Source organism: Hypanus sabinus, chromosome 17 (genome assembly GCF_030144855.1).
Source record: "Hypanus sabinus isolate sHypSab1 chromosome 17, sHypSab1.hap1, whole genome shotgun sequence".
In the NCBI taxonomy this organism is placed as follows: Eukaryota; Metazoa; Chordata; class Chondrichthyes; order Myliobatiformes; family Dasyatidae; genus Hypanus; species Hypanus sabinus.
Window position 1 is genome coordinate 80,567,028 of NC_082722.1, and position 144,179 is coordinate 80,711,206.

Here is a 144,179-nt window from a genome sequence, read left to right on the forward strand (position 1 = left end):
GTATGTGCTGTTTGTGACTATGCGTTGTTTGTGACTGAATGTGTTGTTTGTGACTGTATGTGCCTGGATCATCACGATATCTGCTGTTTGTGGCTGTATGTGCCTGCATGATTACGATATGTTCTGTTGTGACTGTATGTGACTGGATCATCACGATATGTGCTGTTTGTGACTGTATGTGCCTGGAACATCACGATATGTGCTGTTTTGTGACTGTTTGTTTGGATCATTACGACATGTGCTATTTGTGACTGTATGTGCCTGGATCCTCACGATATGTGCTGTTTGTGGCTGTATGTGTTGTTTGTGGCTGTATGTGCCTGGATCATTACGATATGTGCTGTTTGTGGCTGTATGTGCCTGGATCATTACGATATGTTCTGTTGTGACTGTATGTGCCTGGATCATCACGATATCTGCTGTTTGTGGCTGTATGTGCCTGCATGATTACGATATGTTCTGTTGTGACTGTATGTGACTGGATCATCACGATATGTGCTGTTTGTGACTGTATGTGCCTGGAACATCACGATATGTGCTGTTTTGTGACTGTTTGTTTGGATCATTACGACATGTGCTATTTGTGACTTTATTTTCCTGTATCATCACGATATGTTCTGTTTGTGACTGTATGTGCCTGGATCATTATGATATGTGCTGTTTGTGACTGCATGTGCCTGGGTCATCACGATATGTGTTGTTTGTTACTGTATGTGCCTGGATCATTATGATATGTGCTGTTTGTGACTGTATGTGATATTTGTGACTGTCAGTGCCTAGATGATCACGATCTGTGCTGTTTGTGACTGTATGTGTCTGGATGATCACGATATGTGTTGTTTGTTACTGTATGTGCCTGGATTATCACAATATGTGTTGTTTGTGACTGTATTTTCCTGTATCATCACGATATGTTTTGTTTGTGAATGTACGTGCCTGCTTCATCACTTTACGTGCTGTTTGTGACTGTATGTGCCTGCTTCATCACTATATGTGCTGTTTGTGACTGTAAGTGCCTGTATCATTACGATATGTGCTGTTTGTGACTGTATGTGTTATTTGTGACTGTTAGTGCCTAGATGATCACGATCTGTGTTGCTTGTAAATGTATGTGCCTGGTTTATTACAATTTGCGCTGTTTGTGACTGTATTTTCCTGGATCATCACGATATGTTTTGTTTGTGACTGTATTTGCCTGGATCATTATGATATGTGCTGTTTGTGGCTGTATGTGCCTGGATCATTACGATATGTTCTGTAGTGACTGTATGTGACTGGATCATCACGATATGTGCTGTTTGTGACTGTATGTGCCTGGAACATCACGATATGTGCTGTTTGTGACTGTTTGTGTGGATCATTACGACATGTGCTGTTTGTGACTGTATGTGCCTGGATCATCACGATATGTGCTGTTTGTGGCTGTATGTGTTGTTTGTGACTGTATGTGTCTGGATGATTACGATATGTGTTGTTTGTGATTGTATGTGCCTGTATCATCACGATATGTGCTGTTTGTGACTGTATGTGCCTGGATCATTATGATATGTGCTGTTTGTGACTGCATGTGCCTGGGTCATCACGATATGTGTTGTTTGTGACTGTATGTACCTGGATCATTATGATATCTGCTGTTTGTGACTGTATGTGCCTGGAACATCACAATATGTGCTGTTTTGTGACTGTTTGTTTGGATCATTACGACATGTGCTATTTGTGACTGTATGTGCCTGGATCCTCATGATATGTGCTGTTTGTGGCTGTATGTGTTGTTTGTGGCTGTATGTGCCTGGATCATTACGATATGTGCTGTTTGTGACTGTATGTGCCTGAATCATCACTATATGTGCTGCTTGTGATAGTATGTGTTGTTTGTGACTGTATGTGTTTTTTGTGACTGTATGTGCTGTTTGTGACTATGTGTTGTTTGTGACTGAATGTGTTGTTTGTAACTGTATGTGCCTGGATCATCATGATATCTGCTGTTTGTGACTGTATGAGTTGTTTGTGACTGTATGTGCCTGGATCATCACGATATGTGCTATTTTTGACTGTATGTGTCGTTTGTGACTGTATGTGCCGGCATCATCACGACATGTGCTGCTTGTGAATGTATGTGCCTGGTTTATTACGATATGTGCTGTTTGTGACTGTATTTTCTTGTATCATCACGATATGTTTTGTTTGTGACTGTATGTGCCTGGATCATTATGATATGTGCTGTTTGTGACTGCATGTGCCTGTATCATCACGATATGTTTTGTTTGTGACTGTATGTGCCTGGATCATTATGATATGTGCTGTTTGTGACTGCATGTGCCTGGGTCATCACGATATGTGTTGTTTGTGACTGTATGTGCCTGGATCATTATGATATCTGCTGTTTGTGACTGCATGTGCCTGGGACATCACGATATGTGTTGTTTGTGACTGTATGTGCCTGGATCATTATGATATGTGCTGTTTGTGACTGTATGTGTTATTTGTGACTTTCAGAGCCTAGATGATCACGATCTGTGCTGTTTGTGAATGTATGTGCCTGGTTTATTAAGGTTTGTGCTGTTTGTGACTGTATTTTCATGGATCATCACGATATGTTTTGTTCATGACTGTATGTGCCTGGATTATTATGATATGTGCTGTTTGTGACTGTTCGTGTTGTTTTTGACTGTATGTGCCTTGATGATCACGATATGTGCTATTTTTGACTGTATGTGTCGTTTGTGACTGTATGTGCCGGCATCATCACGATATGTACTGCTTGTGAATGCATGTGCCTGGTTTATTACGATATGTGCTGTTTGTGACTGTATTTTCCTGTATCATTACGATACGTTTTGTTTGTGACTGTATGTGCCTGGATCATTATGATATCTGCTGTTTGTGACTGCATGTGCCTGGGTCATCACGATATGTGTTGTTTGTGACTGTATGTGTCTGGATCATTACAATATGTGTTGTTTGTGACTGTATGTGACTGGATCATTAAGATATGTGCTGTTTGTGACTGTATGTGTTATTTGTGACTGTCAGTGCCTAGATGATCACGATCTGTGCTGTTTGTGAATGTATGTGCCTGGTTTATTACGATTTGTGCTGCTGTGACTGTATTTTCATGGATCATCACGATATGTTTTGTTCGTGACTGTATGTACCTGGATCATTATGATATCTGCTGTTTGTGACTGCATGTGCCTGGGACATCACGATATGTGTTGTTTGTGACTGTATGTGCCTGGATCATTAAGATATGTGCTGTTTGTGACTGTATGTGTTATTTGTGACTGACAGTGCCTAGATGATCACGATCTGTGCTGTTTGTGAATGTATGTGCCTGGTTTATTACGATTTGTGCTGTTTGTGTCTGTATTTTCATGGATTATCACGATATGTTTTGTTCGTGACTGTATGTGCCTGGATCATTACGATATGTGCTGTTAGTGACTGTATGTGCCTGGATCATTACGATATGTGCTGTTTGTGACAGTATGTGTTGTTTTTGAGTGTTTGAGTCTTGATGATCATGACATGTGTTGTTTGTGACTGTATGTGCCTGGATGATTACGATATGTGGTGTTTGTGACTGTATGTGCTTGGATTATCACAATATGTGTTGTTTGTGACTGTATTTTCCTGTATCATCACGATATGTTTTGTTTGTGACTGTACGTGCCTGCTTCATCACTTTATGTGCTGTTTGTGACAGTATGTGCCTGCTTCATCGCTATATGTGCTGTTTGTGACTGTAAGTGCCTGTATCATTACGATATGTGCTGTTTGTGACTGTATGTGTTATTAGTGACTGTTAGTGCCTAGATGATCACGATCTGTGTTGCTTGTAAATGTATGTGCCTGGTTTATTACAATTTGCGCTTTTTGTGACTGTATTTTCCTGGATCATCACGATATGTTTTGTTTGTGACTGTATTTGCCTGGATGATTACGATATGTGCTGTTTGTGGCTGTATGTGCCTGGATCATTACGATATGTTCTGTTGTGACTGTATGTGACTGGATCATCACGAAATGTGCTGTTTGTGACTGTATGTGCCTGGAACATTACGATATGTGCTGTTTGCGGCTGTTTGTGTGGATCATTATGACATGTGCTGTTTGTGACTGTATGTGCCTGGATCATCACGATATGTGCTGTTTGTGGCTGTATGTGTTGTTTGTGACTGTATGTGTCTGGATCATCACTATATGTGCTGCTTGTGACAGTATGTGTTGTTTGTGACTGTATGTGTTTTTTGTGACTGTATGTGCTGTTTGTGACTATGTGTTGTTTGTGACTGAATGTGTTGTTTGTGACTGTATGTGCCTGGATCATTACGATATCTGTTGTTTGTGGCTGTATGTGACTGGATCATCACGATATGTGCTGTTTGTGACTGTATGTGCCTGGAACATCACGATATGTGCTGTTTTGTGACTGTTTGTTTGGATAATTACGACATGTGCTATTTGTGACTGTATGTGCCTGGATCCTCACGATATGTGCTGTTTGTGGCTGTATGTGTTGTTTGTGACTGTATGTGTCTGGATGATCACGATATGTGTTGTTTGTGATTGTATGTGCCTGGATCATTACGATATGTGCTGTTTGTGACTGTATGTGCCTGGATCATCACTATATATGCTGCTTGTGATAGTATGTGTTGTTTGTGACTGTATGTGTTTTTTGTGACTGTATGTGCTGTTTGTGACTATGTGTTGTTTATGACTGAATGTGTTGTTTGTGACTGTATGTGTCTGGATCATCACTATATGTGCTGCTTGTGACAGTATGTGTTGTTGGTGACTGTATGTGTTTTTTGTGACTGTATGTGCTGTTTGTGACTATGTGTTGTTCGTGACTGAATGTGTTGTTTGTGACTGTATGTGCCTGGATCATTACGATATCTGCTGTTTGTGGCTGTATGTGCCTGCATCATTACGATATGTTCTGTTGTGACTGTATGTGACTGGATCATCACGATATGTGCTGTTTGTGACTGTATGTGCCTGGAACATCACGATATGTGCTGTTTGTGACTGTTTGTGTGGATCATTACGACATGTGCTGTTTGTGACTGTATGTGCCTGGATCATCACGATATGTGCTGTTTGTTGCTGTATGTGTTGTTTGTGACTGTATGTGTCTGGATGATTACGATATGTGTTGTTTGTGATTGTATGTGCCTGTATCATCACGATATGTGCTGTTTGTGACTGTATGTGCCTGGATCATTATGATATGTGCTGTTTGTGACTGCATGTGCCTGGGTCATCACGATATGTGTTGTTTGTGACTGTATGTACCTGGATCATTATGATATCTGCTGTTTGTGACTGCATGTGCCTGGGACATCACGATATGTGTTGTTTGTGACTGTATGTGCCTGGATCATTATGATATGTGCTGTTTGTGACTGTATGTGTTATTTGTGACTTTCAGAGCCTAGATGATCACGATCTGTGCTGTTTGTGAATGTATGTGCCTGGTTTATTACGGTTTGTGCTGTTTGTGACTGTATTTTCATGGATCATCACGATATGTTTTGTTCGTGACTCTAGGTGCCTGGATTATTACGATATGTGCTGTTTGTGTCTGTATGTGCCTGGATCATTACGATATGTGCTGTTTGTGACTGTTCGTGTTGTTTTTGACTGTATGTGCCTTGATAATCACGATATGTGTTGTTTGTGACTGTATGTGCCTGTATCATCACGATATGTGCTATTTTTGACTGTATGTGTCGTTTGTGACTGTATTTGCCAGCATCATCATGATCTGTGTTGCTTGTGAATGTATGTGCCTGGTTTATTACGATATGTGCTGTTTGTGACTGTATTTTCCTGTATCATCACGATATGTTTTGTTTGTGACTGTATGTGCCTGGATCATTATGATATGTGCTGTTTGTGACTGCATGTGCCTGGGTCATCACGATATGTGTTGTTTGTGACTGTATGTGCCTGGATCATTATGATATCTGCTGTTTGAGAACTGCATGTGCCTGGGTCATCACGATATGTGTTCTTTGTGACTGTATGTGTCTGGATCATTATGATATGTGCTGTTTGTGACTGTATGTGCCTGGATCATTATAATATGTGTTGTTTCTGACTGTATGTGCCTGGATCATTAAGATATGCGCTGTTTGTGACTGTATGTGTTATTTGTGACTGTCAGTGCCTAGATGATCACGATCTGTGCTGTTTGTGAATGTATGTGCCTGGTTTATTACGATTTGTGCTGCTGTGACTGTATTTTCATGGATCATCACGATATGTTTTGTTCGTGCCTGCATGTACCTGGATCATTATGATATCTGCTGTTTGTGACTGCATGAGCCTGGGACATCACGATATGTGTTGTTTGTGACTGTATGTGCCTGGATCATTAAGATATGTGCTGTTTGTGACTGTATGTGTTATTTGTGACTGTCAGTGCCTAGATGATCACGATCTTTGCTGTTTGTGAATGTATGTGCCTGGTTTATTACGATTTGTGCTGTTTGTGTCTGTATTTTCATGGATCATCACGATATGTTTTGTTCGTGACTGTATGTGCCTGGATCATTACGATATGTGCTGTTTGTGACTGCATGTGCCTGGATCATTACGATATGTGCTGTTTGTGACAGTATGTGTTGTTTTTGAGTGTATGTGCCTTGATGATCACGATATGTGTTGTTTGTGACTGTATGTGCCTGGATGATTACGATATGTGCTGTTTGTGACTGTATGTGCCTGGATTATCACAATATGTGTTGTTTGTGACTGTATTTTCCTGTATCATCACGATATGTTTTGTTTGTGACTGTACGTGCCTGCTTCATCACTTTATGTGCTGTTTGTGAGAGTATGTGCCTGCTTCATCGCTATATGTGCTGTTTGTGACTGTAAGTGCCTGTATCATTACGATATGTGCTGTTTGTGACTGTATGTGTTATTTGTGACTGTTAGTGCCTAGATGATCACGATCTGTGTTGCTTGTAAATGCATGTGCCTGGTTTATTACAATTTGCGCTGTTTGTGACTGTATTTTCCTGGATCATCACGATATGTTTTGTTTGTGACTGTATTTGCCTGGATCATTATGATATGTGCTGTTTGTGGCTGTATGTGCCTGGATCATTACGATATGTTCTGTTGTGACTGTATGTGACTGGATCATCACGATATGTGCTGTTTGTGACTGTATGTGCCTGGAACATCACGATATGTGCTGTTTGTGACTGTTTGTGTGGATCATTACGACATGTGCTGTTTGTGACTGTATGTGCCTGGATCATCACGATATGTGCTGTTTGTGGCTGTATGTGTTGTTTGTGACTGTATGTGTCTGGATCATCACTATATGTGCTGCTTGTGACAGTATGTGTTGTTTGTGACTGTATGTGTTTTTTGTGACTGTATGTGCTGTTTGTGACTATGCGTTGTTTGTGACTGAATGTGTTGTTTGTGACTGTATGTGCCTGGATCATCACGATATCTGCTGTTTGTGGCTGTATGTGCCTGCATGATTACGATATGTTCTGTTGTGACTGTATGTGACTGGATCATCACGATATGTGCTGTTTGTGACTGTATGTGCCTGGAACATCACGATATGTGCTGTTTTGTGACTGTTTGTTTGGATCATTACGACATGTGCTATTTGTGACTGTATGTGCCTGGATCCTCACGATATGTGCTGTTTGTGGCTGTATGTGTTGTTTGTGGCTGTATGTGCCTGGATCATTACGATATGTGCTGTTTGTGACTGTATGTGCCTGAATCATCACTATATGCGCTGCTTGTGATAGTATGTGTTGTTTGTGACTGTATGTGTTTTTTGTGACTGTATGTGCTGTTTGTGACTATGTGTTGTTTATGACTGAATGTGTTGTTTGTGACTGTATGTGTCTGGATCATCACTATATGTGCTGCTTGTGACAGTATGTGTTGTTGGTGACTGTATGTGTTTTTTGTGACTGTATGTGCTGTTTGTGACTATGTGTTGTTTGTGACTGAATGTGTTGTTTGTGACTGTATGTGCCTGGATCATTACGATATCTGCTGTTTGTGGCTGTATGTGCCTGCATCATTACGATATGTTCTGTTGTGACTGTATGTGACTGGATCATCACGATATGTGCTGTTTGTGACTGTATGTGCCTGGAACATCACGATATGTGCTGTTTGTGACTGTTTGTGTGGATCATTACGACATGTGCTGTTTGTGACTGTATGTGCCTGGATCATCACGATATGTGCTGTTTGTGGCTGTATGTGTTGTTTGTGACTGTATGTGTCTGGATGATTACGATATGTGTTGTTTGTGATTGTATGTGCCTGTATCATCACGATATGTGCTGTTTGTGACTGTATGTGCCTGGATCATTATGATATGTGCTGTTTGTGACTGCATGTGCCTGGGTCATCACGATATGTGTTGTTTGTGACTGTATGTACCTGGATCATTATGATATCTGCTGTTTGTGACTGCATGTGCCTGGGACATCACGATATGTGTTGTTTGTGACTGTATGTGCCTGGATCATTATGATATGTGCTGTTTGTGACTGTATGTGTTATTTGTGACTTTCAGAGCCTAGATGATCACGATCTGTGCTGTTTGTGAATGTATGTGCCTGGTTTATTACGGTTTGTGCTGTTTGTGACTGTATTTTCATGGATCATCACGATATGTTTTGTTCGTGACTCTAGGTGCCTGGATTATTACGATATGTGCTGTTTGTGTCTGTATGTGCCTGGATCATTACGATATGTGCTGTTTGTGACTGTTCGTGTTGTTTTTGACTGTATGTGCCTTGATAATCACGATATGTGTTGTTTGTGACTGTATGTGCCTGTATCATCACGATATGTGCTATTTTTGACTGTATGTGTCGTTTGTGACTGTATTTGCCGGCATCATCATGATCTGTGTTGCTTGTGAATGTATGTGCCTGGTTTATTACGATATGTGCTGTTTGTGACTGTATTTTCCTGTATCATCACGATATGTTTTGTTTGTGACTGTATGTGCCTGGATCATTATGATATGTGCTGTTTGTGACTGCATGTGCCTGGGTCATCACGATATGTGTTGTTTGTGACTGTATGTGCCTGGATCATTATGATATCTGCTGTTTGAGAACTGCATGTGCCTGGGTCATCACGATATGTGTTCTTTGTGACTGTATGTGTCTGGATCATTATGATATGTGCTGTTTGTGACTGTATGTGCCTGGATCATTATAATATGTGTTGTTTCTGACTGTATGTGCCTGGATCATTAAGATATGCGCTGTTTGTGACTGTATGTGTTATTTGTGACTGTCAGTGCCTAGATGATCACGATCTGTGCTGTTTGTGAATGTATGTGCCTGGTTTATTACGATTTGTGCTGCTGTGACTGTATTTTCATGGATCATCACGATATGTTTTGTTCTTGCCTGCATGTACCTGGATCATTATGATATCTGCTGTTTGTGACTGCATGAGCCTGGGACATCACGATATGTGTTGTTTGTGACTGTATGTGCCTGGATCATTAAGATATGTGCTGTTTGTGACTGTATGTGTTATTTGTGACTGTCAGTGCCTAGATGATCACGATCTTTGCTGTTTGTGAATGTATGTGCCTGGTTTATTACGATTTGTGCTGTTTGTGTCTGTATTTTCATGGATCATCACGATATGTTTTGTTCGTGACTGTATGTGCCTGGATCATTACGATATGTGCTGTTTGTGACTGCATGTGCCTGGATCATTACGATATGTGCTGTTTGTGACAGTATGTGTTGTTTTTGAGTGTATGTGCCTTGATGATCACGATATGTGTTGTTTGTGACTGTATGTGCCTGGATGATTACGATATGTGCTGTTTGTGACTGTATGTGCCTGGATTATCACAATATGTGTTGTTTGTGACTGTATTTTCCTGTATCATCACGATATGTTTTGTTTGTGACTGTACGTGCCTGCTTCATCACTTTATGTGCTGTTTGTGAGAGTATGTGCCTGCTTCATCGCTATATGTGCTGTTTGTGACTGTAAGTGCCTGTATCATTACGATATGTGCTGTTTGTGACTGTATGTGTTATTTGTGACTGTTAGTGCCTAGATGATCACGATCTGTGTTGCTTGTAAATGCATGTGCCTGGTTTATTACAATTTGCGCTGTTTGTGACTGTATTTTCCTGGATCATCACGATATGTTTTGTTTGTGACTGTATTTGCCTGGATCATTATGATATGTGCTGTTTGTGGCTGTATGTGCCTGGATCATTACGATATGTTCTGTTGTGACTGTATGTGACTGGATCATCACGATATGTGCTGTTTGTGACTGTATGTGCCTGGAACATCACGATATGTGCTGTTTGTGACTGTTTGTGTGGATCATTACGACATGTGCTGTTTGTGACTGTATGTGCCTGGATCATCACGATATGTGCTGTTTGTGGCTGTATGTGTTGTTTGTGACTGTATGTGTCTGGATCATCACTATATGTGCTGCTTGTGACAGTATGTGTTGTTTGTGACTGTATGTGTTTTTTGTGACTGTATGTGCTGTTTGTGACTATGCGTTGTTTGTGACTGAATGTGTTGTTTGTGACTGTATGTGCCTGGATCATCACGATATCTGCTGTTTGTGGCTGTATGTGCCTGCATGATTACGATATGTTCTGTTGTGACTGTATGTGACTGGATCATCACGATATGTGCTGTTTGTGACTGTATGTGCCTGGAACATCACGATATGTGCTGTTTTGTGACTGTTTGTTTGGATCATTACGACATGTGCTATTTGTGACTGTATGTGCCTGGATCCTCACGATATGTGCTGTTTGTGGCTGTATGTGTTGTTTGTGGCTGTATGTGCCTGGATCATTACGATATGTGCTGTTTGTGACTGTATGTGCCTGAATCATCACTATATGCGCTGCTTGTGATAGTATGTGTTGTTTGTGACTGTATGTGTTTTTTGTGACTGTATGTGCTGTTTGTGACTATGTGTTGTTTATGACTGAATGTGTTGTTTGTGACTGTATGTGTCTGGATCATCACTATATGTGCTGCTTGTGACAGTATGTGTTGTTGGTGACTGTATGTGTTTTTTGTGACTGTATGTGCTGTTTGTGACTATGTGTTGTTTGTGACTGAATGTGTTGTTTGTGACTGTATGTGCCTGGATCATTACGATATCTGCTGTTTGTGGCTGTATGTGCCTGCATCATTACGATATGTTCTGTTGTGACTGTATGTGACTGGATCATCACGATATGTGCTGTTTGTGACTGTATGTGCCTGGAACATCACGATATGTGCTGTTTGTGACTGTTTGTGTGGATCATTACGACATGTGCTGTTTGTGACTGTATGTGCCTGGATCATCACGATATGTGCTGTTTGTGGCTGTATGTGTTGTTTGTGACTGTATGTGTCTGGATGATTACGATATGTGTTGTTTGTGATTGTATGTGCCTGTATCATCACGATATGTGCTGTTTGTGACTGTATGTGCCTGGATCATTATGATATGTGCTGTTTGTGACTGCATGTGCCTGGGTCATCACGATATGTGTTGTTTGTGACTGTATGTACCTGGATCATTATGATATCTGCTGTTTGTGACTGCATGTGCCTGGGACATCACGATATGTGTTGTTTGTGACTGTATGTGCCTGGATCATTATGATATGTGCTGTTTGTGACTGTATGTGTTATTTGTGACTTTCAGAGCCTAGATGATCACGATCTGTGCTGTTTGTGAATGTATGTGCCTGGTTTATTACGGTTTGTGCTGTTTGTGACTGTATTTTCATGGATCATCACGATATGTTTTGTTCGTGACTCTAGGTGCCTGGATTATTACGATATGTGCTGTTTGTGTCTGTATGTGCCTGGATCATTACGATATGTGCTGTTTGTGACTGTTCGTGTTGTTTTTGACTGTATGTGCCTTGATAATCACGATATGTGTTGTTTGTGACTGTATGTGCCTGTATCATCACGATATGTGCTATTTTTGACTGTATGTGTCGTTTGTGACTGTATTTGCCGGCATCATCATGATCTGTGTTGCTTGTGAATGTATGTGCCTGGTTTATTACGATATGTGCTGTTTGTGACTGTATTTTCCTGTATCATCACGATATGTTTTGTTTCTGACTGTATGTGCCTGGATCATTATGATATGTGCTGTTTGTGACTGCATGTGCCTGGGTCATCACGATATGTGTTGTTTGTGACTGTATGTGCCTGGATCATTATGATATCTGCTGTTTGAGAACTGCATGTGCCTGGGTCATCACGATATGTGTTCTTTGTGACTGTATGTGTCTGGATCATTATGATATGTGCTGTTTGTGACTGTATGTGCCTGGATCATTATAATATGTGTTGTTTCTGACTGTATGTGCCTGGATCATTAAGATATGCGCTGTTTGTGACTGTATGTGTTATTTGTGACTGTCAGTGCCTAGATGATCACGATCTGTGCTGTTTGTGAATGTATGTGCCTGGTTTATTACGATTTGTGCTGCTGTGACTGTATTTTCATGGATCATCACGATATGTTTTGTTCTTGCCTGCATGTACCTGGATCATTATGATATCTGCTGTTTGTGACTGCATGAGCCTGGGACATCACGATATGTGTTGTTTGTGACTGTATGTGCCTGGATCATTAAGATATGTGCTGTTTGTGACTGTATGTGTTATTTGTGACTGTCAGTGCCTAGATGATCACGATCTTTGCTGTTTGTGAATGTATGTGCCTGGTTTATTACGATTTGTGCTGTTTGTGTCTGTATTTTCATGGATCATCACGATATGTTTTGTTCGTGACTGTATGTGCCTGGATCATTACGATATGTGCTGTTTGTGACTGCATGTGCCTGGATCATTACGATATGTGCTGTTTGTGACAGTATGTGTTGTTTTTGAGTGTATGTGCCTTGATGATCACGATATGTGTTGTTTGTGACTGTATGTGCCTGGATGATTACGATATGTGCTGTTTGTGACTGTATGTGCCTGGATTATCACAATATGTGTTGTTTGTGACTGTATTTTCCTGTATCATCACGATATGTTTTGTTTGTGACTGTACGTGCCTGCTTCATCACTTTATGTGCTGTTTGTGAGAGTATGTGCCTGCTTCATCGCTATATGTGCTGTTTGTGACTGTAAGTGCCTGTATCATTACGATATGTGCTGTTTGTGACTGTATGTGTTATTTGTGACTGTTAGTGCCTAGATGATCACGATCTGTGTTGCTTGTAAATGCATGTGCCTGGTTTATTACAATTTGCGCTGTTTGTGACTGTATTTTCCTGGATCATCACGATATGTTTTGTTTGTGACTGTATTTGCCTGGATCATTATGATATGTGCTGTTTGTGGCTGTATGTGCCTGGATCATTACGATATGTTCTGTTGTGACTGTATGTGACTGGATCATCACGATATGTGCTGTTTGTGACTGTATGTGCCTGGAACATCACGATATGTGCTGTTTGTGACTGTTTGTGTGGATCATTACGACATGTGCTGTTTGTGACTGTATGTGCCTGGATCATCACGATATGTGCTGTTTGTGGCTGTATGTGTTGTTTGTGACTGTATGTGTCTGGATCATCACTATATGTGCTGCTTGTGACAGTATGTGTTGTTTGTGACTGTATGTGTTTTTTGTGACTGTATGTGCTGTTTGTGACTATGCGTTGTTTGTGACTGAATGTGTTGTTTGTGACTGTATGTGCCTGGATCATCACGATATCTGCTGTTTGTGGCTGTATGTGCCTGCATGATTACGATATGTTCTGTTGTGACTGTATGTGACTGGATCATCACGATATGTGCTGTTTGTGACTGTATGTGCCTGGAACATCACGATATGTGCTGTTTTGTGACTGTTTGTTTGGATCATTACGACATGTGCTATTTGTGACTGTATGTGCCTTGATCCTCACGATATGTGCTGTTTGTGGCTGTATGTGTTGTTTGTGGCTGTATGTGCCTGGATCATTACGATATGTGCTGTTTGTGACTGTATGTGCCTGAATCATCACTATATGTGCTGCTTGTGATAGTATGTGTTGTTTGTGACTGTATGTGTTTTTTGTGACTGTATGTGCTGTTTGTGACTATGTGTTGTTTGTGACTGAATGTGTTGTTTGTGACTGTATGTGCCGGGATCATCACGATATGTGCTATTTTTGACTGTATGTGTCGTTTGTGACTGTATGTGCCGGCATCATCACGATATGAGCTGCTTGTGAATGTATGTGCCTGGTTTATTACGATATGTGCTGTTTGTGACTGTATTTTCCTGTATCATTACGATATGTTTTGTTTGTGACTGTATGTGCCTGGATCATTATGATATGTGCTGTTTGTGACTGCATGTGCCTGGGTCATCGCGATATGTGTTGTTTGTGACTGTATGTGCCTGGATCATTATGATATCTGCTGTTTGTTACTGTATGTGCCTGGATCATTAAGATATGTGCTGTTTGTGACTGTATGTGTTATTTGTGACTGTCAGTGCCTAGATGATCACGATCTGTGCTGTTTGTGAATGTATGTGCCTGGTTTATTACGATTTGTGCTGCTGTGACTGTATTTTCATGGATCATCACGATATGTTTTGTTCGTGACTGTATGTGCCTGGATCATTACGATATGTGCTGTTTGTGACTGTATGTGCCTGGATCATTACGATATGTGCTGTTTGTGACAGTATGTGTTGTTTTTGAGTGTATGTGCCTTGATGATCACGATATGTGTTGTTTGTGACTGTATGTGCCTGGATGATTACGATATGTGCTGTTTGTGACTGTATGTGCCTGGATTATCACAATATGTGTTGTTTGTGACTGTATTTTCCTGTATCATCACGATATGTTTTGTTTGTGAATGTACGTGCCTGCTTCATCACTTTACGTGCTGTTTGTGACTGTATGTGCCTGCTTCATCACTATATGTGCTGTTTGTGACTGTAAGTGCCTGTATCATTACGATATGTGCTGTTTGTGACTGTATGTGTTATTTGTGACTGTTAGTGCCTAGATGATCACGATCTGTGTTGCTTGTAAATGTATGTGCCTGGTTTATTATAATTTGCGCTGTTTGTGACTGTATTTTCCTGGATCATCACGATATGTTTTGTTTGTTACTGTATTTGCCTGGATCATTACGATATGTGCTGTTTGTGGCTGTATGTGCCTGGATCATTACGATATGTTCTGTTGTGACTGTAAGTGACTGGATCATCACGATATGTGCTGTTTGTGACTGTATGTGCCTGGAACATCACGATATGTGCTGTTTGTGACTGTTTCTGTGGATCATTACGACATGTGCTGTTTGTGACTGTATGTGCCTGGATCATCACGATATGTGCTGTTTGTGGCTGTATGTGTTGTTTGTGACTGTATGTGTCTGGATGATTACGATATGTGTTGTTTGTGATTGTATGTGCCTGGATCATTACGATATGTGCTGTTTGTGACTGTATGTGCCTGGATCATCACTATATGTGCTGCTTGTGATAGTATGTGTTGTTTGTGACTGTATGTGTTTTTTGTGACTGTATGTGCTGTTTGTGACTATGTGTTGTTTGTGACTGAAAGTGTTGTTTGTGACTGTATGTGCCTGGATCATCATGATATCTGCTGTTTGTGACTGTATGAGTTGTTTGTGACTGTATGTGCCTGGATCATCACGATATGTGCTATTTTTGACTGTATGAGTCGTTTGTGACTGTATGTGCCGGCATCATCACGATATGTTTTGTTTGTGACTGTATGTGCCTGGATCATTATGATATGTGCTGTTTGTGACTGCATGTGCCTGTATCATCACGATATGTTTTGTTTGTGACTGTATGTGCCTGGATCATTATGATATGTGCTGTTTGTGACTGCATGTGCCTGGGTCATCGCGATATGTGTTGTTTGTGACTGTATGTGCCTGGATCATTATGATATCTGCTGTTTGTTACTGTATGTGCCTGGATCATTAAGATATGTGCTGTTTGTGACTGTATGTGTTATTTGTGACTGTCAGTGCCTAGATGATCACGATCTGTGCTGTTTGTGAATGTATGTGCCTGGTTTATTACGATTTGTGCTGCTGTGACTGTATTTTCATGGATCATCACGATATGTTTTGTTCGTGACTGTATGTGCCTGGATCATTACGATATGTGCTGTTTGTGACTGTTCGTGTTGTTTTTGACTGTATGTGCCTTGATGATCACGATATGTGCTATTTTTGACTGTATGTGTCGTTTGTGACTGTATGTGCCGGCATCATCACGATATGTACTGCTTGTGAATGTATGTGCCTGGTTTATTACGATATGTGCTGTTTGTGACTGTATTTTCCTGTATCATTACGATACGTTTTGTTTGTGACTGTATGTGCCTGGATCATTATGATATCTGCTGTTTGTGACTGCATGTGCCTGGGTCATCACGATATGTGTTGTTTGTGACTGTATGTGTCTGGATCATTACAATATGTGTTGTTTGTGACTGTATGTGCCTCGATCATTAAGATATGTGCTGTTTGTGACTGTATGTGTTATTTGTGACTGTCAGTGCCTAGATGATCACGATCTGTGCTGTTTGTGAATGTATGTGCCTGGTTTATTACGATTTGTGCTGTTTGTGTCTGTATTTTCATGGATTATCACGATATGTTTTGTTCGTGACTGTATGTGCCTGGATCATTACGATATGTGCTGTTAGTGACTGTATGTGCCTGGATCATTACGATATGTGCTGTTTGTGACAGTATGTGTTGTTTTTGAGTGTTTGAGCCTTGATGATCATGACATGTGTTGTTTGTGACTGTATGTGCCTGGATGATTACGATATGTGCTGTTTGTGACTGTATGTGCTTGGATTATCACAATATGTGTTGTTTGTGACTGTATTTTCCTGTATCATCACGATATGTTTTGTTTGTGACTGTACGTGCCTGCTTCATCACTTTATGTGCTGTTTGTGACAGTATGTGCCTGCTTCATCGCTATATGTGCTGTTTGTGACTGTAAGTGCCTGTATCATTACGATATGTGCTGTTTGTGACTGTATGTGTTATTAGTGACTGTTAGTGCCTAGATGATCACGATCTGTGTTGCTTGTAAATGTATGTGCCTGGTTTATTACAATTTGCGCTTTTTGTGACTGTATTTTCCTGGATCATCACGATATGTTTTGTTTGTGACTGTATTTGCCTGGATGATTACGATATGTGCTGTTTGTGGCTGTATGTGCCTGGATCATTACGATATGTTCTGTTGTGACTGTATGTGACTGGATCATCACGAAATGTGCTGTTTGTGACTGTATGTGCCTGGAACATTACGATATGTTCTGTTTGCGGCTGTTTGTGTGGATCATTATGACATGTGCTGTTTGTGACTGTATGTGCCTGGATCATCACGATATGTGCTGTTTGTGGCTGTATGTGTTGTTTGTGACTGTATGTGTCTGGATCATCACTATATGTGCTGCTTGTGACAGTATGTGTTGTTTGTGACTGTATGTGTTTTTTGTGACTGTATGTGCTGTTTGTGACTATGTGTTGTTTGTGACTGAATGTGTTGTTTGTGACTGTATGTGCCGGGATCATCACGATATGTGCTATTTTTGACTGTATGTGTCGTTTGTGACTGTATGTGCCGGCATCATCACGATATGAGCTGCTTGTGAATGTATGTGCCTGGTTTATTACGATATGTGCTGTTTGTGACTGTATTTTCCTGTATCATTACGATATGTTTTGTTTGTGACTGTATGTGCCTGGATCATTATGATATGTGCTGTTTGTGACTGCATGTGCCTGGGTCATCGCGATATGTGTTGTTTGTGACTGTATGTGCCTGGATCATTATGATATCTGCTGTTTGTTACTGTATGTGCCTGGATCATTAAGATATGTGCTGTTTGTGACTGTATGTGTTATTTGTGACTGTCAGTGCCTAGATGATCACGATCTGTGCTGTTTGTGAATGTATGTGCCTGGTTTATTACGATTTGTGCTGCTGTGACTGTATTTTCATGGATCATCACGATATGTTTTGTTCGTGACTGTATGTGCCTGGATCATTACGATATGTGCTGTTTGTGACTGTATGTGCCTGGATCATTACGATATGTGCTGTTTGTGACAGTATGTGTTGTTTTTGAGTGTATGTGCCTTGATGATCACGATATGTGTTGTTTGTGACTGTATGTGCCTGGATGATTACGATATGTGCTGTTTGTGACTGTATGTGCCTGGATTATCACAATATGTGTTGTTTGTGACTGTATTTTCCTGTATCATCACGATATGTTTTGTTTGTGAATGTACGTGCCTGCTTCATCACTTTACGTGCTGTTTGTGACTGTATGTGCCTGCTTCATCACTATATGTGCTGTTTGTGACTGTAAGTGCCTGTATCATTACGATATGTGCTGTTTGTGACTGTATGTGTTATTTGTGACTGTTAGTGCCTAGATGATCACGATCTGTGTTGCTTGTAAATGTATGTGCCTGGTTTATTATAATTTGCGCTGTTTGTGACTGTATTTTCCTGGATCATCACGATATGTTTTGTTTGTTACTGTATTTGCCTGGATCATTACGATATGTGCTGTTTGTGGCTGTATGTGCCTGGATCATTACGATATGTTCTGTTGTGACTGTAAGTGACTGGATCATCACGATATGTGCTGTTTGTGACTGTATGTGCCTGGAACATCACGATATGTGCTGTTTGTGACTGTTTGTGTGGATCATTACGACATGTGCTGTTTGTGACTGTATGTGCCTGGATCATCACGATATGTGCTGTTTGTGGCTGTATGTGTTGTTTGTGACTGTATGTGTCTGGATGATTACGATATGTGTTGTTTGTGATTGTATGTGCCTGGATCATTACGATATGTGCTGTTTGTGACTGTATGTGCCTGGATCATCACTATATGTGCTGCTTGTGATAGTATGTGTTGTTTGTGACTGTATGTGTTTTTTGTGACTGTATGTGCTGTTTGTGACTATGTGTTGTTTGTGACTGAAAGTGTTGTTTGTGACTGTATGTGCCTGGATCATCATGATATCTGCTGTTTGTGACTGTATGAGTTGTTTGTGACTGTATGTGCCTGGATCATCACGATATGTGCTATTTTTGACTGTATGAGTCGTTTGTGACTGTATGTGCCGGCATCATCACGATATGTTTTGTTTGTGACTGTATGTGCCTGGATCATTATGATATGTGCTGTTTGTGACTGCATGTGCCTGTATCATCACGATATGTTTTGTTTGTGACTGTATGTGCCTGGATCATTATGATATGTGCTGTTTGTGACTGCATGTGCCTGGGTCATCGCGATATGTGTTGTTTGTGACTGTATGTGCCTGGATCATTATGATATCTGCTGTTTGTTACTGTATGTGCCTGGATCATTAAGATATGTGCTGTTTGTGACTGTATGTGTTATTTGTGACTGTCAGTGCCTAGATGATCACGATCTGTGCTGTTTGTGAATGTATGTGCCTGGTTTATTACGATTTGTGCTGCTGTGACTGTATTTTCATGGATCATCACGATATGTTTTGTTCGTGACTGTATGTGCCTGGATCATTACGATATGTGCTGTTTGTGACTGTTCGTGTTGTTTTTGACTGTATGTGCCTTGATGATCACGATATGTGCTATTTTTGACTGTATGTGTCGTTTGTGACTGTATGTGCCGGCATCATCACGATATGTACTGCTTGTGAATGTATGTGCCTGGTTTATTACGATATGTGCTGTTTGTGACTGTATTTTCCTGTATCATTACGATACGTTTTGTTTGTGACTGTATGTGCCTGGATCATTATGATATCTGCTGTTTGTGACTGCATGTGCCTGGGTCATCACGATATGTGTTGTTTGTGACTGTATGTGTCTGGATCATTACAATATGTGTTGTTTGTGACTGTATGTGCCTCGATCATTAAGATATGTGCTGTTTGTGACTGTATGTGTTATTTGTGACTGTCAGTGCCTAGATGATCACGATCTGTGCTGTTTGTGAATGTATGTGCCTGGTTTATTACGATTTGTGCTGTTTGTGTCTGTATTTTCATGGATTATCACGATATGTTTTGTTCGTGACTGTATGTGCCTGGATCATTACGATATGTGCTGTTAGTGACTGTATGTGCCTGGATCATTACGATATGTGCTGTTTGTGACAGTATGTGTTGTTTTTGAGTGTTTGAGCCTTGATGATCATGACATGTGTTGTTTGTGACTGTATGTGCCTGGATGATTACGATATGTGCTGTTTGTGACTGTATGTGCTTGGATTATCACAATATGTGTTGTTTGTGACTGTATTTTCCTGTATCATCACGATATGTTTTGTTTGTGACTGTACGTGCCTGCTTCATCACTTTATGTGCTGTTTGTGACAGTATGTGCCTGCTTCATCGCTATATGTGCTGTTTGTGACTGTAAGTGCCTGTATCATTACGATATGTGCTGTTTGTGACTGTATGTGTTATTAGTGACTGTTAGTGCCTAGATGATCACGATCTGTGTTGCTTGTAAATGTATGTGCCTGGTTTATTACAATTTGCGCTTTTTGTGACTGTATTTTCCTGGATCATCACGATATGTTTTGTTTGTGACTGTATTTGCCTGGATGATTACGATATGTGCTGTTTGTGGCTGTATGTGCCTGGATCATTACGATATGTTCTGTTGTGACTGTATGTGACTGGATCATCACGAAATGTGCTGTTTGTGACTGTATGTGCCTGGAACATTACGATATGTTCTGTTTGCGGCTGTTTGTGTGGATCATTATGACATGTGCTGTTTGTGACTGTATGTGCCTGGATCATCACGATATGTGCTGTTTGTGGCTGTATGTGTTGTTTGTGACTGTATGTGTCTGGATCATCACTATATGTGCTGCTTGTGACAGTATGTGTTGTTTGTGACTGTATGTGTTTTTTGTGACTGTATGTGCTGTTTGTGACTATGTGTTGTTTGTGACTGAATGTGTTGTTTGTGACTGTATGTGCCTGGATCATTACGATATCTGCTGTTTGTGGCTGTATGTGACTGGATCATCACGATATGTGCTGTTTGTGACTGTATGTGCCTGGAACATCACGATATGTGCTGTTTTGTGACTGTTTGTTTGGATAATTACGACATGTGCTATTTGTGACTGTATGTGCCTGGATCCTCACGATATGTGCTGTTTGTGGCTGTATGTGTTGTTTGTGACTGTATGTGTCTGGATGATCACGATATGTGTTGTTTGTGATTGTATGTGCCTGGATCATTACGATATGTGCTGTTTGTGACTGTATGTGCCTGGATCATCACTATATATGCTGCTTGTGATAGTATGTGTTGTTTGTGACTGTATGTGTTTTTTGTGACTGTATGTGCTGTTTGTGACTATGTGTTGTTTATGACTGAATGTGTTGTTTGTGACTGTATGTGTCTGGATCATCACTATATGTGCTGCTTGTGACAGTATGTGTTGTTGGTGACTGTATGTGTTTTTTGTGACTGTATGTGCTGTTTGTGACTATGTGTTGTTTGTGACTGAATGTGTTGTTTGTGACTGTATGTGCCTGGATCATTACGATATCTGCTGTTTGTGGCTGTATGTGCCTGCATCATTACGATATGTTCTGTTGTGACTGTATGTGACTGGATCATCACGATATGTGCTGTTTGTGGCTGTATGTGTTGTTTGTGACTGTATGTGTCTGGATGATTACGATATGTGTTGTTTGTGATTGTATGTGCCTGGATCATTACGATATGTGCTGTTTGTGACTGTATGTGCCTGGATCATCACTATATGTGCTGCTTGTGATAGTATGTGTTGTTTGTGACTGTATGTGTTTTTTGTGACTGTATGTGCTGTTTGTGACTATGTGTTGTTTGTGACTGAAAGTGATGTTTGTGACTGTATGTGCCTGGATCATCATGATATCTGCTGTTTGTGACTGTATGAGTTGTTTGTGACTGTATGTGCCTGGATCATCACGATATGTGCTATTTTTGACTGTATGAGTCGTTTGTGACTGTATGTGCCGGCATCATCACGATATGTTTTGTTTGTGACTGTATGTGCCTGGATCATTATGATATGTGCTGTTTGTGACTGCATGTGCCTGTATGATCACGATATGTTTTGTTTGTGACTGTATGTGCCTGGATCATTATGATATGTGCTGTTTGTGACTGCATGTGCCTGGGTCATCACGATATGTGTTGTTTGTGACTGTATGTACCTGGATCATTATGATATCTGCTGTTTGTGACTGCATGTGCCTGGGACATCACGATATGTGTTGTTTGTGACTGTATGTGCCTGGATCATTATGATATGTGCTGTTTGTGACTGTATGTGTTATTTGTGACTTTCAGAGCCTAGATGATCACGATCTGTGCTGTTTGTGAATGTATGTGCCTGGTTTATTACGGTTTGTGCTGTTTGTGACTGTATTTTCATGGATCATCACGATATGTTTTGTTCGTGACTCTAGGTGCCTGGATTATTACGATATGTGCTGTTTGTGTCTGTATGTGCCTGGATCATTACGATATGTGCTGTTTGTGACTGTTCGTGTTGTTTTTGACTGTATGTGCCTTGATAATCACGATATGTGTTGTTTGTGACTGTATGTGCCTGTATCATCACGATATGTGCTATTTTTGACTGTATGTGTCGTTTGTGACTGTATTTGCCGGCATCATCATGATCTGTGTTGCTTGTGAATGTATGTGCCTGGTTTATTACGATATGTGCTGTTTGTGACTGTATTTTCCTGTATCATCACGATATGTTTTGTTTCTGACTGTATGTGCCTGGATCATTATGATATGTGCTGTTTGTGACTGCATGTGCCTGGGTCATCACGATATGTGTTGTTTGTGACTGTATGTGCCTGGATCATTATGATATCTGCTGTTTGAGAACTGCATGTGCCTGGGTCATCACGATATGTGTTCTTTGTGACTGTATGTGTCTGGATCATTATGATATGTGCTGTTTGTGACTGTATGTGCCTGGATCATTATAATATGTGTTGTTTCTGACTGTATGTGCCTGGATCATTAAGATATGCGCTGTTTGTGACTGTATGTGTTATTTGTGACTGTCAGTGCCTAGATGATCACGATCTGTGCTGTTTGTGAATGTATGTGCCTGGTTTATTACGATTTGTGCTGCTGTGACTGTATTTTCATGGATCATCACGATATGTTTTGTTCGTGCCTGCATGTACCTGGATCATTATGATATCTGCTGTTTGTGACTGCATGAGCCTGGGACATCACGATATGTGTTGTTTGTGACTGTATGTGCCTGGATCATTAAGATATGTGCTGTTTGTGACTGTATGTGTTATTTGTGACTGTCAGTGCCTAGATGATCACGATCTTTGCTGTTTGTGAATGTATGTGCCTGGTTTATTACGATTTGTGCTGTTTGTGTCTGTATTTTCATGGATCATCACGATATGTTTTGTTCGTGACTGTATGTGCCTGGATCATTACGATATGTGCTGTTTGTGACTGCATGTGCCTGGATCATTACGATATGTGCTGTTTGTGACAGTATGTGTTGTTTTTGAGTGTATGTGCCTTGATGATCACGATATGTGTTGTTTGTGACTGTATGTGCCTGGATGATTACGATATGTGCTGTTTGTGACTGTATGTGCCTGGATTATCACAATATGTGTTGTTTGTGACTGTATTTTCCTGTATCATCACGATATGTTTTGTTTGTGACTGTACGTGCCTGCTTCATCACTTTATGTGCTGTTTGTGAGAGTATGTGCCTGCTTCATCGCTATATGTGCTGTTTGTGACTGTAAGTGCCTGTATCATTACGATATGTGCTGTTTGTGACTGTATGTGTTATTTGTGACTGTTAGTGCCTAGATGATCACGATCTGTGTTGCTTGTAAATGCATGTGCCTGGTTTATTACAATTTGCGCTGTTTGTGACTGTATTTTCCTGGATCATCACGATATGTTTTGTTTGTGACTGTATTTGCCTGGATCATTATGATATGTGCTGTTTGTGGCTGTATGTGCCTGGATCATTACGATATGTTCTGTTGTGACTGTATGTGACTGGATCATCACGATATGTGCTGTTTGTGACTGTATGTGCCTGGAACATCACGATATGTGCTGTTTGTGACTGTTTGTGTGGATCATTACGACATGTGCTGTTTGTGACTGTATGTGCCTGGATCATCACGATATGTGCTGTTTGTGGCTGTATGTGTTGTTTGTGACTGTATGTGTCTGGATCATCACTATATGTGCTGCTTGTGACAGTATGTGTTGTTTGTGACTGTATGTGTTTTTTGTGACTGTATGTGCTGTTTGTGACTATGCGTTGTTTGTGACTGAATGTGTTGTTTGTGACTGTATGTGCCTGGATCATCACGATATCTGCTGTTTGTGGCTGTATGTGCCTGCATGATTACGATATGTTCTGTTGTGACTGTATGTGACTGGATCATCACGATATGTGCTGTTTGTGACTGTATGTGCCTGGAACATCACGATATGTGCTGTTTTGTGACTGTTTGTTTGGATCATTACGACATGTGCTATTTGTGACTGTATGTGCCTGGATCCTCACGATATGTGCTGTTTGTGGCTGTATGTGTTGTTTGTGGCTGTATGTGTCTGGATCATCACTATATGTGCTGCTTGTGACAGTATGTGTTGTTGGTGACTGTATGTGTTTTTTGTGACTGTATGTGCTGTTTGTGACTATGTGTTGTTTGTGACTGAATGTGTTGTTTGTGACTGTATGTGCCTGGATCATTACGATATCTGCTGTTTGTGGCTGTATGTGCCTGCATCAGTACGATATGTTCTGTTGTGACTGTATGTGACTGGATCATCACGATATGTGCTGTTTGTGGCTGTATGTGTTGTTTGTGACTGTATGTGTCTGGATGATTACGATATGTGTTGTTTGTGATTGTATGTGCCTGGATCATTACGATATGTGCTGTTTGTGACTGTATGTGCCTGGATCATCACTATATGTGCTGCTTGTGATAGTATGTGTTGTTTGTGACTGTATGTGTTTTTTGTGACTGTATGTGCTGTTTGTGACTATGTGTTGTTTGTGACTGAAAGTGATGTTTGTGACTGTATGTGCCTGGATCATCATGATATCTGCTGTTTGTGACTGTATGAGTTGTTTGTGACTGTATGTGCCTGGATCATCACGATATGTGCTATTTTTGACTGTATGAGTCGTTTGTGACTGTATGTGCCGGCATCATCACGATATGTTTTGTTTGTGACTGTATGTGCCTGGATCATTATGATATGTGCTGTTTGTGACTGCATGTGCCTGTATGATCACGATATGTTTTGTTTGTGACTGTATGTGCCTGGATCATTATGATATGTGCTGTTTGTGACTGCATGTGCCTGGGTCATCACGATATGTGTTGTTTGTGACTGTATGTACCTGGATCATTATGATATCTGCTGTTTGTGACTGCATGTGCCTGGGACATCACGATATGTGTGGTTTGTGACTGTATGTGCCTGGATCATTATGATATGTGCTGTTTGTGACTGTATGTGTTATTTGTGACTTTCAGAGCCTAGATGATCACGATCTGTGCTGTTTGTGAATGTATGTGCCTGGTTTATTACGGTTTGTGCTGTTTGTGACTGTATTTTCATGGATCATCACGATATGTTTTGTTCGTGACTCTAGGTGCCTGGATTATTACGATATGTGCTGTTTGTGTCTGTATGTGCCTGGATCATTACGATATGTGCTGTTTGTGACTGTTCGTGTTGTTTTTGACTGTATGTGCCTTGATAATCACGATATGTGTTGTTTGTGACTGTATGTGCCTGTATCATCACGATATGTGCTATTTTTGACTGTATGTGTCGTTTGTGACTGTATTTGCCGGCATCATCATGATCTGTGTTGCTTGTGAATGTATGTGCCTGGTTTATTACGATATGTGCTGTTTGTGACTGTATTTTCCTGTATCATCACGATATGTTTTGTTTCTGACTGTATGTGCCTGGATCATTATGATATGTGCTGTTTGTGACTGCATGTGCCTGGGTCATCACGATATGTGTTGTTTGTGACTGTATGTGCCTGGATCATTATGATATCTGCTGTTTGAGAACTGCATGTGCCTGGGTCATCACGATATGTGTTCTTTGTGACTGTATGTGTCTGGATCATTATGATATGTGCTGTTTGTGACTGTATGTGCCTGGATCATTATAATATGTGTTGTTTCTGACTGTATGTGCCTGGATCATTAAGATATGCGCTGTTTGTGACTGTATGTGTTATTTGTGACTGTCAGTGCCTAGATGATCACGATCTGTGCTGTTTGTGAATGTATGTGCCTGGTTTATTACGATTTGTGCTGCTGTGACTGTATTTTCATGGATCATCACGATATGTTTTGTTCGTGCCTGCATGTACCTGGATCATTATGATATCTGCTGTTTGTGACTGCATGAGCCTGGGACATCACGATATGTGTTGTTTGTGACTGTATGTGCCTGGATCATTAAGATATGTGCTGTTTGTGACTGTATGTGTTATTTGTGACTGTCAGTGCCTAGATGATCACGATCTTTGCTGTTTGTGAATGTATGTGCCTGGTTTATTACGATTTGTGCTGTTTGTGTCTGTATTTTCATGGATCATCACGATATGTTTTGTTCGTGACTGTATGTGCCTGGATCATTACGATATGTGCTGTTTGTGACTGCATGTGCCTGGATCATTACGATATGTGCTGTTTGTGACAGTATGTGTTGTTTTTGAGTGTATGTGCCTTGATGATCACGATATGTGTTGTTTGTGACTGTATGTGCCTGGATGATTACGATATGTGCTGTTTGTGACTGTATGTGCCTGGATTATCACAATATGTGTTGTTTGTGACTGTATTTTCCTGTATCATCACGATATGTTTTGTTTGTGACTGTACGTGCCTGCTTCATCACTTTATGTGCTGTTTGTGAGAGTATGTGCCTGCTTCATCGCTATATGTGCTGTTTGTGACTGTAAGTGCCTGTATCATTACGATATGTGCTGTTTGTGACTGTATGTGTTATTTGTGACTGTTAGTGCCTAGATGATCACGATCTGTGTTGCTTGTAAATGCATGTGCCTGGTTTATTACAATTTGCGCTGTTTGTGACTGTATTTTCCTGGATCATCACGATATGTTTTGTTTGTGACTGTATTTGCCTGGATCATTATGATATGTGCTGTTTGTGGCTGTATGTGCCTGGATCATTACGATATGTTCTGTTGTGACTGTATGTGACTGGATCATCACGATATGTGCTGTTTGTGACTGTATGTGCCTGGAACATCACGATATGTGCTGTTTGTGACTGTTTGTGTGGATCATTACGACATGTGCTGTTTGTGACTGTATGTGCCTGGATCATCACGATATGTGCTGTTTGTGGCTGTATGTGTTGTTTGTGACTGTATGTGTCTGGATCATCACTATATGTGCTGCTTGTGACAGTATGTGTTGTTTGTGACTGTATGTGTTTTTTGTGACTGTATGTGCTGTTTGTGACTATGCGTTGTTTGTGACTGAATGTGTTGTTTGTGACTGTATGTGCCTGGATCATCACGATATCTGCTGTTTGTGGCTGTATGTGCCTGCATGATTACGATATGTTCTGTTGTGACTGTATGTGACTGGATCATCACGATATGTGCTGTTTGTGACTGTATGTGCCTGGAACATCACGATATGTGCTGTTTTGTGACTGTTTGTTTGGATCATTACGACATGTGCTATTTGTGACTGTATGTGCCTGGATCCTCACGATATGTGCTGTTTGTGGCTGTATGTGTTGTTTGTGGCTGTATGTGCCTGGATCATTACGATATGTGCTGTTTGTGACTGTATGTGCCTGAATCATCACTATATGTGCTGCTTGTGATAGTATGTGTTGTTTGTGACTGTATGTGTTTTTTGTGACTGTATGTGCTGTTTGTGACTATGTGTTGTTTGTGACTGAATGTGTTGTTTGTGACTGTATGTGCCGGGATCATCACGATATGTGCTATTTTTGACTGTATGTGTCGTTTGTGACTGTATGTGCCGGCATCATCACGATATGAGCTGCTTGTGAATGTATGTGCCTGGTTTATTACGATATGTGCTGTTTGTGACTGTATTTTCCTGTATCATTACGATATGTTTTGTTTGTGACTGTATGTGCCTGGATCATTATGATATGTGCTGTTTGTGACTGCATGTGCCTGGGTCATCGCGATATGTGTTGTTTGTGACTGTATGTGCCTGGATCATTATGATATCTGCTGTTTGTTACTGTATGTGCCTGGATCATTAAGATATGTGCTGTTTGTGACTGTATGTGTTATTTGTGACTGTCAGTGCCTAGATGATCACGATCTGTGTTGTTTGTGAATGTATGTGCCTGGTTTATTACGATTTGTGCTGCTGTGACTGTATTTTCATGGATCATCACGATATGTTTTGTTCGTGACTGTATGTGCCTGGATCATTACGATATGTGCTGTTTGTGACTGTATGTGCCTGGATCATTACGATATGTGCTGTTTGTGACAGTATGTGTTGTTTTTGAGTGTATGTGCCTTGATGATCACGATATGTGTTGTTTGTGACTGTATGTGCCTGGATGATTACGATATGTGCTGTTTGTGACTGTATGTGCCTGGATTATCACAATATGTGTTGTTTGTGACTGTATTTTCCTGTATCATCACGATATGTTTTGTTTGTGAATGTACGTGCCTGCTTCATCACTTTACGTGCTGTTTGTGACTGTATGTGCCTGCTTCATCACTATATGTGCTGTTTGTGACTGTAAGTGCCTGTATCATTACGATATGTGCTGTTTGTGACTGTATGTGTTATTTGTGACTGTTAGTGCCTAGATGATCACGATCTGTGTTGCTTGTAAATGTATGTGCCTGGTTTATTATAATTTGCGCTGTTTGTGACTGTATTTTCCTGGATCATCACGATATGTTTTGTTTGTTACTGTATTTGCCTGGATCATTACGATATGTGCTGTTTGTGGCTGTATGTGCCTGGATCATTACGATATGTTCTGTTGTGACTGTAAGTGACTGGATCATCACGATATGTGCTGTTTGTGACTGTATGTGCCTGGAACATCACGATATGTGCTGTTTGTGACTGTTTGTGTGGATCATTACGACATGTGCTGTTTGTGACTGTATGTGCCTGGATCATCACGATATGTGCTGTTTGTGGCTGTATGTGTTGTTTGTGACTGTATGTGTCTGGATGATTACGATATGTGTTGTTTGTGATTGTATGTGCCTGGATCATTAAGATATGTGCTGTTTGTGACTGTATGTGCCTGGATCATCACTATATGTGCTGCTTGTGATAGTATGTGTTGTTTGTGACTGTATGTGTTTTTTGTGACTGTATGTGCTGTTTGTGACTATGTGTTGTTTGTGACTGAAAGTGTTGTTTGTGACTGTATGTGCCTGGATCATCATGATATCTGCTGTTTGTGACTGTATGAGTTGTTTGTGACTGTATGTGCCTGGATCATCACGATATGTGCTATTTTTGACTGTATGAGTCGTTTGTGACTGTATGTGCCGGCATCATCACGATATGTTTTGTTTGTGACTGTATGTGCCTGGATCATTATGATATGTGCTGTTTGTGACTGCATGTGCCTGTATCATCACGATATGTTTTGTTTGTGACTGTATGTGCCTGGATCATTATGATATGTGCTGTTTGTGACTGCATGTGCCTGGGTCATCACGATATGTGTTGTTTGTGACTGTATGTGCCTGGATCATTATGATATCTGCTGTTTGTGACTGCATGTGCCTGGGACATCACGATATGTGTTGTTTGTGACTGTATGTGCCTGGGACATCACGATATGTGTTGTTTGTGACTGTATGTGCCTGGATCATTATGACATGTGCTGTTTGTGACTGTATGTGTTATTTGTGACTTTCAGAGCCTAGATGATCACGATCTGTGCTGTTTGTGAATGTATGTGCCTGGTTTATTACGATTTGTGCTGTTTGTGTCTGTATTTTCATGGATTATCACGATATGTTTTGTTCGTGACTGTATGTGCCTGGATCATTACGATATGTGCTGTTAGTGACTGTATGTGCCTGGATCATTACGATATGTGCTGTTTGTGACAGTATGTGTTGTTTTTGAGTGTTTGAGCCTTGATGATCATGACATGTGTTGTTTGTGACTGTATGTGCCTGGATGATTACGATATGTGCTGTTTGTGACTGTATGTGCTTGGATTATCACAATATGTGTTGTTTGTGACTGTATTTTCCTGTATCATCACGATATGTTTTGTTTGTGACTGTACGTGCCTGCTTCATCACTTTATGTGCTGTTTGTGACAGTATGTGCCTGCTTCATCGCTATATGTGCTGTTTGTGACTGTAAGTGCCTGTATCATTACGATATGTGCTGTTTGTGACTGTATGTGTTATTAGTGACTGTTAGTGCCTAGATGATCACGATCTGTGTTGCTTGTAAATGTATGTGCCTGGTTTATTACAATTTGCGCTTTTTGTGACTGTATTTTCCTGGATCATCACGATATGTTTTGTTTGTGACTGTATTTGCCTGGATGATTACGATATGTGCTGTTTGTGGCTGTATGTGCCTGGATCATTACGATATGTTCTGTTGTGACTGTATGTGACTGGATCATCACGAAATGTGCTGTTTGTGACTGTATGTGCCTGGAACATTACGATATGTTCTGTTTGCGGCTGTTTGTGTGGATCATTATGACATGTGCTGTTTGTGACTGTATGTGCCTGGATCATCACGATATGTGCTGTTTGTGGCTGTATGTGTTGTTTGTGACTGTATGTGTCTGGATCATCACTATATGTGCTGCTTGTGACAGTATGTGTTGTTTGTGACTGTATGTGTTTTTTGTGACTGTATGTGCTGTTTGTGACTATGTGTTGTTTGTGACTGAATGTGTTGTTTGTGACTGTATGTGCCTGGATCATTACGATATCTGCTGTTTGTGGCTGTATGTGACTGGATCATCACGATATGTGCTGTTTGTGACTGTATGTGCCTGGAACATCACGATATGTGCTGTTTTGTGACTGTTTGTTTGGATAATTACGACATGTGCTATTTGTGACTGTATGTGCCTGGATCCTCACGATATGTGCTGTTTGTGGCTGTATGTGTTGTTTGTGACTGTATGTGTCTGGATGATCACGATATGTGTTGTTTGTGATTGTATGTGCCTGGATCATTACGATATGTGCTGTTTGTGACTGTATGTGCCTGGATCATCACTATATATGCTGCTTGTGATAGTATGTGTTGTTTGTGACTGTATGTGTTTTTTGTGACTGTATGTGCTGTTTGTGACTATGTGTTGTTTATGACTGAATGTGTTGTTTGTGACTGTATGTGTCTGGATCATCACTGTATGTGCTGTTTGTGACTATGTGTTGTTTGTGACTGAATGTGTTGTTTGTGACTGTATGTGCCTGGATCATTACGATATCTGCTGTTTGTGGCTGTATGTGCCTGCATCATTACGATATGTTCTGTTGTGACTGTATGTGACTGGATCATCACGATATGTGCTGTTTGTGGCTGTATGTGTTGTTTGTGACTGTATGTGTCTGGATGATTACGATATGTGTTGTTTGTGATTGTATGTGCCTGGATCATTACGATATGTGCTGTTTGTGACTGTATGTGCCTGGATCATCACTATATGTGCTGCTTGTGATAGTATGTGTTGTTTGTGACTGTATGTGTTTTTTGTGACTGTATGTGCTGTTTGTGACTATGTGTTGTTTGTGACTGAAAGTGATGTTTGTGACTGTATGTGCCTGGATCATCATGATATCTGCTGTTTGTGACTGTATGAGCTGTTTGTGACTGTATGTGCCTGGATCATCACGATATGTGCTATTTTTGACTGTATGAGTCGTTTGTGACTGTATGTGCCGGCATCATCACGATATGTTTTGTTTGTGACTGTATGTGCCTGGATCATTATGATATGTGCTGTTTGTGACTGCATGTGCCTGTATGATCACGATATGTTTTGTTTGTGACTGTATGTGCCTGGATCATTATGATATGTGCTGTTTGTGACTGCATGTGCCTGGGTCATCACGATATGTGTTGTTTGTGACTGTATGTACCTGGATCATTATGATATCTGCTGTTTGTGACTGCATGTGCCTGGGACATCACGATATGTGTTGTTTGTGACTGTATGTGCCTGGATCATTATGATATGTGCTGTTTGTGACTGTATGTGTTATTTGTGACTTTCAGAGCCTAGATGATCACGATCTGTGCTGTTTGTGAATGTATGTGCCTGGTTTATTACGGTTTGTGCTGTTTGTGACTGTATTTTCATGGATCATCACGATATGTTTTGTTCGTGACTCTAGGTGCCTGGATTATTACGATATGTGCTGTTTGTGTCTGTATGTGCCTGGATCATTACGATATGTGCTGTTTGTGACTGTTCGTGTTGTTTTTGACTGTATGTGCCTTGATAATCACGATATGTGTTGTTTGTGACTGTATGTGCCTGTATCATCACGATATGTGCTATTTTTGACTGTATGTGTCGTTTGTGACTGTATTTGCCGGCATCATCATGATCTGTGTTGCTTGTGAATGTATGTGCCTGGTTTATTACGATATCTGCTGTTTGAGAACTGCATGTGCCTGGGTCATCACGATATGTGTTCTTTGTGACTGTATGTGTCTGGATCATTATGATATGTGCTGTTTGTGACTGTATGTGCCTGGATCATTATAATATGTGTTGTTTCTGACTGTATGTGCCTGGATCATTAAGATATGCGCTGTTTGTGACTGTATGTGTTATTTGTGACTGTCAGTGCCTAGATGATCACGATCTGTGCTGTTTGTGAATGTATGTGCCTGGTTTATTACGATTTGTGCTGCTGTGACTGTATTTTCATGGATCATCACGATATGTTTTGTTCGTGCCTGCATGTACCTGGATCATTATGATATCTGCTGTTTGTGACTGCATGAGCCTGGGACATCACGATATGTGTTGTTTGTGACTGTATGTGCCTGGATCATTAAGATATGTGCTGTTTGTGACTGTATGTGTTATTTGTGACTGTCAGTGCCTAGATGATCACGATCTTTGCTGTTTGTGAATGTATGTGCCTGGTTTATTACGATTTGTGCTGTTTGTGTCTGTATTTTCATGGATCATCACGATATGTTTTGTTCGTGACTGTATGTGCCTGGATCATTACGATATGTGCTGTTTGTGACTGCATGTGCCTGGATCATTACGATATGTGCTGTTTGTGACAGTATGTGTTGTTTTTGAGTGTATGTGCCTTGATGATCACGATATGTGTTGTTTGTGACTGTATGTGCCTGGATGATTACGATATGTGCTGTTTGTGACTGTATGTGCCTGGATTATCACAATATGTGTTGTTTGTGACTGTATTTTCCTGTATCATCACGATATGTTTTGTTTGTGACTGTATTTGCCTGGATCATTATGATATGTGCTGTTTGTGGCTGTATGTGCCTGGATCATTACGATATGTTCTGTTGTGACTGTATGTGACTGGATCATCACGATATGTGCTGTTTGTGACTGTATGTGCCTGGAACATCACGATATGTGCTGTTTGTGACTGTTTGTGTGGATCATTACGACATGTGCTGTTTGTGACTGTATGTGCCTGGATCATCACGATATGTGCTGTTTGTGGCTGTATGTGTTGTTTGTGACTGTATGTGTCTGGATCATCACTATATGTGCTGCTTGTGACAGTATGTGTTGTTTGTGACTGTATGTGTTTTTTGTGACTGTATGTGCTGTTTGTGACTATGCGTTGTTTGTGACTGAATGTGTTGTTTGTGACTGTATGTGCCTGGATCATCACGATATCTGCTGTTTGTGGCTATATGTGCCTGCATGATTACGATATGTTCTGTTGTGACTGTATGTGACTGGATCATCACGATATGTGCTGTTTGTGACTGTATGTGCCTGGAACATCACGATATGTGCTGTTTTGTGACTGTTTGTTTGGATCATTACGACATGTGCTATTTGTGACTGTATGTGCCTGGATCCTCACGATATGTGCTGTTTGTGGCTGTATGTGTTGTTTGTGGCTGTATGTGCCTGGATCATTACGATATGTGCTGTTTGTGACTGTATGTGCCTGAATCATCACTATATGTGCTGCTTGTGATAGTATGTGTTGTTTGTGACTGTATGTGTTTTTTGTGACTGTATGTGCTGTTTGTGACTATGTGTTGTTTGTGACTGAATGTGTTGTTTGTGACTGTATGTGCCGGGATCATCACGATATGTGCTATTTTTGACTGTATGTGTCGTTTGTGACTGTATGTGCCGGCATCATCACGATATGAGCTGCTTGTGAATGTATGTGCCTGGTTTATTACGATATGTGCTGTTTGTGACTGTATTTTCCTGTATCATTACGATATGTTTTGTTTGTGACTGTATGTGCCTGGATCATTATGATATGTGCTGTTTGTGACTGCATGTGCCTGGGTCATCGCGATATGTGTTGTTTGTGACTGTATGTGCCTGGATCATTATGATATCTGCTGTTTGTTACTGTATGTGCCTGGATCATTAAGATATGTGCTGTTTGTGACTGTATGTGTTATTTGTGACTGTCAGTGCCTAGATGATCACGATCTGTGTTGTTTGTGAATGTATGTGCCTGGTTTATTACGATTTGTGCTGCTGTGACTGTATTTTCATGGATCATCACGATATGTTTTGTTCGTGACTGTATGTGCCTGGATCATTACGATATGTGCTGTTTGTGACTGTATGTGCCTGGATCATTACGATATGTGCTGTTTGTGACAGTATGTGTTGTTTTTGAGTGTATGTGCCTTGATGATCACGATATGTGTTGTTTGTGACTGTATGTGCCTGGATGATTACGATATGTGCTGTTTGTGACTGTATGTGCCTGGATTATCACAATATGTGTTGTTTGTGACTGTATTTTCCTGTATCATCACGATATGTTTTGTTTGTGAATGTACGTGCCTGCTTCATCACTTTACGTGCTGTTTGTGACTGTATGTGCCTGCTTCATCACTATATGTGCTGTTTGTGACTGTAAGTGCCTGTATCATTACGATATGTGCTGTTTGTGACTGTATGTGTTATTTGTGACTGTTAGTGCCTAGATGATCACGATCTGTGTTGCTTGTAAATGTATGTGCCTGGTTTATTATAATTTGCGCTGTTTGTGACTGTATTTTCCTGGATCATCACGATATGTTTTGTTTGTTACTGTATTTGCCTGGATCATTACAATATGTGCTGTTTGTGGCTGTATGTGCCTGGATCATTACGATATGTTCTGTTGTGACTGTAAGTGACTGGATCATCACGATATGTGCTGTTTGTGACTGTATGTGCCTGGAACATCACGATATGTGCTGTTTGTGACTGTTTGTGTGGATCATTACGACATGTGCTGTTTGTGACTGTATGTGCCTGGATCATCACGATATGTGCTGTTTGTGGCTGTATGTGTTGTTTGTGACTGTATGTGTCTGGATGATTACGATATGTGTTGTTTGTGATTGTATGTGCCTGGATCATTACGATATGTGCTGTTTGTGACTGTATGTGCCTGGATCATCACTATATGTGCTGCTTGTGATAGTATGTGTTGTTTGTGACTGTATGTGTTTTTTGTGACTGTATGTGCTGTTTGTGACTATGTGTTGTTTGTGACTGAAAGTGTTGTTTGTGACTGTATGTGCCTGGATCATCATGATATCTGCTGTTTGTGACTGTATGAGTTGTTTGTGACTGTATGTGCCTGGATCATCACGATATGTGCTATTTTTGACTGTATGAGTCGTTTGTGACTGTATGTGCCGGCATCATCACGATATGTTTTGTTTGTGACTGTATGTGCCTGGATCATTACGATATGTGCTGTTTTTGACTGTATGAGTCGTTTGTGACTGTATGTGCCGGCATCATCACGATATGTTTTGTTTGTGACTGTATGTGCCTGGATCATTATGATATGTGCTGTTTGTGACTGCATGTGCCTGTATCATCACGATATGTTTTGTTTGTGACTGTATGTGCCTGGATCATTACGATATGTTCTGTTGTGACTGTAAGTGACTGGATCATCACGATATGTGCTGTTTGTGACTGTTTGTGTGGATCATTACGACATGTGCTGTTTGTGACTGTATGTGCCTGGATCATCACGATATGTGCTGTTTGTGGCTGTATGTGTTGTTTGTGACTGTATGTGTCTGGATGATTACGATATGTGTTGTTTGTGATTGTATGTGCCTGGATCATTACAATATGTGCTGTTTGTGACTGTATGTGCCTGGATCATCACTATATGTGCTGCTTGTGATAGTATGTGTTGTTTGTGACTGTATGTGTTTTTTGTGACTGTATGTGCTGTTTGTGACTATGTGTTGTTTGTGACTGAAAGTGCTGTTTGTGACTGTATGTGCCTGGATCATCATGATATCTGCTGTTTGTGACTGTATGAGTTGTTTGTGACTGTATGTGCCTGGATCATCACGATATGTGCTATTTTTGACTGTATGAGTCGTTTGTGACTGTATGTGCCGGCATCATCACGATATGTTTTGTTTGTGACTGTATGTGCCTGGATCATTACGATATGTGCTGTTTTTGACTGTATGAGTCGTTTGTGACTGTATGTGCCGGCATCATCACGATATGTTTTGTTTGTGACTGTATGTGCCTGGATCATTATGATATGTGCTGTTTGTGACTGCATGTGCCTGGGTCATCACGATATGTGTTGTTTGTGACTGTATGTGCCTGGATCATTATGATATCTGCTGTTTGTGACTGCATGTGCCTGGGACATCACGATATGTGTTGTTTGTGACTGTATGTGCCTGGATCATTATGATATGTGCTGTTTGTGACTATATGTGTTATTTGTGACTTTCAGAGCCTAGATGATCACGATCTGTGCTGTTTGTGAATGTATGTGCCTGGTTTATTAAGGTTTGTGCTGTTTGTGACTGTATTTTCATGGATCATCACGATATGTTTTGTTCATGACTGTATGTGCCTGGATTATTATGATATGTGCTGTTTGTGACTGTTCGTGTTGTTTTTGACTGTATGTGCCTTGATGATCACGATATGTGCTATTTTTGACTGTATGTGTCGTTTGTGACTGTATGTGCCGGCATCATCACGATATGTACTGCTTGTGAATGTATGTGCCTGGTTTATTACGATATGTGCTGTTTGTGACTGTATTTTCCTGTATCATTACGATACGTTTTGTTTGTGACTGTATGTGCCTGGATCATTATGATATCTGCTGTTTGTGACTGCATGTGCCTGGGTCATCACGATATGTGTTGTTTGTGACTGTATGTGTCTGGATCATTACAATATGTGTTGTTTGTGACTGTATGTGCCTCGATCATTAAGATATGTGCTGTTTGTGACTGTATGTGTTATTTGTGACTGTCAGTGCCTAGATGATCACGATCTGTGCTGTTTGTGAATGTATGTGCCTGGTTTATTACGATTTGTGCTGCTGTGACTGTATTTTCCTGGATCATCACGATATGTTTTGTTTGTTACTGTATTTGCCTGGATCATTACGATATGTGCTGTTTGTGGCTGTATGTGCCTGGATCATTACGATATGTTCTGTTGTGACTGTAAGTGACTGGATCATCACGATATGTGCTGTTTGTGACTGTATGTGCCTGGAACATCACGATATGTGCTGTTTGTGACTGTTTGTGTGGATCATTACGACATGTGCTGTTTGTGACTGTATGTGCCTGGATCATCACGATATGTGCTGTTTGTGGCTGTATGTGTTGTTTGTGACTGTATGTGTCTGGATGATTACGATATGTGTTGTTTGTGATTGTATGTGCCTGGATCATTACAATATGTGCTGTTTGTGACTGTATGTGCCTGGATCATCACTATATGTGCTGCTTGTGATAGTATGTGTTGTTTGTGACTGTATGTGTTTTTTGTGACTGTATGTGCTGTTTGTGACTATGTGTTGTTTGTGACTGAAAGTGCTGTTTGTGACTGTATGTGCCTGGATCATCATGATATCTGCTGTTTGTGACTGTATGAGTTGTTTGTGACTGTATGTGCCTGGATCATCACGATATGTGCTATTTTTGACTGTATGAGTCGTTTGTGACTGTATGTGCCGGCATCATCACGATATGTTTTGTTTGTGACTGTATGTGCCTGGATCATTATGATATGTGCTGTTTGTGACTGCATGTGCCTGTATCATCACGATATGTTTTGTTTGTGACTGTATGTGCCTGGATCATTATGATATGTGCTGTTTGTGACTGCATGTGCCTGGGTCATCACGATATGTGTTGTTTGTGACTGTATGTGCCTGGATCATTATGATATCTGCTGTTTGTGACTGCATGTGCCTGGGACATCACGATATGTGTTGTTTGTGACTGTATGTGCCTGGATCATTATGATATGTGCTGTTTGTGACTGTATGTGTTATTTGTGACTTTCAGAGCCTAGATGATCACGATCTGTGCTGTTTGTGAATGTATGTGCCTGGTTTATTAAGGTTTGTGCTGTTTGTGAATGTATTTTCATGGATCATCACGATATGTTTTGTTCATGACTGTATGTGCCTGGATTATTATGATATGTGCTGTTTGTGACTGTGCTGTCTTTACGACAGTTATTTAGTTTATAATATTTTCGCTTAGTAATTCATTCAATAGTATTTTGTAGTTAGAATTAGAAGTGTTTAAAGTATATTCATTGCATGTAAAATATATCGGCATGCGATGACGTCACATCCGGTTTCGCCGCGTCTTGTGGGAAAACACCGGTTTGAAATTAGCGCGAGGGTGGGGGCTTTCCACGAGGCTCACCTGAGCACAAGCAGTTTTGCAGGCATGAGAAATCACAGTGAGAGCAACGCTGTAAGTTAATAGATAATCGATATATTGAACTAAGATGTTAATGCTGATCCTGTTAGAGGTAACGACGGTAGATAATGTTTATGCTTTCGTTAGTTAAAGAGTCGCGGATAGTTTGCATGGAAGTGTATTTAAAGTAGTCAATGGAGCAGGTAAACTCTCCCTGTATACTGCACCTTAGTGTAATGTAGTTATAGTCACCTTTGCAAATATTTACACTTGAAATGTGATATTAAGGAAGGAACAAATACTGTATCAATCTTGTATTGTTTTATCAACAGTTTTCACCATATGTTAATGTGAAGAGTGAACAGTAAATGGTTAATCTTACTGCGATCTGGTTCTTATTAACTGTGGTTTATCCGGACGTTAAATTCGGCGTTTCGTTACACCCGAAGGAGAACGTTACAGTGAAAAAGCGGCATTATCAGGTGTTTCAAGTGCTGCAATGTCAGCTCAATCCAGCATCAAGTCGACGCCGCCCAGCGACAGGGGCAGTAAACCGACATCAAGTAAGCCCACCCAGGCGTTATCAGGTGTTCCAAGTGCTGCAATGTCAGCTCGATCCGGGATCAAGCCGATGGCGCCCAGCGACAAGGGCAGTAGAACGACATCAAGTAAGTCCACACAGGCAAGAGCCAAGGCAGAAGCCGCCAAGGTGCGACTGCATTACGCCAAACAAGAGGCAGTTTTGAAAATGAAACTGGCCACCAAAGAAGCAGAAAGGGCCGCCAGACAAAGAGAAGAGGCTGCCAGAGAAGCCGAAATCCAGAAAGAAAGGGCCGCCAGAAAAAGAGAAGAGGCTGCCAGAGAAGCCGAAGAGGCCGCCAGAGAAGCCGAAATCCAGAAAGAAAGGGCCGCCAGACAAAGAGAAGAGGCCGCCAGAGAAGCCGAAACCCAGTTGGAAATGGCAAAAATATCGACAGAATTGCAAGTGCTGCAGCGAGAAAGAGAAAAAGAAGCTGCCATGGCGGAAGCAAAGTACATAGAAGAAGCTGAAGGGTCGCGTGATCTGACCGCAGTAAGATCTACTTTAGAAAGGACCAGACTGGAACGCACAAGCGACTATGTACAATCTCAAATAGACAGGCAGGCTCGTCTCCCCTCTCCATACGTATTCGATAACTTCCCCAGCTACGAGGAACCTCAGAGAGTCACGATTGCATCACATCCATACGAGGAAGGAAATTTACCCTCACGGCTCCGTGATGAAGTCAAGAATGAAAGAACCGACAACGCTCCTTCACCCCCACAACAGGACGGCGGGGAGGGAGAGGTTCACTCCAGGACAACAATTGTCAGCTCGAACTGTACAGAAGTTTGCGGTCAAACTCAGTCAAGCCGTTCTTGTTCCGAGATCTGCCTCACTGAGGTGTACCCTAAAGAAGCACAACAAGACATTACCAAGCGTAAAGTAACCGACGAGACGCTAGGTCAGTCAGTTTTCGTTCAAACCGAGCACGGAAACAAACTTGCACAATCAGCTCAAGATACCATTTCTTTAAAACCCAAAGACACCAAGGTCTTCAGAGATGAAGCAAATAATGGGGTTGCCCCATTGCCAATCAGAGAACCACGCCAGCGCTCACCAGATAACAAAGAGCAGGCAGTCAAACGGTTCACGTCCTTACGGAAAACCCGGAAAAGGAAACCTGAGATGCAGCAACACACCCGATTGGCCCACGAGGTACTGTGCACCCTAATGGCAGAGGTCACAGCCATTATAAACGCACAATCATTCCTACCTGTGTCTTCTGACCCAGAAAACCCCTTTATACTTTCGCCATCAACGCTCCTTACGCAGAAGGCAGGAGCACCTCCTCCACCAGGAGACTTCTCAGACAAGGATTTGTACACAAAGCAATGGAGACAAGTCCAGGCTCTGGCAAATCAGTTCTGGCCTCGCTGGAGACAAAAATATCTACCTTTGTTGCAACAGAGACAAAAGTGGACAGAACCCCGCAGGAATCTTCAAGTCGGAGACCTAGTCCTGCTCAGGGACAAGCAGATCACCCGCAACAGCTGGCCAATGGCCAGAATCACTGCTACATTCCCTAGCGAGGATGGACATGTCAGGAAGATCGAATTGAAGACTACCGACCAAGGCGATGTGAAAATTTACCAAAGGCCAGTTACAGAAGTTATTCTACTTCTACCCAATGACTGATTAAGAGACTAAGTTTGTACTCTGCTCATTGTGACCTTACGAAGGTCAAGCGGGGAGTGTGCTGTCTTTACGACAGTTATTTAGTTTATAATATTTTCGCTTAGTAATTCATTCAATAGTATTTTCTAGTTAGAATTAGAAGTGTTTAAAGTATATTCATTGCATGTAAAATATATCGGCATGCGATGACGTCACATCCGGTTTCGCCGCGTCTTGTGGGAAAACACCGGTTTGAAATTAGCGCGAGGGTGGGGGCTTTCCACGAGGCTCACCTGAGCACAAGCAGTTTTGCAGGCATGAGAAATCACAGTGAGAGCAACGCTGTAAGTTAATAGATAATCGATATATTGAACTAAGATGTTAATGCTGATCCTGTTAGAGGTAACGACGGTAGATAATGTTTATGCTTTCGTTAGTTAAAGAGTCGCGGATAGTTTGCATGGAAGTGTATTTAAAGTAGTCAATGGAGCAGGTAAACTCTCCCTGTATACTGCACCTTAGTGTAATGTAGTTATAGTCACCTTTGCAAGTATTTACACTTGAAATGTGATATTAAGGAAGGAACAAATACTGTATCAATCTTGTATTGTTTTATCAACAGTTTTCACCATATGTTAATGTGAAGAGTGAACAGTAAATGGTTAATCTTACTGCGATCTGGTTCTTATTAACTGTGGTTTATCCGGACGTTAAATTCGGCGTTTCGTTACACCCGAAGGAGAACGTTACAGTGACTGTTCGTGTTGTTTTTGACTGTATGTGCCTTGATGATCACGATATGTGCTATTTTTGACTGTATGTGTCGTTTGTGACTGTATGTGCCGGCATCATCACGATATGTACTGCTTGTGAATGTATGTGCCTGGTTTATTACGATATGTGCTGTTTGTGACTGTATTTTCCTGTATCATTACGATACGTTTTGTTTGTGACTGTATGTGCCTGGATCATTATGATATCTGCTGTTTGTGACTGCATGTGCCTGGGTCATCACGATATGTGTTGTTTGTGACTGTATGTGTCTGGATCATTACAATATGTGTTGTTTGTGACTGTATGTGCCTGGATCATTAAGATATGTGCTGTTTGTGACTGTATGTGTTATTTGTGACTGTCAGTGCCTAGATGATCACGATCTGTGCTGTTTGTGAATGTATGTGCCTGGTTTATTACGATTTGTGCTGCTGTGACTGTATTTTCATGGATCATCACGATATGTTTTGTTCGTGACTGTATGTACCTGGATCATTATGATATCTGCTGTTTGTGACTGCATGTGCCTGGGACATCACGATATGTGTTGTTTGTGACTGTATGTGCCTGGATCATTAAGATATGTGCTGTTTGTGACTGTATGTGTTATTTGTGACTGACAGTGCCTAGATGATCACGATCTGTGCTGTTTGTGAATGTATGTGCCTGGTTTATTACGATTTGTGCTGTTTGTGTCTGTATTTTCATGGATTATCACGATATGTTTTGTTCGTGACTGTATGTGCCTGGATCATTACGATATGTGCTGTTAGTGACTGTATGTGCCTGGATCATTACGATATGTGCTGTTTGTGACAGTATGTGTTGTTTTTGAGTGTTTGAGCCTTGATGATCATGACATGTGTTGTTTGTGACTGTATGTGCCTGGATGATTACGATATGTGCTGTTTGTGACTGTATGTGCTTGGATTATCACAATATGTGTTGTTTGTGACTGTATTTTCCTGTATCATCACGATATGTTTTGTTTGTGACTGTACGTGCCTGCTTCATCACTTTATGTGCTGTTTGTGACAGTATGTGCCTGCTTCATCGCTATATGTGCTGTTTGTGACTGTAAGTGCCTGTATCATTACGATATGTGCTGTTTGTGACTGTATGTGTTATTAGTGACTGTTACTGCCTAGATGATCACGATCTGTGTTGCTTGTAAATGTATGTGCCTGGTTTATTACAATTTGCGCTTTTTGTGACTGTATTTTCCTGGATCATCACGATATGTTTTGTTTGTGACTGTATTTGCCTGGATGATTACGATATGTGCTGTTTGTGGCTGTATGTGCCTGGATCATTACGATATGTTCTGTTGTGACTGTATGTGACTGGATCATCACGAAATGTGCTGTTTGTGACTGTATGTGCCTGGAACATTACGATATGTGCTGTTTGCGGCTGTTTGTGTGGATCATTATGACATGTGCTGTTTGTGACTGTATGTGCCTGGATCATCACGATATGTGCTGTTTGTGGCTGTATGTGTTGTTTGTGACTGTATGTGTCTGGATCATCACTATATGTGCTGCTTGTGACAGTATGTGTTGTTTGTGACTGTATGTGTTTTTTGTGACTGTATGTGCTGTTTGTGACTATGTGTTGTTTGTGACTGAATGTGTTGTTTGTGACTGTATGTGCCTGGATCATTACGATATCTGCTGTTTGTGGCTGTATGTGACTGGATCATCACGATATGTGCTTTTTGTGACTGTATGTGCCTGGAACATCACGATATGTGCTGTTTTGTGACTGTTTGTTTGGATAATTACGACATGTGCTATTTGTGACTGTATGTGCCTGGATCCTCACGATATGTGCTGTTTGTGGCTGTATGTGTTGTTTGTGACTGTATGTGTCTGGATGATCACGATATGTGTTGTTTGTGATTGTATGTGCCTGGATCATTACGATATGTGCTGTTTGTGACTGTATGTGCCTGGATCATCACTATATATGCTGCTTGTGATAGTATGTGTTGTTTGTGACTGTATGTGTTTTTTGTGACTGTATGTGCTGTTTGTGACTATGTGTTGTTTATGACTGAATGTGTTGTTTGTGACTGTATGTGTCTGGATCATCACTATATGTGCTGCTTGTGACAGTATGTGTTGTTGGTGACTGTATGTGTTTTTTGTGACTGTATGTGCTGTTTGTGACTATGTGTTGTTTGTGACTGAATGTGTTGTTTGTGACTGTATGTGCCTGGATCATTACGATATCTGCTGTTTGTGGCTGTATGTGCCTGCATCATTACGATATGTTCTGTTGTGACTGTATGTGACTGGATCATCACGATATGTGCTGTTTGTGACTGTATGTGCCTGGAACATCACGATATGTGTTGTTTTGTGACTGTTTGTTTGGATCATTACGACATGTGCTATTTGTGACTGTATGTGCCTGGATCCTCACGATATGTGCTGTTTGTGGCTGTATGTGTTGTTTGTGACTGTATGTGTCTGGATGATCACGATATGTGTTGTTTGTGATTGTATGTGCCTGGATCATTACGATATGTGCTGTTTGTGACTGTATGTGCCTGGATCATCACTATATGTGCTGCTTGTGATAGTATGTGTTGTTTGTGACTGTATGTGTTTTTTGTGACTGTATGTGCTGTTTGTGACTATGTGTTGTTTATGTCTGAATGTGTTGTTTGTGACTGTATGTGCCTGGATCATCATGATATCTGCTGTTAGTGACTGTATGAGTTGTTTGTGACTGTATGTGCCGGGATCATCACGATATGTGCTATTTTTGACTGTATGTGTCGTTTGTGACTGTATGTGCCGGCATCATCACGATATGAGCTGCTTGTGAATGTATGTGCCTGGTTTATTACGATATGTGCTGTTTGTGACTGTATTTTCCTGTATCATTACGATATGTTTTGTTTGTGACTGTATGTGCCTGGATCATTATGATATGTGCTGTTTGTGACTGCATCTGCCTGGGTCATCGCGATATGTGTTGTTTGTGACTGTATGTGTTATTTGTGACTGTTAGTGCCTAGATGATCACGATCTGTGTTGCTTGTAAATGTATGTGCCTGGTTTATTATAATTTGCGCTGTTTGTGACTGTATTTTCCTGGATCATCACGATATGTTTTGTTTGTTACTGTATTTGCCTGGATCATTACGATATGTGCTGTTTGTGACTGTATGTGACTGGATCATCACGATATGTGCTGTTTGTGACTGTATGTGCCTGGAACATCACGATATGTGCTGTTTGTGACTGTTTGTGTGGATCATTACGACATGTGCTGTTTGTGACTGTATGTGCCTGGATCATCACGATATGTGCTGTTTGTGGCTGTATGTGTTGTTAGTGACTGTATGTGTCTGGATGATTACGATATGTGTTGTTTGTGATTGTATGTGCCTGGATCATTACGATATGTGCTGTTTGTGACTGTATGTGCCTGGATCATCACTATATGTGCTGCTTGTGATAGTATGTGTTGTTTGTGACTGTATGTGTTTTTTGTGACTGTATGTGCTGTTTGTGACTATGTGTTGTTTGTGACTGAAAGTGTTGTTTGTGACTGTATGTGCCTGGATCATCATGATATCTGCTGTTTGTGACTGCATGTGCCTGTATCATCACGATATGTTTTGTTTGTGACTGTATGTGCCTGGATCATTATGATATGTGCTGTTTGTGACTGCATGTGCCTGTATCATCACGATATGTTTTGTTTGTGACTGTATGTGCCTGGATCATTATGATATGTGCTGTTTGTGACTGCATGTGCCTGGGTCATCACGATATGTGTTGTTTGTGACTGTATGTGCCTGGATCATTATGATATGTGCTGTTTGTGACTGCATGTGCCTGGGTCATCGCGATATGTGTTGTTTGTGACTGTATGTGCCTGGATCATTATGATATCTGCTGTTTGTTACTGTATGTGCCTGGATCATTAAGATATGTGCTGTTTGTGACTGTATGTGTTATTTGTGACTGTCAGTGCCTAGATGATCACGATCTGTGCTGTTTGTGAATGTATGTGCCTGGTTTATTACGATTTGTGCTGCTGTGACTGTATTTTCATGGATCATCACGATATGTTTTGTTCGTGACTGTATGTGCCTGGATCATTACGATATGTGCTGTTTGTGACTGTATGTGCCTGGATCATTACGATATGTGCTGTTTGTGACAGTATGTGTTGTTTTTGAGTGTATGTGCCTTGATGATCACGATATGTGTTGTTTGTGACTGTATGTGCCTGGATGATTACGATACGTTTTGTTTGTGACTGCATGTGCCTGGATTATCACAATATGTGTTGTTTGTGACTGTATTTTCCTGTATCATCACGATATGTTTTGTTTGTGACTGTACGTGCCTGCTTCATCACTTTATGTGCTGTTTGTGAGAGTATGTGCCTGCTTCATCGCTATATGTGCTGTTTGTGACTGTAAGTGCCTGTATCATTACGATATGTGCTGTTTGTGACTGTATGTGTTATTTGTGACTGTTAGTGCCTAGATGATCACGATCTGTGTTGCTTGTAAATGCATGTGCCTGGTTTATTACAATTTGCGCTGTTTGTGACTGTATTTTCATGGATCATCACGATATGTTTTGTTCGTGACTGTATGTGCCTGGATCATTACGATATGTGCTGTTTGTGACTGTATGTGCCTGGATCATTACGATATGTGCTGTTTGTGACAGTATGTGTTGTTTTTGAGTGTATGTGCCTTGATGATCACGATATGTGTTGTTTGTGACTGTATGTGCCTGGATGATTACGATATGTGCTGTTTGTGACTGTATGTGCCTGGATTATCACAATATGTGTTGTTTGTGACTGTATTTTCCTGTATCATCACGATATGTTTTGTTTGTGACTGTACGTGCCTGCTTCATCACTTTATGTGCTGTTTGTGAGAGTATGTGCCTGCTTCATCGCTATATGTGCTGTTTGTGACTGTAAGTGCCTGTATCATTACGATATGTGCTGTTTGTGACTGTATGTGTTATTTGTGACTGTTAGTGCCTAGATGATCACGATCTGTGTTGCTTGTAAATGCATGTGCCTGGTTTATTACAATTTGCGCTGTTTGTGACTGTATTTTTCTGGATCATCACGATATGTTTTGTTTGTGACTGTATTTGCCTGGATCATTATGATATGTGCTGTTTGTGGCTGTATGTGCCTGGATCATTACGATATGTTCTGTAGTGACTGTATGTGACTGGATCATCACGATATGTGCTGTTTGTGACTGTATGTGCCTGGAACATCACGATATGTGCTGTTTGTGACTGTTTGTGTGGATCATTACGACATGTGCTGTTTGTGACTGTATGTGCCTGGATCATCACGATATGTGCTGTTTGTGGCTGTATGTGTTGTTTGTGACTGTATGTGTCTGGATCATCACTATATGTGCTGCTTGTGACAGTATGTGTTGTTTGTGACTGTATGTGTTTTTTGTGACTGTATGTGCTGTTTGTGACTATGCGTTGTTTGTGACTGAATGTGTTGTTTGTGACTGTATGTGCCTGGATCATCACGATATCTGCTGTTTGTGGCTGTATGTGCCTGCATGATTACGATATGTTCTGTTGTGACTGTATGTGACTGGATCATCACGATATGTGCTGTTTGTGACTGTATGTGCCTGGAACATCACGATATGTGCTGTTTTGTGACTGTTTGTTTGGATCATTACGACATGTGCTATTTGTGACTGTATGTGCCTGGATCCTCACGATATGTGCTGTTTGTGGCTGTATGTGTTGTTTGTGGCTGTATGTGCCTGGATCATTACGATATGTGCTGTTTGTGATTGTATGTGCCTGGATCATTACGATATGTGCTGTTTGTGACTGTATGTGCCTGGATCATCACTATATGTGCTGCTTGTGATAGTATGTGTTGCTTGTGACTGTATGTGTTTTTTGTGACTGTATGTGCTGTTTGTGACTATGTGTTGTTTGTGACTGAATGTGTTGTTTGTGACTGTATGTGCCTGGATCATCATGATATCTGCTGTTTGTGACTGTATGAGTTGTTTGTGACTGTATGTGCCTGGATCATCACGATATGTGCTATTTTTGACTGTATGTGTCGTTTGTGACTGTATGTGCCGGCATCATCACGACATGTGCTGCTTGTGAATGTATGTGCCTGGTTTATTACGATATGTGCTGTTTGTGACTGTATTTTCCTGTATCATCACGATATGTTTTGTTTGTGACTGTATGTGCCTGGATCATTATGATATGTGCTGTTTGTGACTGCATGTGCCTGTATCATCACGATATGTTTTGTTTGTGACTGTATGTGCCTGGATCATTATGATATGTGCTGTTTGTGACTGCATGTGCCTGGGTCATCACGATATGTGTTGTTTGTGACTGTATGTGCCTGGATCATTATGATATCTGCTGTTTGTGACTGCATGTGCCTGGGACATCACGATATGTGTTGTTTGTGACTGTATGTGCCTGGATCATTATGATATGTGCTGTTTGTGACTGTATGTGTTATTTGTGACTTTCAGAGCCTAGATGATCACGATCTGTGCTGTTTGTGAATGTATGTGCCTGGTTTATTAAGGTTTGTGCTGTTTGTGACTGTATTTTCATGGATCATCACGATATGTTTTGTTCATGACTGTATGTGCCTGGATTATTATGATATGTGCTGTTTGTGACTGTTCGTGTTGTTTTTGACTGTATGTGCCTTGATGATCACGATATGTGCTATTTTTGACTGTATGTGTCGTTTGTGACTGTATGTGCCGGCATCATCACGATATGTACTGCTTGTGAATGTATGTGCCTGGTTTATTACGATATGTGCTGTTTGTGACTGTATTTTCCTGTATCATTACGATACGTTTTGTTTGTGACTGTATGTGCCTGGATCATTATGATATCTGCTGTTTGTGACTGCATGTGCCTGGGTCATCACGATATGTGTTGTTTGTGACTGTATGTGTCTGGATCATTACAATATGTGTTGTTTGTGACTGTATGTGCCTGGATCATTAAGATATGTGCTGTTTGTGACTGTATGTGTTATTTGTGACTGTCAGTGCCTAGATGATCACGATCTGTGGTGTTTGTGAATGTATGTGCCTGGTTTATTACGATTTGTGCTGCTGTGACTGTATTTTCATGGATCATCACGATATGTTTTGTTCGTGAGTGTATGTACCTGGATCATTATGATATCTGCTGTTTGTGACTGCATGTGCCTGGGACATCACGATATGTGTTGTTTGTGACTGTATGTGCCTGGATCATTAAGATATGTGCTGTTTGTGACTGTATGTGTTATTTGTGACTGACAGTGCCTAGATGATCACGATCTGTGCTGTTTGTGAATGTATGTGCCTGGTTTATTACGATTTGTGCTGTTTGTGTCTGTATTTTCATGGATTATCACGATATGTTTTGTTCGTGACTGTATGTGCCTGGATCATTACGATATGTGCTGTTAGTGACTGTATGTGCCTGGATCATTACGATATGTGCTGTTTGTGACAGTATGTGTTGTTTTTGAGTGTTTGAGCCTTGATGATCATGACATGTGTTGTTTGTGACTGTATGTGCCTGGATGATTACGATATGTGCTGTTTGTGATTGTATGTGCTTGGAATATCACAATATGTGTTGTTTGTGACTGTATTTTCCTGTATCATCACGATATGTTTTGTTTGTGACTGTACGTGCCTGCTTCATCACTTTATGTGCTGTTTGTGACAGTATGTGCCTGCTTCATCGCTATATGTGCTGTTTGTGACTGTAAGTGCCTGTATCATTACGATATGTGCTGTTTGTGACTGTATGTGTTATTAGTGACTGTTAGTGCCTAGATGATCACGATCTGTGTTGCTTGTAAATGTATGTGCCTGGTTTATTACAATTTGCGCTTTTTGTGACTGTATTTTCCTGGATCATCACGATATGTTTTGTTTGTGACTGTATTTGCCTGGATGATTACGATATGTGCTGTTTGTGGCTGTATGTGCCTGGATCATTACGATATGTTCTGTTGTGACTGTATGTGACTGGATCATCACGAAATGTGCTGTTTGTGACTGTATGTGCCTGGAACATTACGATATGTGCTGTTTGCGGCTGTTTGTGTGGATCATTATGACATGTGCTGTTTGTGACTGTATGTGCCTGGATCATCACGATATGTGCTGTTTGTGGCTGTATGTGTTGTTTGTGACTGTATGTGTCTGGATCATCACTATATGTGCTGCTTGTGACAGTATGTGTTGTTTGTGACTGTATGTGTTTTTTGTGACTGTATGTGCTGTTTGTGACTATGTGTTGTTTGTGACTGAATGTGTTGTTTGTGACTGTATGTGCCTGGATCATTACGATATCTGCTGTTTGTGGCTGTATGTGACTGGATCATCACGATATGTGCTGTTTGTGACTGTATGTGCCTGGAACATCACGATATGTGCTGTTTTGTGACTGTTTGTTTGGATAATTACGACATGTGCTATTTGTGACTGTATGTGCCTGGATCCTCACGATATGTGCTGTTTGTGGCTGTATGTGTTGTTTGTGACTGTATGTGCCTGGATCCTCACGATATGTGCTGTTTGTGGCTGTATGTGTTGTTTGTGGCTGTATGTGCCTGGATCATTACGATATGTGCTGTTTGTGATTGTATGTGCCTGGATCATTACGATATGTGCTGTTTGTGACTGTATGTGCCTGGATCATCACTATATGTGCTGCTTGTGATAGTATGTGTTGCTTGTGACTGTATGTGTTTTTTGTGACTGTATGTGCTGTTTGTGACTATGTGTTGTTTATGACTGAATGTGTTGTTTGTGACTGTATGTGTCTGGATCATCACTATATGTGCTGCTTGTGACAGTATGTGTTGTTGGTGACTGTATGTGTTTTTTGTGACTGTATGTGCTGTTTGTGACTATGTGTTGTTTGTGACTGAATGTGTTGTTTGTGACTGTATGTGCCTGGATCATTACGATATCTGCTGTTTGTGGCTGTATGTGCCTGCATCATTACGATATGTTCTGTTGTGACTGTATGTGACTGGATCATCACGATATGTGCTGTTTGTGACTGTATGTGCCTGGAACATCACGATATGTGTTGTTTTGTGACTGTTTGTTTGGATCATTACGACATGTGCTATTTGTGACTGTATGTGCCTGGATCCTCACGATATGTGCTGTTTGTGGCTGTATGTGTTGTTTGTGACTGTATGTGTCTGGATGATCACGATATGTGTTGTTTGTGATTGTATGTGCCTGGATCATTACGATATGTGCTGTTTGTGACTGTATGTGCCTGGATCATCACTATATGTGCTGCTTGTGATAGTATGTGTTGTTTGTGACTGTATGTGTTTTTTGTGACTGTATGTGCTGTTTGTGATTATGTGTTGTTTATGACTGAATGTGTTGTTTGTGACTGTATGTGCCTGGATCATCATGATATCTGCTGTTTGTGACTGTATGAGTTGTTTGTGACTGTATGTGCCGGGATCATCACGATATGTGCTATTTTTGACTGTATGTGTCGTTTGTGACTGTATGTGCCGGCATCATCACGATATGAGCTGCTTGTGAATGTATGTGCCTGGTTTATTACGATATGTGCTGTTTGTGACTGTATTTTCCTGTATCATTACGATATGTTTTGTTTGTGACTGTATGTGCCTGGATCATTATGATATGTGCTGTTTGTGACTGCATGTGCCTGGGTCATCGCGATATGTGTTGTTTGTGACTGTATGTGCCTGGATCATTATGATATCTGCTGTTTGTTACTGTATGTGCCTGGATCATTAAGATATGTGCTGTTTGTGACTGTATGTGTTATTTGTGACTGTCAGTGCCTGGATGATCACGATCTGTGCTGTTTGTGAATGTATGTGCCTGGTTTATTACGATTTGTGCTGCTGTGACTGTATTTTCATGGATCATCACGATATGTTTTGTTCGTGACTGTATGTGCCTGGATCATTACGATATGTGCTGTTTGTGACTGTATGTGCCTGGATCATTACGATATGTGCTGTTTGTGACAGTATGTGTTGTTTTTGAGTGTATGTGCCTTGATGATCACGATATGTGTTGTTTGTGACTGTATGTGCCTGGATGATTACGATATGTGCTGTTTGTGACTGTATGTGCCTGGATTATCACAATATGTGTTGTTTGTGACTGTATTTTCCTGTATCATCACGATATGTTTTGTTTGTGAATGTACGTGCCTGCTTCATCACTTTACGTGCTGTTTGTGACTGTATGTGCCTGCTTCATCACTATATGTGCTGTTTGTGACTGTAAGTGCCTGTATCATTACGATATGTGCTGTTTGTGACTGTATGTGTTATTTGTGACTGTTAGTGCCTAGATGATCACGATCTGTGTTGCTTGTAAATGTATGTGCCTGGTTTATTATAATTTGCGCTGTTTGTGACTGTATTTTCCTGGATCATCACGATATGTTTTGTTTGTTACTGTATTTGCCTGGATCATTATGATATCTGCTGTTTGTGACTGCATGTGCCTGGGACATCACGATATGTGTTGTTTGTGACTGTATGTGCCTGGATCATTAAGATATGTGCTGTTTGTGACTGTATGTGTTATTTGTGACTGTCAGTGCCTAGATGATCACGATCTGTGCTGTTTGTGAATGTATGTGCCTGGTTTATTACGATTTGTGCTGCTGTGACTGTATTTTCATGGATCATCACGATATGTTTTGTTCGTGCCTGCATGTACCTGGATAATTATGATATCTGCTGTTTGTGACTGCATGAGCCTGGGACATCACGATATGTGTTGTTTGTGACTGTATGTGCCTGGATCATTAAGATATGTGCTGTTTGTGACTGTATGTGTTATTTGTGACTGTCAGTGCCTAGATGATCACGATCTTTGCTGATTGTGAATGTATGTGCCTGGTTTATTACGATTTGTGCTGTTTGTGTCTGTATTTTCATGGATCATCACGATATGTTTTGTTCGTGACTGTATGTGCCTGGATCATTACGATATGTGCTGTTTGTGACTGTATGTGCCTGGATCATTACGATATGTGCTGTTTGTGACAGTATGTGTTGTTTTTGAGTGTATGTGCCTTGATGATCACGATATGTGTTGTTTGTGACTGTATGTGCCTGGATGATTACGATATGTGCTGTTTGTGACTGTATGTGCCTGGATTATCACAATATGTGTTGTTTGTGACTGTATTTTCCTGTATCATCACGATATGTTTTGTTTGTGACTGTACGTGCCTGCTTCATCACTTTATGTGCTGTTTGTGAGAGTATGTGCCTGCTTCATCGCTATATGTGCTGTTTGTGACTGTAAGTGCCTGTATCATTACGATATGTGCTGTTTGTGACTGTATGTGTTATTTGTGACTGTTAGTGCCTAGATGATCACGATCTGTGTTGCTTGTAAATGCATGTGCCTGGTTTATTACAATTTGCGCTGTTTGTGACTGTATTTTCCTGGATCATCACGATATGTTTTGTTTGTGACTGTATTTGCCTGGATCATTATGATATGTGCTGTTTGTGGCTGTATGTGCCTGGATCATTACGATATGTTCTGTAGTGACTGTATGTGACTGGATCATCACGATATGTGCTGTTTGTGACTGTATGTGCCTGGAACATCACGATATGTGCTGTTTGTGACTGTTTGTGTGGATCATTACGACATGTGCTGTTTGTGACTGTATGTGCCTGGATCATCACGATATGTGCTGTTTGTGGCTGTATGTGTTGTTTGTGACTGTATGTGTCTGGATCATCACTATATGTGCTGCTTGTGACAGTATGTGTTGTTTGTGACTGTATGTGTTTTTTGTGACTGTATGTGCTGTTTGTGACTATGCGTTGTTTGTGACTGTATGTGCCGGCATCATCACGACATGTGCTGCTTGTGAATGTATGTGCCTGGTTTATTACGATATGTGCTGTTTGTGACTGTATTTTCCTGTATCATCACGATATGTTTTGTTTGTGACTGTATGTGCCTGGATCATTATGATATGTGCTGTTTGTGACTGCATGTGCCTGTATCATCACGATATGTTTTGTTTGTGACTGTATGTGCCTGGATCATTATGATATGTGCTGTTTGTGACTGCATGTGCCTGGGTCATCACGATATGTGTTGTTTGTGACTGTATGTGCCTGGATCATTATGATATCTGCTGTTTGTGACTGCATGTGCCTGGGACATCACGATATGTGTTGTTTGTGACTGTATGTGCCTGGATCATTATGATATGTGCTGTTTGTGACTGTATGTGTTATTTGTGACTTTCAGAGCCTAGATGATCACGATCTGTGCTGTTTGTGAATGTATGTGCCTGGTTTATTAAGGTTTGTGCTGTTTGTGACTGTATTTTCATGGATCATCACGATATGTTTTGTTCATGACTGTATGTGCCTGGATTATTACGTTATGTGCTGTTTGTGACTGTTCGTGTTGTTTTTGACTGTATGTGCCTTGATGATCATGATATGTGTTGTTTGTGACTGTATGTGCCTGTATCATCACGATATGTGCTATTTTTGACTGTATGTGTCGTTTGTGACTGTATGTGCCGGCATCATCACGATATGTACTGCTTGTGAATGTATGTGCCTGGTTTATTACGATATGTGCTGTTTGTGACTGTATTTTCCTGTATCATTACGATATGTTTTGTTTGTGACTGTATGTGCCTGGATCATTATGATATCTGCTGTTTGTGACTGCATGTGCCTGGGTCATCACGATATGTGTTGTTTGTGACTGTATGTGCCTGGATCATTAAGATATGTGCTGTTTGTGACTGTATGTGTTATTTGTGACTGTCAGTGCCTAGATGATCACGATCTGTGCTGTTTGTGAATGTATGTGCCTGGTTTATTACGATTTGTGCTGCTGTGACTGTATTTTCATGGATCATCACGATATGTTTTGTTCGTGACTGTATGTACCTGGATCATTATGATATCTGCTGTTTGTGACTGCATGTGCCTGGGACATCACGATATGTGTTGTTTGTGACTGTATGTGCCTGGATCATTAAGATATGTGCTGTTTGTGACTGTATGTGTTATTTGTGACTGACAGTGCCTAGATGATCACGATCTGTGCTGTTTGTGAATGTATGTGCCTGGTTTATTACGATTTGTGCTGTTTGTGTCTGTATTTTCATGGATTATCACGATATGTTTTGTTCGTGACTGTATGTGCCTGGATCATTACGATATGTGCTGTTAGTGACTGTATGTGCCTGGATCATTACGATATGTGCTGTTTGTGACAGTATATGTTGTTTTTGAGTGTTTGAGCCTTGATGATCATGACATGTGTTGTTTGTGACTGCATGTGCGTGGATGATTACGATATGTGCTGTTTGTGACTGTGTGCTTGGATTATCACAATATGTGTTGTTTGTGACTGTATTTTCCTGTATCATCACGATATGTTTTGTTTGTGACTGTACGTGCCTGCTTCATCACTTTATGTGCTGTTTGTGACAGTATGTGCCTGCTTCATCGCTATATGTGCTGTTTGTGACTGTAAGTGCCTGTATCATTACGATATGTGCTGTTTATGACTGTATGTGTTATTAGTGACTGTTAGTGCCTAGATGATCACGATCTGTGTTGCTTGTAAATGTATGTGCCTGGTTTATTACAATTTGCGCTTTTTGTGACTGTATTTTCCTGGATCATCACGATATGTTTTGTTTGTGACTGTATTTGCCTGGATCATTACGATATGTGCTGTTTGTGGCTGTATGTGCCTGGATCATTACGATATGTTCTGTTGTGACTGTATGTGACTGGATCATCACGATATGTGCTGTTTGTGACTGTATGTGCCTGGATCATCACGATATGTGCTGTTTGTGGCTGTATGTGTTGTTTGTGACTGTATGTGTCTGGATCATCACTATATGTGCTGCTTGTGACAGTATGTGTTGTTTGTGACTGTATGTGTTTTTTGTGACTGTATGTGCTGTTTGTGACTATGTGTTGTTTGTGACTGAATGTATTGTTTGTGACTGTATGTGCCTGGATCATTACGATATCTGCTGTTTGTGGCTGTATGTGACTGGATCATCACGATATGTGCTGTTTGTGACTGTATGTGCCTGGAACATCACGATATGTTCTGTTTTGTGACTGTTTGTTTGGATAATTACGACATGTGCTATTTGTGACTGTATGTGCCTGGATCCTCACGATATGTGCTGTTTGTGGCTGTATGTGTTGTTTGTGACTGTATGTGTCTGGATGATCACGATATGTGTTGTTTGTGATTGTATGTGCCTGGATCATTACGATATGTGCTGTTTGTGACTGTATGTGCCTGGATCATCACTATATATGCTGCTTGTGATAGTATGTGTTGTTTGTGACTGTATGTGTTTTTTGTGACTGTATGTGCTGTTTGTGACTATGTGTTGTTTATGACTGAATGTGTTGTTTGTGACTGTATGTGTCTGGATCATCACTATATGTGCTGCTTGTGACAGTATGTGTTGTTTATGACTGTATGTGTTTTTTGTGACTGTATGTGCTGTTTGTGACTATGTGTTGTTTGTGACTGAATGTGTTGTTTGTGACTGTATGTGCCTGGATCATTACGATATCTGCTGTTTGTGGCTGTATGTGCCTGCATCATTACGATATGTTCTGTTGTGACTGTATGTGACTGGATCATCACGATATGTGCTGTTTGTGACTGTATGTGCCTGGAACATCACGATATGTGCTGTTTTGTGACTGTTTGTTTGGATCATTACGACATGTGCTATTTGTGACTGTATGTGCCTGGATCCTCACGATATGTGCTGTTTGTGGCTGTATATGTTGTTTGTGACTGTATGTGTCTGGATGATCACGATATGTGTTGTTTGTGATTGTATGTGCCTGGATCATTACGATATGTGCTGTTTGTGACTGTATGTGCCTGGATCATCACTATATGTGCTGCTTGTGATAGTATGTGTTGTTTGTGACTGTATGTGTTTTTTGTGACTGTATGTGCTGTTTGTGACTATGTGTTGTTTATGACTGAATGTGTTGTTTGTGACTGTATGTGCCTGGATCATCATGATATCTGCTGTTTGTGACTGTATGAGTTGTTTGTGACTGTATGTGCCTGGATCATCACGATATGTGCTATTTTTGACTGTATGTGTCGTTTGTGACTGTCTGTGCCGGCATCATCACGATATGAGCTGCTTGTGAATGTATGTGCCTGGTTTATTACGATATGTGCTGTTTGTGACTGTATTTTCCTGTATCATTACGATATGTTTTGTTTGTGACTGTATGTGCCTGGATCATTATGATATGTGCTGTTTGTGACTGCATGTGCCTGGGTCATCACGATATGTGTTGTTTGTGACTGTATGTGCCTGGATCATTATGATATCTGCAGTTTGTTACTGCATGTGCCTGGGTCATCACGATATGTGTTGTTTGTGACTGTATGTGTCTGGATCATTATGATATGTGCTGTTTGTGACTGTATGTGCCTGGATCATTACAATATGTGTTGTTTGTGACTGTATGTGCCTGGATCATTAAGATATGTGCTGTTTGTGACTGTATGTGTTATTTGTGACTGTCAGTGCCTAGATGATCACGATCTGTGCTGTTTGTGAATGTATGTGCCTGGTTTATTACGATTTGTGCTGCTGTGACTGTATTTTCATGGATCATCACGATATGTTTTGTTCGTGACTGTATGTGCCTGGATCATTACGATATGTGCTGTTTGTGACTGTATGTGCCTGGATCATTACGATATGTGCTGTTTGTGACAGTATGTGTTGTTTTTGAGTGTATGTGCCTTGATGATCACGATATGTGTTGTTTGTGACTGTATGTGCCTGGATGATTACTATATGTGCTGTTTGTGACTGTATGTGCCTGGATTATCACAATATGTGTTGTTTGTGACTGTATTTTCCTGTATCATCACGATATGTTTTGTTTGTGAATGTACGTGCCTGCTTCATCACTTTACGTGCTGTTTGTGACTGTATGTGCCTGCTTCATCACTATATGTGCTGTTTGTGACTGTAAGTGCCTGTATCATTACGATATGTGCTGTTTGTGACTGTATGTGTTATTTGTGACTGTTAGTGCCTAGATGATCACGATCTGTGTTGCTTGTAAATGTATGTGCCTGGTTTATTATAATTTGCGCTATTTGTGACTGTATTTTCCTGGATCATCACGATATGTTTTGTTTGTTACTGTATTTGCCTGGATCATTACGATATGTGCTGTTTGTGGCTGTATGAGCCTGGACCATTACGATATGTTCTGTTGTGACTGTAAGTGACTGGATCATCATGATATGTGCTGTTTGTGACTGTATGTGCCTGGAACATCACGATATGTGCTGTTTGTGACTGTATGTGTTGTTTGTGACTGTATCTGTCTGGATGATCACGATATGTGCCGTTTGTTATTGTATGTGCCTGGATCATTACGATATGTGCTGTTTGTGATTGTATGTGCCTGGATCATTACGATATGTGCTGTTTGTGACAGTATGTGTTGTTTTTGAGTGTATGTGCCTTGATGATCACGATATGTGTTGTTTGTGACTGTATGTGCCTGGATGATTACGATATGTGCTGTTTGTGACTGTATGCGCCTGGATTATCACAATATGTGTTGTTTGTGACTGTATTTTCCTGTATCATCACGATATGTTTTGTTTGTGAATGTACGTGCCTGCTTCATCACTTTACGTGCTGTTTGTGACTGTATGTGCCTGCTTCATCACTATATGTGCTGTTTGTGACTGTAAGTGCCTGTATCATTACGATATGTGCTGTTTGTGACTGTATGTGTTATTTGTGACTGTTAGTGCCTAGATGATCACGATCTGTGTTGCTTGTAAATGTATGTGCCTGGTTTATTATAATTTGCGCTATTTGTGACTGTATTTTCCTGGATCATCACGATATGTTTTGTTTGTTACTGTATTTGCCTGGATCATTACGATATGTGCTGTTTGTGGCTGTATGTGCCTGGACCATTACGATATGTTCTGTTGTGACTGTAAGTGACTGGATCATCACGATATGTGCTGTTTGTGACTGTATGTGCCTGGAACATCACGATATGTGCTGTTTGTGACTGTATGTGTTGTTTGTGACTGTATCTGTCTGGATGATCACGATATGTGCCGTTTGTTATTGTATGTGCCTGGATCATTACGATATGTGCTGTTTGTGATTGTATGTGCCTGGATCATTACGATATGTGCTGTTTGTGACAGTATGTGTTGTTTTTGAGTGTATGTGCCTTGATGATCACGATATGTGTTGTTTGTGACTGTATGTGCCTGGATGATTACGATATGTGCTGTTTGTGACTGTATGCGCCTGGATTATCACAATATGTGTTTTTTGTGACTGTATTTTCCTGTATCATCACGATATGTTTTGTTTGTGAATGTACGTGCCAGCTTCATCACTTTATGTGCTGTTTGTGACTGTATGTGCCTGCTTCATCACTATATGTGCTGTGTGTGACTGTAAGTGCCTGTATCATTACGATATGTGCTGTTTGTGACTGTATGTGTTATTTGTCACTGTTAGTGCCTAGATGATCACGATCTGTGTTGCTTGTAAATGAATGTGCCTGGTTTATTACAATTTGCGCTGTTTGTGACTGTATTTTCCTGGATCATCACGATATGTTTTGTTTGTTACTGTATTTGCCTGGATCATTACGATATGTGCTGTTTGTGGCTGTATGTGCCTGGATCATTACGATACGTTCTGTTGTGACTGTAAGTGACAGGATCATCACGATATGTGCTGCTTGTGACTGTATGTGCCTGGAACATCATGATATGTGCTGTTTGTGACTGTTTGTGTGGATCATTACGACATGTGCTGTTTGTGGCTGTATGTGTTGTTTGTGTCTGTATCTGTCTGGATGATCACGATATGTGCTGTTTGTGGCTGTATGTGTTGTTTGTGACTGTATGTGTCTGGATGATTACGATATGTGTTGTTTGTGATTGTATGTGCCTGGATCATTACGATATGTGCTGTTTGTGACTGTATGTGCCTGGATCATCACTATATGTGCTGCTTGTGATAGTATGTGTTGTTTGTGACTGTATGTGTTTTTTGTGACTGTATGTGCTGTTTGTGACTATGTGTTGTTTATGACTGAATGTGTTGTTTGTGACTGTATGTGCCTGGATCATCATGATATCTGCTGTTTGTGACTGTATGAGTTGTTTGTGTCTGTATGTGCCTGGATCATCACGATATGTGCTATTTTTGACTGTATGTGTCGTTTGTGACTGTATGTGCCGGCATCATCACGATATGAGCTGCTTGTGAATGTATGTGCCTGGTTTATTACGATATGTGCTGTTTGTGACTGTATTTTCCTGTATCATTACGATATGTTTTGTTTGTGACTGTATGTGCCTGGATCATTATGATATGTGCTGTTTGTGACTGCATGTGCCTGTGTCATCGCGATATGTGTTGTTTGTGACTGTATGTGCCTGGATCATTATGATATCTGCTGTTTGTTACTGCATGTGCCTGGGTCATCACGATATGTGTTGTTTGTGACTGTATGTGTCTGGATCATTATGATATGTGCTGTTTGTGACTGTATGTGCCTGGATCATTACAATATGTGTTGTTTGTGACTGTATGTGCCTGGATCATTAAGATATGTGCTGTTTGTGACTGTATGTGTTATTTGTGACTGTCAGTGCCTAAATGATCATGATCTGTGCTGTTTGTGAATGTATGTGCCTGGTTTATTACGATTTGTGCTGCTGTGACTGTATTTTCATGGATCATCACGATATGTTTTGTTCGTGACTGTATGTGCCTGGATCATTACGATATGTGCTGTTTGTGACTGTATGTGCCTGGATCATTACGATATGTGCTGTTTGTGACAGTATGTGTTGTTTTTGAGTGTATGTGCCTTGATGATCACGATATGTGTTGTTTGTGACTGTATGTGCCTGGATGATTACGATATGTGCTGTTTGTGACTGTATGTGCCTGGATTATCACAATATGTGTTGTTTGTGACTGTATTTTCCTGTATCATCACGATATGTTTTGTTTGTGAATGTACGTGCCTGCTTCATCACTTTACGTGCTGTTTGTGACTGTATGTGCCTGCTTCATCACTATATGTGCTGTTTGTGACTGTAAGTGCCTGTATCATTACGATATGTGCTGTTTGTGACTGTATGTGTTATTTGTGACTGTTAGTGCCTAGATGATCACGATCTGTGTTGCTTGTAAATGTATGTGCCTGGTTTATTATAATTTGCGCTGTTTGTGACTGTATTTTCCTGGATCATCACGATATGTTTTGTTTGTTACTGTATTTGCCTGGATCATTACGATATGTGCTGTTTGTGGCTGTATGTGCCTGGATCATTACGATATGTTCTGTTGTGACTGTAAGTGACTGGATCATCACGATATGTGCTGTTTGTGACTGTATGTGCCTGGAACATCACGATATGTGCTGTTTGTGACTGTTTGTGTGGATCATTACGACATGTGCTGTTTGTGACTGTATGTGCCTGGATCATCACGATATGTGCTGTTTGTGGCTGTATGTGTTGTTTGTGACTGTATCTGTCTGGATGATCACGATATGTGCCGTTTGTGATTGTATGTGCCCGGATCATTACGATATGTGCTGTTTGTGATTGTATGTGCCTGGATCATTACGATATGTGCTGTTTGTGACAGTATGTGTTGTTTTTGAGTGTATGTGCCTTGATGATCACGATATGTGTTGTTTGTGACTGTATGTGCCTGGATGATTACGATATGTGCTGTTTGTGACTGTATGCGCCTGGATTATCACAATATGTGTTGTTTGTGACTGTATTTTCCTGTATCATTACGATATGTTTTGTTTGTGAATGTACGTGCCAGCTTCATCACTTTATGTGCTGTTTGTGACTGTATGTGCCTGCTTCATCACTATATGTGCTGTGTGTGACTGTAAGTGCCTGTATCATTACGATATGTGCTGTTTGTGACTGTATGTGTTATTTGTCACTGTTAGTGCCTAGATGATCACGATCTGTGTTGCTTGTAAATGTATGTGCCTGGTTTATTACAATTTGCGCTGTTTGTGACTGTATTTTCCTGGATCATCACGATATGTTTTGTTTGTTACTGTATTTGCCTGGATCATTACGATATGTGCTGTTTGTGGCTGTATGTGCCTGGATCATTACGATACGTTCTGTTGTGACTGTAAGTGACTGGATCATCACGATATGTGCTGTTTGTGACTGTATGTGCCTGGAACATCACGATATGTGCTGTTTGTGACTGTTTGTGTGGATCATTACGACATGTGCTGTTTGTGACTGTATGTGCCTGGATCATCACGATATGTGCTGTTTGTGGCTGTATGTGTTGTTTGTGACTGTATCTGTCTGGATGATCACGATATGTGCTGTTTGTGATTGTATGTGCCTGGATCATTACGATATGTGCTGTTTGTGACTGTATTTTCCTGTATCATGACGATATGTTTTGTTTGTGACTGTATGTGCCCGGATCATTATGATATGTGCTGTTTGTGACTGCATGTGCCTGTATCATCACGATATGTTTTGTTTGTGACTGTATGTGCCTGGATCATTATGATATGAGCTGTTTGTGACTGCATGTGCCTGGGTCATCATGATATGTGTTGTTTGTGACTGTATGTACCTGGATCATTATGATATCTGCTGTTTGTGACTGCATGTGCCTGGGACATTATGATATGTGTTGTTTGTGACTGTATGTGCCTGGATCATTATGATATGTGCTGTTTGTGACTGTATGTGTTATTTGTGACTTTCAGAGCCTAGATGATCACAATCTGTGCTGTTTGTGAATGTATGTGCCTGGTTTATTACGGTTTGTGCTGTTTGTGACTGTATTTTCATGGATCATCACGATATGTTTTGTTCGTGACTGTATGTGCCTGGATTATTACTATATGTGTTGTTTGTGACTGTATGTGCCTGTATCATCACGATATGTGCTATTTTTGACTGTATGTGTCGTTTGTGACTGTATGTGCCGGCATCATCACTATATGTGCTGCTTGTGAATGTATGTGCCTGGTTTATTACGATATGTGCTGTTTGTGACTGTATTTTCCTGTATCATTACGATATGTTTTGTTTGTGACTGTATGTGCCTGGATCATTATGATATGTGCTGTTTGTGACTGCATGTGCCTGGGTCATCACGATATGTGTTGTTTGTGACTGTATGTGTCTGGATCATTATGATATGTGGTGTTTGTGACTGTATGTGCCTGGATCATTACAATATGTGTTGTTTGTGACTGTATGTGCCTGGATCATTAAGATATGTGCTGTTTGTGACTGTATGTGTTATTTGTGACTGTCAGTGCCTAGATGATCACGATCTGTGCTGTTTGTGAATGTATGTGACTGGTTTATTACGATTTGTGCTGCTGTGACTGTATTTTCATGTATCATCACGATATGTTTTGTTCGTGACTGTATGTGCCTGGATCATTACGATATGTGCTGTTTGTGACTGTATGTGCCTGGATCATTACGATATGTGCTGTTTGTGACAGTATGTGTTGTTTTTGAGTGTATGTGCCTTGATGATCACGATATGTGTTGTTTGTGACTGTATGTGCCTGGATGATTACGATACGTTTTGTTTGTGACTGCATGTGCCTGGATTATCACGATATGTGCTGTTTGTGGCTGTATGTGTTGTTTGTGACTGTATGTGTCTGGATGATGACGATATGTGCTGTTTCTGACTGTATATGCTTGGATCATCACGATATCTGCTGTTTGTGATTGAATGTCTTATTTGTGACAGTCAGTGCCTAGATGATCACGATCTGTGTTGCTTGTGAATGTATGTGCCTGGTTTATTACGATTTGTGCTGTTTGTGACTGTATGTGTTGTTTTTGACTGTATGTGCCTAGATGATCACGATATGTGTTGTTTGTGACTCTATGTGCCTGGATCAATACGACATGTGCTGCTTGTGACTGTCTGTGCCTGGATCATCACGATATGTTCTGTTCTGACTGTATGTGCCTGGATCATCACAATATGTGCTATTTTTGACTGTATGTGTCGTTTGTGACTGTATGTGCCGGCATCATCACGATATGTGCTGTTTGTGTCTGTATGTGTTGTTTATGACTGTATATGTCTGGATGATCACGATATGTGCTGTTTGTGACTGTATGAGTTGTTTGTGACTGTATGTGCCTGGATCATCACGACATCTGCTGTTTGTGACTGTATGAGTTGTTTGTGACTGTATGTGCCTGGATCATCACGATATGTGCTGCTTGTGAATGTATGTGCCTGGTTTATTACGATATGTGCTGTTTGTGACTGTATTTTCCTGTATCATCACGATATGTTTTGTTTGTGACTGTATGTGCCTGGATCATTATGATATGTGCTGTTTGTGACTGCATGTGCCTGGGTCATCACGATATATGTTGTTAGTGACTGTATGTGCCTGGATCATTATGATATGTGCTGTTTGTGATTGTATGTGTTATTTGTGACATTCTGAGCCTAGATGATCACGATCTGTGTTGCTTGTGAATGTATGTGCCTGGTTTATTACGATATGTGCTGTTTGTGACTTTATTTTCCTGTATCATCACGATATGTTTTGTTTGTGACTGTATGTGCCTGGATCATTAAGATATGTGCTGTTTGTGACTGTACGTGTTGTTTTTGACTGTATGTGCCTTGATGATCACAGTATGTGTTGTTTGTGACTTTATGTGCCTGGATCATCACGATATGTGCTATTTTTGACTGTATGTGTCATTTGTGAATGTATGTGCCTGGATCATCACGATATGTGCTGCTTGTGACTGTATGAGCCTGGATCATCACTATATGTGCTGCTTGTGACAGTATGTGTTGTTTGTGACTGTAGGTATTTTTTGTGACTGTATGTGCTGTTTGTGACTATGTGTTGTTTGTGACTGAATGTGTTCTTTGTGACTGTATGTGCCTGGATCATCACGACGTCTGCTGTTTGTGACTGTAAGAGTTGTTTGTGACTGTATGTGCTTGGATCATCACGATATGTGCTGCTTGTGAATGTATGTGCCTGGTTTATTACGATATGTGCTGTTTGTGACTGTATTTTCCTGTATCATCACGATATGTTTTGTTTGTGACTGTATGTGCCTGGATCATCACTATATGTGCTGCTTGTGACAGTATGTCTTGTTTGTGACTGTATGTGTTTTTTGTGACTATATGTGCTATTTGTGACTATGTGTTGTTTGTGACTTTATGTGCCTGGATCATCACGATATGTGCTATTTTTGACTGTATGTGTCATTTGTGAATGTATGTGCCTGGATCATCACGATATGTGCTGCTTGTGACTGTATGAGCCTGGATCATCACTATATGTGCTGCTTGTGACAGTATGTGTTGTTTGTGACTGTAGGTATTTTTTGTGACTGTATGTGCTGTTTGTGACTATGTGTTGTTTGTGACTGAATGTGTTCTTTGTGACTGTATGTGCCTGGATCATCACGACGTCTGCTGTTTGTGACTGTAAGAGTTGTTTGTGACTGTATGTGCTTGGATCATCACGATATGTGCTGCTTGTGAATGTATGTGCCTGGTTTATTACGATATGTGCTGTTTGTGACTGTATTTTCCTGTATCATCACGATATGTTTTGTTTGTGACTGTATGTGCCTGGATCATCACTATATGTGCTGCTTGTGACAGTATGTCTTGTTTGTGACTGTATGTGTTTTTTGTGACTATATGTGCTATTTGTGACTATGTGTTGTTTGTGACTGAATGTGTTGTTTGTGACTGTATGTGCCTGGATCATCACGACATCTGCTGTTTGTGACTGTATGAGTTGTTTGTGACTGTATGTCCCTGGTTCATCACGATATGTTCTGCTTGTGACTGTATGTGCCTGGATCATTATGATATGTGCTGTTTGTGACTGTATGTGTTATTTGTGACTTTCAGAGCCTAGATGATCACGATCTGTGTTGCTTGTGAATGTATGTGCCTGGTTTATTACGATATATGCTGTTTGTGACTGTACTTTCCTGTATCATCACGATACGTTTTGTTTGTGACTGTATGTGCCTGGATTATCACGATATGTGCTGTTTTTGGCTGTATGTGTTGTTTGTGACTGTATGTGTCTGGATGATCACGATATGTGCTGTTTGTGTCTGTATGTGTTGTTTATGACTGTATATGTCTGGATGATCACGATATGTGCTGTTTGTGACTGTATGAGTTGTTTGTGACTGTATGTGCCTGGATCATCACGACATCTGCTGTTTGTGACTGTATGTGCCTGGATCATCATGATATGTGCTGCTTGTGAATGTATGTGCCTGGTTTATTACGATATGTGCTGTTTGTGACTGTATTTTCCTGTATCATCATGATATGTTTTGTTTGTGACTGTATGTGCCTGGATCATTATGATATGTGCTGTTTGTGACTGCATGTGCCTGGGTCATCACGATATGTGTTGTTAGTGACTGTATGTGCCTGGATCATTATGATATGTGCTGTTTGTGATTGTATGTGTTATTTGTGACATTCTGAGCCTAGATGATCACGATCTGTGTTGCTTGTGAATGTATGTGCCTGGTTTATTACGATATGTGCTGTTTGTGACTTTATTTTCCTGTATCATCACGATATGTTTTGTTTGTGACTGTATGTGCCTGGATCATTAAGATATGTGCTGTTTGTGACTGTACGTGTTGTTTTTGACTGTATGTGCCTTGATGATCACGATATGTGTTGTTTGTGACTTTATGTGCCTGGATCATCACGATATGTGCTATTTTTGACTGTATGTGTCGTTTGTGAATGTATGTGCCTGGATCATCACGATATGTGCTGCTTGTGACTGTATGAGCCTGGATCATCACAATATGTGCTATTTTTGACTGTATGTGTCCTTTGTGACTGTATGTGCCGGCATCATCACGATATGTGCTGTTTGTGTCTGTATGTGTTGTTTATGACTGTATATGTCTGGATGATCACGATATGTGCTGTTTGTGACTGTCTGAGTTGTTTGTGACTGTATGTGCCTGGATCATCACGACATCTGCTGTTTGTGACTGTATGAGTTGTTTGTGACTGTATGTGCCTGGATCATCACGATATGTGCTGCTTGTGAATGTATGTGCCTGGTTTATTACGATATGTGCTGTTTGTGACTGTATTTTCCTGTATCATCACGATATGTTTTGTTTGTGACTGTATGTGCCTGGATCATTATGATATGTGCTGTTTGTGACTGCATGTGCCTGGGTCATCACGATATGTGTTGTTAGTGACTGTATGTGCCTGGATCATTATGATATGTGCTGTTTGTGACTGTACGTGTTGTTTTTGACTCTATGTGCCTTGATGATCACAGTATGTGTTGTTTGTGACTTTATTTGCCTGGATCATCACGATATGTGCTATTTTTGACTGTATGTGTCGTTTGTGAATGTATGTGCCTGGATCATCATGATATGTGCTGCTTGTGACTGTATGAGCCTGGATCATCACTATATGTGCTGCTTGTGACAGTATGTGTTGTTTGTGACTGTAGGTATTTTTTGTGACTGTATGTGCTGTTTGTGACTATGTGTTGTTTGTGACTGAATGTGTTCTTTGTGACTGTATGTGCCTGGATCATCACGACGTCTGCTGTTTGTGACTGTAAGAGTTGTTTGTGACTGTATGTGCTTGGATCATCACGATATGTGCTGCTTGTGCATGTATGTGCCTGGTTTATTACGATATGTGCTGTTTGTGACTGTATTTTCCTGTATCATCACGATATGTTTTGTTTGTGACTGTATGTGCCTGGATCATCACTATATGTGCTGCTTGTGACAGTATGTGTTGTTTGTGACTGTATGTGTTTTTTGTGACTGTATGTGCTGTTTGTGACTATGTGTTGTTTGTGACTGAATGTGTTGTTTGTGACTGTATGTGCCTGGATCATCACGACATCTGCTGTTTGTGACTGTATGAGTTGTTTGTGACTGTATGTCCCTGGTTCATCACGATATGTTCTGCTTGTGACTGTATGTGCCTGGATCATTATGATATGTGCTGTTTGTGACTGTATGTGTTATTTGTGACTTTCAGAGCCTAGATGATCACGATCTGTGTTGCTTGTGAATGTATGTGCCTGGTTTATTACGATATATGCTGTTTGTGACTGTACTTTCCTGTATCATCACGATACGTTTTGTTTGTGACTGTATGTGCCTGGATTATCACGATATGTGCTGTTTTTGGCTGTATGTGTTGTTTGTGACTGTATGTGTCTGGATGATCACGATATGTGCTGTTTGTGTCTGTATGTGTTGTTTATGACTGTATATGTCTGGATGATCACGATATGTGCTGTTTGTGACTGTATGAGTTGTTTGTGACTGTATGTGCCTGGATCATCACGACATCTGCTGTTTGTGACTGTATGAGTTGTTTGTGACTGTATGTGCCTGGATCATCACGATATGTGCTGCTTGTGAATGTATGTGCCTGGTTTATTACGATATGTGCTGTTTGTGACTGTATTTTCCTGTATCATCACGATATGTTTTGTTTGTGACTGTATGTGCCTGGATCATTATGATATGTGCTGTTTGTGACTGCATGTGCCTGGGTCATCACGATATGTGTTGTTAGTGACTGTATGTGCCTGGATCATTATGATATGTGCTGTTTGTGATTGTATGTGTTATTTGTGACATTCTGAGCCTAGATGATCACGATCTGTGCTTGTGAATGTATGTGCCTGGTTTATTACGATATGTGCTGTTTGTGACTTTATTTTCCTGTATCATCACGATATGTTTTGTTTGTGACTGTATGTGCCTGGATCATTATGATATGTGCTGTTTGTGACTGCATGTGCCTGGGTCATCACGATATGTGTTGTTTGTTACTGTATGTGCCTGTATCATTATGATATGTGCTGTTTGTGACTGTATGTGATATTTGTGACTGTCAGTGCCTAGATGATCACGATATGTGCTGTTTGTGACTTTATTTTCCTGTATCATCACGATATGTTTTGTTTGTGACTGTATGTGCCTGGATCATTAAGATATGTGCTGTTTGTGACTGTACGTGTTGTTTTTGACTGTATGTGCCTTGATGATCACGATATGTGTTGTTTGTGACTTTATGTGCCTGGATCATCACGATATGTGCTATTTTTGACTGTATGTGTCGTTTGTGAATGTATGAGCCTGGATCATCACTATATGTCTTGCTTGTGACAGTATGTGTTGTTTGTGACTGTAGGTATTTTTTGTGACTGTATGTGCTGTTTGTGACTATGTGTTGTTTGTGACTGAATGTGTTCTTTGTGACTGTATGTGCCTGGATCATCACGACTTCTGCTGTTTGTGACTGTAAGAGTTGTTTGTGACTGTATGTGCTTGGACCATCACGATATGTGCTGCTTGTGAATGTATGTGCCTGGTTTATTACGATATGTGCTGTTTGTGACTGTATTTTCCTGTATCATCACGATATGTTTTGTTTGTGACTGTATGTGCCTGGATCATCACGACATCTGCTGTTTGTGACTGTATGAGTTGTTTGTGACTGTATGTGCCTGGTTCATCACGATATGTTCTGCTTGTGACTGTATGTGCCTGGATCATTATGATATGTGCTGTTTGTGACTGTATGTGTTATTTGTGACTTTCAGAGCCTAGATGATCACGATCTGTGTTGCTTGTGAATGTATGTGCCTGGTTTATTACGATATATGCTGTTTGTGACTGTACTTTCCTGTATCATCACGATACGTTTTGTTTGTGACTGTATGTGCCTGGATTATCACGATATGTGCTGTTTTTGGCTGTCTGTGTTGTTTGTGACTGTATGTGTCTGGATGATCACGATATGTGCTGTTTGTGACTGTATGTGCTTGGATCATCACGATATCTGCTGTTTGTGATTGTATGTGTTATTGGTGACTGTCAGTGCCTAGATGATCACGATCTGTGTTGCTTGTGAATGTATGTGCCTGGTTTATTACGATTTGTGCTGTTTGTGACTGTATGTGTTGTTTTTGACTGTATGTGCCTAGATGATCACGATATGTGTTGTTTGTGACTCTCTGTGTCTGGATGATCACGATATGTGCTGTTTGTGACAGTATGAGCCTGGATCATCACTATATGTGCTGCTTGTGACTGTATGTGCTGTTTGTGACTATGTGTTGTTTGTGACTGAATGTTTTGTTTGTGACTGAATGTTTTGTTTGTGACTGTATGTGCCTGGATCATCACGACATCTGCTGTTTGTGACTGTATGAGTTGTTTGTGAATGTATGTGCCTGGATCATCACGATATGTGCTGCTTGTGAATGTATGTGCCTGGTTTATTACGATATGTGCTGTTTGTGACTGTATTTTCCTGTATCATCACGATATGTTTTGTTTGTGACTGTATGTGCCTGGATCATTATGATATGTGCTGTTTGTGACTGCATGTGCCTGGGTCATCACGATATGTGTTGTTTGTGACTGTATGTGTTATTTGTGACTTTCAGAGCCTAGGTGATCACGATCTGTGTTGCCTGTGAATGTATGTGCCTGGTTTATTACGACATGTGCTGTTTGTGACTGTGTTTTCCTGGGTCATCACGATATGTGTTGTTTGTGACTGTATGTGCCTGGATCATCACTATATGTGCTGCTTGTGACGGTATGTGTTGTTTGTGACTGTATGTGTTTTTTGTGACTGTATGTGCTGTTTGTGACTATGTGTTGTTTGTGACTGAATGTGTTTTTTGTGACTGTATGTGCCTGGATCATCACGACATCTGCTGTTTGTGACTGTATGAGTTGTTTGTGACTGTATGTGCCTGGGTCATCACGATATGTGCTGCTTGTGACTGTATGTGCCTGGATCATTATGATATGTGCTGTTTGTGACTGTATGTGTTATTTGTGACTTTCAGAGCCTAGATGATCACGATCTGTGTTGCTTGTGAATGTATGTGCCTGGTTTATTACGATATATGCTGTTTGTGACTGTATTTTCCTGTATCATCACGATACGTTTTGTTTGTGACTGCATGTGCCTGGATTATCACGATATGTGCTGTTTGTGGCTGTATGTGTTGTTTGTGACTGTATGTGTCTGGATGATCACGATATGTGCTGTTTGTGACTGTATATGCTTGGATCATCACGATATCTGCTGTTTGTGATTTTATGTGTTATTTGTGACAGTCAGTGCCTAGATGATCACGATCTGTGTTGCTTGTGAATGTATGTGCCTGGTTTATTACGATTTGTGCTGTTTGTGACTGTATGTGTTGGTTTTGACTGTATGTGCCTAGATGATCACAATATGTGTTGTTTGTGACTCTCTGTGTCTGGATGATCACGATATGTGCTGTTTGTGACTGTATGAGCCTGGATCATCACTATATGTGCTGCTTGTGACAGTATGTGTTGTTTGTGGCTGTATGTGTTTTTTGTGACTGTATGTGCTGTTTGTGACTATGTGTTGTTTATGACTGAATGTTTTGTTTGTGACTGTATGTGCCTGGATCATCACGACATCTGCTGTTTGTGACTGTATGAGTTGTTTGTGAATGTATGTGCCTGGTTTATTACGATATGTGCTGTTTGTGACTGTATTTTCCTGTATCATCACGATATGTTTTGTTTGTGACTGTATGTGCCTGGATCATTATGATATGTGCTGTTTGTGACTGCATGTGCCTGGGTCATCAGGATATGTTTTGTTTGTGACTGTATGTGCCTGGATCATTATGATATGTGCTGTTTGTGACTGCATGTGCCTGGGTCATCACGATATGTGTTGTTTGTGACTGTATGTGTTATTTGTGACTTTCAGAGCCTAGATGATCACGATCTGTGTTTCCTGTGAATGTATGTGCCTGGTTTATTACGACATGTGCTGTTTGTGACTGTATTTTCCTATATCATCACGATATGTTTTGTTTGTGACTGTATGTGCCTGGGTCATCACGATATGTGTTGTTTGTGACTGTATGTGCCTGGATCATCACTATATGTGCTGCTTGTGACGGTATGTGTTGTTTGTGACTGTATGTGTTTTTTTGTGACTGTATGTGCTGTTTGTGACTATGTGTTGTTTGTGACTGTATGTGTTGTTTGTGACTGTATGTGCCTGGATCATCACGACATCTGCTGTTTGTGACTGTATGAGTTGTTTGTGACTGTATGTCCCTGGTTCATCACGATATGTTCTGCTTGTGACTGTATGTGCCTGGATCATTATGATATGTGCTGTTTGTGACTGTATGTGTTATTTGTGACTTTCAGAGCCTAGATGATCACGATCTGTGTTGCTTGTGAATGTATGTGCCTGGTTTATTACGATATATGCTGTTTGTGACTGTACTTTCCTGTATCATCACGATACGTTTTGTTTGTGACTGTATGTGCCTGGATTATCATGATATGTGCTGTTTTTGGCTGTATGTGTTGTTTGTGACTGTATGTGCCTGGATCATTATGATATATGTTGTTTGTGACTGTTTGTGCCTGGATTATTATGATATGTGCTGTTTGTTACTGTATGTGCCTGGGTCATTACGATATGTGTTGTTTGTGACTGTATGTGCTATTTGTGACTTTCAGAGCCTAGATGATCACGATCTGTGTTGCTTGTGAATGTATGTGCCTGGTTTATTACGATATATGCTGTTTGTGACTGTATTTTCCTGTATCATCTCGATATGTTTTGTTTGTGACTGTATGTGCCTGGATCATTATGATATGTGCTGTTTGTGACTGCATGTGCCTGGGTCATCACGATATGTGTTGTTTGTGACTGTATGTGCCTGGATCATTACTATATGTGCTGCTTGTGACAGTATGTGTTGTTTGTGACTGTATTTTTTTTTTGTGACTGTATGTGCTGTTTGTGACTATGTGTTGTTTGTGACTGAATGTGTTGTTTGTGACTGTATGTGCCTGGATTATCACGACATCTGCTGTTTGTGACTGTATGAGTTGTTTGTGACTGTATGTGCCTGGATCATCACGATCTGTGTTGCTTGTGAAGGTATGTGCCTGGTTTATTACGATATATGCTGTTTGTGACTGTATTTTCCTGTATCATCACGATACGTTTTGTTTGTGACTGTATGTGCCTGGATTATCACGATATGTGCTGTTTGTGGCTGTATGTGTTGTTTGTGATTGTATGTGTCTGGATGATCACGATATGTGCTGTTTGTGACTGTATGTGCTTGGATCATCACGATATCTGCTGTTTGTGATTGTATGTGTAATTTGTGACTGTCAGTGCTTAGATGATCACGATCTGTGTTGCTTGTGAATGTATGTGCCTGGTTTATTACGATTTGTGCTGTTTGTGACTGTATGTGTTGTTTTTGACTGTATGTGCCTAGACGATCACGATATGTGTTGTTTGTGACTCTATGTGCCTGGATCAATACGACATGTGCTGCTTGTGACTGTCTGTGCCTGGATCATCACGATATGTTCTGTTCTGACTGTATGTGCCTGGATCATCACGACCTGTTCTGTTGTGACTGTATGTGCCTGGATCATCACGATATGTGCTGTTTGTGGCTGTATGTGTTGTTTGTGACTGCATGTGTCTGGATGATCACGATATGTGCTGTTTGTGACTGTATGTGCCTGGATCATTACTATATGTGCTGCTTGTGACAGTATGTGTTGTTTGTGACTGTATGAGCCTGGATTATCACGACATCTGCTGTTTGTGACTGTATGAGTTGTTTGTGACTGTATGTGCCTGGATCATCACGATATGTGCTGCTTGTGACTGTATGTGCCTGGATCATTATGATATGTGCTGTTTGTGACTGTATGTGATATTTGTGACTTTCAGAGCCTAGATGATCACGATCTGTGTTGCTTGTGAATGTATGTGCCTGGTTTATTACGATTTGTGCTGTTTGTGACAGTATGTGTTGTATTTGACTGTATGTGCCTAGATGATCACGATATGTGTTGTTTGTGACTCTATGTGCCTGGATCAATATGACATGTGCTGCTTGTGACTGTCTGTGCCTGGATCATCACGATATGTTCTGTTCTGACTGTATGTGCCTGGATCATCACGACATGTTCTGTTCTGACTGTATGTGCCTGGATCATCACGATATGTGCTGTTTGTGGCTGTATGTGTTGTTTGTGACTGTATGTGTCTGGATGATCACGATATGTGCTGTTTGTGACTGTATGAGCCTGGATCATCACTATATGTGCTGCTTGTGACAGTATGTGTTGTTTGTGACTGTAGGTGTTTTTTGTGACTGTATGTGCTGTTTGTGACTATGTGTTGTTTGTGACTGAATGTGTTGTTTGTGACTGTATGTGCCTGGATCATCACGATGTCTGCTGTTTGTGACTGTATGAGTTGTTTGTGACTGTATGTGCTTGGATCATCACGATATGTGCTGCTTGTGAATGTATGTGCCTGGTTTATTACGATATGTGCTGTTTGTGACTGTATTTTCCTGTATCATCACGATATGTTTTGTTTGCGACTGTATGTGCCTGGATCATTATGATATGTGCTGTTTGTGACTGCATGTGCCTGGGTCATCACGATATGTGTTGTTTGTGACTGTATGTGCCTGGATCATTATGATATGTGCTGTTTGTGACTGCATGTGCCTGGGTCATCACGATATGTGTTGTTTGTGACTGTATGTGTCTGGATCATTATGATATGTGCTGTTTGTGACTGTATGTGTTATTAGTGACTTTCAGAGCCTAGATGATCACGATCTGTTTTGCTTGTGAATGTATGTGCCTGGTTTATTACGATATATGCTGTTTGTGACTGTATTTTCCTGTATCATCACGATACATTTTGTTTGTGACTGTATGTGCCTGGATCATTATGATATGTGTTGTTTGTGACTGTATGTGCCTGAATCATTACGATATGTGCTGTTTGTGACAGTATGTGTTGTTTGTGACTGTATGTGTTTTTTGTGACTGTATGTGCTGTTTGTGACTATGTGTTGTTTGTGACTGAATGTGTTGTTTGTGACTGTATGTGCCTGGATCATCACGATGTGTGCTATTTTTGACTGTATGTGTCGTTTGTGACTGTATGTGCCGGCATCATCACGATATGTTCTGTTTGTGGCTGTATGTGTTGTTTATGACTGTATATGTCTGGATGATCACGATATGTGCTGTTTGTGACTGTATGTGCCTGCTTCATCACTATATGTGCTGTTTGTGACTGTAAGTGTCTGTATCATTAAGATATGTGCTGTTTGTGACTGTATTTTCCTGGATCATCACGATATGTGCTGTTTGTGACTGCATGTGCCTGGATCATCAGGATATTTGGTGTTAGTGACTGTATGTGCCTGGATCATTACGATATGTGCTGTTTGTGACTGTTTGTGTGGATCATTACAATATGTTCTGTTGTTACTGTATGTGCCTGGATCATCACGATATGTGCTGTTTGTGGCTGTATGTGTTGTTTGTGACTGTATGTGTCTGGATGATCACGATATGTGCTGTTTGTGACTGTATGTGATTGGATCATCACGATGTCTGCTGTTTGTGATTGTATGTGTTATTTGTGACTGTCAGTGCCTAGATGATCACAATCTGTGTTGCTTGTGAATGTATGTGCCTGGTTTATTACGATTTGTGCTGTTTGTGACTGTATGTGTTGTTTTTGACTGTATGTTCCTAGATGATCACGATATGTGTTGTTTGTGACTCTATGTGTCTGGATGATCACGATATGTGCTGTTTGTGACTGTATGAGCCTGGATCATCACTATATGTGCTGCTTGTGACAGTATGTGTTGTTTGTGACTGTATGTGTTTTTTGTGACTGTATGTGCTGTTTGTGACTATGTGTTGTTTGTGACTGTATGTGCCTGGATCAATACGACCTGTGCTGCTTGTGACTGTCTGTGCCTGGATCATCACGATATGTTCTGTTCTGACTGTATGTGCCTGGATCATCAGGACATGTTCTGTTCTGACTGTATCTGCCTGGATCATCACGATATGTGCTGTTTGTGGCTGTATGTGTTGTTTGTGACTGTATGTGTCTGGATAATCACGATATGTGCTGTTTGTGTCTCTATGTGCCTGGATCAATACGACATGTGCTGCTTGTGACTGTCTGTGCCTGGATCATCACGATATGTTCTGTTCTGACTGTATGACTAATAAAGTGGCCACTAAGTGTATAGTATGTTTGTGGGTTCCTGCTGCAGTGCATCCACAATTACTTCCACAATAAATGTACCGGAACCCGTCCTGGTGCTGAGCTTGCCTCTGTGACATGGAGGTCACTGGCAGTGTTTCTGACCATTTAAATTTGTTTGAGAAGTAATCATTGCCTTTTAAAAAAAAATTGAGAATCTATTTAAAATAAAATGTTTTGCGGCTGAAAGCTTTGGATCACAGTGATGTTCCCACGTACGCAGTAAACACAGTTTCACATGCAACACCAGGACAGTCATGGAAAACTAACAACAATAGCAAGACATGGAATGGAAACAGGCCAGGGCTGTGCAGCAGCTGCCGCTGTGCTCTGCAGGAATGCTGAGACCTGCTGCGTGGCCCGCAGAGCTGCTCGGGAGTTCGTTGCTGCTTTGGACAGACTACGGAAGTGTCACCTGTGACACAGTGTAGCACTTTTAATTTTCAGTCAGAATGATGTGGGCTCTGGTAGCAGCACAGACTTGTGAGAGGCTGTGTGGCAGTGTTGAAGGTTAGCTTTATTTGTCATATGCACATCGATACACAGAGTGAAATGCAAACAAGCAGAGTCTGAGGATGTATTGCGGCTGCCCACAGTGTCGCCATGCTTCCGGTGCACCCACAACTTACTAACCCTGACCTGTTCATCTGGGAGGAAAGTGGAGCACTTGGAGGAAACCCACACAGCCACGGGGAAAACGTTCAAGCTCCTGACAGATGACGACGGGCGTCAATCTTCCAATTGCTGCTGCTGTAAAGCGTAATGCTAACTGCTACACTGCCATCTCATTCTTTAGATTTAGTCTTTGGTCAGAAGACTGTGGGCTTGAGTGACTTCTGCACATTATCCACACAGGCACAATGGTGAGGAGTGACTTCTTAGAATCAGAATCAGGTTTATTATCACCCGCCTGTGACGTGAAATTTGTTAACTTAGCAGCAGCAGTTCAATGCAATACGTAATATAGAAGAAAATAAATAAGTGAATCAATTACAGTATATGTATATTGAATAGATTAAAAATCATGCAAAAAACAGAAATAATATTATTTAAAGAGTGAGGTAGTGTTGATGGGCTCACTATCCATTTAGGAATTGTATGGCAGAGGGGAAGAAGCTGTTCCAGGTACCAGTATGTGCCCAGGTTCTACCTGTCACCCTGGCTACGAAGGATGGGTCTGGCCCCTTTCCCGCGCAACACCCCAGTCAACTGGTCGTTGCCGCCATACCTGTCCTTCGTAGAGAAGTTCTTTCAGATCAATGCCTTTGACCACAGGGCCATCAGGCAGTGGTCAGCACGTAAGGTCCTGCAGGCACTGTGGGAGAAGGACGAGATGGACACAGTGGGGTGGCTCCCTGAGCAGACCATCTTGTTCATCTGGCAAAATGCCTCATCGCCAGACCTCACCAACAGGCACCAAGACCCCGCCTGGCTGGCGGTGAGAGGGGCCCTCCCAGTCCGATCCCTCCCGTATGCCCGGAACGTCATCTCCACACCCCTCTGCCCTCGGGAGGACTGCAGAGAGGAGGAGTCGGTGACCCACCTCTTTGCACACTGTGGGTTCACTGAGAAGGTGTGGAGGAGGATGGAAGGGACAGTGTTGAGGTTCATCCCCAGCAGCTGCGTAACAGAGGACTCTCTGATGTACGGGCTGTTCCCAGGGATGCACACCGAGACCAACATCTGGTGCGGCTGGCAGATCATCAACTCGGTGAAAGACGCTCTTTGGTCGGCCCGAAACTTGATGGTCTACCAGCACACGGAGATGTCCGTGGGGGAATGCTGCCGACTGGCACATTCTCAGCTGCAGGAGTACGTGCTGAGGGACGCACTCAAACTTGGTGCAGCCACTGCAAGGGCACGGTGGGGAAGAACCACAGTCTAGGGTTCTTCTGCGGGAGTTGAGGGGTAGGAGGGGCGGGGTGTATACCCCTGAAAAAGGGAATGTAAATATGAAGTAACAGAGTGTCACCTGGGTGGCAAAAGTGTGGGAATGTAAAGACTGTAATGGAAACATTTGTAAAGGACGGAGAGTCATTGAATGGTTTACTGTACATAATTTTATTTTTGAATGAAGTATATTTTGTTTAATAAAAGAAAATTATTGTTCTTTCTTTATTTCTTTTTGTATTGTTTTTGTATTTGCACATTTTGTGTTGTTTTTGCACATTGGATGTTTGTCCATCTGTTAGGTGCAGTTTTTCCAATGATTCTAGTGTTTCTTGTATTTACTGTGATTGTCCGCAAGAAAATGAAACTTATGGTTGTATATGGTGATATATACTGTATGTACTTTGAGAATAAATTCACTTTGAGCTTTGTTTTTTTTAATCAATGCAAACTTTCCTTTTCCAAGCTTTTATTGAATTCCAGGGGTGTACGGAGTGCTCACGGAGGGGTAGTGCCTCTGGTGAAGGTACTTGTCATGTGCAGTCTGGGGGAGCTCACTCACCATTGGACGCTCAGCTCTTACCCCTGGCTCCAAGTAGGTGTCGACATGCCCCGCCCCAGTACACCATTTCGTCAAGTGGGTTAAAGCAGGCGAGGGTGTGTTGCTCTGCAGATTTTCTCATGTTTGAGATGGTTCTACAAATTTTTTTGGAGAACAGAGGGCGTGACAAGGTACAGAAGAAGTCATAGTCATCCACTTCAACCAAGGAAGACCCATTTGTGATGTCTACTTGTGCCACTGGACCCGGACATCTGAGATCGAGAGAGTGGAATGTCCCAGTGCACTGGCTTTCCCACTTTAAAAACTCCCCCACAGGTCTGCTGTCATTGCTGGATACAACCGAAAACCAACAGTATGCAACTCCTGCCAGTTAGTCTATATTTGTACACTTTGCTCTGCATTCTGATCTCAATACTTCAATTCCCTTGAGTTGCTCCCTTTAACAACCCCTCAGCTTTAAACATTCCCAAACTTCACTTCACCATTTCCCATTCTAAGGAGAGAAAATCCCAGCCTCTCCTGACACAAAGTTTACGTCTTCTGTCCAAAGTGTAAAACAAGTCATCAGAATCTGGGTTGGAGAGTTTGGGATGTTCCTCTCTTGTAAGCAAGCCTAGTGTGCCAGGTGACAAACACTGCCTTTGTCTTCCTTGTAGAACTTCTCACATCACCCAGCTATTTTTGTTCACATGGGTGGCAATAACAGCGAGGAAGTTTAGAAGAATCAGATTATTTTTATTTGTCACACATACATTGAAATATACAGTGTTGTTTGTGTCCACGACCAACACAGTCTGAGGATGTGCTGGGGGCAGCCTGTAAGTATCACCATGCTTCTGACAGAGCGAGCACATAACTTACTAACCTTCACAAACCCATTCCAGTTCATCCACCTGACTCTGGGTACTGAACACCTTCATCACCCTTTGCAATTTTGCTCTGTAAATGTCGCCATGCTTCCAGCACCAACGTAGCATGCCCACAATCTACTAACCCTAACCCGTACAATCTTTGGGATGTGGGAGGAAACCCACACGTTCACAGGGAGAACATACCAGCTGTGGCAGGAATTGCACCCGGGTGATGGTACTGTAGATGTGGGCATGCTATGTTGGTGCTGGAATCATGGCAATATTTGCAGGCTGCCCCCAGACTGTGCTGGCCGTTGAGGCAAACAACACATTTTACTCTGTCTCTTGAAGTTTCTAGGTATGTGGGACAAATAAAGTTCGAGATACAGGCCCTTCCCAATGAGCCCATGTCACCCAATTACGCATATGTGACCAATTAACCTACGTCTTTAGAATGTAGGAGGAAAGCAGAGCACCCAGAGGAAACCCACACAGTCACAGGGAGAATATACAAACTCACGGACGTGGGAATTGAACCCCGATTGCTGGTGCTGTGGAGCTTTCTGCTAACCGCTACTCTACCGTGCTGTCCTTGAAACTTAAACATGTGAAATACCATAGAAGTCTTTAAACACTCATTGGTCATTTCTGCTATTGTCTGTTAGAAAGTTTTTGTAGTTAGTCTCATACCCAAGGGTTCTGTCTGATTCAGGCCCCCAAACTGAATCAGAAGGAGTCAGGATAATACGCAGCCGGAGGTCAGAATCAAAGTAAGAATTAGGTTCACTATCTCTGGTGTGTGTTGTTTTGAGACAGCAGTACACCGCAAAACATTAAAAGAACAATTTCTATTTCTGGATAGCTCTGCCCAATCGCAGCCACAGTGACCCCAGAACAAGATCAGAGAAGGTGGAACGAGTCTGTGCAGAAGATATAATCTCTTGGTGATTTTTATAAATGACTGGGGTGAAGAAGTGGAAGGGTGAGCTAGTAGGTTTGCTGATGACACGAAGGTTGGTGGAATGGTGGATAGCACAGAAAGTTGTAGGTTGCAACGGGACATTGACAGGATGCTGAGCTGAGAGGTGGCTTGACAGACGTGTACAAGGCGATAAAAGACATGGACTGAATGGACAGCTTGTACCTTTCTCCCAGGGTGGAAATGACTAACACCAAGAGGCATAATTTTGAGGTGAACCAGAATCAGGTTTATATGAAATTTGTTGTTTTGCAGCAGAAGTACATTGCAATACATTGGAGGGATTTATAGGGGGGAGCCAGAGGTAAGATTTTTTACACAGAGTGTTTGGTGTGTGGTATGGGCTGCCAGGGGTGTTGGTAGAGGCAGATACATTAAACTCTTTGATGGGTAAGTGGATGATATGTGGGAGGGAAGGGTTAGAATGATTCTGGAGTAGGTTTAAAATTAGGCACAATATCAAGGGACAAATGGCCTGTACTGTTCTGTGTTCAATGCTGAGACTCACATTCTAACACTGACATCATACTGCCCTCAGTAACAAGGTCATGTCTTTGTGATGTGTGAGTGTAAACTCCAGTCAGTCCTGCTGAGCGCCATCTCTACATAACATATGCTCCAGGTCTGAGATTTATCGTTTGGTATCGTATGTGAATGAGGAGGTTATTAATATTCAAATTTCAGGTCCTGATTCACCATGTAACCAGGGCATGTGGGCAGCGGGTAGATCCAAATGGAATTGGGTAAAGATCACCTGTGTATCTAAAATTTACAATTCTCTCATGGAATGTTTCTGGATTCTATTTTTTGCGATGGAATCTGCTCTGATTCCTCATGCAAATTTATTCAATGTTCAATTAGCAAATTCTGAGTTCCTTTTTCAAACTCTCCATTCTTGCTAATTTAAAACTGCACACCTGTCAAGCCACTCTAAAGAGATTTTTTAAATCATTACTTCATTATCTTGAAAGCACAGGGGCGGTGATCTCGTAGATTTGTAATCTGGGTTAATTTGGTGTGAGCCTTTCACTAACTCATGAAGCCAACAGTCAGGCATTTGTTCTAGTCTGAGATTCAGTGAATTTGGCACGTTTACATAACAGCCATGCATTTTAACTGCTTTTGTTCCTGGGGTTCAGGCACTGTGCTGATGAGAAGAGAGTCCAGGACAAATGATATAACTTCTGCGTGCTACTCAGCTGGATTCCTCTAAATCATCATCATTATTATCCTGACGAAGGGTCTCGGCCCGAAATGTCGACAGCGCTTATCCCTAGAGATGCTGCCTGGCCTGCTGTGTTTCACCAGCATTTTGTGCGTGTTGTTCTTTGAATTTCCAGCATCTGCAGATTTCCTTGTGTTTGATCATTATTATGTGTCATGTCATATAACGTGGCTGATAGTGGTCTTTCCATGACCATGATTGTTCTTGGGAATTTTTTCTACAGAAGTGGTTTCTTCTTCTAGACAGTGTCTTTACAAGACGGGTGACCCCAGCCACTAGCAATCCACTCAGAGATTGTCTGCCTGGAATCAGTGGTCGCATGGCCAATAGTTGTGATGAGCACCGGTTGCTCACACGACCTGTTACATGGCTTCACGTGACCCTGATCGAGGGTGACCTGCAGGCTAGTGGAGAGAAGGAGTGGCTTACACCTCCTTTGGTAGAGATGCATCTCCATCCTGCCACCCAATATCCGGGGATAAGGTATCAGAAATGAGAGAGTGAAAGAGGACACTTTACAGTTAAGTCTTTTGGCATTGGAGAACCCAGAGGAGTTCACAAGAATGGAAGTGTTAACACACAAGTAGCGTTTCATGACTCTGGGTCTGTACTCACTGGAGTTTAGAAGAATGAAGGGAGATCTCATTGAAACCTACAGAATATTGAAAGCCCTAAATAAAGTGGAAGTGCAGGGGATGTGTCAATACTGGGAGAGTATTGGGAGAGGGAACATCTTCATCCTAGGACAGGGATTCCCAACCTTTCTCATGCCATAGATCCCTACCATTAACCAAGGGGTCTGTCCCCAGGTTGACACCCTCTGGAAGGATGTCCTTTTAAAATAGAGAGGAGCAGGAATTTCTTTATCCAGAGGGTGGTGAATCTGTGGAATTAACTGCCACAGACTGCTGTGGAGGCCGGGTCACTGGGCATTTAAAGTGGAGGTTGAAAGGTTCTGGATGAGTCCGGGTGTCAAAGGTTACGGGGAGAAGGCAGGAGAAAGGCACTGAGAGGGAAAAAGGTGGAGCAGACCCAATGGGTCAAAGAGCCTAATTCTGCTCCTATTTCTTATGGTCTGTGGCCTTTTTGATACACAGAGTGTCTGCTGATATAGTAACTATGTTTATAGACAAATACAAAGATAGAGGGAAGAAGCTTTGGATACCTGGGATTTTCCTTCCCTTGATCAGAGAGAAAGTTCATCCCGTTGCCACAGAGAGCTTGCAGGAGCAAGTCGAGGATCATCTGGTCACGGTTTCAGACGGCAGCCCTCCTGCGCACAGCAAGATCCCAGCGGCTGCAATGGAGTGAAGTGGAACCGCCTACCTGCCATCAAGGATGTGTACACAGAAAGGTGCCGGAAAAGGATCAGGAACAGCATGAAGGATCTCACCCACCCTGCTCATGTCCTACACCCATCAGAGAGGAGGCTACGTAGCATCCACGCCAGGACCACCAGATTCAAAAACAGTTACTTTCCCCAAGCAGTAAGGCTGATCAACACCTCCACCCGCTAACCCACCCCTCCACACCCCCACCACCACTACTTTATCATTTCCTGTCGGTCACCTTATGTACAGACACTCCTGTGCCTAGTATCACCTTATGGATGTACAACTAATCTATGTGTACAAGTATTTATATTTATTGTGTTGTTTTATTATTGTGTTTTTATGTGCTGCATCAGATCCAGAGTAACAAACATTTGTTCTCTTTTACGCTTGTGTACTGGAAATGACATTAAACGATCTGGAATCTTGAATTTTGAATTGTGAATTCAGATTTTAGAAGTAGGGAGAGGAACACCGGACTCCTGAGAGAATCTCTGCCTGTTGGATTGGTGTAAAACTCCACCGGGTCACTAAAGCCAAACCACGAGGAATGTTCTTTCATTCACAGGGAGTACACCAGTGTGCCTCATACAGGCATTATCAAATAAGCCACACAAGGAATTCAAGATTGTGGCCAAGTTTGCAGACTATATAAAGGTAAGTGGAAGGACTGGTTACTGATGCAGGGAGTCTGCAGGATTTGGACAGGTTGGGAGAAGAAGCAAAACATTGGGAGGTGTGGGATTTTGCACTTCGGTATAAATAATAAAGGCATAAACCCTGGATAGGCTCTGGAGGAGGTTCGCGAGAATAATCCTGGGGATGAAAGGGTAATGCATGGGGGAGTGTTTGATGGTTCTGGGACTGTACTCACTGGAGTTTGGAAAAGTGGGGGGTGGATTTTATTGAAATCCATTAGAAACCAAAAGGCTTGGATAGAATGGACGTGGAGAGGACATTTCCATCAGTAGGAATCTTGGAGCAGAGGACACAGCTTTGGAACAAAGGGACTTCCTTTTAGAACAGAGATGGGGAGGAATTTCTTTAACCAGAGGGTGGTGAATCTGTGGAATTTGTTGCTGAGCAGAAGTCATTGGGTATATCTAAGGTAGATATTGATAGGTTCTTTATTGGTAAAGTGGTCAACAGTTGTGAGGAGAATGGGGTTGAGCAAAAATCCATCTTGATTGAATGGCAGAGCAGACTAGACGGTTTGACTGATTTAGCTCTGCTCCTATATCTTATGGTCTTGCACTGCCAGAGAAGGTGATGGAATAGTTATAATCACGTTATAATCACTATTTTAGGAGCCATTTAGAAAGGCACACAACTAGGCGAGGCATAGGAGGATATGTTCCTAATGTAAGCAATGACATTAGTAGGATGAAAGATCCATTTTTGTGGTCAATGACACAGTGGGTCTAAAACAAAATCTTACAACGTGGATATCCAGGTTTGGGAAAGCAAAGGGTCCATGACTTTAAGGTAACATGCAAAATGCTGGAGGAACTCAGCAGGTCAGACAGCATCTATGGAAATGAATAAACTGTTGATGTTTTGGGCTGAAACCCTTCATCTGGACTGGAAAGGAAGGGGGAAGAAGACAGAATAAGGAGTTGGGGAGGAGGAGGAGGAGGATGGCTGGACGGTGATGGGTGAAGCCAGGTGAGTAGGGAAGGTAAAGAGCTGGAGAAGAAGAAATTTGATAGGACAGAAGAGTGGACCATGGGAGAAAGTGAAGTAGACGGGGCCCAGTGGGAGATAATAGGCAGATGAGAAGAGGTAAATGACCAGAGTTGAGAATAGAGGAAAAGGTTTTCATGTCTAAATGCTCATCGTGCACTCACAACAATCAAACAAGGAAAGATGCTTCTCTGTCTCTCTGTCCTAACTCTAACTAAACCCAGTCTTGGCTCTGGTCTTTCATGGGATGTCAATGTACTTCTAGACCAGTAACCTTGTGTTACAGTGTGATTATTCTCTATTGCTTTAGAGGGCCAAGACCCAGTGCACCCACAATACATATGTAGCACTCAGCATATAAAATAAAATATTATCATAAATAAATTCATAAAATATTATTCAAAATGCACATAGGGTGCAGCACAGGTAAACAGTAAAGACCATAAGACATAGGAGCAGAATTAGGCCACTCTGCCCATCAAGTCTGCTCCACCATTCTATCATGGCTGATCCCTTTCTCCCCCTCCTCAGTCCCACACCTCAGCCTTCCTCCTGTAACCTTCGATGCCATGTTCAATCAAGAACCTATCAATCACTGCCTTAAATACACCCAATGACCTAGCCTTCAAGGCTGCATGTGGTGACAAATTCCACAAATTCAAACCCTCTGGCTAAAGAAATTTCTCTGCATATCTGCTTTAATTGTATGACTCTCTACCTTGAGGCTGTGCCTTCTTGTCCTAGAGTCCCCCACCATGGGAAACATCCTTTCCACATCTACTCTGTCTAGGCTTTCAACATTTAAAAGGTTTCAATGAGATACCCGCTCATCTTTCTAAACTCCAGCGAGTACAGGCCCAGAGCCATCAAACGTTCCTTGTAAACCTTTTCTTTCTCAGAATCATCTCTGTGAACCTCCTCTGAACCCTCTCCAATGCCAGCACATCTTTTTTTGGATTAGGAGCTCAAAACTGTTCACAATACTCAAGGTGAGGCCTCACCAGTGTCTTATAAAGCCTCAGCATCACATCCCTGATCTTGTATTCCAGACCTCTTGAAATGAACGCTAACATTACATTTGTCTTCCTCACTGCCGACTCAACATGCAAGTTAACCTTTAGGGTGTTCTGCACAAGGACTCCCAAATCCCTTTGCATCTCAGATTTTTGGATTTTCTCCCTGTTTAGAAAACTGTCTGCACATTTATTTCTTCTAACAAAGTGCATGACCATGCATTTTCCCACATCGTATTTCATTTGCCGCTCTCTTGCCCATTCTCCTAGTCTGTCCTTCTGCATCCGACCGGTTTCCTCAACACTATCTGCCCCTCCACCAATCTTAGTATCATCTGCAAACTTGGCAACAAAACCATCGATTCCATCATCCAAATCATTGATACACAGCAGAAATGGAAGTGAAACAACTCACTGACCTGGTGACGAGACCTCGGTGGTGGCAGGGTATTCATTAGTCTCACAGCCCGAGGGAAGAAACTGTTCCCCAGTCTGACAGTCCCAGTCCTGATGTCCGTGTGCCTCCTTCCTGATGTTAGCGGGTCAAGGAGATTGTGGGAGGGTGGTTTTGTTTACAATGCTCTTGCAAAAAGGTCACAAGTAGAGGGGAGGCAGACCCCGATGATCGGCTCAGCAGTCCTTACATATATTTTGGTATATAAAGATGTTTTTCAAATGCAGTTATTTCACATCTTGATTTATTCCTTTTGTGGGTATTTAGACTTTCCAGGAGTGGCTGTCAGATGAAAAGGACGGTTGTGTTGGATGTGTTCCCATTCTCCGATATCTCCCACCCACCTCTCCTGTGCTAACATTGAAATGTTTTTGTTTCTCCCGTCTCAGTGGTGGCTCAGAATGCAGAGTACAGCTACTACCTCAGTGAGCTTGTGTGTGTGAGTGTGAGTGTGTGTGTGTGTGTTTGTGAGTGTGTGTCTGTATGAGTGTCTGTGTGTATGTTTGTGAGTGAGTGCGTGAGTGTATGTCTGTGTATATGTGTGTTTGTGAGTGTGTGTGTGAGTGTGTGCATGTATGTTTGTGCATGAGTGTGTGTGTGTATGTACAAACGGTATGTTTGTGTGAGTGTATGTGCGTACGTGCGCATGCGTATATATGTATGTTTGTGTGAGTGTGTGTGTGTCTGAGTGTGTATATGTATGTTTGTGTGAGTGTGTGTGTGTGTGTGTGTGTCTGAGTGTGTATATGTATGTTTGTGTGAGTGTGTGTGTGTGTGTGTGTATGTGTGTCTGAGTGTGTATATGTATGTTTGTGTGAGTGTGTGTGTGTCTGAGTGTGTATATGTATGTTTGTGTGAGTGTGTGTGTGAGTGTGTGTGTGTCTGAGTGTATGTATGTATGTTTGTGTGAGTGTGTGTGTGTGTGTGTGTATGTGTGTCTGAGTGTGTATATGTATGTTTGTGTGAGTGTGTGTGTTCCTGATGAATGTTCTCTGCCTCTTTCTGAGAGGTTGTGAGCTGGTGAATGTCACAAAGAGTTTGTACATTCTCCCTATGAACCGTGTGGGTTTCCTCTGGGTGCTCTGGTTTCCTCCCACTGTCTAAGGATGTATCAGTTAGCAGGTTAATTGATCATTGTAAATTGTCCTGTGATTAGGCTCACGTTAAATAGGTGGGATGCTGCGCGGTGTGGCTCGTTGGGCCAGAGGGCCTGTTCTGCACAATATTGCCAAATCAATCAATCAAGAAATCAATCTGTTGAGGGGGATGTTACCCTTTTCCCAGGAGCCCTTGCGTAGATCAACGAATTGTTTCCTTCAGACCATCTGCTAATCTCCTCCCATACACAGCACATTTACATGTATCAGGATTTGCTGTGGTGTGTCGGTGTAGCATGCAACAGAAAACAACATTAGACAATTAAACGGAATAAAGAATTATATAAAAATAGAGTTAGAGCTTGAAGTATGGATTTACTGTGGTGCTTTGGTCAGGGTGCAACAAGCAACAATGTCAAAAATAAAGAATTATATAAAAATAAAGTTAGAAGTATGGATCTGGAATAAATGTGCAGAAATGCATAAATACCAGCATGTAAACAGCATTATGAAAAGTGGTTTAAAGTGTTTACAATGTGGGGGGGGGGTAATAGATAGAGGGGTGGGGGTGGTTAACTCAAATAGTTGATCAGATTAACTGCCTGAGTGAAGGAAGTTTGAAGATGATGTGAAGTTTGTGATGTGGTGATAGCACTTTTCAGAAGGAACCTTTGGAAAAGGCAGTTTGCTGGGCAGGTAGCGTCCTCAATGACTTTTTTCCTGCCCAATTCTTTGTCCTGAACACATGAGCACTTCATGACAGTGGCTGTGAGTGTTACTTGGAGATAGTCATTGAGGCAGCTCACCCTGCTCTGCTTGGTATGATGGTGTCCTTTTGAAGCAGGAGAGAACGTCAGACAGCAGTGGAGGCCGACGGAAGGTGAACACTCCAGCTGTGGTCAGCACTGGATTTCAGTACACAGCCAGGTAACAGAACGTGATGCTTTGTGGAGGTTCACTCTGCTGAAGGATGTTTGGCATCCGCAGCGATCACAGTGTTAGCAGACACTGGGGGGATTCACACATGAGTAGTTGTATTCTCTGTTTCAAAGTGTGAATGAAAGGTGTTGAACTCATCAGGGAATGAAGCATTATGTGTTTTGGAATTATTCAAGTGCAGGAGTGCAGTTTTATTGGCACCTTCTGGGATTTATATTCTATGCTTCTAATCAATGTTGTCAGACAGTGTTCACTGTGCTGTAGAGATCAACTCATCCTTGTTTTCCAATTCAACCCTTTGCTGCATCACAGCCTGCTATGGAAACACCAATGTCCTTGAACAGAAAAGTAGTGGATACGGCCCAGTCCAGCAAGGGTAAAGCCCTCCCACCACTGAGCACACATGGAGTGCTGTCACAGGAAAGCACCACCCATCATCAAGATCTTCGCTGTCCAGGCCATGCTCTCTTCACAAGAAGAAGGTACATGAGGCTCAGGACCCACAGCACCAGGCTCAGGAACAGTTATTAATCTTCAGCCACTAGGCTCTTGAACCAGAGGGGATAGCTTCACTCAGCCCAATACTGAACTGTTTCCACGACCTATGGAGTCGCTTTCAAGGACTCCTCATGTCACGTTCTCAATATTTATTACTTATTTATTATTTCTTTTCTTTTTCTGTTTGTATAGTTTGCAGTCTTTTGCACGTTGGCTGTTTGAGTGTCTTGTATGGGGTCTGTCATTACTTCTGTTGTATTTCTTGAGTGTGTTTACTGTGAATTCCCAAAAGAAAATATACCTTGAACTTCTGATGCTACATTAATGTGGATTACAAGTACGTTTTTGGTGAACCATGCCATATTTGGGCTCAGAAGGTTGCTGTCAGTGTATTGGGCTTGTGTGGATTACCAGCTTGATACTATTCCAGTTCTCTTTTCTTTTGCTAAACCTTGAATATTTGTGTTTGTCTCTGTAAGTTCCCATGAATTAAATGATTTATTCAGATTCTGTAACCATTTACGGTAAATGTCTTCCATTTTTCAAAAATGCTTGCCTAAAAACACTCTTCCTCAGCCTTTAAAAATGAATTTATCCCAGATGTGTGTGTGTGTGTGAGAGAGAGAGAGAGAGAGAGAGAGAGAGAGAGAGAGAGAGAGAGAGAGAGAGAGAGAGAGTGAGTGTGTGTGTGTGCGCATAGGCCCATCAACCTGCACCCAGCACATACCCGCCCATTTCCCTCCCATCCACAACCTATCCAAACTTCTCTTAAATGTTGAAATCAAACCTGCATTCACCACTTCATCTGGCAGCTTGTCCCACACTCTCAACACCCCCTCATGTTCCCCTAAAACATTTCACCTTTTACCCTTAACCCATGACCTCTAGTTTTGTCTCACCCAACATCAGTGGAAAAAGCCTGCTTGCATTTACCCTACCTATATCCCTCATAATTTTGTATACCTCTATCACATCTGTTCTCAATCTCTTACATTTTAAATCTGAGTTGTATTTACACACGGCATGGATGGAAATTTAGTATGAGGGGTATAGATAGGGTAAATGTGAGAGAGTATGTGTGTGTGTGCGCGCGCGTGTATCTGTGTGTGTGTGTGAGTGTGTGTGTGTGTAAGAGTGTCTATATGTGTGAGAGTGTTTGTGTGTGACAGTGTGTGTGTGTGAGTCTCTGTGTGTGTGAGAGAGAATGTGTGTGTGTGTCTCTGTGTGTGTGTGTGTGTGTATGTGTGAGAGAGTGTGTGTATGTGAGAGTGTTTGTGTGTGACAGTGTGTGTGAGTATGTGTGTGTGTGTGTGAGTGTGTCTGTGTGTGTGTCTCTGTGTGTGTGTGTGTGTATGTGTGAGAGAGTGTGTGTATGTGAGAGTGTTTGTGTGTGACAGTGTGTGTGAGTATGTGTGTGTGTGTGTGTCTGTGTGTGTGTGTGTGTGTGTGTGTGTGTGTGTCTGTGTGTGTGTGAGTCTGTGTGTGTGAGTCTGTGTGTGTATTATTGATGTGGTGAAGGGTTTCTCGTGCTGCTCAGTTTGATAGTGAAGCTGTTTCTCTGATAAGACTGTTGAGGTAATTGCAGCTGGTGAGACGTGGCAGAGCCTTCTGCCATTGTGACAGCTGCTGCTGGGGCAGGGCCTGAAACTGAACTTCATACTCTCATAAGAGCCAAGTTCAACATCGCAGTATGGTTTTCCTCATCATGATTGAATTGACTTTGACAGTAAATCTGCAGATACGGGGTGCCATGCTAGTGTACGGGTCATTGTTCTCGTTCTATCTGTTACGGAGCTGGCATTTAGCGCAGCAATGAAGGCCTTCCAACTGTGCTGCTGCTCAGGGGCTCCTTCACGGTGTCTGTAGTTTCCTCTTGGTTTTCACTGCTGTCAAGCCCCAGATGGAGACTCAGGACTACTGTCATACTCAGATGTGGAAGGATTCTGTAACAACTTGTTTTGCCAGTCAGGGTTGTTATCCCTGAGCAGAACCCCTGAAACTGGAGGACCGGTGCACCACTCCTAGCCTGGCCTGGCCTCTACCCTTTGCCCTGATGGCATGCCATAGCATAAAGCCCTGACTCCAGCCAGGATCAGTGAGATAAGCCTCCAAACCCTACGACAAGGTTGTGGTTCTCTTGGAAGAGAGTAGCGAGTAGTGTGACGTTATCACAGCTCGGAGTGTTTGAGTTCTGAGTTTAATTCTGGCAACCTCCATAAGTAAATGTGAATGTTCCTTCCTGTGTGCGTACGGATTTTTCTGGCTTCCTCCCACTGTCCAAAGGCGTACCGGTCAGTAGGTTTTGGTCAAACAAACAAGTAAATAAATACACAAACGGAAGATCTCAACCCAATTATACAAAATGACTCTGTGGTCTGGTGGCCTGTCCTTCACCACCACAAACAGGTCACTGAACTGATTCCACAACTGTTCCATCTGCACACTGTCTCCTTTTGACCATTGGTTGTTTGACAGTCTTTGTGTGTAGTTTCTCATTCATTCTATTGTATTTCTTTGTTCTACTGTGAATGCCCACAAGAAAATGAATCACCATGTACATGGTGACATATGTACTTTGATCTTTGAATTTTGAAATTAGGCAATCATTTGATTTGCCAAGGCATACAGTTCAGCAGGCAAAGTTACAAAGTTATATTAACAAAGATGGGGTCCTGCTGGATGGCTTAGAAGAGAAGGGGCCAAAACACCTGTTTCTCTCTGACTAAAATATTTGTTGATGACCTTGTAGTGCAGAAATTACCTGCTCACATTCCAAATATCGGCTTCAGAAGCAGTCAAACAGTGGTTGCGTACCTGATGCTGTTCTGATGGAATGCTAATTCATGACCATGGTATCTCAGGCTTGTGTTTCAAGTGCAGGTGGACAAGATTTTGTTGACTCAACCAACTGATGCCTGATTACCTCCACCATGGGTATGTGCCTAGGAGTTACACAATATTATTTCTTTCTCACCATTTCTTGATGGTGTTTCATGTTTAATTGTGACCGTCAGCAGTGCCTCTGACTGCAGTGAGACTCCTTAAAGCACTGAGATTCCGATTCAGATTTATTAACCTCATGTACATTGAAACATTCTGTGAAATGTGTCAATTGCGTTAACAGCCGAGCGATATGTGGGGGCCAGCCGGCAGGCGTTGCCAGGCAGTCGGTACCAACGGAGCATGCCCACCATGTTTGACAGAACACAAACAACAAAACAACTACAGTGAAACAAGCCTTGGTCCTCCCTCGAACACACACAAACAGTGCTCCAGCTCCAGGACAGGCTTCCATCTTCCTAGAGTTCTGATCTTCAGTATCGACGCGGGATTAGCCGATGATGGGACCTGAACTCCAGCTTTGAACTTTGGGCCTACCAGCTGACCAACTCTTGTGCCTCGTGCTCAGACAGACCCCTCTGAACCTGGGACAGCCTGACAGCCGCAGATGATCTTCATCAATGTCCATATCATTGGTCTCTGAGCATGGAGCAAAGCAACGATGTCTACATTGCTAGCTTTCGATTGGGAATGCCTTTCATCATCCTTCCAGATCACTGGGCTTTGAATGGAGTGCGGAGTGAACATCTGACCTCGATATCCCACATCCCTGTCCCTAAACCCTAATCTGACTTTGATATCCCACATCCCTGTCCCTAAACCCTATCCTGACCTCAATGTCCCCACATCCCTGTCCCTAAACCCTAAACTGACATTGATATCCCACATCCCTGTCCCTAAACCCTAATCTGACCTCGATATCCCACATCCCTGTCCCTAAACCCTAATCTGATCTCGATATCCCCATATCCCTGTCCCTACACTGACCTCAATATCCCACATCCCTGTCCCTAAACCCTAATCTGACCTGAATATCCCACATCTCTGTCCCTAAACCTTAATCTGACCTCGATATCCCCACATCCCTATCCCTAAACCCTAATCTGACCTCTATATCCCCACATCCCTGTCCCTAAACCCTAATCTGACCTTGATATCTCACATCCGTCCCTAAACCCTATCCTGACCTCAATGTCCCCACATCCCTGTCCCTAAACCCTAATCTGACCTCGATATCCCACATCCCTGTCCCTAAACCCTAATCTGATCTCGATATCCCCATATCCCTGTCCCTACACTGACCTCAATATCCCACATCCCTGTCCCTAAACCCTAATCTGACCTGAATATCCCACATCTCTGTCCCTAAACCTTAATCTGACCTCGATATCCCCACATCCCTATCCCTAAACCCTAATCTGACCTCTATATCCCCACATCCCTGTCCCTAAACCCTAATCTGACCTTGATATCTCACATCCGTCCCTAAACCCTATCCTGACCTCAATGTCCCCACATCCCTGTCCCTAAACCCTAATCTGACCTTGATATCCCACATCCCTGTCCCTAAACCCTAATCTGACCTCGATATCCCACATCCTTGTCCCTAAACCCTAATCTGACCTCAATATCCCCACATTCCTGTCCCTAAACCCTAATCTGACCTCGATATCCCCATATCCCTATCACTAAACCCTAATCTGGATTTGATATCCCACATCCGTCCCTAAACCCTAATCTGACCACAATATCCCACAACACTGTCCCTAAACCCTAATCAGACCTCTATACCCCGACATCCCTGTCCCTAAACCATAATCTGACCTCAATATCCCACAACTCTGTCCCTAACCCTAATCTGAACTCGATATCCCACATCCCTGTCTCTAAACCCTAACCTGACCTCGATATCCCACATCCCTGTCCCTAAACCCTAATCTGACCTCGATATCCCACATCCCTGTCCCTTAACCCTAATCTGACTTCTATATACCCAGATCCCTGTCTCTAAACCCTAATCTGACCTGAATATCCCCACATCCCTATCCCTAAACCCTAATCTGAACTCGATATCCCACATCCCTGTCCCTAAACCCTAATCTGACCTCGATATCCCCATATCCCTAAACCCTATTCTGACCTCAATATCCCACATTCCTGTCCCTAAACCCTAATCTGACCTCGATATCCCACATCTCTGTCCCTAAACCCTAATCGGACCTCTATATCCCACATCCCTGTCCCTAAACCCTAATCTGACCTCGATATCCCACATCCCTATCCCTAAACCCTAATCTGACCTCGATATCCCCACATCCCTGTCTCTAAACCCTAATCTGACCTGAATATCCCCACATCCCTATCCCTAAACCCTAATCTGAACTCGATATCCCACATCCCTGTCCCTAAACCCTAATCTGACCTCGATATCCCCATATCCCTAAACCCTATTCTGACCTCAATATCCCACATTCCTGTCCCTAAACCCTAATCTGACCTCGATATCCCCATATCCCTAAACCCTATTCTGACCTCAATATCCCACATCCCTGTCCCTAAACCCTAATCTGACCTCTAACTCCCCACATCTCTGTCCCTAAACCCTAATCTGACCTCTAACTCCTCACATCCCTGTCCCTAAACCCTAATCTGACCTCGATATCCCCACATCCCTGTCTCTAAACCCTAATCTGACCTCAATATCCCCACATCCCTGTTCCTAAACCCTAATCTGACCTCAATATCCCACATCCCTGTTCCTAAACCCTAATCTGACCTCGATATTCCACATCCCTGTCTCTAAACCCTAACCTGACCTCGATATTCCACATCCCTGACTCTAAACTCTAATCTGAACTCGATATCCCACATCCCTGTCCCTAAACCCTAATCTGACCTCAATATCCCACAACCCTGTCCCTAAACCCTAATCTGAACTCGATATCCCACATCCCTGTCCCTAAACCCTAATCTGACCTCGATATCCCCATATCCCTAAACCCTATTCTGACCTCAATATCCCACATTCCTGTCCCTAAACCCTAATCTGACCTCGATATCCCCATATCCCTAAACCCTATTCTGACCTCAATATCCCACATCCCTGTCCCTAAACCCTAATCTGACCTCGATATCCTGCATCACTGTCCCTAAACCCTAATCTGACCACAATATCCCCACATCCCTGTCACTAAACCCTACTCTCACCTCCATATCCCACATCCCTGTCCCTAAACCCTAATCTGACCTCTAACTCCCCACATCTCTGTCCCTAAACCCTAATCTGACCTCTAACTCCTCACATCCCTGTCCCTAAACCCTAATCTGACCTCGATATCCCCATATCCCTAAACCCTATTCTGACCTCAATATCCCACATTCCTGTCCCTAAACCCTAATCTGACCTCGATATCCCCATATCCCTAAACCCTATTCTGACCTCAATATCCCACATTCCTGTCCCTAAACCCTAATCTGACCTCGATATCCCCATATCCCTAAACCCTATTCTGACCTCAATATCCCACATCCCTGTCCCTAAACCCTAATCTGACCTCGATATCCTGCATCACTGTCCCTAAACCCTAATCTGACCACAATATCCCCACATCCCTGTCACTAAACCCTAATCTCACCTCCATATCCCACATCCCTGTCCCTAAACCCTAATCTGACCTCTAACTCCCCACATCTCTGTCCCTAAACCCTAATCTGACCTCTAACTCCTCACATCCCTGTCCCTAAACCCTAATCTGACCTCGATATCCCCACATCCCTGTCTCTAAACCCTAATCTGACCTCAATATCCCCACATCCCTGTTCCTAAACCCTAATCTGACCTCAATATCCCACATCCCTGTTCCTAAACCCTAATCTGACCTCGATATTCCACATCCCTGTCTCTAAACCCTAACCTGACCTCGATATTCCACATCCCTGACTCTAAACTCTAATCTGAACTCGATATCCCACATCCCTGTCCCTAAACCCTAATCTGACCTCAATATCCCACAACCCTGTCCCTAAACCCTAATCTGAACTCGATATCCCACATCCCTGTCTCTAAACCCTAACCTGACCTCGATATCCCACATCCCTGTCCCTAAACCCTAATCTGACCTTGATATCCCCACATCCCTGTCCCTAAACCCTAATCTGACCTCGATATCCCACATCCCTGTCCCTAAACCCTAATCTGACCTCAATATCCCCACATCCCTGTCCTTAATCCCTAATCTGACGATATCCCACATTCCTGTCTCTAAACCCTAATCTGACCTCGATATCCCCACATCCCTGACCCTAAACCCTAATCTGAACTTGATATCCCTCATCCCTGTCCTTAAACCCTAATCTGACCTCTATATCCCCATATCCCTATCCCTAAACCCTAATCTGAACTCGATATCCCACATCCCTGTCTCTAAACCCTAACCTGACCTCGATATCCCACATCCCTGTCCCTAAACCCTAATCTGACCTCAATATCCCCACATCCCTATCCCTAAACCCTAATCTGAACTCGATATCCCCACATCCCTGTCTCTAAATGCTAATCTGACCTCAATATCCCCACATCCCTGTCCCTAAACCCTAATCTGACCTCTATATCCCCACATCCCTGTCCTTAATCCCTAATCTGATGATATCCCACATTCCTGTCTCTAAACCCTAATCTGACCTCGATATCCCCACATTCCTGACCCTAAACCCTAATCTGAACTTGATATCCCTCATCCCTGTCCTTAAACCCTAATCTATATCCCCATATCCCTATACCTAAACCCTAATCTGACCTCGATATCCCCACATCCCTGACCCTAAACCCTAATCTGACCTCAATATCCCACATCCCTGTTCCTAAACCCTAATCTGACCTCGATATCCCACATCCCTGTTCCTAAACCTTAATCTGACCTCGATATCCCCACATCCCTGTCCCTAAACCCTAATCTGACCTCTAACTCCTCACATCCCTGCCACTGAACCTTAATTTGATAAGTAATTCCCCACATCCCTGTCCCTAAACCCTAATTTTCTCTCTAACTGTTAGTAGTCAGTGCGCAAAAATCTCATGTTGTGCAAATTTTTTTTCCTTTGACAAAAGTATGTGTGCACTGAATGCAGATATGGCACAGTTTATGTAGGTTTACAAAATATTTGACATAAAACTGCACAGAATAACAACAAAATAACATACATATTTAAGTCACTCAGTTATTTTTTTCTCTCCTGTCTTTGGCATTTACCCATTCTTTGATCTCCTCTGGGTTTAATCGTTTTCGCTCTTACTCATCTGCACTCAGCCGTAACGTGTGTAGCACTCCTGTAACGGATAATGATGGGTCCTGTTGCCTGAGCTTTTGTACACCGTCCAAATGTGATTTACTTGCCAAATGACGCTTCAAGTGTCCAAATATCATCCCACTTTTTTCCACTAGCAAATTCCCCAGCAACTTTCACATCACGACAATACAAACAGATAACTCCAGTTTCCGAATCATAAATATTTCTCGTAGCTGAATGTTCATGACCTCATGAGCTTTCAGTGTAGCAGTTTCTATTTGTTAAGCCATTCAACTTCACACAAATTTGCAGTTCTTTTGCGCTTCACTCTCTTTGCTTCTTTTGAATTCAACATAGTGAATCAATTTTTTTTCAATAAAAACTTAGTAAGTTATCTACAGGATTTGAAACAGATCTTTGTAATCTTTACGATAGGAACACTGTCCGCCAAAGATGGCTGCTGCCGTGATGCAGCTGTACAAACCGGACCAGGAAAGATGAGGTGACGTAAATTAGTAACGTGCATTGTGGTATTTGAAAACTGACTAACTAGTTAACAGAAACATTTAGCTAAAAGATTATTTTCAATAAGTATAATTACTAATTACTACATTATTTTAGGTAACTAACCTTTTGTGAATACATTAATTTCCTCTGTGCGCTGGTTGAAAAACGTGTGCGTGTGCACATGCGCACAGTTTAGAGGGAACATGGCCTCTAACTCCCCACATCCCTGTCCCTAACCCTGTCCCCAAAATCAACCCTATGAACGTTCAACCCGACAGTGTCACAGAGAAGTAGTATCCATCAGCAGAGAATCCCACCATTCAGGCCAGGCTATGCCCTTGACATAACCATTGGGTAGGGGTGGACCCACACCACCCATCTCAGAAACAGTTATGAACTTACAACCATCAGGCTCTTGAAACAGAGGGATAGCTTCACTCACGCCAACACTGTACTGTTCCAAAACTATGGGTTCACTTTCAAGGACTCTTCATCTCATGTCTTGATATTTATTTATTCGTTTATTATTATTATTGCTTGTTTTTTTCTGTTTCCTTGTATTTCTTTGAATGCCCACAAGAAAAAGAATCTCAGTGTTGTATGTGGTGACAAATGCAGTATGTTCTTTTTATAATAAATTTACTTTGAACTTTTTGTAGCATTGAAATTTGTCACTAAACTCCAAGACCTCAATACCTCCCTAAGGAAATGGATCCTGAATTTCCTCACTTGCAGACCTCAGTCAGTTCAGATTGAGAACAACATCTCCTCCACAATCTCCTTCAGCACAGGTGCACTGTAAGCCTGTGTGCATAGGCCCCTGCCCTACTCACTATGTGGCTAATGTCATATTTAACTTGTTGACAACACTTGTTGTCGTTAGTCAAATCAAAGGTTGTGACAAATCAGCATTTAGGAGGGAGATACTAGTGTCTTCACTGTGGAAGACACTAGCAGTGTGCCAGATGTTGAAGGGTGCAAGGGAAGACAAGTGAGTGCAGTTACTATTACAAGGGAGAAGGTGTTCAAAAAGGTCGAAGACCGAAGGGTACATAAGTCACCTGGGCCAGATGAACTGCATCCTAGGGTTCTGAAAGAGGTAGTGGTAGAGATTGTAGAGGCATTAGGAATAATCTATCAAAAATCATTGGATTTTGGCAAGGTGCCAGAGAACTGGAAAATTGTAAATGTCATTCCACTCTTTAGAAAAGACGAAGGTAGCAGAAAGGAAATTATAGACCAGTTAGCCTGACCTCAGTGGTTGGGAAGATATTGGAGTCTATTGTTAAGGATGGGGTTCTGGAGTACTTGGTGACTCAGGACAAGATAGGACAAAGTCAGTATGGTTTCCTTAAGGGAAATTCTTGCCTGACGAATTTGCTGGAATTCTTTGAGGAGATTACAAATAGGATAGATAAAAGGGATGCAGTGGATGTTGTACATTCAGATTTTCAGAAGGCCTTTGACAAGGTGCTACACATGAAGCTGCTTATCAAGTTAAGAGCCCATGGCATTACAGGAAAGTTACTGGCATGGTTAGAGCACTTGCTGATTGGTAGGAGGCAGTGAATGGGAATAAAAGGATCCTTTTCTGCTTGGCTAGTTGTGTCCTCCAGGAGTCAGTGTTGAAACTGCTTCTTTTTATGCTGTATATCAATGACTTAGATGATGGAGTAGATGGCTTTGTTGCCAAGTTTGCAGATGATAGAAAGTTCGGTGGAGGGGCAGGTAGTGTTGAGGAAACTGGAAGGCTGCAGAAGGAATTAGGCGGATTAGGGGAATGGGCAGGAAAGTGGCAAATGAAATGCAATGTTGGAAATAAAGTGCAGACTATTTTCTAAATGGGGAGAAAATCCAAAAATAGAATGTTGGGAAATGTAAGGTCATGCACTTCGGTAGAAGAAATGGAGAGAAAATCCAAAAATCTGAGATGCAAAGGGATTTGGGAATCCTTGTGCAGAACAACCTAAAGGTTAACTTGCAGGTTGAGTCGGTGGTGAGGAAGGCAAATGCAATGTTAACATTCATTTCAAGAGGTCTAGAGTACAAGATCAGGAATGTGATGCTGAGGCTTTGTAAGACACTGGTGATGCCTCACTTTGAGTATTGTGAACAGTTTTGGGATCCTCATCTTGGAAAAGATGTGCTGGCATTGGCGAGGGTCCAGAGGAGGTTCACGAGGATAATTCTGGAAATGAAAGGGTTGTCATATGAGGAACATTTGATGGCTCTGGGTCTGTACTCACTGGAATGCAGAAGGATGGGGTGGGGGAGAATCTCATTGAAAACTTAGAAATGTTGAAAGGCCTAGACATGGTAGATGCGGGAAGAATGTTTCCCATTGTAGGGGAGTCTAGGATGAGAGGGCACAGCCTCAGGATAGAGGGCCATCTATTTAAAACAGAGATGCAGGGAAATTTCTTTAGCCAGAGGTTAGTGAATTCGTGGAATTTGTTACCAGAGGCAGCTGTGGAGGCCAGGTCATTGGGTGTATTTAAGGCAGAGATTGATAGGCTCTTGATTGGACACAGCATCAAATATTATGGGGGAGAAGGCAGGGGAGTGGGGTCGAGGAAGGTAAAATAAAGATCAGCCATGATTGAATGGCGGAGCAGACTCGATGGGCCAAAAAGCCCAATTCTGCTCCTTATGGTCTTTTCATCTTATGGAGATTGAAGATCTGGCTGAGTGGTGCAACAATAACCTCTTACCCATTGTCCTCAAAACCAAAGAGCTGATTATTGAGTTCAAGAGGGAGAAACTGGAGGTCCATAAGCCAGTCCTCATTAGGAGATCAGAGGTAGAGGGAATAGAGAGCGAAGAGTATCCTAACTGATTGCATCATGGAAACACCAAGGGGCAGGAACAGGAAATACTACAGAAGGTAGGAAGTCCATCAGAGGCAACACCCTCTCCAGCACTGAGTAGACTTACATGGAGCACAGCCGTAAAAAAGATGCATCCAGCATCAGATAACCCCAGTGTCCAGGCCATGCTCTCTCTCATTGGGAAGGAGGTACACAAGCCTCAGGTCCTACACTGCCGTGTTCCGGAATATTTCTTACCTTACGACCATCAGGCTCCTGATGCAGTGTGGATAACTTCACTCACCACAACACTGAACTGATTCTATGACTTACAGACTATCTTTCAAGGGCTCTTTACAACTCATGTTCTCAGTATTATTTTTTTTATTTGCACAGTTTGTCTTCTTTTGCTCTTAAGTTGTTTGTCAGTCTGTTTATTATAGTTTTTCCTGAAATTCTGCTGCATTTTTTTGTAAATGCCTGCAAGAATATCAATCATCAGGTAGCATAGGACACATATACGTACTCTGTACTCTGATAATAAATTTACTTTGAACTTTGAACTTTTAAAAAATATCGAGTGGTATTTTGCTCAAGGAGTGAGTTTGTGTTCTTTATCATTCGAAGAGTGGAAAATTTCCAGTGGACTTGAATGAAAAATAATTTAATAGACCTCGTATTGGGCTTTATGCCGTTGGCTGCGGGGTAGGAACTGTGGTCGATTACTGGAGTCAGACCCTTTATTAAGTGATTGGTCACAGAGTGGTTTATCTTCCAACTTGGTTCAAGCATCAACTTGCTGTCAGTGTGTAGATGGTCTCTCAGTTCTAGAAGAGCTTTGAACCTGTTTGACCGCACCCTGTGATAGTCTGACGAGCTTGATACATGAATGTGATGGATGGCATTGGGCCTGTTCATCAGCAATAGATGCTGGTTGGGAAAGAGCCAGATGGTGATCATTCACACAGCCTGGTCCGTTCTCCCTGCAGGAAATACTCTGTTCCTAGGCTTAAATGCAAAGAAACTAGATGAAACTAATGTTCCAAAATGAAAATTAAATGCAGGGGGAACTCTCACCTGCCAACCCCATGTGTCCAACTTAGAAATTGGAACGTCATCTGAACCTCTCTTGAAACAAAGTAAGAAAAATTTCCTTTCTTTTATACTGAAGTGAAGGGACTATTAATGCCCAACGTGACAAAGTGATATTGCCTTCAGTGCAATAAGACGTTTTAAAATGTAGTCTATAGATCATAATGGAGAGGGTCCTGCTGCATTGAAGCCCCCTGTAGTTCAGCCATATTGTGTACATTGATGATTTATTTAAATCATACTTGATCTGAGCGTCAGCCATTTGTCACATCTTAAAAGAATGATCTTTCTGCAATGGCTCAGTGGGAACTGCTTTATATTTGAGACTTTTTTTTCTTCACCTGAATTTTTGCAGAAAGAGGCTTTGCTTATCAACATTAAACAACGGAGACAAATATCATCCCAACCTTATACTATTTGGAGAATAATATCGTCTCCTATATTATGTTAGGTGCTAGTTACAAACAGCAAATTGGAAACCTAGTCATGGCTAATTGTACCTCTATTGTCATCAGACATGCGATTTAGAGTCCTAGAACACTACAGCACAGAAACAATTCTTTTGACCCATCTAGTCCATGCAAACTATTAATCTGCATAGGCCCATCGACCTGCACCCAGAACATAGCCGCCCGTTTCCCTCCCATCCACAAACCTATCCAAACTTCTCTTAAATGTTGAACTCAAACCTGCATTCACCGCTTCATCTGGCAGCTTGTCCCACACTCTCAACACCCCCTCATGTTCCCCTAAAACATTTCACCTTTTACCCTTAACCCATGACCTCTAGTTTTGTCTCACCCAACATCAGTGGAAAAAGCCTGCTTGCATTTACCCTACCTATATCCCTCATAATTTTGTATACCTCTATCACATCTGTTCTCAATCTCTTACATTTTAAATCTGAGTTGTATTTACACATGGCATGGATGGAAATTTAGTATGAGGGGTATAGGGGTACTGGTGGTTAAAATGAGGACTCAAACCCCATGTCAGATATTTTAGTGCAAAAATTCATCACATATCTGAGTGCACGTTGCATTGTCAAGGGTACAGCCTCACCAGTCCCTAACTTATTATCCCGAACCCGTACATCTTTGGAATGTGGGAGGAAACCAGGGCACCCAGAGGAAACCCGCATGGTCACGGGGAGAACGTATAAACTCCTTACAGACAGTTTTAGGATCAGAGTCAGAATCAGGTTTAATACCACTGGCATATGTCATGAAATCAGTAGTCTTGTGGCAGCAGTACATTGCAATACATAGTAACTGAAAAGCTATAAATACAATTATATATAAAAATTAAATTAAATAAGAAGTGCAAAAAGAGAGCAAAAATAGTGAGGTTGTGTTCATGGGTTTATTGTCTATTCATGTAAGTTGAGTAATATTTTCTCCAAGGGGGTTATCCCCTTAATGGAGAACTGATATTTACTGTGATACACAGGCAGCCATGACATGGTCCTTGACAGATTCGGGACAAGATCTAGTGGCATGGAATGCAAGACGACTGGGGACGCTTCACTGCTGCAGCTTTCTTCCACACTCACTGCCGTTGTAATCATCTTCTGCCAGCTCTTCGCTAAAGTCTTGCTGGGATCAACCTTTGTCTGGAACCTCCCCCTTGTCCTTACTGCCATGGATGACCATACCAGGAGCTAAGCTCAAGACAGCATCACTCTTGTGATCTCAGGAACTCACAAGCCTTGTCAGAGTGACAACCCTCGGAGAAGATTTTCCAATATAGAGTGAGAGAGAGGAGGTTTAAAGGGGAATCTGAGGGGTAAGCTCACTCTCAGGTTGGAGGAGCCTGAGTAAATCTACAGTCTATTGAGGCCTTTCAACATTTGATAGGTTTCACTGAGATCCCCCCTCATTCTCCTGAATTGAGAGTATATGCCCAAGATCATCAAAAGCTCTTGATATGATCAAGTCAAGTCAGGTCACTTTTATTGTCATTTCGACCATAACTGCTGGTACAGTGCATAGTAAAAATGAGACAACGTTTTTCAGGACCATGGTGTTACATGACACAGTACAAAAACTAGACTGAACTATGTAAAAAAAAACAGAGAAAGCTACGCTAGACTACAGACCTACACATGACTGCATAAAGTGCACAAAAACAGTGCAGGCATTACAATAAAAAATAAACAGGACAATAGGGCGAGGTGTCAGTCCAGGCTTCGGGTATTGAGGAGTCTGATAGCTTGGGGGAAGAAACTGTTACATAGTCTGTCACATAATCTGGTCAGTTTTTCAATCCTGGAATAATTTTCATGAATCTCCTTTGAACCCTCTCACAATACTCCACGTGAGGCCCAACCAGAGCGTTGTAGAGCCTCAACATTACATCCTTGCTTTTATATTCTAATTTTCTTGAAATGAATGCTAACATTGCATTTGCCTTCCTCACCACCGACTCAACCTGCAAATTAATATTTTGGGAAGCCTCCACAAGGACTTGCAAGTTCCTTTTTAACTTGGATTTTAAAATTTTCTCTCAATTTAGAAATTAGTCTATACTTTTATTCTTTTTACCAAAGTGCATGACCATACACCTGGCTACACTGTATTGCATCTGCCACTTCTTTGCCCACTCTCATAATCTGTCTAAATCCTTCTATAGTCTCTGCTTCCTCAACAATACCTGCCCTTCCACCTTCTCCCTAGTAATGACAACTTCACTCTTTTCTGCTCCCTGGCACTCTCGAACTTCTGTCATACTGCTAGTGTCTTTCACAGCTCCTAGAAAACCCAGCGTTTGCTGCTCTGCTATCATCCCCGCAAGTGTTCTCTTCTAGTCAGAGAACAGCTCCTCTCTCATGTCTCTGTAATTCCTCTAATCCACTGGAATACTGATACATCTGACTTCTTATTAAGTTGCAGGCTAATTCTATCATATTATGTTCACTGACTCCTAAGGGTCCCTTTGCCTTAAGGTCTCTCATCAATTCTGATTTGTTGCACAACACCCAGTTCTTAGTAGCTGAATCCCTAGTGGGGTTAACAACAAGTTGCTCTAAACAGCCAGCTTGTGGGCACTCCAGAGATCCCCCTCTTGAGATCCAGCACCAACCTGACTTTCCCAGTCTAACTGCATATCAAATTCCTCCATGCCTGTCATAACATTGCTTTATTGACATGCATTTTCTATCTCCACTTGTAATTTTCAAACCATATCTTTGCTACTATTCACAGGTTTGTGTACAACTTCCATTAGGGTCTTTTTACCGTTGCAGTTCCTTGGCTCCACCCATAACGATTCAATACCTTCCGATCCTATGTCACTTCTTTCTAAGGATTTGATTTCATTTTTTTTTAAGAACAAAGCCAGCCCACTCTCTCTGCCTACCTGCCTGTCTGTCTGTCCTTTCAATGCAATGTGTGTCTTTGGATGTTAAGTTCCCAGCTATAATCTTCTTTCAGCCATGACTGAATAGCTTCCAACCTGAAGGCAATAATATTGATTTCTCCAACTTCTGATAATATTTTCCCCTTCCCCTTCCCTCTTCTTCATTTGCCCACTCTGGTCTCTTACCCCTTCTCCGCACCTGCCTATCACCTCCCCCTGGTGCTCCTCCTGCTTCCCATGGTCCACTCTCCTCTACAATCGGGTTTCTTCTTCTATAGCCGTTTATCTTTTCCACTTATCACCACCCCCTATCCCCATCCACCTGGTTTCACCTGTCACTTATCCATTTTCCCCTCCTCCTCCCACCTTCTTATTCTGGCATCTTCCCTCTTCCTTTCCAGTCTGGACGAAGGGTCTCAGCCCAGAACAGTTTATTCCTCTCCATAGATGCTGCCTGGCCTGCTGCGTTCCTCCAGCAGTTTGTGTGTGTTGCCTGTATATACTGATACAGCCAGTCGCAGAACGGTTTGTTCTTCTCCATAGATGCTGCCTGGCCTGCTGAGTTCCTCCAGCAGTTTGTGTGTGTTGCTCAGATTTCCAGCATCTGCAGAATCTCTGAGAGGTAAATATTTCACAGGGGTAGTTGGTATCCAGAATGAGCTGCCAAAGCAGATGGTAAATACAGGGGCAGTAGAAACATTTAGGAGGCATCTAGACAGGTAGAAGATTACAACACAGGAGCAGGCCATTCAGCCCACAACGTTGTGCCAAACCAGCTAAAAAGCAAATCAAAAATACCTTAACACTAATCCAGCCTACCGTATCTCTCCATTGTCCTTGCATCCTTGTGCTTATCCGAATATCACTGAAAAGCCTCTCATGTATTTGCCTCTACCACCAACCCAGGCAGTGCAGTCCAGGCTTCCAGCACCCTCTGAGTAAAAACCTTACCCCTCACATCCCCCTTGAATCTACCCCCTCTCACCTTCAATATATTTCCTCTGGTATTAGAGATTTCAACCCAGGGAAACTGATACTCTCTGTCCACTCTATCTGTACGTCTCATAATCTTGTAAACCTGCGTCAGATCTTCTTTCAGCCTCCAGTGTTCCAGAAAATATAATTTAAGTTTATCCAGCCTCCCATGATAACACATGCCCTTTAAAGCAGGCACCTCTCCTGGATCCTCAACAACCTGCCTATAGTATGCAATACTCCAGGTGTGGCCTAACCAGAGTTTTATAAAGTTGCTTGAATGAGTGGGGCATAAAGGGACAAGGAATGAATGCAGGCAGGTATGTGATGGTGGTTATCAAAGGCATAGTGGGTGGAGGGGCCTGTTACTACACTATACAACTCTGACTGACACTTTCTGTGGCAGATGTTCAGAACAAATTGATAAGTCACGGAAGGCCCCGTAATTGGCACAGTGGATGAAAACATGAAAAGCCATGGCATTCGAAGTGTCTGGCAAGTCGACAAACTGTATTGCAAATCAGCCTGATTCTCTCAATCATTTGGGATCAACTGCAGTTTCAGCACTTCTCTGTGAGGCACTATCACTCGCGAAGGATTTGTCCAAATTTCTTGGCAGATGTATCAATCCAGATGGGCCTGCATTCCAAACATTCATCTGTTGTAAATGCCAATTCACATTTTTCAGGAGATAAGATGCTTCTAACATTTATGGAGAGGAATAAACAGTCAGTGTCTCAGGCCGAGACACTTCATTGGGAGTCCTGATAATTCAAAGTACAAAATACAAAGTGCATATATGTCACATACATTATCCTGAGATTCATTTACAGTAACTGCGAAGAAATACAATAGAATCAATGAAAAATTTCACAGAAAGGAAGACTGACAAAAAGAATGTGCAAAAAGAAGACAAACTGCAAATACAGAAAATAATAAGTATTATTAATGAAATAAATAAATAAATAAATAGATAGATAGATAGATAGATAGATAGATAGATAGATAGATAGATAGATAAATAAATAAATAGATGACGCTGGGAACAGAAATTGTAGAGTCCTTGAATGGGAGTGCATTGGTTGTGGAATCAGTACACTAATGGGGTGGGTGAAGTTCTCCATGGTGGTAAGGGTGGATAGCTTCTGGTTGAGGGGTAACAACTGTTCCTGAGTTGAGTGGTGTGGGACCTGAGGCTCTCGAACTCCTTCCTTATGGCAGGAATGAGAAGGGAACATGGCCTCTCCTTAACTGCTGCCGAAGCTGTTGAGTTCCTCCAGAATTCTGTGTGTGTTACTCCAGAGAATCTCTTGTGTTTACACTTACCCCCTCCCCCTTTACGTCAGCGGCACTGCAGTGGAAACTGCAAAGTTTCAAATTCCTGGGAGCACACATCTCAGGCAACCTCTCATGGTTCAAGAACACATCGTGCACGGCCAGGAAATCTCTCAGAGCAAGGCTCTGCAACAGGTAGTGAAAGCTGCCCAACACATCGCTAGCACCAAGGATACCATTACAGGAAAAACAACGCAGCAGACTTTACACATGGTAAATCAGCAAGTTGTTTGCTATGTCTCCCCTCTCGCTGTGAAACGGGGATACCCCTTTTTCCCTTATTAGAGAGAGAGAGAGAGAGCTGGGGGGTGCTTTGGGGTTCAAACCTTTAGCTGTCATTCATTCTTTGGGGCACTCCTCTGTTTTAGTGGATGTTTGTGAAGAGAAAGGATTTCAGAATGTATGTTGTATACATTTTTCTGACATTAAATATACCTATAGAAAGGTGCTGGAAAAGGGCCAGTAACATCATGAAGGGTCCCACCCACCCTGCTCATGGACTGTTAGTCCCACTCCCATCAGGGAGGAGGCTACGTAGCGTCCACACCAGGACCACCAGACTCAAAAACAGTTATTTTCCCCAAGCAGTAAGGCTGATCAACACCTCCACCCACTAACCCACCCCTCCACACCCCCACCACCACTACTTTATCATTTCCTGTCAGTCACCTGATGTACAGACACTCCTGTGCCTAGTATACAATCAGTCTATGTATATGCTATTTCATGTATTTATATTTATTGTGTTTTTTTATTATGTTCTTTATTTTTTGTGCTGCATCAGATCCAGAGAAACAATTATTTCATTCTTCTGTTCTAGAAGTGACATTAAACAATCTTAACACATGTTTGTCATTGCACAGTGTAGAAGATCTGCTGAAGCACATAAAGTGCAGCTTTAATTTGCAATATATCTCCAGTAAGTGGGAAGAGGCCATTTGGCCCTTCACATCTAGGCCAGCCCGCATATCAATCCTGTTCCCACTGATTTACTGTGTAACAGTTCTACCCACATATCCAACAATACCCCCCAAATTCAACTGCTCACTTGTACACTCCGAGCCATTTACAATGGCCAATTAACCACAACCTACATGTCTTTGGGAAGAAACTAGAACATACGGGAGTGGAGAGAACCACACAGTTACGGTAAGAACATGCAAGACTGTGCTGGAGGTCGAGATTGAACCCTCTTCAGTGTTGAGAGGCAGCTGACATGTTGGTCCATGTCCTCCTCTACTGCCATGATGAGGCCACAAACGTGTTGGGGAGCAACACCTCATATTCCATTTGGAGAGCCAAAAATCTGTTGGCATGAACATCAATATCTTTAACTTCCAGTAATTCCCCACCATTCTCTCATTTTCCGTTCTCCATCCTGCATCATCTCTCACCCCTTCTCCTCACCTGCCCATTATCTTCATTGGTGCCACCTCTTTCCCTTTCTCTCATGGTCCACTGCCACCCTGTATCATCCGCCCTTAACTATTCTTCCTGTCGCCTCCCAGCTTTTTAATTTTATTACCCTTCCTCCTCACTTGGTCTCACATATCAACTCCTAGCTTGCACTCCTTCCCCTTCTCCCTCCTTTTTCTGACCCTAACCCTAACCCTAACCCTCAGTCAGCTCCAGTGGACTGGGCGGATGGGATCTACAGTGAGATAGGGACAAGCCTGTCCTAGCACGTACAGTCAGCTCCAGCGGACTGGGCAGATGGGATCTACAGTGAGATAGGGACAAGCCTGTCCTAGCACGTGCAGTCAGCTCCAGCAGACTGGGTGGATGGGATCTACAGTGAGATAGGGACAAGCCTGTCCGAGCACGTGCAGTCAGCTCCAGTGGACTGGGTGGATGGGATCTACAGTGAGATAGGGACAAGCCTGTCCTAGCACGTGCAGTCAGCTCCAGTGGACTGGGCAGATGGGATCTACAGTGAGATAGGGACAAGCCTGTCCTAGCGTGTGAAGTCAGCTCCAGTGGACTGCGTGGATGGGATCTACAGTGAGATAGGGACAAGCCTGTCCTAGCATGTGCAGTCAGCTCCAGCAGACTGGGTGGATGGGATCTACAGTGAGATAGGGACAAGCCTGTCCTAGCGTATGAAGTCAGCTCCAGTGGACTGGGTGGATGGGATCTACAGTGAGATAGGGAGAAGCCGGTCCTAGCGTGTGGAGTCAGCTCCAGCAGACTAGGTGGATGGGATCTACAGTGAGATAGGGACAAGCCTGTCCTAGCACGTACAGTCAGCTCCAGCGTACTGGGCAGATGGGATCTACAGTGAGATAGGGACAAGTCTGTACTAGCGTGTGAAGTCAGTTCCAGTGGACTGGGCGGATGGGATCTACAGTGAGATAGGGACAAGCCTGTCCTAGCACATGCAGTCAGCTCCAGCAGACTGGGTGGATGGGATCTACAGTGAGATAGGGACAAGCCTGTCCTAGCACGTGCAGTCAGCTCCAGTGGACTGGGTGGATGGGATCTACAGTGAGATAGGGACAAGCCTGTCCTAGCACGTGCAGTCAGCTCCAGTGGACTGGGCAGATGGGATCTACAGTGAGATAGGGACAAGCCTGTCCTAGCGTGTGAAGTCAGCTCCAGTGGACTGCGTGGATGGGATCTACAGTGAGATAGGGACAAGCCTGTCCTAGCATGTGCAGTCAGCTCCAGCAGACTGGGTGGATGGGATCTACAGTGAGATAGGGACAAGCCTGTCCTAGCGTAGGAAGTCAGCTCCAGTGGACTGGGTGGATGGGATCTACAGTGAGATAGGGAGAAGCCGGTCCTAGCGTGTGGAGTCAGCTCCAGCAGACTAGGTGGATGGGATCTACAGTGAGATAGGGACAAGCCTGTCCTAGCGTGTGAAGTCAGCTCCAGTGGACTGGGTGGATGGGATCTACAGTGAGATAGGGACAAGCCTGTCCTAGCACGTGAAGTCAGCTCCAGCGGACTGGGCAGATGGGATCTACAGTGAGATAGGGACAAGCCTGTCGTAGCACGTGCAGTCAGCTCCAGCGGACTGGGCGGATGGGATCTACCGTGAGTTAGGGACAAGCCTGTCCTAGCACGTGCAGTCAGCTCCAGCAGACTGGGTGGATGGGATCTACAGTGAGATAGGGACAAGCCTGTCCTAGTGTGTGAAGTCAGCTCCAGTGGACTGGGTGGATGGGATCTACAGTGAGATAGGGACAAGCCTGTCCTAGCACGTGCAGTCAGCTCCAGCGGACTGGGCAGATGGGATCTACAGTGAGATAGGGACAAGCCTGTCCTAGCACGTACAGTCAGCTCCTGCAGACTGGGTGGATGGGATCTACAGTGAGATAGGGATAAGCCTGTCCTAGCACGTGCAGTCAGCTCCAGCGGACTGGGTGGATGGGATCTACAGTGAGACAGGGACAAGCCTGTCCTAGCACGTGCAGTCAGCTCCAGTGGACTGGGCAGATGGGATCTACAGTGAGATAGGGACAAGCCTGTCCTAGCGTGTGAAGTCAGCTCCAGTGGACTGCGTGGATGGGATCTACAGTGAGATAGGGACAAGCCTGTCCTAGCATGTGCAGTCAGCTCCAGCAGACTGGGTGGATGGGATCTACAGTGAGATAGGGACAAGCCTGTCCTAGCGTATGAAGTCAGCTCCAGTGGACTGGGTGGATGGGATCTACAGTGAGATAGGGAGAAGCCTGTCCTAGCGTGTGGAGTCAGCTCCAGCAGACTGGGTGGATGGGATCTACAGTGAGATAGGGACAAGCCTGTGCTAGCACGTGAAGTCAGCTCCAGCGGACTGGGCAGATGGGATCTACAGTGAGATAGGGACAAGCCTGTCGTAGCGTATGAAGTCAGCTCAAGCGGACTGGGCAGATGGGATCTACAGTGAGATAGGGACAAGCCTGTCCTAGCGTGTGAAGTCAGCTCCAGTGGACTGGGTGGATGGGATCTACAGTAAGATAGGGACAAGCCTGTGCTAGCACGTGAAGTCAGCTCCAGCGGACTGGGCAGATGGGATCTACAGTGAGATAGGGACAAGCCTGTCCTAGCGTATGAAGTCAGCTCCAGCGGACTCGGCAGATGGGATCTACAGTGAGATAGGGACAAGCCTGTCCTCGCACGTGCAGTCAGCTCCAGTGGACTGGGCAGATGGGATCTACAGTGAGATAGGGACAAGCCTGTCCTAGCACGTACAGTCAGCTCCAGCAGACTGGGTGGATGGGATCTACAGTGAGATAGGGACAAGCCTTTCCTAGCACGTGCAGTCAGCTCCAGCAGACTGGGTGGATGGGATCTACAGTGAGATAGGGACAAGCCTGTCCTAGCGTGTGAAGTCAGCTCCAGCGGACTGGGTGGATGGGATCTACAGTGAGATAGGGACAAGCCTGTCCTAGCGTGTGAAGTCTGCTCCAGCGGACTGCGTGGATTGGATCTACAGTGAGATAGGGACAAGCCTGTCCTAGCGTATGAAGTCAGCTCCAGTGGACTGGGTGGATGGGATCTACAGTGAGATAGGGACAAGCCTGTCCTAGCACGTACAGTCAGCTCCAGCAGACTGGGCAGATGGGATCTACAGTGAGATAGGGACAAGCCTGTCCTAGCACGTGCAGTCAGCTCCAGCAGACTGGGTGGATGGGATCTACAGTGAGATAGGGACAAGCCTGTCCTAGTGTGTGAAGTCAGCTCCAGTGGACTGGGTGGATGGGATCTACAGTGAGATAGGGACAAGCCTGTCCTAGCACGTGCAGTCAGCTCCAGCAGACTGGGTAGATGGGATCTACAGTGAGATAGGGACAAGCCTGTCCTAGCGTATGAAGTCAGCTCCAGTGGACTGGGTGGATGGGATCTACAGTGAGATAGGGACAAGCCTGTCCTAGCGTGTGAAGTCAGCTCCAGTGGACTGGGTGGATGGGATCTACAGTAAGATAGGGACAAGCCTGTCCTAGCGTATGAAGTCAGCTCCAGCGGACTGGGCAGATGGGATCTACAGTGAGATAGGGACAAGCCTGTCCTAGCACGTGCAGTCAGCTCCAGCGGACTGGGCGGACGGGATCTACCGTGAGTTAGGGACAAGCCTGTCCTAGCACGTGCAGTCAGTTCCAGCCGACTGGGTGGATGGGATCTACAGTGAGATAGGGACAAGCCTGTCCTAGCACATACAGTCAGCTCCAGTGGACTGGGTGGATGGGATCTACAGTGAGATAGGGACAAGCCTGTCCTAGCACGTGCTGTCAGCTCCAGTGGACTGGGCAGATGGGATCTACAGTGAGATAGGGACAAGCCTGTCCTAGCACGTACAGTCAGCTCCAGCGGACTGGGTGGATGGGATCTACAGTGAGATAGGGACAAGCCTGTCCTAGCACGTGCAGTCAGCTCCAGCAGACTGGGTGGATGGGTTCTGCAGTGAGATAGGGACAAGCCTGTCCTAGCGTGTGAAGTCAGCTCCAGCGGACTGGGTGGATGGGATCTACAGTGAGATAGGGACAAGCCTGTCCTAGCGTGTGAAGTCTGCTCCAGCGGACTGCGTGGATTGGATCTACAGTGAGATAGGGACAAGCCTGTCCTAGCGTATGAAGTCAGCTCCAGTGGACTGGGTGGATGGGATCTACAGTGAGATAGGGACAAGCCTGTCCTAGCACGTACAGTCAGCTCCAGCAGACTGGGCAGATGGGATCTACAGTGAGATAGGGACAAGCCTGTCCTAGCACGTGCAGTCAGCTCCAGCAGACTGGGCAGATGGGATCTACAGTGAGATAGGGACAAGCCTGTCCTAGCATGTACAGTCAGCTCCAGCGGACTGGGTGGATGGGATCTACAGTGAGATAGGGACAAGCCTGTCCTAGCGTATGAAGTCAGCTCCAGTGGACTGGGCAGATGGGATCTACAGTGAGATAGGGACAAGCCTGTCCTAGCGTGTGAAGTCAGCTCCAGTGGACTGGGTGGATGGGATGTACAGTGAGTTAGGGACAAGCCTGTCCTAGCACGTGCAGTCAGCTCCAGCAGACTGGGTGGATGGGATCTACAGTGAGATAGGGACAAGCCTGTCCTAGCATGTGAAATCATCTCCTGCAGACTGGGTGGATGGGATCTACAGTGAGATAGGGACAAGCCTGTCCTAGCGTGTGAAATCATCTCCTGCAGACTGGGTGGAATGGATCTACAGTGAGATCCAACGGTCAGGAAGGTGGTTCTGCAATGCTCTGTGGAGAGTGAAAAAATCATGGTTATCCACTGGCAAAGCATGAAGACCCCAGTTGTGACGACGACTTGTACCACTGGACACGACTTCTGAGGTTGAGAGAGTGGAACTTCTGCATTGCAGTGGTTTTGCACTTTAGGAGTTCTCCCACACACGATGGACAGTAAGAAGGTCCTGGGACTCACGTACCAGGTGTTCAGATGCACTGTCTTTGATGGCAGGTATTCCTCGCTCAAGGTCACGTGATGATTTATTTATTTATTTAGTGATACAGTGTGCAGTAGCCCTTCTGGCCCTTCAAGCCATGCTGTCCCAGTAACCCACTACACTGATTAGCCCTAACCTAATCACGGAACAACTCCCAATGACCAATGAACCTACCTGGTAGGTCTGTGCGAGGAGACTGGAGGACCTGGGAAATCCTTGCATTCCACGGGGAGAACGTACAGAGACTGCTTACAGAACTGGCCTGGGAATTGAACTCTGAACTCTGGAACACCCTGAGCTGTAATAGCGACACGCTAACAACATTGCTACCATGGTGTCCTTTGTCCGGATTGTCTGCCTGTTCTTGCATTGCTGTTGTGCAAACTCATTGTGGACAAATTGGGTGTTGCTTTCATAATGTTGGAGGAGTGACATTTCAGAAACAATCTTTGGCCATGGCCCTCTCTCCAGTGTACTTGAGATGTGGCTGAATGTCAAATACTTCTTTCTAGATGGAAAGAATGCTATCATAGAACAGCACAGCACAGTACAGGCCCTTTGGCCCACAATGTTGTGCCAACCCTTAAACCCTGCCTCCCATATAACCCTTCACCTTAAATTCCTCCATATACCTGTCTAGTAGTCTCTTAAATTTCACTAGTGTTTCTGCCTCCACCACTAACTCAGGCAGTGCATTCCACGCACCAACCACTCTCTGAGTGAAAAACCTTCCTCTAATATCCCCCTTGAACTTCCCTCCCCTTACCTTAAAGCCATGTCCTCTTGTATTGAGCAATGGTGCCCTGGGGAAGAGGTGCTGGCTGTCCACTCTATCAATTCCTCTTAATATCATGTTAGGCTTACAGTAGTTTCAGCTTACTAACGGCTGTGATCATTGGGAAAAGGAAAGAAGGAACTTGTTTTGTTGCTTCTGTGTTGCTCTGAACCATAGAACACTACAGCACAGAAAACAGGCCATTCGGCCCTTCTAGGCTGGGCTGAAACTTTATTCTGCTACTCCCATTGACCTACACCCAGTCCATAACCCTCCCAGCAACGTTCTGCTGAACATTGTGCATGGACTATGTTGGTGCTGGAATGTCTGACAATACTTGTGGGCTGACCCCAGCCATCGATCCCTCTAATGCTGTTTTACAGCCACACAGACCAACCATTGGTCTGAGCAGGAAATTTTTATGTGCCTTGAAAAATGTATGGCACTTTAAATGGCTTTTGTAAAATGCATACTTTGAATATTTAGAAAATTTGAAAATTGAAAACTCTCACTATCTTGATTTTATTTATTAATTGAAGGGTAATATGAAATACTGTATAACAAAGAAAATCTTTCACATTTGGTAAACTTTTTCTCATCTGTCTATATTACAAATCCATTGTCTATAAACACTGTCCAGATTAATTTCACATCCAGATGAAAGATACCTCTTAATCCTCATTAGATCATCCAGATGTTCCACTTCCTCTCTGTTCCTGGATTTACATTTGGTTGAATTCGTAAGACTGAATGGATGTTCACATTCAGCACTGGAAGCTTGAGATGTTCCAACATGTCAACAACAATTGACAGTTCTTCAAATTCTGTTTCTAAGCAGGTAGTTCAATAGTGAACCTCAGAATTGAACCAGTCCTCAGAAACAACAAATTTGAAATCACATTACTGCTGTGATAATTGTGAGGTAATGCTTTTGTCGTTTATAAAGGACAGTCCCAGCTGCTTGACAATGAGGGCTACATGCACGGGAGCATTTCGGTTACAGTGTGGCCGTGAACCAGCACAGCGTAGAGGGAACAGTGTCCACAACACATTCTTAGTTTGTGTGTTGGTTAATACGTTTCACTGTATGTTTCAATGTACTTGCATTGAATGAATCTGAATGAGGATGAAGTTGTGATGGGCTTCAGGCCTTAGGTCAAGCGTTAAACTTCACAGAGCGCTGAAAACTTTCACTATTTCACTGTCATTTGCACACTCTGTTCTGTTTCTTGTCGTGTTCATAAAATGCAGAGTTTCAGGATTTGCAGGTGACAGATTCACAGCTGCTTACAAATTCAACCTCACCTCTTTCGTCCTTGCCAGCTGTTTTATTGTTGACCTGTTTTCACGATCTTCCATCCAGTGTTGGCAGAATCATACCAATCAACAACTGCTGCAGTTTCACATTTTCTTGCTGATTTTAACATTACTTTGAATTTAAGATCATGTTAACGGCGATTGCTTTGAGGACTTGGATTTCTAGAGTGTCTGACTGTTCACATCATTCCTTATCTGGTGAACTTGTCTTCCGACTGCAAGACTATTCTCACTCAGTAATCCTAATCAAACATAGAAGCAGAACCAGGTCATTCAGCCCATCAAGTATGTTCTGCCTTTCAAATATGGCTGATTTATAATCCCTCTCAACCACAGAGTTCTGCATTCTCCCTGTGACCTTAGACAAATGAAGAACCTATCAACCTTTACTTTAAATGTACCCCCAATGACTTGGTCTTCACAGCCATCTGTGACAATGAATTCACTACCTGTTGGCTAAAGAAATTCCTCCTCCTTGCATTTCCTTCCAGTCCTTTCACACAATTTATCTTGGGCTCCTGATCTAGATGGTCAAGCTCTGAGTGTGTAAGTGTTTCTTTGCACCCTTGCATGTGCATGCACCAATAAACTTGCATTTGATTTTGAAACTTAACTTACAGATCTAGAAAGGCAAGGGAAATCATGTATAAAAATGATAGATGACGCAATAGTATAGTAGATAGTGTAACACTTTACAGGCAAGCTTTCGGGGGTCCAATTCCCAATGAGGTTTGTAAGGAATTTGTATATATATAAGATCAATGAGCCAATTGTTTGAATTCAAATGATCTTCCCTGGTTTCAGTGCTGGGAGAGTCTGCACTTGTGCCACACCCTGCCCTAACATGCCCGCTCCACACCACTCTCATGGTGCCCGACCCTCACCGTTTCCAACATCGCTTGCTCCGGCCAGATTTACACTGCCCTTTCCTGCTTCCTTTGTAACCTCAACCCCCAAGGTGTGGGGTTGAGATTGCAAATGGATCTGGAAAAGGCTTTGATAAGGGTATTGGTACAATTGTAATGAGGGACTTCAATATGCAAGGGGATTTGGAATATCAGGTTGGCGACAGATTGCAAGAGAGGGAACTTATTGAATGCCTATGAGATGGATTTTTTAGAGCAGCTTGTGCTTGAGCCTACTCTGGGGAAGATTATCTTAGATGGGTTGTTGTGTAATAACCCAGATCTTATTAGGGAGCTTAAGGTAAAGGAACCCTCAGGAGACAGTGATCAATATATGATTGAATTCATACTACAAGTTGTGGGGGAGAAGCATAAGTCATATGTGTCAGTATCACAATGGAATAAAGGGAATTAAAGATGCATGAGAGAGGAGCTTGCCCAGATGGATCGGAGGATATTGGCAGGGATGATGGCAGAGCAAAGATGGCTGAAGTTTCTGGGAATAGTTCACAAGATGCAGGATAGAGAAGTCCCACAGAACAAATTCTCAAATAGCAGGTGGAGGCTACTGTGGTTGACAAGGGAAGTTAAGGATTGCATAAAATCCAAGGAAAGGGCATATAATGTAGCAAATGTGAGTGGGAAGTTGGACAATTAGGAAGCTTTTAAAATCCAACAAGGCAACTAAAAAAGCTATAAGAAGGGAAAAGATGAACTATGAGGGCAGATTAGCCAATAATATAAAGCAGGATACCAAAAGTTTTTCAGTTATATAAAGAGTGAACGGGAGATGAGAGTTGATATTAGACCACTGGAAAATGGTGCTGGTGAGGTGGTAATGGGGGACAAAGAAATGGCAGATGAAGTTAATGGGTAATTTGCATATGTCTTCACTGTGGAAGACACTAACAGTGTGCCAGAGGTCCGTGAGTGTCAGAGAGTAGGAGCGAATGCCATTGCTATTATAAAGGAAAAACTGCAAGGCAAACTCAAAGGTCTTAAGATGGATAAGTCACCTTGGCCAGATGCTCATTGTCCTGGTGATCACGAAAGGGAAGGCCATAACTGATCGCATATGTGGGGATTTCAAAGTGAGCATCAACACTGTGCAGCGTACCATGCAGTATTCCCTGCTGTGAATAGAAGATATTTTTAACATCTCTGGCAGGCGGGGAGAGGTTTTCAAAGATTGATTTGTCACAAGCCTATCTGCAAATGGAGATTGAAGAGTCAAGCTGGAAGTTCCTCACAATCAACATTCACAAGGGACTGTTCCAATATAATCATCTCATCTTTGCCTCAGCTCCAGCAATTGGGCAAAGAGCAATGGACCAACTGCTCCAGGATGTCCCAGGAACACAATGTTAGCTTGTTGTCATCATCATATCTGGCGAGAATGATGAAGGGCACCTCCAGAGTCTTGGTAAAGTGCTTACCAGGCTGAGTGAGTATGTTCTGCATGCAAGGAGTGAGAAATGTGAGTTTTTCAAGAATGATACCCCATATTGTGGACATGACATTGACAAGCATGGCTTACATAAATCTCAGGAGGAGCAGAGCTGCAGGCACCCAAACCGGAAAATGTGTCACAACTCAGTTCATACTTGGGCTTTGTAAACCACTCCGATCAGTCTCCCCCAAACATTGCTACAGTGCTGCACCCATTGAATGCATTGTTGCAGACAGGAGCAAGGGGGGGAATGGTCAGAGATGTGAAAGAGCATTGAAGGAAACAAAGAGACTAATAACATCTGATGAACTCTTCACTCATTATAACTCATCCCTGCCCATCAGACTGGCATGTGATCTGTCCCCTTATGTCATTGGAGCCATTTTGTCACACACTATAAAATATGGATCTGAACATCTAATTGCATTTGCTTCAAGATAACTGATGAAAATGCAACTATGTACAGATCAACGAAGAGGCCCTTAGTCTGGTATGGGGAATAAAGAAGTTCCATCACTACTTCTACAGACAAAAGTTTACGCCAGTGACAGATCACCTTGTGTCCATTTTCAATCCCAGGAAGGGAATTCCAGTGATGACTGCTACCTGGTTACAATGTTGGACATTGTTCCTCGGAGCTCACCCTTATGACATAGAGTTCAAAGGTACCAAGCAACATAGCAATGCTGACAGCTCGTCATGTCTTCCACTGTTGGCAACTGAAGAGGAAAAGTCTTCATTCTGTGACCCAGCAGAGGTCTTCCACACAGCATCGGGGGACCAGCTGCCGGTAACAAATTTGGAATTACAAAGAGCAACAACCTGACATTGTCAAATGTCTGTGACATCACCATGCAAGGATGGCCAGCTCATGGTAACCCTGTGTTTGCAGAGTGAGATCAGACTAACTGTCTGTGTGTCAAAGAATGCTGATCTGTGGATCTCGTGTTGTGGTTCCCTCTAAACAGCACACCAGAGTGTTAGAAAGTCTGCATGAAGGTCGAGTCTATCTATTCCCGGCCACCACATGTAACTCCGGGTGAGACTCCTTATCTTGTCCTAAAGCTGCTCTGAAAGCACCAGGTTCGAAATGCACCCCCACAGACACTGTTCCAGCCCTGGAGGAGGTTGTCTTCACCATGGCAAAGAGAGCAGATTGACTTTGTTGGGCCGTTCATGGACTCCATGTTTCTGATTGCTGTGGATGCTCGCCTGAAGTGGTCAGAGGTCAGACCAATGAAGCCAACCACCTCAGCAAAGACTGGTTCTGCTCTGAGGACTATCTTCTCCAGAAATGGCTTGCCAAAACAAATTGTGAGTGACAACAATACACACCAGAAGAATTCAGACTATTCATGAAGAATAATAGCATCAAACATTTCAAGTCAGCTCCTCACCACTTAGTGATGAATGAATTGGCTGAAAGATTTATCCAAACATTCAGTAAGTAAAATTAAAACTATAGACAAGGAAGACATTTCTCTACAGCACAAGGTGGACAATTCCCTTTTTGTGTATCAGAACTCTGTTCACGTGATGACAAATCAAACACCTGCAATGTTGTTCATGAGCAGGAATCTGAGATCTTGCACAGACCTCCTGAAACCAGATCTACAGAGAGAAGTGCAGAATAAACAGTTCAGTCAGTTGCCAAGTGAAGCAGCAAGGGGCTTGGAGATTGGACAGGAAGTTCTAGAGCATGCTTACTGAGACAAATGAGAAGGAAGGATTCAAAGAGGGGGAAGGGGCCACAGTGGTTGACAAAGGAAGTCAGAGATTGTATAGCATTAAAGAAAAAGAAGTATGACAGGGCTAAGATGAGTGGGAATACAGATGATTGGGAAAGTTTTAAGGAGCAGCAGATCTTAACTAAAAAAGCAATACGGAGAGAAAAAAATCAGGTATGAGCTCAGTCTAGCCAGGAATATAAAAGGGGATAGCAAAAGCTTTTTTAGCTATGTGAAGAGAAAGAAGATAGTTAAGAACAATGTTGGCCCCTTGAAGAATGAATTGGGAGAAATTGTTATGGGAAACAGGGAAATGGCAACAGAATTTAATGCGTACTTTAGATCTGTCTTCACCAGGGAGGACACAAGCAATCTCCCAGATGTATGGATGGGCCAGGGTCATAAGATATCAGAGGAATTGAGACAGATTGACATTAGGAAAGAAACTGTGATGAGTAGACTGGTAGGACTGAAGGCTAATAAATCCCCGGGTCCAGATGGTCTGCATCCGAGGGTTCTAAAAGAGGTGGCTCAGGAAATTGCAGATGCATTGGTAATCATTTTCCAATGTTCCTTAGATTCAGGATCAGTTCCTGAAGATTGGAGAGTGGCTAATGTTATCCCACTTTTCAAGAAGGGAGGGAAGGAGAAAACGGAGAACTATCGCCCTGTTAGCCTAACGTCAGTCGTGGGGAAGATGCTTGAGTCCATTATTAAGGACGAAATAGTGGCACATCTAGATGGCAGAAATAGGATTAGGCCGAGCCAGCATGGATTTACCAAGGGCAAATCATGCTTGACTAATCTGTTGGAGTTTTTTGAGGGTGTCACAAGGATGTTAGACGAGGGTAAGCCAGTGGATGTTGTGTACCTAGATTTTCAGAAGGCATTCGATAAGGTGCCACATAGGAGATTGGTGAGTAAAATCAGAGCTCATGGCATTGGGGGCAGGGTTTCAACATGGATAGAAAACTGGTTGGCAGATAGAAAGCAAAGGGTAGCAGTGAATGGGTGTTTCTCGGACTGGCTGGAGGTGACTAGTGGGGTACCACAGGGCTCTGTATTGGGACCACAGCTCTTTACGATTTATGTCAACGATTTAGATGAGGGCATTGAAAACTATATCAGCAAGTTTGCTGACGATACTAAACTGGGTGGCAGTGTGACATGCGAAGAGGACGTTAGGAGAATACAGGGAGACTTGGATAGGCTGGGTGAGTGGGCAGATACTTGGCAGATGTCATTCAATGTGAATAAATGTGAAGTTATCCACTTTGGAAGCAGGAACAAGAGGGCAGAGTATAGTCTGAACGGTGTAGAGTTAGGTAAGGGAGAAATGCAAAGAGACCTAGGAGTCCTAGTTCACCAGTCAATGAAGGTGAATGAGCAAGTGCAACAGGCAGTGAAGAGAGCAAATGGAATGTTGGCCTTTGTTACAAGGGGAATTGAGTACAAGAGCAAGGATGTCCTTTTGCATTTGTACAGGGCCCTGGTGAGACCACACCTGGAATATTGTGTACAGTTTTGGTCTCCAGGTTTAAGGAAGGACATTCTGGCAATTGAGGAAGTGCAGTGTAGATTCATTAGGTTGATTCCTGGGATGGCAGGGCTGTCTTACGCAGAGAGATTGGAGAGATTGGGCTTGTACACACTGGAATTGAGGAGATTGAGAGGGGATCTGTTGAAACATTTAAGATAATTAAAGGATTTGATAGGATTGAGGCAGGAAATATGTTCCAGATGTTGGGAGAGTCCAGTACCATAGGGCATGGATTGAGAATAAGAGGTCAGTTATTTAAAACAGACTTGAGGAAGAGCTTCTTCTCCCAGAGAGTTGTGGAGGTGTGGAATGCACTGCCTCGGAAGACGGTGGAGGCCAATTGGCCAGTTCTCTGGATGCTTTCAAGAAGGAGCTAGATAGATATCTGATGGATAGGGGAATCAAGGGATATGGGGACAAGGCAGGGACTGGGTATTGATAGTGAATGATCAGCCATGATCTCAGAATGGCGGTGCAGACTCGAGGGGCCGAATGGTCTACTTCTGCACCTATTGTCTATAAGACAAGTGGACACCCGGTATGCAGCTACAAGAAGCCAACCACTGATTTACACAGTGGATGTTGGGGATCGTTCGCAGCGACATCAGATACCGAAGAACACATCTGAGTCGATTGCATCCAACAAGACGGATCACCTCTCAGTGATGATCATGTCACCAACAGCAATGTGACACTGGAAACTGAGAAAGCTGTCGTAGACAAGACATCTGCCAAACCTGGTGCCACCCCACAGGTCCAGAGGCACTTTCCTGAAAGAAACAGAGCGCCACCCAAAAGACTGAACCTTCAGAATCATGATTAGTTGTGGACCGTTATGGTGAAAGCATATTTATTTGAAGGGAAGTTAAAGGGAAGTTGAATGTTTTGTTACATATACAGTTTTATGTTACATTAATCTAAAGGGGAGGGAGTGTAATGTATGGATCTATTTCTTTTAGTGTAATGACTCCCCTTAGCACTAATTATTGACTGATAACTTACACATGCTCATTGATTTGTTGCTCCCTCCAAAGCAAGTGTACAAGTTAACTTCTCCTCTGAATACGTGTCTTTATTTGATACGTAGTTGTACAGACACAACAAATAAACCTCTGTTGTCTTTCAGCTATACCAAAGGCTTTGGCAGTAAATCCTGAGGAAAAATCCGGAGCTGGTCCCTAAAACAGTCGTACATTGAGTTCAATGTCAACTGCTAACTCCTCCAATGCTGCTGGTACCAAACTGTATTGGTCTCTGCTGTTCCTTTGGTTTCATCAGATGCTTGGAGAGGGTGAGCCTGCTACATGGGCAGCATTTGCTCTGCATATTGTACCGCCCTGGCCTGCATACTGAGACAGCTAGGATGCAACATCCATGTCGACCTCAACCAGCAGAGGGCCTTTATAAACCAACGTGAATCCTGCTGCCATTTTAGGTGATATTAAAAACTTCTTTAGTGAGGCAAGAGAAGATGAGCAAAGAGTGAAAGATGAGAACAGAGGAACATTTTAAATAAAATCTACCTTCTCCAGGAAACAGCTTGAAGGGAGCAACCAGAGGAGTCTATTAAAATAATTGAATGACAGTGCTGAAGAAAACATGCAAAATTACTTCACAAGCATTGAGGGAGACAGGATCTAGGATGTGAAGCAATGAAAAGTGAATTAGAGTTAAACTCTAGATTGATGAATGTTTGGAATATACCGCCATGTGTGATTGTTGCTGGAAGTGCTTCATATGTCACATTGATGATGTTAATACACTGAGGGGCAGGTCATCTCCACTTTCCAGAGTTCTTCAGAGGTGATGAAAATATTCCAGCCACCCACAGTCAATCAATGTTGTTCAAAGCTTAGAGTCATAGGGCACTACAGCTTAGAACCAGGCCTTTGCCCCATCGAGTCCATGGTGAATTGTTGTTCATCCTCATCCCATTGACCCCAATGGACCATGTCTCCCCATACCTGTCCATCCATGTACTTATACAAACTTCTCATGAATGTTACAGGTGAACCCACATTCACCTCGTTTCATACTCACACCAAGCTGAGTGAAGAAGACCCCCCTCAGTCTCCCTTTAAATAATGTATTTCACCTTCAACATTTTCTCTGCAATCCTTCAACCTTACTGACATCTCTCTGGTGGGTGACTGGAACTGCACACAATACTCCAAATCTGGCCTCATCAACATCTTATACAACTTCAACATAACATCTCAACCTCTGTACTTGTGAACACAAGAAATTATGCTGATCCAGAAGTAAATGCACAAAGTGCTGGAGGAACTCAGCAGGTCAGGCAGTATCTATGGAGAGGAATAAAGAGCAGATATTTCAGGCGGAGACCCTTCATAAAGAGCCTCGTCCAGAAACATTGATGCTCTGTTCCTTTCCACAGATACTTTCTGACCTGCTGAGTTCCTCCAGCACTTTGTGTGCATTATCCTGTATTTGTAATCAAAATTGGGAGGTAACTGCACATTGTCTTGCATGATATTCAAACTCCAAGAAAATTTACAGACTTAGACTGTATAGTTTGGAATTTAAAAGGTCAATGTGTGATCTGATCAGGTTTTTTTTGTAATTTATTTTTTTTATTGAAGTTCATCAAACAAACATTTCCATAAAATGTATTTCAGACATTGTACATATACATCATATAATCATATATATATCACAACATCTCCACAAAGTATTTATCTGAGGTATACACTTATAGAAAAGAGTGGAAAGAAAAAACAAGCAAAAGGAAAGAACTATGTACAAGTAGGGAGTGATCTTTTTTTTTACAACAGATTCATTGATGTGTGAGTATAAAATCAGGCCTATGAGGCATTATGTAGTTAAATCAGGTTTTTAAGGTATTCCGAGAGCTGGTAGAGTTGTGGGTATGTTTCTAGTAGAGAATCTGGGTCTAGAGGGAAGAACGTAAAAACATTAAGCATGTCACTCTGGGGTTAAGTTGGGGAAATGATTCACCCAGAAGTTAAGACAGCAACTAACAATTGGAATTGATGCTGAATTTGTGGTAGATTTTAAACAAGTGAGAGATTGTTCCTGACGGTTCTTATTCTGGTGAAGGCTGGAAAATTGGAATTGATGCTGAATTTGTGGTAGATTTTAAACAAGTGAGAGATTGTTCCTGACGGTTCTTATTCTGGTGAAGGCTGCAACACGGTTTTGGGTTTGTTGATTAGTAGTTGATTAGATTCCCATGACTAGTGAGTCGTGGAGGGTTCGGTGTACGGTCTGACAATTCTCAAGTTACTTTCCTTAAGGGGAAATCTTGTCTGACAAATCTGCTGGAATTTTTTGAGGACACAACAAGCAGGATAGATGAAGGAGAATTGGTGGATGTTGTGTTGTTGGATTTTCAGAAACTCTTTGACATGTGGCTGCTTAACAAGATAAGAGACCATGGTATTAGAGGGAGGATTCTAGCATGAATAGAAGATTAGCTGACTATCAGGAGGCGAAGAATAGGAATAAAGGGGGCATTTTCTGACTGGCTGCCAGTGACTAGCGGTGTTCCACAGTGGGGTGCGTTGGGATTCTTTTTATGTTATATGTCAGCGATTTGGATGATGGAATCGATGGATTTGTGACCAAGTTTACGGATGATGCAAAGATAAGTGGAGGGGCAAGTTGTATTGAGGAAACAGAGAGGCTGCAGAAGAATTTAGACAGATTAGGAGAATGAGAAAAGAAGTGGCAGATGGAATATAGTGCAGGGATATTACACTAAGGTACACCTTAGTAGAAGGAATAAAGGTGTCAACTATTTTTTTAAATGGGAAAAAATTCAAAAGCTAGAGTACTAGAGTGGGAGTCCTCGTACAGGATTCCCGAAAGGTTATTTTCCAGATTCAGTGGTAAAGAAGGCAAATGTAATGTTAGCATTCATTTTGAGAGAACTAGAATATAAAAGTAAGGATGTAATGCTGAAGCTTTATTATGCATTGGTCAGACCACATTTGGAGAATTGTGAGTGGCTTTGGGCCCCATATTTAAGAAAGGATGTGCTGGCATTGGAGAGGGTCCAGAGGAGGCTTATGGGAATGATCATGGCACTGAAAGGGTTATGTGCACAAAAGCTTGATGGCTCTGGGCCTGTACTCACTGGAGTTTAGAAGAATGAGAGTAGAGAGACAACCATTTAGAACAGGGATGAGGAGGAATTTCTCTAGCCAGTGGGTGGTGAATTTGTGGAATTCATTGCCACAGGCCGCTGTGGATGCCAAGTCATTGGGTATACTTAAAGTGGTTGATAGATTGTTGATTAATCAGGACATCAAAGGTTGTGGGGAAAGCTGAAAGATAGGATTGAGAGTGAAAATAAATCAGCCATGATTAAATGGCGGGGCAGACTTGATGGGCTGAATGGCCTAATACTCCTCCTATATGCTATGGTTAGAGACCAGTCATGATCTCATTAGAAAAGGGACTGGCTGAGCAGTCTCTTGTGGTAGTAACAGCAAATATTTTAAAAGAAAGCTTGTGAAAAGAAATCTAATCTAAGTCCAATATCCCCAGGCAGTAGAATGTACAGGGTTCCTTGTGTCCTCTAAATTCCTCCTTCACTCAGTTATGACAATTATGCCTGATTCTCTCGTCTGCGGTGAACAATGAGGACGTTAGCCACCCGGTGCACAGTTTGTGGTGGAGAGCGAGACAAAACATTGAAGGTTTGCAGATATAAAGTGTAATTCTGTCTTGTGATTGCTCAAGAGGTTTCTTTGGATATATTTGCATGCAGCATTGTATAGAGAAGGTGATGTTGACACGTTTAACAAGGTGTCAGCTGCAACAGGTGAAGTGAGTTGCTGTTTGGCAGTGAGGAGTTGCCTATTTTTAAGTTTTTTTTGCAGATTTGATTGGATGGAGATCTCTATTCCTCATTCCTTTAGCTGGTTTTCAGCTAAATTCTGATACTCTGGTAAGATGGTGTGGGGTGTTTGTCGTAGCGTCTCTCCAGGTCCAACCAATGGTGTCATGGATTGATAACCAGATTCAGGAACGGTTATTCCCCCTCAACCATCTGTCTGCTGAACCAGACAAGAAAAGTTCACTCAGCTCCACTCATCCCTTCACTGGACTCACTTTCAAGGTCTCTTCATCCCAAGTTCTCCATATTTATTGCACATTTATTTATTATTTTTTCTTTTTCTTTCATTTTTGTATTTGCACAACTTGCTGTCTTTTGCACATTAGTTGTTTGTCTGTCTTGCTTTGAGTGGTCTTTCACTGACTCTGTTGTGTTTATTTGTATTTACTGTGAATGCCTGCAAGTAAATGCAACTCAGGGTCATATACGATGACGTATACATACTCTGAAAATAAAGTTACTTTGAACTGTGCATCTTTGTTATGATCTATTAAGAACACTAAGTACTGCAGTCTACCTGTAGAGAGCTGATGTTGATAGTAGGATTGTTGCGTCATCAGTGATAGTCTCCCAGTTTTAATGATTTGAACTGCTGCTGTCAAGCTCCATGTCAAGAGGAATTTGGTGAAAGAGTTGGGATAGCTGTAAGGGTACCACAATACAGCACGAGTGACCAGGAATCGGTGTTTAGTTCCCACCACTGCCTGTACGTTCTCCCTGTGACTGCATGGGTTTCCTCCAGGTGTTGCAGTTTCCTCCCACATTCAGAATCAGGTTTATTATCACCGGCATGTGTCGTGAAATTTGCTAACTTAGCAGCAGCAGTTCCATGTGATGCATAATATAGAATAATAATGAATAAGTAAATCACTAGATTAAAAATCATGCAGAAAACAGAAATAATATATATTAAAAAAGTGAGGTAGTGTCCAAGGGTTCAATGTCCATTTAGGAATCCAATGGCAGAGGGGAAGAAGTTGTATCTGAATTGCTGAGTGTGTGATGGTAACAGTGAGAAAAGGTCATGCCCTGGGTGTTAGAGGTCCTTAATAATGGATGCTGCCTTTCTGAGGCACTGCTCCTTGAAGATGTCCTGGGTATTTTGTAGGCTAGTACCCAAGATGGAGTTAACTAAGTTTACAACCCTCTGCAGCTTCTTTCGGTCCTGTGCAGTGGCCCCTCCATACCAGACAGTGATGCAGCCTGTCAGAATGCTCTCCACGGTACATCTATAGAAGTTTTCAAGTGTATTTGTTGACATGCCAAATCTCTTCAAACTCCTAATAAAGTATAGCCTCTGTCTTGCCTTCTTTATAACTGCATCAATATGTTGGGATCAGATTAGATCCTCAGAGATCTTGACACCCAGGAACTTGAAGCTGCTCACTCTCTCCACTTCTGATCCTCTGTGAGGATTGGTATGTATTCCTTTGTCTTGCCTTCCTGAAGTCCACAATCAGCTCTTTTGTCTTACTGATGTTGAGAGCCAGGTTGTTGCTGCGGCACCACACCAATAGTTGGCATATCTCACTCCTGTACACCCTCTTGTCACTACCTGAGATTCTACCAACAATGGTTGTATCATCAGCAAATTTATAGATGGTATTTGAGCTGTGCCTAGCCACACAGTCATGTGTATAGAGAGTAGAACAATGGGCTAAGCACACACCCCTGAGGTGCGCCAGTGTTGATCGTCAGCGAGGATATGTTATCATTAATCCACACAGACTGTGGTCTTCTGGTTAGGAAGTCAAGGATCCAATTGCAGAGGGAGGTACAGAGGCACAGGTTCTGCAACTTCTCAATCAGGATTGTGGGAATGATGGTATTAAATGCTGAGCTATAGTCGATGAACAGCATCCTGACACAGGCATTTGTGTTGTCCAGGTGGTCTAAAGCTGTGTGAAGAGCCATGGAGATTGTGTCTGTCATAGACCTATTGTGACAATAGGCAAATTGCAACGGGTCCAGGTCTTTGCTGAGGCAGGAGTTCAGTCTAGTCATAACCAACCTCTCAAAGCATTTCATCACTGTCAATGTGAGCGCTACTGGGCAATAGTCATTAAGGCAGCTCACATTATTCTGCTGCATAATCACCCCTAGGTGCCCTGGGAGTTCTAAAGGTGTACTGTTGGGAGTAGAGAGTTGTAGGTTATTGGTAAGCTATGCTGGCGCTTGAAGTACAGTGACATTTGCAGGCTGCCCTCAGCACATCGTCAGAGTGCGTTGGCTGTTGGTGCAAACGATGCTCATGAGATAAATAAAGTAAAACCTTAGATTCTTTAGAACTTTTGAAAGAAGCCTTGCTGTCTCCGAATATCAAAAGATCAGTATTAATATGCAGTGATTATATCATATGTTTCCAGATACCCCAGTGTGTACGACCATCAGTCAGGGTAAACTCGTGGCTGTCAGGCAGGATACCCCAATGCGTGTACAACCGTCAGGCAGGGTCTGTCAGGGTGAACTCGTGGCTGTCAGGCAGGATACCCCAATGCGTGTACAACCGTCAGGCAGGGTCTGTCAGGGTGAACTCGTGGCTGTCAGGCAGGATACCCCAGTACAGGGATCCCATCAAAGAGGAGGTACAGGAGACTGAAGACAGAAACACTATCATTTCTTGCCCTCCGCCATCAGATTTCCAAATGGACAATTAATCCATGACCTGTACCTCACCAATTTGCTCACTTTTTGCACCATGTATTTCTATTTTTATATTTTTGGTTGCAATATTGAGTAACTTTTTACATATTGCACTGTACTGCAGCCACAAAACAACAAATTTCATGACGTATGTCAGTGATAATGAATCTGATTCTGGCTCTGAATTTCATTGCAGCAGCACAGTGGAGTACATGAGATAAATCACTGTAAGTTGCAATAAGAAATATAGATTGTGAAGATTAATAGTGAGGTCGTGTTCATGAACTGATGGTGGAGGGGAAGAAGCTGTTGCTGAATCACTGAGTGTACAGTACTGTGCAAAGGCATATACACAGCTCGCAAGCCTAAGGTTTGCACGATGCTGTAGTAATTTTATGTATTGCACTGTACTGCTGCAAAAAAAATCAAATTTCATGACACATGTGAGTGATGATAAACCTGATTCTGATACGGGTCTCTATTGTGGACTGAGAGTGGGAAATGAGCAGGGAGAAGGAAATCATGGCTGGGAAACTACAGTCACCAAACATCATATCACATTCCTTCCATCCCCTTTTGTCCTTTCCCAGCCTATCCTATCCCTCTTTCCTTGCCCTCCCCTTGTCCCCCTCTCCTGCCTCTCTTCTCCCGATTTGTCACCCTCAGCTCCAGTGAATTGTGCACTCCCGTGCTCCTTCACCTTCTCAGCCGCCTGTTCCTCTCCCCACCTCTGCAAGAAAATCATTCTCACTGACATAAACGTACTTGAATACTTCAAACATTCCCTATTCAAGATTGTTTATTGTCATTCTTCAGCACACAGGTGTAAAGGAAAATGAAATGATTGCTACTCTGGATCTGATGCAACATAAAAAAAACAGAGTATGCATAATCAACACAATAAAAATACAAAAAACCCCACAATAAACATAAACATAAAAGCAATCCTATCAAGCACAATGTACAAGTAACTCTTATAAGATCATATGTTCATACAGTAACGCGAGGTGATGTGTGTGTAGTGGTGGTGGGTTGGGCTAATGTGGGTGTGGAGGGGAGGGTTAGTGGGTGGAGGTGTTGATCAGCCTCACTGCTTGGGGAAAGTAACTGTTTTTGAGTCTGGTGGTCCTGGTGCGGATGCTAAGTAGCCTCGTCCCTGATGGGAGTGAGACAAACAGACCATGAGCAGGGTGGGCGGAATCCTTCATGATTTTCCAGCACCTTTCTGTATCTATGTCCTTGATGATGGGTAGGCTGGTGCAGGTGATGCGTTGGGCAGTTTTGACCACCGGATGTAGAGCCTTTCCGTATCATGCAGTGATGCAGCGTGTTGGGATATCTCCACTGCCCATTTATAGGAGGTCATGAGTACTTCTGTGCATAGTCCAGATCTCTTCAACCTCCTCAGAAAGTAGAGGCTTTGGTGAGGTTTCTTGACTGTGGGACCATGAGAGATTGTGTGAGAAGCACTCCCAGGACTCTGAAACTGTTTGCAGATGTAAAGAGGCGTGTGAGTGGTGCGTGTTCTCCTCAAGTCAACAACCATCTCCCTAGTCTTCTTGACACTGAGGAAGAGGTTATTTGCCTGGCATGAAGCCTCAAGCTCTTCCACTTCCTTGATATTTATTCTGAGCCCCACCACTGTCGTGTCATTGATGAATTTGAGAATGTGATTACTCAGGTTCGGCCATGCTGTCATATATGAATGAGAATACAGCAATGGGCTCAGCACCATTGTGGGGGGGCACCCTGGTTGAGGATGATGATGAGAGAGGAGGTTATGTATCAATCTTAGCAACTTTTTGTTTTGTCCCATTTTCCTCTCTTTTTTCTTTTATCACTTTTTAATTTTCTCTTTTTCTCTCTCCTCTTTTCTCCCTCTCTTTCTGTTGGAGAATTGTGCCAGGTCTGCCTAAAAATGTTTCCATTTAGTTGTCATGTTGGCTAATTAGGAACCTTCTGCCTGATTCACCTTGTTAATTAAAAGGATTGGCACACAGTGAGCCTAGGGGCAATGCAGAAATAAGAGCCTTGCATTAATGCCCCAAGAAACATTCAGCCTGTGAAGTCATTCCTTCTCATCTAACTTACAATTTTTCCCCAATTTGAAATGAATAAATCATTGTGATTTCCCTTTTTGAGTGTGAATAATGTAGTTTTGCATGCTGAGATATGTAAATTGCATGCAATCGATTTGAAGGTGTTTACCGTATTTCGCTTAGTCACAGGGAAATCCATTGAACTTCCAGTCCCTCTCTCTCCCTACATGTTGACAGTCACATCACCTGTGGTCATAGACTGCTAATTTCTCTTGTGCTTGTATGATGAGTTTTGTTGGCAAGGCAAGCACTTAAAGCCCATTGCCCTACTGCTGAAACAGGTCAACAGCAGACACCTTCTCCCTGGCCCTGTGCTCACCTCTGGAATATCTGGACTGTAAACACATCTACATCACTTAGAGTATTGTGAGCAGCTTTGGGCCCCTTATCTAAGAAAGGAAGTGCTGACACTGGAGAGGGCTCAAAGAATTAATGAAGGGTTAATGAAGATGATTCTGGGATTGAAAGTCTTGTCATATGAAGAGCTTTTGATGGCCCTGGGCCTGTATCCACAGGAATTCTGAAGAATGAGGGATGACCTCATTGAAATCTATCGAATATTGAAAGGCCTCAATAGAGTGGATGGAGGAAGAATTTCTTTTGCCAGAGGGTACATTGCCACAGGCAGCTGTGGAGGCCAGGTCATTGGGTATATTTAAGGCAGAAGTTGATAGGTCCTTGATTAGTCAGGGCATGAAAGGATATGGGGAGAAAGTAGGAGATTGGGGCTAAGAGGGAAAAGGATCAGCCATGATGAAATGGAGCAAACTTGATGGGCCAAATGGCTTAATTCTGCTTCTCAGTCTACTGGTCTACATCAGTCTATTGTTTATTGACTATGCTGCTTTCAATACTATAATTATAAATGCACTCATCACCAAACTCTGGAACCTGGGAGTCAACTGCATCCCTGATTTCCTGACCAACAGACTGCAATCAGTAAGGATAGGCAGCAACACCTCCACCATGGTTATTCTAGACACTGTTACTCCACATGGCTGCAACCTTGGCCCTCTGCTCTCTGTACTCTCACGACTCTGTCCAGGTTCTGCTCTTACTCATCCACAAGTCTGCAGCTGATACGTCATAGTGGGCCAAATCTCAGATGAGTCGACGACAGGAAGGAGATAAAGAGCATAGTAACAGATAGCCACAACAATAACCTTTCCCTCGGTGTCAACAAAACATTACACCTGGTCCTTGACGCCAGGAAGGGGGTAGTACACATGCTCCCGTCCACATAGGAGTTCCCAGGAACGAACATCACCAACCGCAGGGGCACCACAGCCAAGGCAGCTCAACAATACCTCTCCTTCTTCAGGAGGCTAAAGAGATTTGCAATGCCCCCATCAACCCTCAGCAGTCTTTACTGATGTACTTGCAAACTTGATATGGTAACTGCTCTGCCCATGACCACAAGGAACTATAGAAAGATGTGGACACAGCTCTGCACAGAAGTCATCCTCCCCTCCACGGACTCTGTCGATACTTCTCGCTGCCTCAGTAAAACAACCCCACCCACCCTGTCCATCTCTCTTCTCCCCTCCCTCGTCAGGCAGAAGATACAAAACAACACACTATAGGACCTCAGCAGGTCAGGCAGCACCTATGGAAATGAATAAATGTTTTTGGCTGAGACCCTTCATCAGAACTGGAGAGGAAGGGGCAGGTGCCAGAATAAAGGGGTGGCGGAGGGGTGGAGGACAAGCTGGAAGGTGATTGGTGAACCCAAGTGAGTGGGAAGGTCAAGGACCAGTGATGAAGGTATCTGATAAGAGAGGAGTGTGGACTGTTGGAGAAAGGGAAGATAGGAAAACTTGAAAGCACATCCCGCCAGGCTCAAGCAACTCTTCTTCTGTCCTATTAAATAGTTCAGTCTACTTTGTTATGACCTTGCGCTCTTATTGTCTTCTTGCACTGCCCTTTCTCTGTAGCCGTTACAGTCTATTCTGCATTGTTATTGTTCTACCTCAATGTACTGCGTAATGATTTGATCTGTATGAACAAGACAAGCATCTCACTGTATCTCGGTGCATGTCACAATAATGAACCAATTTCAATTCTGTCTCTGATATTCTTGACAAAAGAGGGAACTAGTATCTTTCATCACTGTGTGCGTAATAAAACTGCACCCGTCATACATAGTTTGCCACGGTAGCACAGTAGTTAGGTTTCAAAGGTACATTTAATGTCAGAGAAATGTATACAATATATATCCTGAAATTCTTTTTCTTTGCAAACATCCACGAAAACAGAGGAGTGCCCCAAAGAATGAACGATAATTAAACGTTAGAACCCCAAAGACCCCCCCCCCAGCTCCCCCTCCAACACACAAGCAGCACAAGGCAATGACCTTCCCCACCAGCAAAAAGCAACAGTGCCCTCCACTGAGCACTCAATTGTGCAGCATGAGACACAGACTTGCAGTACCCCAAAGACTACTTGTTCATCCAGTAATTCGACATACCACAGGCTCCCCCTCTCTGATTATTACACCTTGGGGCATCTTGGAGTTTGTAAGGAGTATTTCCTGTGAATGAGTGGGTTTCCTCTGGGGGGTCAAGTTCCTCCCCACAGTTCCAGTTACTAGGTGAATTGGTAATTGTAAATTATTCCGTGATTAGGCTGGGGTCAATTGGTGGGTTGCTGGATGGTGAGGCTCATTGTGTTGGAAGGACCCATTCTGCACTGTATTTCTAAGTAAATATACAGGAATTTCTGATCCACGGAGATGATTTTATGTATATTGCAAATCTGGTATCAAAAAGCTCTCAGCCATGAATTCTGCAAAACTGTGGTGTAGTTGGGTCCAGAAGTTCAAAGTTAAAAGTAAATTTATTATCAAAGTACATATATGTCATCAAATACAGAGATTCATTTTCTTGTGGGCTTTCACAGTTAGTAGAAGAAACACAAGAGAATCAGTGAATGATCACACCCAACAGGACAGAAAAGCAATCAGTGTGCAGAAGACAACAAACTGTGCAAATACAAAAAGAAAAAGTATATATTGCGAGTAGCACACACAAAACAGTGGAGGAACTCAGCGGGTCAGGCAGCATCTATGGAAATGAGTAAACAGCCCCTTCTTCAGGACTGAGGAGGAAGATAGAAGATGCCAGAATAAACAGTGGAGGAACTCAGCGGGTCAGGCAGCATCTATGGAAATGAGTAAACAGCCCCTTCTTCAGGACTGAGGAGGAAGATAGAAGATGCCAGAATAAACAGTGGAGGAACTCAGCGGGTCAGGCAGCATCTATGGAAATGAGTAAACAGCCCCTTCTTCAGGACTGAGGAGGAAGATAGAAGATGCCAGAATAAACAGTGGAGGAACTCAGCGGGTCAGGCAGCATCTATGGAAATGAGTAAACAGCCCCTTCTTCAGGACTGAGGAGGAAGATGGAAGATGCCAGAATAAAAAAGGTGACAGGAGGAGGAGAGGTCTAGCTGGAGAAGCCAAGTGGGTGGGGAAGATGAAGGGCTGGAGAAGGAAGAAAGATGCTATTGTATCTGCTGCTACTGCTGTCACTGGCAGCGCATTCCTTACACCCGCCACTCTCTGTGTAAGTAATTTACCTCTGACATCCCCCTAGTACCTACTTCCCAGCACCTTAAAACTATGCCTCCTCGTATTAGCCCATTTCAGCCCTGGGAAAAAGCCTCTGGCTGTCCACACAATTAATGCCTCTCATCGTCTTATACACCTCTATCAGGACACTTATTATCCTCTGTCACTCCAAGGAGAAAAGGTTAAATACACTCAATCTATTCTCATAGGCATTTTCTCCAATCTTGGCAACATCTTTGTAAATCTCCTCTGCACTCTCTCTATAGCATCTACATCCTCCCTGTAGTGAGGTGACCAGAACTGAACACAGTACTCCAAGTGGGGTCTAACTAAGGTCTTATATATAACTGTAACACTACCTCACGGCTCTTGAACTCAATCCCATGGTTGATGAAGGCCAACACAACGTGCACTTTCTTAACAACATGGTCAACCTGTGCAGCAACTTTGAGTGTCCTATGGACATTGACCCCAGGATCTCACTGATACTCCACACTGCCAAGAGTCACCGGCAATATTATATTCTATCTTCATATTTGACCTACCAAAATGAATCACTTCACACTTACCTGGGTTGAACTCCATCTGCCACTTCTCAGCACAGTTCTGCATCCTATCAATGTCCTGCTGTAACCTCTGACAACCCTCCAGACCATTCCTAACACCCGCAACTTTTGTATCAATAGCAAACTTACTAGCCCACCCTTCTATTTCTTAATCTAGGCCACTTATAAAAATCACAAAGAGGAGGGGTCCCAGAACAGATCCCTGCAGAACACCACTGGTCACCGATCTCCATGCAGAATACGAACCATCTACAACCACACTTCACCTTCAGTGGTCAAGCCAATTCTGGATCCACAAAGCAAGATCCACTTGGATCCCATGTATCCTTATTTTTGAAGGAGCCTTGCATGGGGAACCTTATCAAATGCCTTACTGAAATCCATTTACACAACATCCACTGCTACACCTTCAACAATGTATTTTGTTACATCCTCAAAGTATTCAATCAGCCTTGTCTGATGAGTCCGCCTGGGAGTATTGTGTGCAAATCTGTTGTCTGGTGAGCCTGTACTGGGAGTTCCGTGTGCATTTCTGTCGTCTGGTGAGTGTACTGGGAGTTTTGTGTGCAGTTCAGTTGTCTGGTGAGTGTACTGGGAGTATTGTGTGCAGTTCTGTTGACCGGTGAGTGTACTGGGAGTATTGTGTGTAGTTCTGTTGTTTGGTGAGAGTACTGGGAGTTTTGTGTGCAGTTCTGTTGTCTGGTGAGTCTGTACTGCGAGAAATGTGTGCAGTTCTGCTGTCTGGTGAGTCGGTACAGGGAGTATTGTGTGTAATTCAGCTGTCTGGTGAGTGTACTGGGAGTATTGTGTGCAGTTCTGTTGTCTCGTCAGTCTGTACTGGGAGTATTGTGTGCAGTTCTGTTGTCTGGAGAGTGTACTGGGAGTGTTGTGTGCAGTTCTGTTGTCTGGTGAGTGTACTGGGAGTTTTGTGTGCAGATCTGCTGTCTGGTGAGTCTGTACTGGGAGCAATGTGTGCAGTTCTGTTGTCTGGTGAGTCTGTACTAGGAGTATTGTGTGCAGTTCTGTTGTCTTGTAAGGGAACTGGGAGTTTTGTGTGCTGTTCTTTTGTCTGGTGAGTGTACTGGGAGTTTTGTGTGCAGTTCTGTTGTCTGGTGAGTGTACTGGGTGTTTTGTGTGGAGTTCTGTTGTCTACTGCGTCTGAACTGGGAGTATTGTGTGCACTTCTGTTGTCTGGTGAGTGTACTGGGTGTATTCTGTGCAGTTCTGTTGTCTGGTGAGTGTACTGGGAGTATTGTGAGCAGTTCGCTTGTCTGGTGAGTTTACTGGGAGTTTTGTGTGCAGATCTGTTGTCTGGTGAGTCTGTACTGGGAGCATTGTGTGCAGTTCTGTTGTCTGGTGAGTCTGTACTGGGAGTATTGTGTGCAGTTCTGTTGTCTGGTAAGCGAACTGGGAGTTTTGTGTGCTGTTCTTTTGTCTGGTGAGTGTGCGGGCAGTATTGTGTACTGTTCTGTTGTCTGGTGAGTGTACAGGGAGTATTGTGTGCTGTTCTGCTGTATGGTGAGGGTACTGGGAGTATTGTGTGCGGTTCTGTTGTCTGCTGAGTGTACTGGGAGTTTGGTGTGCAGTTCTGTTGTCTGGTGAGTGTATTGGGAGATTTGTGTGCAGTTCTGCTGTATGGTGAGGGTACTGGGAGTATAGTGTGCGGTTCTGTTGTCTGCTGAGTGTACTGGGAGTTTGGTGTGCAGTTCTGTTGTCTCGTCAGTCTGTACTGGGTGTATTGTGTGCAGTTCTGTTGTCTGGTGAGTCTGTACTGGGAGCAATGTGTGCAGTTCTGTTCCCTAGTGAGTCTGTACTGGGAGTATTGTGTGCAGTTCTGTTGTCTGGTGAGTGTACTGGGAGTTTTGTGTGCTGTTCTTTTGTCTGGTGACTGTACTGGGAGTTATGTGTGCTGTTCTTTTGTCTGGTGAGTGGACTGGGAGTTTTGTGTGCAGTTCTGCTGTCTGGTGAGTCTGTACTGGGAGCATTGTGAGCAGTTCTGCTGTCTGGTGAGTGTACTGGAAGTATTGCGTGTAATTCTGTTGTCTGGTGAGTGTACTGGGAGATTTGTGTGCAGTTTTGTGGTCTCGTGAGGGTACTGGGAGAATAGTGTGCAGTTCTGTTGTCTGGGGAATGTACTGGGAGATTTGTGTGCAGTTCTGTTGTCTGGTGTGTGTACTGGCAGTATTGTTTGTAGTTCTGTTGACTGGTGAGTGTACTGGGAGTGTTGGACGCAGTTCTGTTGGCTGGTGAGTCTGTACTGGGAGTTTTGTGTGCAGATCTGTTGTCTGGTGAGTGTGCTGGCAGTATTGTGTGCAGTTCTGTTGTCTGGTGAGTATACTGGGAGTATTGTGTGCAGTTCTGCTGTCTGGTAAGTGTACTGGGAATTTTGTGTGCAATTCTGTGGTCTGGTGAAAGTACAGGCAGTATTGTGTGCAGTTCTGTTGTCTGGTATGGGAACTGGGAGTTTTGTGTGCTGTTCTTTTGTCTGGTGAGTGTACTGGGAGTTTAGTGTGCAGTTCTGTTGTCTGGTGAGTGTACTGGGACATTTGTGTGCAGTTCTGTTGTATGGTGAGGGTACTGGGAGTATAGTGTGCAGTTGTGTTGTCTGGGGAATGTACTGGGAGTATTGTGTGCAGTTCTGTTGTCTGGTGAGTGTACTGGGAGTTTTGTGTGCAGATCTGCTGTCTGGTGAGTCTGTACTGGGAGCAATGTGTGCAGTTCTGTTGTCTGGTGAGTTTGTACTAGGAGTATTGTGTGCAGTTCTGTTGTCTTGTAAGGGAACTGGGAGTTTTGTGTGCTGTTCTTTTGTCTGGTGAGTGTACTGGGAGTTTTGTGTGCAGTTCTGTTGTCTGGTGAGTGTACTGGGTGTTTTGTGTGGAGTTCTGTTGTCTACTGGGTCTGAACTGGGTGTATTCTGTGCAGTTCTGTTGTCTGGTGAGTATACTGGGAGTATTGTGAGCAGTTCACTTGTCTGGTGAGTTTACTGGGAGTTTTGTGTGCAGTTCTGCTGTCTGGTGAGTCTGTACTGGGAGCATTGTGAGCAGTTCTGCTGTATGGTGAGTGTACTGGAAGTATTGCGTGTAATTCTGTTGTCTGGTGAGTGTACTGGGAGATTTGTGTGCAGTTTTGTGGTCTCGTGAGGGTACTGGGAGTATAGTGTGCAGTTCTGTTGTCTGGTGAGTGTACTGGGACATTTGTGTGCAGTTCTGTTGTATGGTGAGGGTACTGGGAGTATAGTGTGCAGTTCTGTTGTCTGGGGAATGTACTGGGAGTATTGTGTGCAGTTCTGTTGTCTGGTGTGTGTACTGGCAGTATTGTTTGCAGTTCTGTTGACTGGTGAGTGTACTGGGAGTGTTGGACGCAGTTCTGTTGGCTGGTGAGTCTGCACTGGGAATTTGGTGTGCAGATCTGTTGTCTGGTGAGTGTGCTGGCAGTATTGTGTGCAGTTCTGTTGTCTGGTGAGTATACTGGGAGTATTGTGTGCAGTTCTGCTGTCTGGTAAGTGTACTGGGAATTTTGTGTGCAATTCTGTGGTCTGGTGAAAGTACAGGCAGTATTGTGTGCAGTTCTGTTGTCTGGTATGGGAACTGGGAGTTTTGTGTGCTGTTCTTTTGTCTAGTGAGTGTACTGGGAGTTTAGTGTGCAGTTCTGTTGTCTGGTGAGTGTACTGGGACATTTGTGTGCAGTTCTGTTGTATGGTGAGGGTACTGGGAGTATAGTGTGCAGATCAGTTGTTTGGGGAATGTACTGGGAGTATTGTGTGCAGATCTGCTGTCTGGTGAGTTTGTACTGGGAGTATTGTGTGCAGTTCTGTTGTCTTGTAAGGGAACTGGGAGTTTTGTGTGCTGTTCTTTTGTCTGGTGAGTGTACTGGGAGTTTTGTGTGCAGTTCTGTTGTCTGGTGAGTGTACTGGGTGTTTTGTGTGGAGTTCTGTTGTCTACTGGGTCTGAACTGGGAGTATTGTGTGCACTTCTGTTGTCTGGTGAGTGTACTGGGTGTATTCTGTGCAGTTCTGTTGTCTGGTGAGTATACTGGGAGTATTGTGAGCAGTTCACTTGTCTGGTGAGTTTACTGGGAGTTTTGTGTGCAGATCTGTTGTCTGGTGAGTCTGTACTGGGAGCATTGTGTGCAGTTCTGTTGTCTGGTGAGTCTGTACTGGGAGTATTGTGTGCAGTTCTGTTGTCTGGTAAGCGAACTGGGAGTTTTGTGTGCTGTTCTTTTGTCTGGTGAGTGTGCGGGCAGGATTGTGTGCAGTTCTGTTGTCTGGTGAGTGTACAGGGAGTATTGTGTGCTGTTCTGTTGTCTGGTGAGTGTACTGGGAGTTTTGTGTGCTGTTCTGTTGTCTGGTGAGTGCACTGGGAGTTTAGTGTGCGGTTCCGTTGTCTGGTGACTGTACTGGGAGTTATGTGTGCTGTTCTTTTGTCTGGTGAGTGGACTGGGAGTTTTGTGTGCAGTTCTGCTGTCTGGTGAGTCTGTACTGGGAGCATTGTGAGCAGTTCTGCTGTCTGGTGAGTGTACTGGAAGTATTGCGTGTAATTCTGTTGTCTGGTGAGTGTACTGGGAGATTTGTGTGCAGTTTTGTGGTCTCGTGAGGGTACTGGGAGTATAGTGTGCAGTTCTGTTGTCTGGTGAGTGTACTGGGAGATTTGTGTGCAGTTCTGTTGTCTGGTGTGTGTACTGGCAGTATTGTTTGCAGTTCTGTTGACTGGTGAATGTACTGGGAGTGTTGGACGCAGTTCTGTTGGCTGTTGAGTCTGCACTGGGAATTTGGTGTGCAGTTCTGTTGTCTGGTGAGTATACTGGGAGTATTGTGTGCAGTTCTGCTGTCTGGTGAGTGTACAGGGAGTATTGTGTGCTGTTCTTTTGTCTGGTAAGTGTACTGGGAGTTTTTTGTGCAGTTCTGTTGTCTGGTGAGTGCACTGGGAGTTTAGTGTGCAGTTCTGTTGTCTGGTGAGTGTATTGGGAGATTTGTGTGCAGTTCTGCTGTATGGTGAGGGTACTGGGAGTATAGTGTGCGGTTCTGTTGTCTGCTGAGTGTACTGGGAGTTTGGTGTGCAGTTCTGTTGTCTCTTCAGTCTGTACTGGGTGTATTGTGTGCAGTTCTGTTGTCTGGTGAGTCTGTACAGGGAGCAATGTGTGCAGTTCTGTTCCCTGGTGAGTCTGTACTGGGAGTATTGTGTGCAGTTCTGTTGTCTGGTGAGTGTACTGGGAGTTTTGTGTGCTGTTCTTTTGTCTGGTGACTGTACTGGGAGTTATGTGTGCTGTTCGTTTGTCTGGTGAGTGTACTGGGAGATTTGTGTGCAGTTTTGTGGTCTCGTGAGGGTACTGGGAGTATAGTGTGCAGTACTGTTGTCTGGTGTGTGTACTGGCAGTATTGTTTGTAGTTCTGTTGACTGGTGAGTGTACTGGGAGTGTTGGACGCAGTTCTGTTGGCTGGTGAGTCTGTACTGGGAGTATTGTGTGCAGTTCTGTTGTCCGGTGAGTGTGCTGGCAGTATTGTGTGCAGTTCTGTTGTCTGGTGAGTGTACTGGGAGTTTTGTGTGCAGATCTGCTGTCTGGTGAGTCTGTACTGGGAGCAATGTGTGCAGTTCTGTTGTCTGGTGAGTCTGTACTAGGAGTATTGTGTGCAGTTCTGTTGTCTTGTAAGGGAACTGGGAGTTTTGTGTGCTGTTCTTTTGTCTGGTGAGTGTACTGGGAGTTTTGTGTGCAGTTCTGTTGTCTGGTGAGTGTACTGGGAGATTTGTGTGCAGTTTTGTGGTCTCGTGAGGGTACTGGGAGTATAGTGTGCAGTTCTGTTGTCTGGTGAGTGTACTGGGACATTTGTGTGCAGTTCTGTTGTATGGTGAGGGTACTGGGAGTATAGTGTGCAGTTCTGTTGTCTGGGGAATGTACTGGGAGTATTGTGTGCAGTTCTGTTGTCTGGTGTGTGTACTGGCAGTATTGTTTGCAGTTCTGTTGACTGGTGAGTGTACTGGGAGTGTTGGACGCAGTTCTGTTGGCTGGTGAGTCTGCACTGGGAATTTGGTGTGCAGATCTGTTGTCTGGTGAGTGTGCTGGCAGTATTGTGTGCAGTTCTGTTGTCTGGTGAGTATACTGGGAGTATTGTGTGCAGTTCTGCTGTCTGGTAAGTGTACTGGGAATTTTGTGTGCAATTCTGTGGTCTGGTGAAAGTACAGGCAGTATTGTGTGCAGTTCTGTTGTCTGGTATGGGAACTGGGAGTTTTGTGTGCTGTTCTTTTGTCTAGTGAGTGTACTGGGAGTTTAGTGTGCAGTTCTGTTGTCTGGTGAGTGTACTGGGACATTTGTGTGCAGTTCTGTTGTATGGTGAGGGTACTGGGAGTATAGTGTGCAGATCAGTTGTTTGGGGAATGTACTGGGAGTATTGTGTGCAGATCTGCTGTCTGGTGAGTTTGTACTGGGAGTATTGTGTGCAGTTCTGTTGTCTTGTAAGGGAACTGGGAGTTTTGTGTGCTGTTCTTTTGTCTGGTGAGTGTACTGGGAGTTTTGTGTGCAGTTCTGTTGTCTGGTGAGTGTACTGGGTGTTTTGTGTGGAGTTGTGTTGTCTACTGGGTCTGAACTGGGAGTATTGTGTGCACTTCTGTTGTCTGGTGAGTGTACTGGGTGTATTCTGTGCAGTTCTGTTGTCTGGTGAGTATACTGGGAGTATTGTGAGCAGTTCACTTGTCTGGTGAGTTTACTGGGAGTTTTGTGTGCAGATCTGTTGTCTGGTGAGTCTGTACTGGGAGCATTGTGTGCAGTTCTGTTGTCTGGTGAGTCTGTACTGGGAGTATTGTGTGCAGTTCTGTTGTCTGGTAAGCGAACTGGGAGTTTTGTGTGCTGTTCTTTTGTCTGGTGAGTGTGCGGGCAGGATTGTGTGCAGTTCTGTTGTCTGGTGAGTGTACAGGGAGTATTGTGTGCTGTTCTTTTGTCTGGTGAGTGTACTGGGAGTTTTGTGTGCTGTTCTGTTGTCTGGTGAGTGTACTGGGAGTTTTGTGTGCAGTTCTGTTGTCTCGTCAGTCTGTACTGGGAGTATTGTGTGCAGTTCTGTTGTCTGGAGAGTGTACTGGGAGTGTTGTGTGCAGTTCTGTTGTCTGGTGAGTGTACTGGGAGTTTCGTGTGCAGTTCTGTTGTCTGGTGAGTCTGTACTAGGAGTATTGTGTGCAGTTCTGTTGTCTTGTAAGGGAACTGGGAGTTTTGTGTGCTGTTCTTTTGTCTGGTGAGTGTACTGGGAGTTTTGTGTGCAGTTCTGTTGTCTGGTGAGTGTACTGGGAGTTTTGTGTGCAGTTCTGTTGTCTGGTGAGTGTACTGGGTGTTTTGTGTGGAGTTCTGTTGTCTACTGCGTCTGAACTGGGAGTATTGTGTGCACTTCTGTTGTCTGGTGAGTGTACTGGGTGTATTCTGTGCAGTTCTGTTGTCTGGTGAGTATACTGGGAGTATTGTGAGCAGTTCACTTGTCTGGTGAGTTTACTGGGAGTTTTGTGTGCAGATCTGTTGTCTGGTGAGTCTGTACTGGGAGCATTGTGTGCAGTTCTGTTGTCTGGTGAGTCTGTACTGGGAGTATTGTGTGCAGTTCTGTTGTCTGGTAAGCGAACTGGGAGTTTTGTGTGCTGTTCTTTTGTCTGGTGAGTGTGCGGGCAGTATTGTGTGCAGTTCTGTTGTCTGGTGAGTGTACTGGGAGTTTTGTGTGCTGTTCTGTTGTCTGGTGAGTGTATTGGGAGATTTGTGTGCAGTTCTGCTGTATGGTGAGGGTACTGGGAGTATTGTGTGCAGTTCTGTTGTCTGGTGAGTGTACTGGGAGTTTTGTGTGCAGTTCAGTTGTCTGGTGAGTGTACTGGGAGTATTGTGTGCAGTTCTGTTGACCGGTGAGTGTACTGGGAGTATTGTGTGTAGTTCTGTTGTTTGGTGAGAGTACTGGGAGTTTTGCGTGCAGTTCTGTTGTCTGGTGAGTCTGTACTGCGAGAATTGTGTGCAGTTCTGCTGTCTGGTGAGTCGGTACTGGGAGTATTGTGTGTAATTCAGCTGTCTGGTGAGTGTACTGGGAGATTTGAGTGCAGTTCTGTTGTATGGTGAGGGGACTGGGAGTATAGTGAGCTGTTCTGTTGTCTGGTGAATGTACTGGGAGTTTTGTGTGCAGTTCTGTTGTCTCGTCAGTCTGTACTGGGAGTATTGTGTGCAGTTCTGTTGTCTGGAGAGTGTACTGGGAGTGTTGTGTGCAGTTCTGTTGTCTGGTGAGTGTACTGGGAGTTTTGTGTGCAGATCTGCTGTCTGGTTAGTCTGTACTGGGAGCAATGTGTGCAGTTCTGTTGTCTGGTGAGTCTGTACTAGGAGTATTGTGTGCAGTTCTGTTGTCTTGTAAGGGAACTGGGAGTTTTGTGTGCTGTTCTTTTGTCTGGTGAGTGTACTGGGAGTTTTGTGTGCAGTTCTGTTGTCTGGTGAGTGTACTGGGTGTTTTGTGTGCAGTTCTGTTGTCTGGTGAGTGTACTGGGAGTTTTGTGTGCAGTTCTGTTGTCTCGTCAGTCTGTACTGGGAGTATTGTGTGCAGTTCTGTTGTCTGGAGAGTGTACTGGGAGTGTTGTGTGCAGTTCTGTTGTCTGGTGAGTATACTGGGAGTATTGTGTGCAGTTCTGCTGTCTGGTAAGTGTACTGGGAATTTTGTGTGCAATTCTGTGGTCTGGTGAAAGTACAGGCAGTATTGTGTGCAGTTCTGTTGTCTGGTATGGGAACTGGGAGTTTTGTGTGCTGTTCTTTTGTCTGGTGAGTGTACTGGGAGTTTAGTGTGCAGTTCTGTTGTCTGGTGAGGGTACTGGGAGTTTTGTGTGCAGATCTGCTGTCTGGTGAGTCTGTACTGGGAGCAATGTGTGCAGTTCTGTTGTCTGGTGAGTCTGTACTAGGAGTATTGTGTGCAGTTCTGTTGTCTTGTAAGGGAACTGGGAGTTTTGTGTGCTGTTCTTTTGTCTGGTGAGTGTACTGGGAGTTTTGTGTGCAGTTCTGTTGTCTGGTGAGTGTACTGGGTGTTTTGTGTGGAGTTCTGTTGTCTACTGGGTCTGAACTGGGTGTATTCTGTGCAGTTCTGTTGTCTGGTGAGTATACTGGGAGTATTGTGAGCAGTTCACTTGTCTGGTGAGTTTACTGGGAGTTTTGTGTGCAGTTCTGCTGTCTGGTGAGTCTGTACTGGGAGCATTGTGAGCAGTTCTGCTGTCTGGTGAGTGTACTG